We start from the raw sequence: 144179 nt of genomic DNA on the forward strand, positions 1-144179 counted from the left end.
TAAATATAACAGATAAAATATGATGGAGGAATTACTTATTTTTCTATGATTTCTATGTAGCTAAGACTTGGCAGATGATTGTTAATCATTTCATTACTTCAAAGAGAAGAGACCGAAAAAAAAAAAGGTGCCAAGACTGCCAACTGCAGGTTTGATTAAATAAATGTGCATGGGATCTTATATCATCCAATGAATGTGCTCATTACTATTATTGTTATTATTATTATTATATATAATAAATATCTAAAATATAAATAAATCTAAGATTTGAATATAGATTACTAATATATATTGGGAATCGATTTTGTGCATAGAAATATACTAGTATATATGATAAGCATCAATTGCATAATGTAATTGTTCATTTAATACTCACTAGCTAGTGTACTTTAAATCTTTCATTTTATTGTTACAGCCATAATGAAGAGTGGCCACCATTAAAGCTTGTAAGGAAATAGCATAAATAATCAATCACTAATAATTAAACCTAAGATCTATGGTAAAAGAGGTTTATATTTTATCCTAATTGTACTTATAATATTCTAGTTCAAAACATAGAGTAAATGTGAGTTGAGTTTCATGCCATCCAACAAGGACAAATTATATATGCTTAAAAAAAAAATCATAGACTGGTTTATCTCCTCGTAGTCTTTTGTTGGCTAGAGTGACAAGACAAGATTTATTATGTATATACCATCGATTAGTGACTACGAATCTCCCTCGTCACCAAAAAAAAAAACCACTAACATTTTAAAGCAGCATATACATATATAAGATTCAAAAATGATGTATGAAAGTCAAAGAGGGCCATTGGAAAGCTGGGCGGTGGAGCATATATATCACTTGTTAAGACAAACCCAAACTAATAAATTTTGTTAGTTGCGCCTAAGGAATACAACTAACAAGTACCCTTCTCCTAACTCTGCATTTCAAACCATTAGGTGAAACTACAAATTGAAAATAAAAATTAAAAAGAAATAGATGGTAAAAGATGTTGAGACTTGAGAGTGAAACTAAAAATTGAAAACTAAAATAAAAAAAAATAATTAAAAAAAAAGATGGTACAAAATGTTGAGACTTGAGAGTGAAAATTAGCCGTTTGTTTGATTCGTGAGAATTTAATATTTTTTTCTCAATAATTTCATAAAGCTGTAAATTCTTTCATTTAGTTGGTGGAATTTTTTCACTTTGAAATTTCAATTCCTATAATATGACTATATGAGTAATTTAAATTATGTTGGGTACCAAAAATTTTCTAAGTTTCTTACGAAATCCTTGTAGTTTCTTTTTTGAAAGAACTACAACATCCTAAAAATTCATTATAAAATGCCTTGAAATGGATGTTCGAATATGTGGAGCATAACTCTTATACGTGAATGTCAGGAGTTATATGTGTGTGTGTGTGTACACACACGAAATCTATGTGTTTTTTACAAATCACTATATATATATATAGACACACACACGAAATCTATGTGTTTTTTACAAATCAGCTTGATGAAATTTCCATCCTTCAATGCCCAATTCATGGTTTTATTATGTGATTTGGTTGAAATATGAAGACTTGTTCAGTTAGGATGTCAAACATGAACTTTTTGGGCTTGGATTGTTTCATTGCTTTTGCTGGTCTCATTGTCGTTTGTCTGTGAATGCCAAGAAATAAAAAACCATAACCTTATTGCTACATAATTACTCTTGCTTTTATAAACCCATTTTTTAATATTTAAAGAAGTTATAAAAAATAATAAAAATTACAGAGTATAAACCATTTTGACTGGATACAAATTTGGAAGAATATATTTAAATATTGACGGAATGATTTCTTTTTTAATATTTTTTAAATTCTAAGACTAGGATAAAGTCTTAAGTTTTTGTTGATAGGATCATAGGAATGATCTTGGTTGTATTGGTTTTTTTGCATTTGCGGGGATTGTTGGAAAATATAAAGCCAACTACCCTTAATATCAATACACTAACTCAATAATATTTACTTCGGGTGTTACTTTTCGAGACTCAAAATTTCGTGCTAAAGAGCGTGGAGGTTCGAGTCCTCTTCAAGGCATAATATTGAGAATGCTCATTGAATGAGCAATTCAATAAGAGAGCTCAGATCGAATCGGATCCGAGCTCTTGGAAGAAATTCGGCAGCGGATCGCGAAATCATGGTGATCTCCTCTATCTAATGAATGGGGAGTCTGCTTTCAAATTGAAAATCGTCCGCCCCGCACCCACCCCTGAGTATATGCTTCAACAGGAATCACACAAGGGTAGATTAGAAACCTCTGGTAAAATGCCCGCCCATAACCCAGTTAATTCTGTTCCACTTAATCCCTCCTTCATGGCCACATATCTTTCCGGCTAAGGAATGAGAAATAATCTACCAAGATTTATTTAGATAATATGTGGTCATTTTTTTTTTTGCCTTAGTATTCTTTTTGACATTATAGGAATGAACCATTCCCTTTTCAAGGGGATATGAGAAACACTCGAAACACTCGTGTATGCATCTGAGAGACATATATAAATATGTGTTTTATGTATTTAATATATTCATTCATGTAAATATATAAAAATCTTGTTAGTAAGGTTGAAGGTTGCAATTAGTGACTACTGTAGTGTCCCTATACATTTTACTTGCAAGAATGTGAAACATGGCATTATACACTACAGAAATTCAAGTCTTAGATGGTTGATTAAAGCCAAAAAGGGGAAGACTTAATTGACAATTTCTATCTCCCATTGATTTCACAACACTTATTTCTTACCATATTTTCAGTTGGCAAAAGGAGACAAAGGACAAACATCACCCTACAAAACTGAATGCCTGAAGATGTTTAATACAGATCAGTAGCTGATCTGCCAAAACAAACACACTGCCCTTATAAACCCCACACCAACCATTCTTTTTTTATACATTAGGTTTCAAGTTTATGTCAGACTAATCTTAAGCCCCAGAATCATACTAATCTTAAGCCCCAGAATCCCTACCCAAGAATTGCTGGAGGAGGCCCTTGCCTGTACAGTCAACGCACAAGGAGTTTTCATCACTTCTGATCAGTCAAGGTCATCCAATGACCTCCTCCAAGGTTCCCAGCCATTCTTTGATATATCAACACACAAGTGTTAGAAAAGCCAATACAGCAAATCTCAGAAGTGATCTAGGATTCTAGGTTGCAGTTTCTTGAACAAAAGTGGTCAAAGAACTGGCAAAAAGAATCCGAGGTTATGGTGATACTGAAGAAGTTGTAGAGAAACTTCTAAATTTGTATCCTTCAACCTCAGGTTAACATACAAAAAGAAAAGGGAAAATTGAAAAAACTATAGACTAGTGCTTGTGAATGATCTAAAAACCACCGGTGTCTACACTTCAATGATGCATTAAAACCAGCAGTTTAAACTATTATCATGATCAGCTTCTAAAAACCACTGGCGTCTACACTTCAGTCCTCGCTAAGCAACACATTTCAAATGAACAAACTATGAGAAGTTGAGTTACATACGATGCAAGAAACCACAAGTTCCAGGCATGCCAGCCTCCAGAAAGTGAGCGGGTTTGAACGGTGCTAATTGATTAACCGACTAGGTGAGTTGCTATGCAATCATAAAACCAGCAGTAACGTCATTGTCCGGGAGGAGCCTTGCGATTCAGGTAGCGTATGACCGCATCTTCAATCCTATACAGTGCAAACAAAGCATACAGTAAGATAAAAGGCATCTTTTGTACAACTTGTCTTAGACATATCAGTATAAACTTGTTCATAGGTATCAAAAGCACACAGCAACCCTCAATTCTGATGGCAAGTTAAACCAAAGTGAAATGAATTTTCCAACATGAAAATACTGGAGGATTGGACATTCATCAATATTGAATAAAAAACACTTTCTGTTATGTTCTTAACGTCACGGGCATGAAAACATAAAGAGAAAGGAAGAAAGAATAATAGTTGGAACAGGAAAAGAAGAAAACATTGGGTTTGCTTGAGACCCTAAACTCCCTTAGACCCTTTTTGGGATTAAATTTCTGCTTGTTTTATTCTCAATAATTCTCCAATTTTATAAGGTAAAATACAACTCATAGAATGGCTAAATAAGCTAAGTAATGTTAAACAATAGAATAGCAAACTAAGTATATTCGTATATATGTTCTGTGTGTAAATGTACAGGAGAGTAGAGCTATATATACTAGTTTAGAACTAACCCTAGCCACAGGTTACTAACACTAAAACCTAGGGCTAAGAGTAAATATCTCAACTAACCCTTATATCTCTAACACCCCCCCTCAAGTTGGAGCATAGATTTCAACATGCCCAACTTGTTACATATGTGTCACATGAACCATAAGACTCCAAACCTAGAACTATAAGTCTTGAACCTTCGAATCATGTTGTGCCAAGTCAATCCACAATGCACTTTGTCCGCACCAACAAAGCTTCTACAAAGCTACAAACCAGGCCAAACACCACAACCGCAGCGCACCTGCCTCTCACACCCCACACCCTTATCACCGCTGCTTAACACCGCAGCGCACCAGCCTCTCACTCCACAAACCCTTATAACCGCTGCCTACCACCAGTGTTTTCCCGTTTTCTTGTTGCGTGCATATAAACTGGTTCCTCCTGAACCATTCTTCAGCCGCCAGCCTTCCACAATAGCCGCGACATATGCCAGGTCCACACCACCCCTGGCACCTGTGCTGCCCATCACTGCAACACCCATGGACTGCCTCCAACTCTCACACCTTGGCACTCAAAACAAAAACCTACTAACTAATTATTTGTTAGCTTCCATCTCAGCAGCCTCACCATTAACCTACTGCCCAATCATTCTCATTTTCAACACTCCAGCATCAACACCCCACCAACCACAACCACAGTTGCTGGCAGCCACCAACCACCATTGCCGGAAAGCTTCACCGGCCACCACTGCTCACCACCGCTGCAGTTCTTGGTTCTTCCATGGCCATACAGGTGTTGTAAATTGCACTGTCAGAGATAACAAACGAAAAAACGAAGGGCCAACACCACCAGCAACCATCCACTGCTGCTGGAGTTATTCTGCTGCGACTATGGGGAAGCCTGCGAGAGAAGAGGGGAGAGGGAGACTTGACGGTTGAGACACCACCACTCCAAATCTATCGGGCTTTCAGAGACGAGCCTACCAGAACAAACCTCAACCGGAGCAGCCGCCAGAACGGCGCACACGCGCCGGTGGCTGCCCCGCTTCCTCCGGCAGCTTCGCCTCTTCACTCCGACCAAAACCCACTACCCACTCACTCAACCTCGCTCTGATACCATGTTAAACAATAGAATAGCAAACTAAGTATATTCGTATATATGTTCTGTGTGTAAATGTACAGGAGAGTAGAGCTATATATACTAGTTTAGAACTAACCCTAGCCACAGGTTACTAACACTAAAACCTAGGGCTAAGAGTAAATATCTCAACTAACCCTTATATCTCTAACATGTAATATGCTGAAATCTTCTAGTTTACTTCTAAATATTTAAACTACCTAAATTAATTCGAAGACTAAGAATAATAACTTAAATAACTATTTAGTAATTTCTAAATAACTATTTATTAGTTTCTAAATAATTATTTAGTAATTTATTAATATCTAAACTATGTAATATAATAAAATAAGACTTTCCAGCATGCATCATTACTCTCCTCTTGGACCACAGGCTTGTCCTCAAGCTTGATAACCTTGTCAGCATGTAGCCGACATCTCCCACGATCAAATGGCCTCCCTAGAAGATGTGCAAATGAAAAAGCCTCAAGTGACATTCTAGGGATCCTTGGAGGAGCGAACAGTGGTGAGGAAGACCTCAAACTTGGACATCCTGAAGGCTTTAGTTGGAACAGCAACATTGGATGATGAGGGAGACACCAAAAATGAAAACTGACCAATACCATACGACACAACCCTTAAATGAGATGGGGTTGGAGAGTGGTGAAATAACCCTCTCACGCATAGGACAGTATTTGGAAAGGGCACAACCTCAATTTCAGAAGAGTCCGCAACCATTTATGTTGAATCAACATGAGGCTGATCTGTTGAAATGTTGGCTTGCATCGGTGCTATCTCCACATGTGGGTGGTCAACAATGATTGTTGATGAGTCAAGAGAAGGAGCATCAACCTGTGTTTGCCGAATTTTGGATAAAATCGGTGGAAGCAAGTCCTTCAGGTCATCTGCAAATTTGCGCAAATCTTTGTCTAATTGTTTCAACAAAAGTGCTATTTTTGAGAGAGCTTCAAACTCCGACTGAGTGATTCCCATGACGCCGGCAACGGAACCAAATGTTATGTTCTTAACGTCACGGGCATGAAAACATAAAGAGAAAGGAAGAAAGAATAATAGTTGGAACAGGAAAAGAAGAAAACACTGGGTTTGCTTGAGACCCAAACTCCCTTAGACCCTTTTTGGGATTAAATTTCTGCTTGTTTTATTCTCAATAATTCTCCAATTTTATAAGGTAAAATACAACTCATAGAATGGCTAAATAAGCTAAGTAATATGCTGAAATCTTCTAGTTTACTTCTAAATATTTAAACTACCTAAATTAATTCGAAGACTAAGAATAATAACTTAAATAACTATTTAGTAATTTCTAAATAACTATTTATTAGTTTCTAAATAATTATTTAGTAATTTATTAATATATAAACTATGTAATATAATAAAATAAGACTTTCCAGCATGCATCACTTTCAATGACAGATCAAACCAAACAATCGAAGCTATTCCAACAACTGAACTTTATGAGAATGTATAGCATGAAATATGCACGATAACGTCAATATAATGCAGGAGACTATAATATAAGAAATAGGCAACAGCCAACAGCTGCAAACCACAAGGTGTGTCAGTTTTTATCCAAAACTTAGGACACAAGTTAAAATTTTTAAAAAGGAAAAGAAAAATGCATATTAGCAAATAAATTTACCATGATTGATGGTAGAATTCCGATCGCCTCTCATTTTCCTCATCACGGACTGAATCCCCAGAAACAAGCTTCAAATCCCTGGCTTGAGAGGCAACAAGGGCATTGATGAACTCATATGGTGACTGACTGAATCCTAGAAAAAAAGCTCGCCTTTGATTATGTTCATGTATTTTCTTTATCGCAGCAGAAATAGCTTCATCACAAACATCAATCTCCTTGTTCTTCCCCAAATTTGCCAAGTAAGTTAGCATTTCCTTCTGTGGTGTAAAGGGCACATCAACCAGTATGTCATAACAAGTGTTTCCAGTAGGGCTACTCCCAGACAGCTTGACCTTGTGTTCTAAATGTATTGGCTGGGGTATAGTCAAATGTGCGTCAATCTTTTGACTTACTGTGGAGAATTTAAGCTTCTCTTCTCCGAAAACCTTCCTTAGCGCTGGATCGCACATAAAGGATGAAGTCTCATCAGGAAGCTGTAGCTTTCTTGCCTTCACATATTGCCAAATGGCAGCTAATATTCTTGGGCGTGTCTCCATTTCAATTCCAAGAACATCTTGCAAAGCTGGTGAAAGTTTATACTTCTCTGGCACATAGTTCATTTCCAGTCTGATAATCGCAGTGAACTCCTTATCTCCTTTCCTCCTCACCTCAAAGCCATCATGAAGCACAGGTGACCGGGAACTCTCCCACAAAATCACATGATTATCAGCATAAAGACTCTGATCAAGATATACAGTGATTTTCTTGAAGAAAGATGAAAACTTGGGATCTGAAGGACTTGGCTTTTCTTGCATCCCCACCGCGGGAGTTTTATTGTTCAGGATCCTACCAAAGATCCTAAGTGACCAGGAAGGCGGCTGGCCATGTTCCTTCTGGGGACTAGCTCCAGTTTGGTTGGCAAATGTGTTAAAGACATATAACCTAAGTGTTTTCTGTATGCGCTGAGGATTCTTAAGAGATTCCAAAATGTCAGTCTTCATTCTCACGAGAGCAGCATCTACACGAGACTCAAATTCAAGCAACTGAGTATAAAGCGCAGACTCTGGCAAAATGGCAGCCACTTTCTCCGGGATATGCTTCTCCGATAGCTTCCTCTTCCTTTTGCGTGCAGCGGGAGTCAGTTCCATGGTCTTCAACATTGGACCCGCCACCTGACCTTGCCCAGTCGCCCGGGAAGGCTGCCTTTGGAGCACCTTCTTCGCAGACACACCAGCAGAGGCCACCACACTGGGCGTAGATGCAGCAGGCGCAGAGGCACCCGTATTAGCATTGTTAGCAGCAGAATTCTGAAAGTGGTGAAAAGACTGAGGCTGCTGATGAGGTTGGAAGTGCGAATGAGAAGGCCCCTGCGCTCCTAACGCCAGCGTTTGAGGCTCGGACAACTGGAAATGACCAGGAAAGTGAGGGGGCACGCGAGACTGGGCAAGGAGATGCGGCGCCGGTTGGTTTTGAGTTACAGACACAGATTGAGGCATTTGCATTTGCATTTGCACCACCCCGGAGGGATTACCCAAACCGGCATTCTTAATTACAGGAGTATTACTATTGCTGTTGTTATTCATCGACATTTCCAATTAATCTAGATAACATATATATCCAACAACAGCAAACGGATAGCTAGAAATCTATCAATTCCCAACCTAATTCCGAAACCCCCAAACAAGACAACATCAATTCCGGCTAAAATGGGAGGAAAGACAAAGAAACCCTAAACAATTAAAGAAATCCACGCATCTACAAACAAGATGAGCATTCAAGGAAATCGGCAGGCAGACATCTTAAAATCCTCAAAACCCATGAAAATTCTATCAACCTAGAAATGTCAGAAGAATAATTTTAATCCGAACAGAAAATTTGGGGTTTTTAGCGAAAGGAAAATCAGGGCATCTTACTGGTAGTAGAGAAAGAATGGGACGAGGAAGCAGCGAGGATTGGTTTCTTCCGTCTTATGTGCTTCGCTTGTTGCATCTGAGTATGAGAATCTGAGATTGCTTCTCTTTCTCCCTCGTGTGGTCTGTTTTAAAGGAAAGGCGTATATAATAAGAATGCCCTCCAATTCATACGTAATTACAGTGCGTACCGAGTCTATGGACGTTCATAGTCATGGCAAAAATGTCAATTTGGTTCTCTTTATGTTATGCAAAATTTGCCATATGTTTTTTTGTCTTTCTAAATTTTAATAACTTGACATAATTGTTTAAAATAATAATAATTTGACATAATTTTAATTAATTGCACCTCTAACGGCTTCACATTTGTAGTTTTTGTTGGATTTTTCAGAGAAAAAACTAGTTATATGATTTGAACACATATGGGAATACTGGTTTTCAATAGTTTTTTCCTGTAAATATATGTTTTTGTAGGAGAAGAAAAAAAAAAGGACAAGATTGCACATTTGGAGCACACTGCGTGCACCAGCTGACGCGTGTTCCCCACGCGCGTTAGAGTGGCCGTTAGCTGGCGGCCACTCTTGACATTTTACTGTTGATTTCCTTTAAGGGTGTGTTTGGAAGCCCGAAAAATGACTTCCGAAAATCATTTTCCGGACTTCTAGTGTTTGGCTACCTTTGAAAAACCCAGTCAGCGGAAAATGATTTCCCTTGATTGGGAAAATCACCATAAAAGGGCGGAAGTCATTTTTCGCCCTTCACTGTGCATTCGTGACTGCATGGTTTCCGGCGAAAACCATGAAAACAAAAACTGCTCCGGTTCCCCGCCGAAAACGGAAATAAGAACACTGCTCTGATTTCTCGCTGCGGAAATGCTCTGGTTTCCAACGGGAAACCAAATCAGTGCTCTGGTTTCCGCGGGAAACGTGAGGGGGCTTCTTTTTTTTCTTTTTTAAATATTTATAATTAAAAATATTATTTTTAATAATATTATAAATATTTTAATATTTTAAATAAAATAATAAAAATATATAATTATACAATTCTATTCATTTTTTAGAAAATGAACCAAACACATAAAGATAATTTTTCAGAATACATCCAAACACGGTATATGAACATATTTTCTGAAAAATGATTCATTTTTCATAAAACATTTTTCCATAGGTCATTTCCTGCTTTCCAAACACAACCTAAAAAAGTATTTTTTTCATAATCCTTTTTTTTTCTTTTCTTTTTTTATATATTCCATTTTTCTCTTTCTCCTAAATGGCTTCCTAAAATGTTGTACAAAAACCAAACTGATGAGGGTGTTATAAACATTGTGCATTTGCACGAAATTTTGTGCCCATTGAAATTAATTCTTTTTATTTTTTTGGAATAGAAATTAATTCTTTTATGTACTTACAAGGTGATACTTTGTATGTTTTGTATTATACACAAAAAAATAAAAGATTTTTTTTTCTTGTAAGGACATCTCCAATTAAGAAGAAAGTAGGGGAGAAAGGAGAAGAAAAATCATTGGAAGGGAGAGAAATTATTTCTCCGGAGTGAAGGAAACAATAAATTCATGCGCTTTGAATGCGCATAAAGTGCATGAATTAAAGCGTATAAGGTCATCCTCAGTAGTGTGAGATTTTTTAGGAGATTTTGCATGCCATCCTCAATAGTGTGAGATTTTTTAAGAGATTTTGTAGGTATAATTAGGAAAGAAAAAATGAGAGTGGATGGAAAAAAAAAAAACCAAAAGCACAATTTGTATAAAAAATAAAATTTTTACGTGCCCAGCGAGCGCGAGAGTTGAGCCACACGCATGGTGAGGCGTGTGAGTAATATTAGCATTAATATTAATATTAATATTTGTATTATATGTGGTTAGTAAATTATGTGGTGTAGAGAGTTTGCCTTTAGCTAACCTATTGTGTAGGAGAGTTTTATGTTTCCCTATTGTTATAAGATTGTATTGTTACATTTTCATCCGTGAATACAATTTGAATTATCTCATCTGGTATCAGTTAGCGTTAGGTCTCCCTAATTTTCCCCCTCCCAAAGAAATGTTGATCAACCCATGTAAATTCTACAAACAAGCGGAGCATTCAAGGAAATTGGCAGGCGGACATCTTAAAATCCTCAAAACCCATGTAAATTCTATCAACCTAGAAATGTCATAAGAGTAATTTTAATCTGAACAGAAAATTAAAAACTGGGGTTTTTAGCGAAAGAAAAATCAGCGCATCTTACTGATAGTAGAATGGGACGAAGAAGCAGCGAGGATTGGTTTCTTCCGTCTTATGTGCTTCGCTTGTTGCATCTGAGTATGAGAATCTGAGATTGCTTCTCTTTCTCCCTCGTGTGGTCTGTTTTAAAGGGAAGGTGTGTATGAATAAGAATGCCCTCCAATTCATGCATAATTACAGTGAGTACCAAGTCTATGGACGGTCATAGTCATGGCAAAAATGTCAATTTCTTCTCTTTATAAGATCGCACATTTGGAGCACACGGCGTGCACAAGCGGGCGCGTGTTCCCCACGCGCAAGCGGGCGCGTGTTCCCCACGCACGTTAGAGTGGCCGCCAGCTAATTTTACTGTTGATTTCCTTTAAGGGTGTGTTTGGAAGCCCGGAAAATGACTTTCGGAAATCATGTTCCGGACTTCTAGTATTTGGCTACCTTTGAAAAACCCAATCAACGGATTCTGTTGACTGGGGAAATCACCCCAAAAGGGCGGAAAATTACTTTCGCCCAATTTGGGTGGAAGTCATTTTCCGCCCTTCACTGTGCATTTGTGACTGTATGGTTTCCGGTGAATACCATACCATGGTTTCAGCCGGAAACCAAAAATGCTCTTGTTTCCCGCGGGGAACTAAAGCACTGTTCTGGTTCCACGTCGGAAACCATAGCACTACTCTGGTTCGGTGGAACATAAACTAGAGCACTGCTTTGGTTTCTCGCTGTGGAAATGCTCTGGTTTTCATGTGGTTTCCGGCGAAAACCAGATCTAGTTTCCACGAGAAACGTGAGGATAATTTTTTTAATATTTATAATTAAAAATATTATTTTTAATAATATTATTAATATTTTAATTAAAATAATAAAAATATATATTATACAATTCTATTCATTTTCCAGAAAATGAATCAGACACACAAAAGACAATTTGAATCTATTTTATGGAAAATGACTCATTTTTCAGAAAACATTTTTCACAAGTCATTTTCATGCTTTCCAAACACAACCTAAAAAAATATTTTGTCGTAATTTTTTTTTCTTTTTATATATATTCCATTTTCCCCTTTCTCCTAGCTGGCTTCCTAAAATGTTGTGCAAAAGCCAAACCGATGAGGGTGTTCTAAACATTGTGCATTTGCACAAAATTTTGTGCCCAATGAAATTATTTATTTTATGTACTTACAAGGTGATACTTTGTATGTTTTATATTTTACCAAAAAAAAAAAAAAAAACAGACAAACAAACAATTTTTTTTTCTTGTAAGGACATCTCCAATTAAGAAGAAAGAAGGGGAGAAATGAGAAGAAAACCCATTGAAAGGGAGAGAAATTATTCATTCGGAGAGAAGGAAACAATAAATCAATGCGCTTTTAATGCGCATAAAGTGCATGAATTAAAACGTATAAGGCCATAATCAATACTATGAGATTTTTAGGAGATTTTGCATGTCATCCTCAAGAGTGTGAGATTTTTTTGGAGATTTAAAGATTTTACAGGTATAACTACGAAAGAGAAATGAAAGTGGAGGGAAAAAAAAAAAAGCAAAAACTAAAACTAATCACTACTATTTTATGGGTTCGTAGATGATTTTAGATTTTTTTTTTTCAAATTCAGTGATTTAATTAATGTTTCTGAAATAGTTCGATGACTTATTTGTATCTTATTTATAATGTTTTTCTAATAAAGAATAAGGTGCAAATTGGCTACCGAACGTAACATGAAAATGCAATTAGACCACTACTAAACCAAAAAAAAAAACTACAATTATGCTATGAGTTTTTTCCACTTTTGGTCCTATGACTTTAGTGTCTCCGTCAATTTAGGTACACGACTTTCATTCCTGACATAAGTAGTGCTTGACTTTGATTTCTTTGCCACTTTTAGTCCTTGACTTTGATTTTTTTTTCCACTTTTAGTCCGTTCGGCCATGAGAGCAACAATTTTTAATCAAAATCAACAAATTGTTGTGCCATTAAGGGTAAATAACGTTTAATGTATTTATGAATTTATCAAAAGACAATTTTACCCTTAATGGAACAACAATTTGTTGATTCCGATTAAAAGTTGTCGCTTAAAAAGCGAAGCAGAACAAGCAAATAACGTTTCTTTTTCCTATTTTTTCTATGATTTTATTTATAAGTATATTTAGGGCTTTATCAAAAGACACTTTTACCCTTAATGGCACAACAATTTGTTAATTTCGATTAAAAGTTGTCGCTCACATGGCCGAAAGGACTAAAACTGGAAAAAATATCAAAGTCAAGGACTAAAAGTGGCAAAAAAATCAAAGTCAAGTACTAATTATGTCAGGAATGAAAGTCGTGTACCTAAATTGACGAAGACACTAAAGTCATAGGACCAAAAGTGGAAAAAAACTCGCATATATTGAACACTCCAAATGTATGCAATTTCACCTGATAGCATGTTAATATGTTATCATCCATTTCATTAGGTTGCCTACTTAGGTGAACGATGTGTTGATATTTTAAAATAATTTTTAATAATAAACTTTAAAAATAAAAACTACAAAATTAAAAAATAAAAATAAAAAAACACGCAAAGGTGGCCGCCAACGACTCCTTACCCTCCTCCTCCTCCTTCATCCCCAACCAGAGACGAAGAGAAGACAAAGAGGAGCTTCTCTTCCTCTCTGGTTGGAGACAAAGAGCATGTCTTCATCTCTGGCGGATACGAAGGAGTGGGAAAGGGGTGGCGTGAGACGACCTGTTTCACGCCAGCCCCCTTCCCACCTCCTTCGTCTCAGCCAGAGACCAAGGGGGGGGGGGGTGAAGGGGTGGGCGGCGACCGTTTTTTTATTATTTAATTTATTATTAATAATGCCAACTCACCATCCACCTAAGCAAGACAACTTGATGAAATGGATAGTAACCTGCTATCAGGTGAAATTGCAAACATTTAGAGTGTTTAGTGGCTTAATTGCATTTTTTATTCAGTGGTCTAATTATATTTTTATGTTACATTTAGTAGCCAATTTGCACCTTATTTCTTCTAATAATACATATTCGTAGAGCCGTTAAAACGGGCTTAGCCCGGCCTGTCCTGCCCCCTATTTAGATAGGGGTGAGTTTTGAAAATAAAAGCCTGCTAAAGAGCAGGCCTTTTTGACTTGCCCTGCTTAGGCCCCGTGGGCTGCTCGCCATTTTTTTTTTTTTGTAAATTTAGATATAATACACACACATTATAAAACAATGTATATTATATTTTTTTTATAGTTTATTATTTGCAGTATATTATTATTGTTATTTACTTATGTAGTTATTTACTTATGTATGATCAATTATGTAATGAATTATGTTTTATGTGAGCTATGTATAAGTTATTTTAATTTTTTTTTTGTATGTACAAATGATAAAATTTAGAGAAGTAATAAACTAACAATTAAAAAAAAAAAACAAAAAAAAAAAAATCTGGCGAGGACCTGCCTAGCCCGTGGGTCGAAGGCGGGACGATCTGGGCCAGCAAAATCCAGGCCTGCCAAAGAGTGAGTTTTTTTGGCCTGCCCCACCCCACCCCACCAGTCCGTATTGACAGCTCTACATATTGGGCCCGGAATAGTAATTAGACGAAAATATTGAGATTAAAAAATAATTAACTCATTGGAGTGACTTAACTTGCAACTAGACGATAATTGAAGGACTACATTGCAAACTACTACCTTTGCTTAAACCTAGCTATTATTGGGTATATACAAATGCAGTGGAACAAAGAGTTCACTCGGAGTTGATACACAACAATGGCGCTTTACCTTTTGTACGAGTCGGCCTCTGGTTATGGGCTGTTCCTGGCGCACGGGCTCGACGAAATCGGACAGAGTACCGATGCTGTCCGGAAGTCAATCGCCGATCTCAATCGCTTCGGCAAAGTTGTAAAACTCGTTGCATTTAACCCCTTCGAGTCCGCTCTCGATGCCCTGAATCAGTGCAACGCCGTTTCCGAAGGTAAAACACTTCTAAAAAAGCGAAACCTTCTGTCTACATGCAAAGAGAAATTCGTTTTTATATGTTGAATAATGTGTGTAGTTTATTAGCTGCATGTGTAGTTGCTTAAATTCTACATTGTTGGTGATACTTTCATATTGCTTTAATTGAGCTTCGTATGGTACAGTAGCAATGCGAGGGGAGATATGTTTGAGTTTTTAGGGAAAATAATGAAATTTGTTTAGTTTTTATTTTGCTGTTTATCAAAATTAGAAAAACGTGTTCCTGGAATCATGGAGGGTTTTATTTTTTGTTTAGTAGTTTGGTTTTTATCTGAGAACTGATTTCTTGGATTTTTATGCTTGTTTTTAGGGCAAATGACAGATGAGCTAAGGAACTTCTTGGAACTTACTCTCCCAAAGGTAAAAGAGAGTAAGAAGGCTAAGTTCAGTTTAGGCCTTGCAGAACCAAAGCTGGGATCACATATATTTGAAGAAACTAAAATTCCTTGCCAAAGCAATGAATTTGTTCTAGAGCTTTTGCGAGGGGTGAGGTTGCATTTCGAGAAGTTCATTGAAAACCTAAAGGTTTGCATGTTCTCTTACCTTGTCCTCATATCTGTTAACCTGTACACTATTCTTCAATATTTAATCTTTACTTATTTGTAATCTTTTTAATGATTATAGGCGGGTGACCTGGAGAAAGCTCAGCTGGGTTTGGGACACAGCTATAGCAGAGCAAAGGTCAAATTCAATGTTAATCGGGTCGACAATATGGTTATTCAAGCAATATTCTTGCTTGATACTCTTGATAAAGATGTAAATACCTTCTCAATGAGAGTCAGGTATGTATTTCTTGCCATCTCATGGCTTGTAAATGGTCCCTGCATGAGTTGATACTAGGCTGTTCAACCTTCTGTCTGTACCCTTCCCTGTTAATGTTAATCCTTCATCGCAACGGGCATCTGGTTGACATGCCTTATTTCTGCTATTTCTTTCATTAATTGGAAACTATGAAGTCTGAGAATCATGTTGTGCAATTTCTTTTTCTAAGTTCCCCTTTCCTGGATCACCAACAAATAAGTTGAAACTGAATGTTTTTTGCATATGTTTTCTGAACAGTTATATTAATAATTTTAATGCAGAGAATGGTATTCTTGGCATTTCCCGGAACTGGTGAAGATTATTAATGATAATTATCTATATGCCAAACTGGCAAAATTTATTGAGGACAAATCCCAGTTAGCTGAGGACAGCTTACCAGCCTTAACTGAAATAGTTGGAGATGAAGATAAAGCCAAGGAAATAGTAGAAGCTGCAAAAGCATCCATGGGTACGATATATTGTAGATTTTGTAGAGGAGGTGTATGTTGACTGTTTTCCTGAGTCTCTGTTTATTTTTCAGGGCATGATTTGTCTCCAATTGATTTGATTAATGTCAAGCAGTTTGCACAGAGAGTAATGGATCTCTCTGAGTATAGGAAGAGCCTCTATGATTATTTGGTTGCCAAGATGCATGACATAGCACCAAATTTAGCTGCTCTGATTGGTGAAGTTGTTGGAGCCCGTTTAATATCTCATGCTGGTAGTCTTACAAACCTTGCCAAATGCCCTTCTTCTACCCTTCAGATACTTGGTGCTGAGAAGGCACTCTTTAGGTATTGTACTGCACATTACTGTAGTACTGTTGTATAAATAACTGCATTTAGTATTCTTAATGATGCTTTTGCAAATGGCAATTGAAGACCAGTTCCCACTCTTTATTGGTTGCATACAGACTAGACGTTTGTTACTTTATTCTTTTTATTTAGCATTGCCTTTTGTATTTGCTAAATAAATCACGTTTAACCATTTTATTCACACTTTATTTTTGATTCAGGGCCTTGAAGACCAAAGGGAACACACCCAAATATGGTCTTATATTTCATTCTTCCTTCATTGGTCGTGCTTCTGCTAAAAACAAAGGGCGAATGGCACGATATCTTGCAAACAAATGCTCTATTGCTTCACGCTTGGACTGTTTCTTAGGTTAGTCATGGTTCCACTTCTATATCGTAGACTACCATTATATATTTAAAACATAACTTAATCCTTCTGCTCCAATTCTTTCTTGCTCCTTGTTTTTAGTGTATTGGATTGAACTTATTTATATTTTTGCAGATAACAATACTACATCCTTCGGTGAGAAACTCCGTGAACAAGTTGAGGAGCGGCTTGATTTTTATGATAAGGGTGTTGCACCGCGCAAAAACATAGATGTGATGAAAGCTGCTATAGAAAATTTCCAAACTAAAGGTATGTCATGCAATTTTGCACCCTCAGTGTGCAGAGTATTGTGAATATAGAAAAGAAAAATTAAATGGTCACAACTACAACACTGTAACAGCATTTCAGCTTTGCACATACCCAACCGAGGTGGTATTTGTCTGTTAGATAATGCATAGAAATTCTCTCTTCTACTGGTGTGTCAATCATGTACTCTTTAATTTCATCATTCTTCTTATCTCTGCTGCAGATGCAGATATGTCTATGGATGCGGACACAACACCCAGCAAACCTTCCACAAAGAAAAGCAAGAAAAAGAAATCCAAGGCCGTGGAGGATAGTGAACCCATGGAAGAAGATAAACTCGATAATACAAATGGTGATGCATCTGAAGAACCAAAGAAGAAGAAAAAGGAGAAGCGAAAAGCAGAAGAGGAGCTAAACAACAAAGGTGCAGAAAATGCAAATGGTGTGAATGGAACTGGAGACGTGGATGGAAGTACAAAAAAGAAGAAAAAAAAGAGTAAGAAAGAGGGAGAGGAAGTTGAAACAGCTACTGAAGGTAAAAAGAAAAAGAAAAAGTCAAAGGCTGAAAATGAAGAATGATACGGTGAGAGAGATTGCAACCAGTTTAATCCAGTAGTATACTCTACGTGGGTCTTAAATTTTGAAAGGCCATGCCTGCCTGTATTTCATATAATTTTTATCTTTGTTCTGGGGTATTATTATGATATTATCTCTTTACTTTATTATACCCAAATCTATATCATGTTTGTTAGAGACCCCTAATCAAATGAGTTTGACTGCTTAACTATGTTCTTAATTCTTTGTTTCATCTGTAATGGTGATATATTGCACTGTAATCCAAATGCTATCTTAAAGCTTTCTTTTGACCCCCATGTTGTGTGAGTTGGTGGTGTTATATATACTTTTGAAAATGACTAGTATTGTACCCGTGCGATGCACGGCCTTTAGTAGTTGTTGATTTTGAACGATAATAATTGTCTAATAAATTGGAAAAAAAAGGAAAATAACATATTATAGTACTCGTTGAAAAAGATTATGGCTTCATTATATATTGAATGGAAAATAGAATTACAAATTATTGAAAATTTCATTGTAAACCACATTTTGTGTATAGTTGACTAAACCCTTGGTTTCATCAGCAATTAAGACTTTGAGTCCATCCGGATTACTAACACGGGAAACTGCAACATACAACTGACCATGGTTGAATACTGGTTTCTTCAATAGTAAACCTACTACTGACAATGTTTGTCCCTGGCTTTTGTTTATTGTCATTGCATAGGACAACATCACCGGGAACTGCTTCCTTTGAAATTTGAACGGAAGTCTTGGATCTGACGGAGTCAAAGATAGGCGGGGTATCAATACATTTGTCCCATAATGTGTGCCACATAATATCTTGGCTTCAATCACATGGTTACCTAACTTGGTGACAATCAACCGCGTTCCATTACAAAGACCAATCGAATGGTCGATATTCCTCAACAACATTATTGGAGATCCAACCTTTAATTCTAAGGAATGGTTTGGTACACCAGAACACTTTAAACTGTTTAAAAATTCAGTAGTGTGCACTTCGGCCAACATATTGTCATTAGTATCCGCTTTGCAAACAGAATCACAACTTAAATAAGTCTTTGATGATGATTGATTTAAATTGTTCATGTATTGATTGACTTGATCCACAACATCTAATGTTGGTGCCAAAATAGCTCTACTCTTCAACTGTTCAGGATCTATAACACCAGTACCAAATGTCGGAAATGTTTCGTCAACAATTTGTTTGATAGGATCTCCTCTGTTTTGCAATAGAAATTGTGAAGGAATATTGATATTGCAATCATCCTCGGTATTACCACCAAGCTTTCCATCACCTAAGTCCGCAATCCATTTTGCAAATGCATCTAATTTCTCTATCTCTCCTTCAGCCGTAACACTGCGCAGTCTTAGACTCTTTGTAAGACGCAGGACTTGACAATTAGTCCACAGATATGAAGAATTTATACTGGCTTGGACAATGTCCTCTCTTGTCCCTTTTGGAATAACTGGTAGAATCTGCCTGAAATCACCACCTAAAACCACTGTTTTACCACCAAAGGTCTTGTTACAGCTTAAAGAATCAGAGAACCTGAGGATGTCTCTCATTGTTTTATCTAATGCTTCAAAACAATGTTTGTGCATCATAGGAGCTTCATCCCAAATTATTAGCTTTGCTTTGATAATGAGTTCAGCTAATGGACTACCTTGCTTGATGTTGCATGTCGAGTCTTCATTTATAGAAATAGGTATTGCAAACCTTGAGTGAGCAGTCCTACCACCTGGTAGCAATAGTGAAGCTATACCACTGGATGCAACATTCAGTACAATCTCTCCCCTTGACCGTAAAGCAGCTGATAGTGTCTTCCATAAAAATGTTTTCCCCGTGCCACCATATCCATAGACAAAGAAGAGCCCACCTTTATTGGTATCCACATCATACATGACTTTATTGTATATCAGTAACTGCTCATCAGTTAAGTTTCCCACCAATAGGTCATGTTCTTCCTTTAACAGTTGCCGATCATATGAGAGTTCTTCATATATGAGAGGATTCACCAATAGACTGTTACTTGGTTCATCAGGTATATGCATTGGTGGATAATCTTGTAATGACTTGTTGCAAGAAGTCAATAATTTTTCAATCTCTGTCAATGCATAGTTCTTCTTTTGTGTATCTGTAAGAACTACATCTGTTGAAAAGAAATGATGTAATGGAACTAAGTATTACATTTGAGGGTAATTTGGTAATGCATAAGAGTAACACACACGTGTGTATGTGTACATATATAGAAGGATATATATATATATATATATATATATATATATATATATATACTTGGGACTCCTAAAGTTCTTCTAGCTTGGTATTCCGCATCTTCTGCTAGATGAATCCAAACAGCTTCCCACACAATTTCTGGCTTTGACGTTGAACTTGACGTCAACAATGTGACAAAAAGTTTCCTTAGAGAATAAGCAGTTGCCCATAGTGATGCCTCTAGAATAGCGTCCACATATTCTTTGTCATCCTCAATTAATCCTCTAGCGTAACATGCATCTCTAAATGACATATACTGCTTTCCATCAACACATTTGATTTCTTCAAAACTTGTAGGACCTCGGACCAAATTTAGTAAACATCTCAAATAAAATAATTCACCGCATTTTGGTGGCACATAGAAAATCCTTCCAATTGCAAAATTTCTTTGTCTAGGTTGCCATTCTCTTTTGTCTTTCTTCCAAACAAATTTCCTAGGCATTTCAGCATACGTTAACTGCCTAGCTTCCTCAAATTTCAAGTTAGCGGCAAACCATGCAGTGAACATACTTTGAGACACTATCGGACGATTAATGACACTATCAACATTATCACCATCATCGAATATAATAGATTGCTCATCTGGTAAGTGGAAACTTAAGCGTTCAATTGAAGGATTTCGGAACTGTATTTCAAAGGAAAAGATCCTCCAGGCAGCCTCACACGGTGATATATATCTACAATCATAGTACATCTTGATTTCATCAATTTCTTTCCCAGTTGATTCGTCAACGGTACTATTGTAGAACTCAGCAGTTACTCGATCATTTCCCTTGTTGACGTACTTGAATAAGTACTTAATTGATCTTGACTGATTGCACCATTCAACATTAATGTGCGCCTTGTATTTCATCAATAAGTACCTATTATGAGGCACAACATATCTGTTGTCCAAGTTGATCCCATTCTTGTTTATTGTGCGGCCATTGTCACGCCTCCGATAAATTGGATATCCATCACGATCCAAGACTGAAGTTGTAACATATTTCTTTGGAAAGAACTTAGAACAACGACCATTTACCATGCAAGGTGAATTCTTCCTACATGAACCACAAGGACCATGCATCATGAATTCTTGAACGGCTTTGTAGTACTCAGGATCACAAATCTCATTTGGAATCTCAGCAGATATCCACATGTCTATGTCTTTTGGGGTTTTAGGAGAGTCATTCTTTGTCAAGAATACCAAAATATGCGCATGCGGCAACCCCCTCTTCTGAAATTCAATAGTATAAATGACTGGAGAAAAAAATTGTAATTAATTTCCACCAAAACGATAATATGATTAATTAGGAATTTAATTAAAATCAATTTACCTGCTGTAACAACTCCAAAAATGTTATTCTTCCGAATCTCTGAAATAAGAGCGTTTAGCTTCATTTTGAAAACTCGGCATATGATATCTGGCCTATCTTCCGCCTTTAAATTGCGTGCTTTTAAAAACCTCTCTAGCTCGGGCCACTTCGGATTACATGTAAAAGTAATAAAGAGGCTAGGATAACCCATAGCTTTGCAAATAGCCATTGCATCTTGGTAGTTTTGAATCATATATCTGGCTCCTCCAGTAAAGGTAGATGGCAAGATGATCCTCTTTCCTTGAGCAGTAGGATCTACTTCTCCATTAGTCAATGCATCAGTTAAGCGCTTATAAGATTCACACCTCAAATATTTTTGGTGTGTCCTAATGTAGAGCAAACGGCCAGACTCTATCATGGTATAAGCATCAACAATATATTGTTGCAACAACCTTCTTGCATACAATAATGTTGATGTGTGCTCAAACCTATCTTGCAAACGGAAAGAGAAATACTCACGTGGAGATACACGATTTCTTGCTGTGGATGCCCGATCAAGAATGTCCGCAAACGGGATATCTTCTCTGTATCCATCCTCACCATATGGATATAGCAGTGGATACTGTAACGGTAAATAAGCCGGATTCAATTCACTAATTCTTTGCAGATGGCCTGAATTAGTTTCCACCAAAATATCGCGCTGTCCCATATCTGGATCTATATCACCAACAATCAAAGCGGCAACTTCTTGAACTTGAGGCAAGTTATATGTCCTAGCATCTTTTGATCTCTTGCCTATCAATTTGATTTTGATCTCTGCTGTAGGATCGTTCTCAATATGCTGACTTGCATTGCGAAATGACTTCACGAATGCATTGTTTTCATCCAAAGCATCTTTAATATTTTGAACAATATCAAGATGCAATCTGTTGGTAGTATCATTGTCCCTACATAAATAACAATGCAGGAAACCATATTGAAATAATTTGGTATATAGGAAAATATTAGGGCATAAGAATACTTAAATTAAATACTATATATAAAAATAGTTCTAAATTACCCGACTGCATTCAATCGATTGGAATCTTCATTCTGAGTGTCGTAAATATACAACTGGGCAAATTTCGGCCTTTGGCCTTGTTGTGGCAGCAAACTCCCCATTAAATGGAAATTTTGACCATGCAATCTAAAGACAGGCGGGCTTGTGCCAACATTGACTGTTCTATCGATCTTTCCTCCCATTGATGTAAAGCAAAACATATTATTATAAGACCTAATATTCTCCAGAAAATGTTTACTTCGACCATCTTGATTGAAAAACAAACGAAAAATCTGAGGAGGTGGAGTTGTAGGCCTTGGTAATTGAATTTTTCCATGAGTACAACAAAGTGAGAACTTAGGGTTCTTAGTACCAACTGATTTGTTCACTCGTTCTTCCAACCAAAACAGCGCTCCACAATGAGGACATAAATATGTGGGATCAGCAAAATCCAAATATTCACCTACATAAGTTTAAATAATTAGAAAATTGGCTAATAATTATAAAAAAATTTATCAAGCATACCATTTGTTAAAGATGCAAGGGATTGTTGATTTAAAACAGCATCGTCAAAATCTTCCATTAAACAACGGTTCATTGAGGATGATGCTTCTACAAATGTCGTATCTGTATATATAGGAATGGATTTAGAATCAAAAAGCAAAATAAATTAATATGAAGACAAAGAAATTTTGAACTAAAGTTTAAAGTTAATAATAAAAAAATAAAGACTGACCTTGTGTTACTTGACTTCTGGGCGTGTTGAGAAATAATACATTGTTGGTCAACGTCACGTCAGGAGTGTTATCAGTCAAACTAACATGACATGATTTTTGTGGCACAAAATGACATTTCCGACCATCTTCATTTTCTAAGTTATAACATGATAAGAAACAAAGTTGATTAAAAGACTATAAAATAGTGTAACCAAATTTATAACATTATGCCAAAATAAATAAACAGTTAAAACATTTTAAAGCGTAATAGTAATTAAAAATAAGATATATAAACAACCAATTTGTATTAAAAAAGTAAGGAGAGCATATGTTTTTGCGAAAACTAATTAGAAAGAACAAATAAATATAATTAAAGAAACTATTCTAATCACGGGAGAAATACCTTTGTGGTTGGGTTTTGCTTTTCTTTTATTGCCTATAATCACACATGACTCCGTTATTTTAGTCAGGTGATTATCTGTTTTCAAATAGGAAACAATTGCAGCAAACGAAATTTAGAACAAATTTGAGAAATAGACAAACAGGTAATTAAAAATGGTTGAATTAAATAAAAAATAAAGACTGACCTTGTGTCAGTTGACTTCTGGGCGTGTTGAGAAATAATCCATTGTTGTTCACCGTCACGTCAGGAGTGTTACCAGTCAAACTAAAATGACATAATTTTTGTGGCACAAAAAGAGATTTCCGACCATCTTCATTTTCTAAGTTATAACATGATAAGAAACAAAGTTGATTAAAAGAATATAAAATACTGTAACCAAATTCATAACATTATACCAAAATAAATTAACAGTTAAAACATTATTATGCGTAATAGTAATTAAAAAAAAGATATATAAACAACTAATTTCGCTTAAAAAAGTAAAGAGAGCATACGTTTTAGATAAAAGTATTTAGAAAAAATAAATATAATTACAGAAACTATTCTAATCACGGGAGAAATACCTTTGTGATTGGGTTTTGCTTTTCTTTTATTGCCTATAATCACACATGACTCCGTTATTTTAGTCAGGTGATTATCTGTTTTCAAATGGGAAACAATTCCAAGAAACGAAATTTAGAACAAATTTGATAAATAGACAAAAGGGTAATTAAAAATGGTTTAATTAAATAAAAAATAAAGACTGACCTTGTGTTAGTTGACTTCTGGGGGTGTTGTGAAATAATCCATTGTTGTTCACCGTCACGTCAGGAGTGTTACCAGTCAAACTAACATGACATGATTTTTGTGGCACAAAAATAGATTTCCGACCATCTTGATTTTCTAAGTTATAACATGATAAGAAACAAAGTTGATTAAAAGAATATAAAATACTGTAACCAAATTCATAACATTAAACCAAAATAAATAAACAGTTAAAACATTATTATGCGTAATAGTAATTAAAAAATATATATATAAACAACTAATTTCGCTTAAAAAAGTAAAGAGAGCATACGTTTTAGCGAAAAGTATTTATAAAAAATAAATATAATTAAAGAAACATGGCATGACAAATGACAAATACCTTGGTGGATGGCTTTTGCTCTTCTTTTATTGCCTATAACCACACATGACTCCGTTATTTTGGTCAGGTGATTATCTGTTTGAAAAATGAAAACAAATGTAGGCAAACAATTTAAGAACTAAATTTTTAGATGGACCATAGGGTAATTAAAAATATAGGAATTACACATATAATAAATGTTGACCTTGTGTTAGTTGACTTGTTGGTGTGTTGAGAACTAATCCATCGTTGGCCAAACTCGCGTTAGGAGTCTTATTAGTCAAACTAACGTGAGATGATTTTGGTGGCAATGCAATAGATGTTCGGCCCTCTACATTTTCTAAGTTATAAAGTAATAAAAAACAAAGTTGATGAAAAAAGGCAATAAAATAATCAAATAATATTAATAACATGGGTTCAAAATAAAGAAAGAATTTACAAATTTTAATGTGACATAGTAATGCAAAAACAAAATATATAAACAACAAATTTCTTTTATAAATGTAAAGAGAGCGTAATTTTAACCAAAGAGTAATTTAAATTCATGCATTCAAAATAATGAAAAGAAAGTGCTCATAGAAAGGGAGAAATACCTTGGTGCTTGGCTTTTGCTTTTCTTTTGTTGCCTATAATAACACATGACTCGGTTATTTTGTTCGGGTGATTGACTGTTTGAAGATGGAATAAAATGTAACAAACAAAGTTAAGAACAGAATAGTTAAATTGACAAAAGTGTAGTTAACAATATAGTAAACAATGATAAAATAAATACTGACCAGGTGTTAGCTGACTTCTGGGTGTGTTGAGAAATAAACCATTGTACGTCAATTTCACATCTTGATTGTTATTAGTGAAACTAAATTGACCAGATTTGGTTGGAACAAAAAGAGATGTTCGGGGATCCTCATTTTCTAAATTATTAGAATATATATATATTAAACGATTAGAAAATAAGAAATACAATAATTGGTATTTACAACATTTTTACAAAAAAGGAGAAAATAATAACATTATGATATAACAAATAAATACATTAACATTACTAAAACACAAAAAATAAATTGTTGTAATAAGGTGATTAAAAAAGATTATAATTGGGAAAAAATNAATTTCCCTATGTTTTTGCAAGAATCTTTGGTATTCTTACTGTGATTTTGCGGATCTGTGTAGTAATGCGTTCTTATATGCTTTAATTTCAACCTAGGGTTCTTTGAAGCTCTCATCGGGTGCATGTATATTTCCATCAATGCACCTCTCCTCAATCCGTCGAAATATAACTCCCAGAGTAGCAAGATAAGAATTCCTAACACTAACCCTCTAATTCAGTTGTACATTGTTACTCTTTACTGCTTGGTAAGTGTTTACTCAAATTTTTGAATATGTGTTTCTTATGTTGTGTTCTAACAGATGAGGCTACCAGATAAAGCTACCAGATACAAAGTACAAATACAGATGAGTTCTTTAAACTGTAGTATAGGGAGCAAATTTGATTTCTTTTCTTAGAATAGATAATACATAGAATGAATAGAGTATAAATACCTTTGTTGTTGGTTGTTGCTATAAGTCTATTGCGTATAACACAGGATTGTGTTAACTTCTTCATGGAATTGTCTGCTGGAATTTGCCAAAATCAGTTGTGTTGGTTATTTCTCTCTGGAAAATGCAGATTTATGGTATTCTCTGTGTAAAAAGCTTACATCTAGTACTGAAAAAGTTCAGGGATGCAGTGAGTTTTAAAGGATTAAATTTCAGGGTTTTTCAAGTTTGATAACTGTAATTTTCAATGCAATGTGGAGAATTTGAAAAGTTTTATGCTCTAAGTATGTCTCAATGTAAATGATTAGGTGTTTGGGATTTTAAAACATGATAAGTGTAATTTCATTGAATGTTAAGAAGACAAAGAGTTTTATGACTAAGTTTCTATAACTATAAATGATTACATGGTTGTGACTTTCAAAGTTGATAAGTGTAAAGTTCATTAAATGTTAAGTAGAGAAAATATTTGAAGCTGAAAGTTTGCATTAGTTGAAATGATTAACTGTTTGTGATTTTAAATAATAGCCATGTGGGGACAAAGAGTTTTATGACTAAGTTTCTATAACTATAAATGATTACCTGGTTGTGACTTTGAAAGTTGATAAGTGTAAAGTTGATTAAATGTTAAGTAGACTAAAGATTTTAAGCTGAAAGTTTGTATTAGTTTAAATGATTAACTGTTTGTGATTTTAAATAATAGGCATGTGTTTTTTTTTTTATGTTAGCAGAAAAACTCAAGGGAATGGAGATGACTGGAAGAACAGAACCCTAAACCCTATAGTACAAATATTGCTGGTAAGTTAGTTAAAAAATTGACATTATACTTTAAATTACTTGTGCGAAATATTTTCTTAAATATGTACTTTTAACAACTTAGATGTAGTGTAAATGTTTAACTATATAACTGAAAGTAAGAAAATAATAATTCTTATTATTTAAGTTGACAATATAATGTAGTTGGCATTAGGATTTACATGACAAAAAAAATATATATATACAGCTAATCATAGATACATGTTCAGGAGTATAAAAAATAAAAAGTTGCATGTCATCCTCTCTTGACCTTGACTCTTCATGACTAAGCACCTGCATTGCAAAAGAAATAAAAAAAAGAAGCAAGTAATGGGTGTAGTAAGCAATTGAGCATGAAAAAACAGTAAATTTAAAGTGAGAGTTAAACTCTCCAAAAAAATGCAGTAAAACTGCATAAAGTCTCAAAAGATCATTGTCCAAGTCTAAAAACATCATTGTCCAGTCACCCTAACACATAGAACCAAAGTATTTTCAGAGCCTCATAAAGTCTTTTCTTCCTTGATCACTAAAGGTCTACACTTCTTCAAATTCTGACTTGATGAGAACTGGTCAAGTAGACATCTCTTAATAGCACCTGTGTCAACTTCATCTTGGTCATTGGCCACACCTTTTAGCTTCAAGTTAGCTTGCACTATTGGACTAATTGCCTCATCTCCTGATTCACTTTCCTGCGTATGAAAAAAAATAGTAACTATAAATCATCTACTTAGTAGTATAAAAATGTTGTGTAAGTAAAATAATTAGATCTATTACCTCGGATTCCAGATCATCTGCATCTTCCTCTATCATTCTGGATAATTCATCTTGATCATCCAACATAGATGGACAGTATTGAGCTTCCAATTCCTCATTATGACTAACACTTAACACTGATATAGGCTTAGCTGGATTCCTAATGTGTTCATTCTTAAGATTAATTCTAAACACCATAGATTTGTTCCTCAATTGTTCAAACTCAACTGGAACCTGCATCTTAGACTGGGAAACAGAAACAGTTAGTCTAATTAAAACAGCTGGTAGGAATGAATTTGTAGTCAGAAAATAAATAAATTACCATAGAGTACTTGACTTTCAAATCTAAGGCAGTAATGCCCAGAAGTTCAAAACAGTCCTTATCCCACAGTACAAAAGGTGCATCACTTGTTTTGTCTAGAACCCTAACAATTACTTTGTATCTCACATTCCCTTCTGCCCAATTAGTCTTGCAGGTGTCACAAAAGTAGTAAGTCTCTGTAAGAGTAAGTGATTTAAAGCAGCCCGGTTTTCTACATGAGTTATAGAACCATTTCTTTCCACTTTCAATTGATACAATGGTACCTGGGACATAATAATACCCTTCCTGCAAATTTGATTCAACCAAAAAATGAAATTAGGCATTAATCATATAGTTAATGCATATGTTGTTTGTAAATCAGATATTCCTTACCTCAGCCCTTTCATATAAATCTCGAATTGTGCTGACAACCATAGGAGACTGTGAATTATTAGCACTGTGACCATAAGACACCACAGAAATACTTCTGAGTGGACTACAATTAGCCTTCAAACTGTTAAATGAAAAAATTTCTCATTATTTTTAAGAATGTAAAAAAATATATTCAGGGAATTTGTAGGGTACCTATTTCTGAAATCTGCAAACTCTTGGCAGTCCAAATTGAATAAAACCTTTGTAGCAGTGTATGAGCTTGAGATCCTGACCTCATCTAAAAAAAATACAGGAAAATAGGTATAAACTAAGCAAACAAATAATCTGATTTTTTTTTGTATGATTGCAGGGAAGGGGAACTTACTGTCAACTGTTTTCGCACGACAGAGCTGGAGCAAAACAATCAAATGGCCATCGCTATGGTTATTGAAAAATGGCATAACAGCAGGTACGTGCTCATCCCATAATGTACATTTGATTCTATTTCCCCTAAGTAAACAGGAAAAGTGTAGTGAAGTGTAAAGCATGTAAAAAAAAAAATAGATGAAATAATATAGTATTTCACAGTAATTGAGAAACTTACTTTGAGTCTTCAATCAAAAAATCAACCAACTGTGTGGGAAAACCAGCAATGACCTTATCCTTAGGAGAATAGAACTCAACTACTCTACCAATAACATCTATAATGAAATGTAGATGTGTTGAGAAGTATGATGTATAAGTAAAAAAAAAATGAAAATAGTGTAGAGTAGATTACCAATCAACAGCTTCTCTTCAACCTTGCCAGCCAATAACTCCTCAATAGGTTTAATCCGAAACAAAAGGCTTGGAAAACCTTTTCTCCTATGTCTCTCAATAGTAGTGTATTGATTGAACCTCATCATGTATTTATGCTGTGTAGTTTTATACTGGTAGTAATAAGACACAGCCACAAAGTTTTTTACTGCATAAACTTTACCTTCTTTTAGCAGATGGGAAAACTGATCAATAAAATCGGCATGTATACTTGCATGAACATAGGTACCCTAGAAAAATAATAAGAAAAAAACAAAAGAATAAAAACAGAAACTGTGAAGGAACACTTTGCAGTTTATACTCAGTATTAGCAGTTTATTAACAATGAACAATTTATTAAAACACTCTGCAGATTAAGATGAAGCAGAACACTTTGCAGATTAAGATGAAGCAGAACACTTTGCAGATTAAGATGAAGCAGGAAAGGTTAAATGTAATTACCTCAATGTCGTGAAAGACACACTCTTGACTCTTCACAGCAGATTTGTTCCTACCTTCAGTCACAATGTAAGTACGAATCAACCTTAATCTAATTGCTTTCTTATAGGATTGAGGAGAAATGTCTTTTGCTAATACATAGAGCATTGACATTTTGTTTTGTAAGGTATGGAAAATGGCCAGCAGAAGACTTACGTAGAAGGAAGAAGAAAGCATAACCATTTTATAGAAGAAGGATTTTGGAGGCTGAAGAATGATGATAAGTTGCAACCTATCAATACACCGATAAACGAAACGACATGGGGCTTAATACGCATGCCTGCATTTTGAAATTCAAAATCCTAATGATATGATTAGGGTTTATGTAATTTGAGTGATGTATGTAATATAAATATAGTATTTAAGTAGCTGAGTCTGATGGAAAAACTTGATATATAAGAACTGTAATTTAATTATAACAACTTCCCATAAATTGGGAATGCCAAAAGATGGTAGTATTTAAGTATAACTTAAATACTAATTGATATTGATTATAGGTAATTGATTAATGATTGATTCCGCCAAAAGCCTACCAAAAGGCTACGTAAACATGAGCGGGAAAACTTCACCAGATCTTAGAGCCAAAACGCAAACGACGTAGTTTAGGGCGGGCGGGAAAATGGGGCCATTTCATTGGCCGAAATCTTATAGCTTTATTAGATAGAAGGATTAGTGAATGAAGATCTTATCCTCAATATCTTTGTTTATAGTGTAATTGAGTATCTGGACGTTGATGGCTCTTTTACCTAGGCATGCAGAACAACTCTAATTGACATGGACATATATTATACTAGTACTAGTACACTCTAATTCACGAAGATAGGAACCTTAATTGAGAGAGAAGATAGGAACCTTAATTGAGAGGGGGAATCCAGTTTTTGGGTGGTTTTTGAGGTGCCAAGTAAAAAAAGAGAGGAGGAAGTGGTTTTTGAGGTGCAAGTAAAAAAGGAGAGGAGGAAACGAGAAAGAAGGAAAAAAGAATTAAAAAAAAAACTGACATGCCACTAGCATTGTTGCATGTCCGATTCTTTCTTCATTGTGCCACAAGACCACAAAAAATCTCTATTTTGCAGGAGGAACTCTCATATTCTCTTTCTTTTTTCTCTCTCCTATGTTGACAAATTTACTCTAAAAAATAATGTAAAAACTACTAATATGAACACTCTAAACAAGTGAAGTAAAGAAATGGACTTAAAAGATAAAAATTGATAATACTAAAATCATTCATAAAATAAAATCACCCAATGTCACATTTCCTTTTATTAGTACCAAACACTTCCCTTAGGAACGCTTTTCCTTTTCTCATTCACCTCCCAAAAAATTCTCACTTTAGAATCCAATTTAAAATATTGTCTTTCTCAGAGAAAGCACCCATTTTCCTAATTCGGAGATCATTTATTATTGATGGTTACCACTAGGAGGATGGAGCCATGAGCCATGTCTGAATCCCACACGGATCGAGTGTACCCTATCCGCATGTAAAATTCGTAGTAAAAGTCTAAAAGATGGCCGGTCGATTCCAAGCGCCAAGGATTTTGGATTGGCATGAAATAAAATCGTGTGGCTAATTGGTTTTCACGACCTCCAAATATCTTCAATCCGGACCCTCATCCTCTGTGACTGACTTTTCCCCCTTGCCTTCCTTGTTTCACTTCACTTTCCAGCTAAAAGCCCAAGTCATTTACTCACCTTGGACTCAAAACTCCCCACTGCAGCAGCTTCATCAGATCAACCCATGGCCTCTATTTCAAGATTTGTGGGAAAAGACTCTAGATTTCTGTCGTTTGATCCTTCTCAGAAACCAAGTCATGGTTTTTCTCCCAGGAGAATTCAATCCCATTTAAGTATGTGATTGTTTCTTTGCTTATTTTTCAATGTGGGGTTTTTGTTATTTTGTTTTCTTGGTGCAGTTTGTGTAGGATTGGGGTGCAGGTGATTAACAGCCATTGATCATTGTACCATTATTGGATTTTTTTGCATTCGAGTTGATTGCTTGTGTTGCTTTTGCAGGTTTTAGAGATGGGGTTAGTAAAGCTGAGCCTAAGAAAAATTGCTTGAGGATTCAAAATAAGCCACAAATTTCAGTTGATGGAACTATAAAAACCCCTGCTTTGTGGTAAGTTATTGCTTCATAAGTGGAGAAAGTGTTGAACTTATATTGCCAAAAGTTTATGTTTATATGCATAAAATTTAGCATTATAGTTGCATTCAGAGAAATCATAAGTAGTTGATTTTTGTAGCTTGTTATCCCAATATGGTCCTTTTACTAGGAGTTGATCATCTGCATTTGCAATTTGCACATTATTTTGTAAAGTAAGCTTTTGGCACTGTTGAATTTTCCAGAGAAAATGGGGAAAGAGTATGCAACAAAATTGTAGGGGAGGCGGGGATTTTTTTTTTTTCCTTATCTTTGCCTACTGCTTGAATTGAAGAATTCCATTTTATTTTAACAACATCAAGACATTTGGGAGTTCCCTGATCAAACAGTATGAAATGCAATTTTTAAAGCACTTTATATTAGGTGTTCCCTGTACTTGTTTATTTCAAGTTTTCCCATTTCAGTATGATCAGCTTTGGGATTATCTAAGGGTATGTTTGTTTATGGAAACTAGGAAATTAAGACTTTCTTGCAAGGCAGCCGCAAATGTATCTGGAGATATTCCAGGTGATTCTTCTAGTGGCATGAGCCAGTATGAAAGAATCATTGAGACTTTGACAACACTTTTTCCTGTGTGGGTATGTTCTGGTTCATCATACAATCGGGAACGTTTCATCTGCTCTTAGAAGGAGTTTTTGGTACTTGGATGATTTGAAATACATAATTCTTTTTAACTTGGCAGGTTATATTAGGTACTGTCATTGGTATCTACAAGCCTTCTGCGGTAAAATTTACAATCCATCACTGTGTTCAATTGCTTTTTACACGTAATAATATTTAACTAATAGACATTCTAGTCTTACAGGTGACTTGGCTGGAAACTGACCTTTTCACTCTTTGTTTGGGATTCCTCATGCTTTCAATGGGATTAACACTGACTTTTGATGACTTCAGACGCTGTCTGCGGAACCCATGGACTGTAATAAGCTGTAACTTGATTCAATTTCCTGATCTTTTTTTTCCCCGTTTCTGACTGTTTGTGCACTGTCAGAAAAACAAGACCTATTAATTTCTTTTGTTTTTGCAGGTGGGTGTAGGATTTTTGGCACAATACTTGATTAAACCACTGTTAGGCTTTGCCATTGCAATGGTATTCATTTTTCTTTTCTCTCATTGATCATAGTTCTTCTTTTTGCCTATACACATTCAAACTAGCTTGATTATATGCTGAGGCTTTCATGATATAATGTGCCTAAGTAAACTCTCCATTAGGGTAGTCATGTTATCCTTGTACCTATTGTTATGGTGATGACTTGTTAGCAGCATATTCTTGAAACTCCCAATTGTGGTTAAACTATGGCGTTTATTATGGAATATTTGTTAATAACCATTTTCTTACTTCAATTGGTATATAAATTGTAGGCTCTAAAATTGTCTGCTCCCCTTGCAACTGGTCTTATCCTGGTTTCATGCTGTCCTGGAGGGCAGGCATCGAATGTCGCAACTTTTATATCAAAGGGCAATGTAGCACTATCTGTTCTTATGACAACGTAAGCTTAGTCTTCATCTTTTTATTCAATTGCGTCTTTGTGCTAAAATATCTTATGCAGTTATGCGTCAATAACCCTTGGCTAGCCCCATTTACTACTTTCACGAAAGTAAGTAATGGATAATAGATAAAGGGTTTCATTAGTATAGCCTTCTAGAAACGGATGCTTTCCAAGAAGAAACCACACAAAGATTGCTGAGTCCAATGTTTTTTCTCGACTTAATGAACAAACGCAATTTGCTGAAGTAAAATTACTTTGTAAATTGCTTTTGAGGATCTTAACGTTTCTATGGATTTGTAGGTGTTCAACTATTGGAGCTATTCTGATGACTCCACTACTCACTAAGGTTTTAGCTGGTCAGCTTGTCCCTGTTGATGCAGTGGTAAGTATGTGAATGCTCGACTTTTATAGTATCAGTACTAGTATTAGTCTGTAAAGAAACAAATTCCATGAAGCCCGGTAGTGATCTTCTAGGATATGATCTGTGACTTCGATAGTTAAAGGATTAGTAAAATGCTTTGCTGTGTTTGGAATCATGAAAATATTGGCTGATTAGCATTTCTCGTAGCCAATTTTCTCCATTGTTCAACTCTGCACCCTAACCTCTTGCTGTTTGCTATTCCAAGACTTTTTTGCTTTACTAATTCGCTTTTGGTAATTTTATAGGGGCTTGCCATCAGCACATTCCAGGTTGTGTTAGTACCAACTATTATTGGAGGTACATTTTACGGATAATATCACTTTTTCCTTTTTTTCCCATTCTGAATGAACACTTGAGCATTGGTGGTGAGGGAAAAACCGAAAAAGGGTAGAACACTAATGCTTATTCTTCATATTTCCAAAAGTGTCTTTGATCTAATGCAGATGTGGTATATTTGGATTCGGCTTTTGTTTTGTAGTGCTATCAAATGAGTATTTCCCCAAGTTCACATCCAAAATAATTACAGTTACCCCTCTAATTGGAGTTATATTGACAACTCTTCTCTGTGCAAGTCCAGTAAGTCTACAACATTGGCTATCCCTTAGTAATTCATTCAACCACTTTCTCATGTGAGCCTCAATGGAGGCGGTATTAACTCTTTGTGCTTCAGTAGGTTGAGAAAGTAGTTATGAACAGATACTGCATTCTAATAGAGTCAGTAGTACTCAAAAAAAATATTTAACTTCTGTATCTTTTCTAGATTGGGCAAGTTGCAGATGTCTTGAAAACTCAGGGCGCGCAATTACTCTTTCCTGTCGCCCTCCTACATGCTGCTGCCTTTTTTCTGGGTTACTGGATCTCGAAGATGTTTTTTGGCGAATCAACCTCCCGAACCATTTCAATTGAATGCGGGATGCAGGTAAGGCCCGCCCCTCTTATCACTTTTATCAGAATCTTCCTTTATTCACACAACATTTCTTCCCGAATATCTTTTGTTCCGACTGATGCTAGCTAGCTATCTTCTATGCGTGTACAATGAGTTATTCCCCGTGATAACGCTTGTCATTTGGTTACGATCCCAGAGTTCTGCACTAGGATTTCTACTAGCACAAAAGCACTTCAAAAACCCGCTAGTTGCTGTACCCTCTGCAGTGAGCGTTGTTTGCATGGCGGTAGGTTGCGTAAACCCGAGCTTATCCATCGCTTAGCTTTCATCTCTGATCTAATTTCGTCGTTTATTCTCACAGCTCGGTGGAAGCGCGCTGGCCGTCTACTGGAGGAACCAGGCGATTCGTGTTGACGACAAGGATGACTTCAAGGAATAGAAGTCTGCTACTTCAATTCTCCTGTGTGTTTGTGTTTATAAAATCTTAGACTAGAGGCTAGAGCCATTCTTCGCATTCCAGGACACCATTAGCAATTCCTTCGCTTCTGTTAGTTGTAATCTTCAATGAAAGAACGATTTTGGGCCTTAGGCAAGTTGCCATTTGTCTGATTGAGCTGAATGAAATTTGTTAATGAATAGCCTATAACCATGGCATAAAGAAGAAACGCAGGTATTTTGCAATGCATGCGAGCCAACACTTACTGTCTCGCGGTGTGACGGGTTAGGTCCCTAAAATTTTGGCCCACGAAAATTCAGGCCTGTTGGTTTGGTGTAGTGACGGGTTAGGGCCTTAAAAAATTTGGGCCCACGAAAATGCGGGCCTGCAGGTTCGGCGGATTACACGGGTTAGCCATAAGTTACGGGTCAACCCGTGGGCTTCAAATAAATAAAAATAAATAAATAAATAAATAAATAAATAAATAAATATATATATATATATATATATATATATATATATATATACATATACTATTTATGTTAAATTATTAGAATATAAAATAATATTATCTTAATTTTAAAAAAAAAATTTGAAGTTGTTTTGCGGGCTAGTTCGCGAGTAAGACGAGTTAGGGTTGAAAAATCTAGCTTACTGGCGAGCCCACAAAAGCTTGTAAAATTTCAATAAGGGTGAAATGGGTCAATTCGTATTGACACCCCTAATAGCCATATAGGTGTAAAATTTAGACACACTTTTTAATTTTTCAATAGAAAACATAAACTTTAAAATTTTGAAAAACTAGAATTAAAATTGAGAAATATTTTCTATAACTAAAACACTTCCATTGTTATTGATCATGGACAAATATAGTATTACTGTATTAGGGCCATATCATGAGTAATATTTTCTTTTGAGTTCTATCATATGACAGTTATTTTTTTTAATTAATTTATATAAAATAATGGTAAAAACTTGTGTGAGACCGTCTCACAGTGGGTCGGGTTGGGTCGGGTCAATATGAAAATGTAATACTTATACGCACAAATGTTATACTTATATGCTCCAATGTAATACTAATCAAGAAAAAAAATTTTGTTACTTATAAGGGTAAATGTAATACTTTTAAGGGAAAATACAATACTTTTACGTTTCGATTAAAAGTATTATATTTTTCCTTAAAAGTATTATATTTTCCTTTATAAGTAAAGGGCACTTGTCAACATTACTTATTATGAAAAATGTAATACTTTTTCTCTTATAAGTAACAAAAATTATATTCCTGATTAGTATTATATTTGAGCATATAAGTATGATATTTGCATGTTGCATCGACCCGACCCGTCTCATGAATAAGGATCCGTGAGACGGTCTTACACAAGTGTGACCCTAAAATAATTTGTGGTGATATAAGATACGGTGTAATAATTTGTACCAATTATTTAAAGAAATTATTATGTGTTGTGTGAAAATTATTACAATTTTTAAAATATTCATAAAGTGGTTAGCTTCCAAAAAGTTAAATATAAATTAGTACTCCGTAAAAGATGGCTAAATTGTAATTGGCATTATTCACGGGGCCTAAGGCATTTTGTCCTTTGTGGTCATTTTCATGTGTACTGTTTGTGAGATAAATGCTGCTTCCGCCATTCAAAGGGAAAGATGAAAAGCTTTTCTTTGACTTTTGTCAATTTGTCCATTTTTAGTTCACTAACAAAAGTCACTGTTTCACTTCCAGTCCAACAACATGTGATTTTTGACAGATTAGTGATTATAATTGACATACATTAGCAAATTAACTTCATCTTTGGTTAGTATATTATGAGTCGCGTTTCACATTTTTATAGAATTTTGTGGCATTTTAAAACAAATTTCATGCCGATAAATGTGGATTAACATGCTTTAAACAAATCATTTATCTTTTATAGGTGCTAATGACACACGAAGTAACAAATATTTAATAGGACACTATATATGTGTTGATACCGACAAATGTGATTCTCACATGAATCGGACCATATATATGTTGAGAAAATCACATAATTGTAGACATTGCGAATGTGCATTGTTTGTTAGGTAGAGCTCAAATAATGTGACTCCATTAAGATACATATGTCATGAAGCTCTTTTCGAGGAATCTGTAAAATTGAAATAATTAGGGCAGTAATAATAACTTTGAAAGCTACTACCATTACTAAAATGGGATTTTCCAGTCTTAATTTTTAATGAGACATCACAACATATGAGCTAATTATTTGTTAGCCTTTTTACTATGGGATTGCTAGTATTCTGTGAAAATATAATACATTAAATGATAATTACCTAAGAGAAAAATAAATGTGTACTCTAAGTGAAAATATATTAGATTTCTTTTAATAAATAAGTAGGTCTTATAAAGCTTATAACATGTAGGTATTAAATAGACTCAAAGCATATATATTAGCCTGCATATTAAATAAACTTTTTAAAGAGCTTATGATCAGTTGTTATATGGTGGACCATGGTCCACAAAACTTTATGGACCATGGTCCAAAAACGACACCGTTTCTTTAAGTAAAGAAAAAACTACCGTTAAATCTTAACGGAGCTTCGTAAATAAAATTACAGTTCATCTCAAATGATACAGCATCTCATTTGTTTTTATATTATCAAATGAAACTGTAATTATATCAAAATGAAATTGTAGTTTTGTTGAAAGGAAACTGCAATGTATATATGTATATAAAATGAAACTAAATAACAGTTTCACATATTTGAGTGTATATTGTCCAAAGAAACTGTAGTTATATCGAAATGATATTGTAGTTGTGTTGAAAGGAAATAGCAGTGTTTATAAAATGAAATTGAACAACAGTTTCACATATTTGAGTGTATAATGTCGAATGAAACTATAGTTATATAAAAAAGTAACTGTAGTTGTGTTGAAAGGAAACTGCAGTGTATATAAAATGAAACTGAATATGTTATACACAAACAGTTACTTTTTGCGGAACGGTGCAGAACGGATGTCATTTCTGTTGTTTCTTTTCATTAATCAAAACGACATCATTTTAATGTATAGACTATCATGCATTGTGGACCGCGGTCCATAGTAAAATTTGTGGCTTATGACAGTCCAGGCGTATTGTAGACTCCATCATGGGCCTAAAAAATAATATTTATAGACTCAGGCCTTAAGCTCTCATAACAACCTAAACCTAATTTTTCAAAGTTTGGCCCAACATAGTTTATTTCCATTCCTAGGAATGGTTGCACAAGATTGATGGGAATCATTGTGCTTGGTCATTTGTTTGAATCGGATGACAGTGAGTCTTGATCACGAAGGGCTATTCAAAGTAGGAGCAACGTGAAGAGTGACATGTAATATATATGGTTGTTTGTTACGTTGCTGTTTGGATTATACACAAATAAAGGACAATGTAACGTATAATGCGAATCAGTGCACTACAAAAAATACGTGAAAAGTAATTATAAAAAGAAGAGAGTAGTTTTATTGTGGGGGTAATTGTCCATTAATCAATAATTATTGTGTGGATCATACTATCAAATAATGTACATTCAGTACACAAATAATGTACATTTAATATATTAAAAATGTATTTTTTGTTATAGTCCACATAACATTATGTGATCATGTTCCACACAATAATTTCCCGTCCACTAATTTGTTACCTATAAAAGTAGCTCATGTAGTGTCTAAGATTTGAACTTATGATATAAGAGTTACAAATGCTTATTTGAAATTAGTCGTTAGTGTTCACAATGTGGACATGTGGTGGTGATATCAATCTTATTCCAAATTAAATAAATTCTTAGTAGTATTCAATTATAATTATTTTAGATATTAGTTATAATTATTTATATTATATATTATAAAAATCCTAGCAAGGTGGTTGGTTCATGGTTGCAATGAAATAATCATGGAAAGATGCAGAATTACAATATTATAGAAGACGAATAAAATAGGAATTCAAATATCATTATATGATTATTAGAAATTTATATATTGTAGTGTTTAGCTAACATGATAATTGAAATAGAATAAATAGTATACAAATTAAAATGTCTAATAATAATGAAATACATTCATTTTGATATAATTAAAAAAAACTACCTAACTTGTCCATTAATTTGTTACCTATAAGAGTAGATCATGAAGTGTCTAAGATTTAAACCCATGATAATTTGAAATGAGCTCTTAAGAGTATTCACAATGTGGTGATGGTATTAATCTTATTCCAAATTAAATGAATTCTAATAAGTACTCAATTATAATTATTTTATATGTTATTTATATTATATATATTATTAAAAAGTAGTAAAATGATGAACAATTGTTTGGTACACTACTGTGCCTTGCCAGTTGCGCGCACAACACGCCCATTAAATTTTAATTTCTCAAAAATTCCGATGGGAATCCTTTTGCTTAATCATTTGTTTGGATCCGATGACAATGAGTCTTAATCACAAAGGGTTATTCATAGTAGAAACAATAACGTGAAGAGTGATATGTAGTATATATGGTTGTAGTGGTGTTTGTATTATATGCGAATAAAGCATAACGTAACGTACAATGTGAATCAGTGCACTATAGAAAAGATGAAAAAAGTAATTATAAAAATTGAGAGTAGCTCCATTGTAGGGGCGGTAATTTTTTTAGTTTAATTCAATAATATTTCTATTATTGTAGAATTGTTCAAGTCATTATATCTAATAATCAATCACAGATGTTGCACGGAACCAAAATATTATTTTATTGCCTAATTAATGTCTTGCTTATTCTCTCACCAAAAAAAAAATAAAAATTGTCTTGCTTATTCAATCTTTTTTACTTCTTATTGTCATCTCTCTATGTTTCCCTCTTAGCGGAGTAGGGAATCTATCATTGCATAATGTACAGTAGCAACAATGGAGTGAGACATTTAATTGACAGACCGTTGATTTTTAGTTTTTATCTTATTTCTTATTTTTTATAAAAACCGATTGAGGATGAGGACGCATGTTGCAGTCACTACTTGTACACATGTTGTGACTTGTGACTGCAATGGTTTGCCTATTATTGTTATATTAGTTTTTTTTTTAATAAATACGTAGGTCCTATAAAGCTTATATCATATATATCTAAAATAGACTGAAAACATATTTATTGTCCTACATATTAAATATACTTTTAAAAGGGTTTCAGACTAGTCCATACTTATTGCAAGCTGAGTCTTAAGCCTAAAAAAGTCTACTTATAAGCTTATGCCTTAAGTTCTTATAACAGTCCAAGCCTAATTTTTCAAAGCTTGGTCCAAACTAGTCTATTTCCATTCCTAGGGATGGTTGTACATGGTTAATGAGAATCCTTGTGCTTGATCATTTGTTTGGATTAGATGACATTGAGTCTTGATCACGAAGGGTTATTCAAATATCATTGTTTGATTGGTGAGAATAAAATTATCATAAATTTATAGTCTAGTGTTTAGTTTACTTGATAATTGAAATAGAATAAATAATATAACGATCATATTAAAATGCCTAATAATAAAAAAATAAATTCATATTGATATTATATAAAACTACCTAACTTGTCCATTAATTTGTTACCTATAAGATTAGCTCATGAAGTTTCTAAGATTTAAGCCCATGATATAAGAGTTACAAGTGCTAATTTGAAATTAGCTCTTAAAGTATTCACTACGTGGTGGTGATATTAATCTTATTTCAAATTAAATAAATTCTAATTAGTATTCAATTATAATATTTTGTATGTTATTTATATTATATATATTATAAAAATAATAAAATGACAAACAATTGTTTGGTACACTATTGTGCTTTGTGAGTCGCGTGCACAACACGTACATTAACTTTTTATTAGAAACTTTTGTTCAAGTGTTTTGTTTACATGGGAATTAAAAGAATATAAGTAGCATAAAAACTATAATGCTCAATAATAATAATAATAAGTCTGCTCACACTTTAGCGCAAGCTGCTCATTCTCAGTCTGATTCGAATAGTTAGCTTTCCTCTATTCCGCTTTGTATTGATCACTTCTATTAATATATATTCCTTTTTCAAAAATAAAAAAAAAGTAGCATAAAAATTATAATGCTCAATAATAATAATTGTTCATGAGATCCCTGAATAATATAGCATATAAGATAAGTGATCATGATGAACCATTACCCATTCCACATATAAATGTGATAGATAAAACACTACATGCATTTCATCGTATAAATTAGAATAGTCCTCCAAAGCTAGCTCGAGTGCTCATCATAATCAACTTAAGTCTTGTTTCTGACAATGGGGCAATGATTTAAAATTGTTGAGAACATAAGAGTGTTGTCTAATTAGCTAGATAACGACTATTTGTGTGCAAAAATGTAAAGATAGGGAGGAAAAATAAACAAAGAAAAGAAAAAGTTAAAACACGAAAAGCAAAATTGTTGTGAATTGGTAAAATCTGATGGTACTGCAACTCTAGTCTGCAGCAACAGCACTGGAGACCATTAATTAGAGCTTGACTTATTGCAAAGTAGAAATTGGAATAGCGTGTTCCTTTCACGCTTTTTTTTCTAATTCTAGAAACTAATAATAAAAAAAAACATCATGACATTTCACGTGTACCCTCCTATCATGCTTTTTGTATGCTTCTACATTATTAGAAAATTATGATGTTTACCCATTGCTCTATAATTGCTTATTATTAGGTGCACCTTTATTTATTTATTTTTAAATAATAATAAATTATTACGAGAAGAAAAGTATGAAGCAATTTTAAAAATAAAAGATAGCATAACTCATAAATATATTGTGCATCGATAGTGCGTATAAATTACAGTAGAATTTTCTCATATTCAGATACCACCTTTCTAAAATGGAAAGAACAAATATTTTGATCATGGATTTAAAAAAATAAAGAATAAAAAGATGTGACTATAATGTTTGAATATATGCTTTTATATATGTAGATTTTTTTAAATATTTATTTTTGAATTTTTAGTTATAATGAGATAATGCCTCATATTATTTCATGAGATAATGTCTCATATACAATCCTATATTTATTTCTTTATTTGTTTTTTTTTTTCTTTCCATTTTTTGTTTGGTAGTAGTTCTCTAACTCCTACCTATAGTTTCCTTAATTATATTGTTTCTTGTTGTTACTTTTGTTTCGTTAGAGTTTTTGTTTGTTAAGCAGTTTGCGAAGATTGCGATTTATAGCTTGTGCTTCTCATTATGAGTCAGGTTGTGGAGAGTGACATGCCACTCCTTTTCTTTTTTTTTTTCTTTTTTTTTATCTATTGTATTATCTTGGGATGTTATTGATCTGAATTAAAGTTTTGTTGTGGTTGTGTTAAAAAAAAACTATAATTTCCTTACACTTCTTCATTTCTTAACACATTTGAATGATCAAAACCTTCAACATTTCTAATTTTTTTAAGAAAGACATTTTTTTTTGAAAATTAAGAAAGACATTTTGATAACATATTAATTACATGATAAACTCACTAACAATGTGAATTCTACTAAAATAACTAAATTGTGTTTCTTTTTAAATTTCCCTTTACTTATTAATTTGTTTTAATTACTAAGTACGTAATAAATTAAAAAAAAAAAACTAACTAAGTGTTATTAACAAATGCGATAATACCACATATACAATCATCCTTTAGTTATTTATTTATTTATTTATTATTATTATTATTATTATATCAAATGCTATCATATTAAAAATCCATGCTATAAATTGTTAAGGTGATGATATTGCAATCTTATTTGATGGCGTCGTATTTTAATTTGGACATACATTCAGGGGTGTGTATGTTTTTTTTTTTTTTTTTTTTTTTTCATTTAAGTATTAGTAATATCTATGTATTATCATTTATAACACGTCAATTGATCACGGGTACGGTTGTGGACACAAAATTTGCACAAAGCACGCACAAATCCACAAACACTAATTTGAATAACTGTCACTCTAAAGCATTTAAGCATCCCCACAGGTGTTTAATGGGGATGTCACATGGAAGTGTACTCATATATTCACAATTGGAAAGCAAACCTACCAATATTGGTAGGAATTAAAAAATAAAATTAAATCAAATCGGGGAGAACGAAGAGAGCATGCACTTATTGAGCAACTTGCATTGGCAAATAACATAATTATATTGTATGCCATTGTTGCTAATTTTTATATTAAAGCATGCCGAATATTTACATCGAAAGAGATTAATGGAGAATATTGTATGCCAGTTCAGATCGAGATGATCATCTCGAGCAGGGTTACTCGAGGATTTGGACCTAGATTTCGAGCTTTAATTCAATCCCATTCTAATGAATGATCAGGAATCTAGGCACACATGTTTGTTAAGGCACACTTCCCGAGCTTGCCAATTGCATATATGCGTGACACATGGCGGACATGCCGAGAGCCCGGCATGTCGTGCCCCTTTTCCTCCCTTATAAATACGGCATTTATGGCTAAAAGGAAGAAATTTTGGACGCTTTCACCTACTACTTAACAAGCAAATTATATTGGGACTCGAATACGAGCTGATTCGTATTCCGAATAACAACGTATTTAGTAGATCAGAGATGATATTTGATATAGTTATGATGAGGAGGGTCAATATTTCTTAAGCATTACGGATGTTAGTTCTTGGTATACAATTTGTATATATTATCAAAGTCTTAAATAGTTTCTATATGTGTGTGGATTTTAATAGATTGGTGTTACTTAAAATGATATTGAGTACTATAATCTCACAAATCAAGATTTTATTACATGCTAATTTTACATTTTAAAAAGAGAAATGCCATTTTAATGTCTAAATAAATTTAGCATTTAGGGGTGTATGGTTTACGATATATAACATTATCATAGGAATATATCGCATTCACATGTTTAGTTTATGTTATTAAGGCTATTAAAGTAAAATGATTTAAAAAATAATAATAAAATAGTCTTTACATGTCCAAGGGGCACGTGGTTTGCACGCGCCCAATTGATCGCTCCTGGTGCACGTGATTTTACATACTAACACTAATAATATTATGAAAAATTGAACTCATTAATCAAATTAAACACATAAAATGAGACTGATATTGTAATACTTAGGCCTAGCTTAACCAAACATGTTAGTATTATATTCATACAATTTGAACCAAATACACAAGTAATTAATTTTACATTTTGTAATCTTACACTACTTATAATAATCTCACATTCTTTGAATCAAATGTAACGCTCATAAAAGTAATTTGATATTTTGTGAATAAAAAAGGTGGTAGATGAAGACCCAAGATTGTGATGCAATGTGAGTAGGAATAAAATGTGCGAAATGAAGAAATTTTTCATGGTAAAATTTGTTGATCAAGAATTGAGAATACATGTAGTTGAGGCACAATTCCCGAGCTTGCCAATTGCATATATGTGCGACACATGTTAGACATGCCATGAGCCCGTCATGTGCCCATTTTCCCCCCTTATAAATACGGCATTTATGGCTAAAAGGAGGAAATTTTGGACACTTTCACCTACTACTTAACAAGCAAATTATGTTGAGACCCGAATACGATCCGATCCGTACTACTACTTAACAAGCAAATTATGTTGAGACCCGAATACGATTCGATCCGTATTCCGAATAACAACGTATTTAGTACATTAGAAATGATATTTGATATAGTTATGATGTGGAGGGTAAATATTTCTTCTTTTTTTTTTTATGATATTTGATATAGTTATGATGTGGAGGGTAAATTTTTTTTTTTTTTTGAATACTACTAACTTTATTACAATGCAGTATCTGTTCATAACTACTTTCTCAACCTATTGAAGCACAAGAGTTAGTATTGACTTTACTGAGGCTCGAACCCACCACCTCCCTTATAAAGGGAAGGGTTTGATGCCACTGGACTACAAGGTCCTTGGCAGGGTAAATATTTCTTAAGCATTACGGATGTTCTTGGTATACAATTTGTATATACTATCAAAGTCTTAAATAGTTTCTATATGTATGTGGATTTTAATAGATTGGTGTTCCTTAAAAATGATATTGAGTACTATAATCTCACAAATCAAGATTTTATTACATGCTAATTTTACATTTTAAAAAGGGAAATGCCATTTTAATGTCTAAATAAATTTAGCATTTGGGGGTGTTTGGTTTACGATATATAACATTATCATAGGAATATATCGCATTCACATGTTTGGTTTATGTTATTAAGGCTATTAAAATAAAACGATTTAAAAAAAAAAGAGAGTCTTTACATGTCCAAGGGGCACATGGTTTGCACGCACTCAACTGGTCGCTCCTGGTGCACGTGATTTTACATACTAATACTAAACATAATATTATGAAAAATTAAACTCATTAATCAAATCAGACACATAAAATGAGACTGATAGTGTAATACTTAGCCCTAGCTTAACCAAATATGTTAGTATTATATTCATCCAATTTGAACCAAATATACAAGTAATTTTACATTTTGTAATCTTACACTAGTAATAATCTCACATTCTTCGAATCAAATGTAATGCTCATAAAAGTAATTTGATATTTTATGAATAAAAAAGGTGGTAGATGTAACGTGGGTTGCTTAGTATAAATTGAGAGTACATGTAGTAGAGCTACTCGTTTAATGATTAAGGATCTACATGATGCAATACGTACGGTTATACGCGTGTACGTACGGAGTAGATATTATTATTATAAAAATACGAATACGAATTAGGGAGGGAGGGAGGGAGGGAGGGGTATGCATATTATTTTTTGTCGCGAAGCGAAGCAGCAAAATAAGCATTCAAAACGTCTGAAAAGTTGAAGCGTTCCTCTGAAACACCTTTGAAAGCTTAAACAAATTTTTCTGAAAGCGTTTTCCGGCTGACATTCTTTGAGGCCATTACTCATTACTCAAGAGTGGTAGTAGCCACGCTCCATTCCATGACTAATCCCAACATGGAACCAGATAAAACGTGAGAGATTTTTATTTTCTTTCCTTTTTTTTTTAATATATTTTTTTCTTTAGTACTAAGGAGTATTATTTTATTTCTTGTTTCTTTTTGTTCTCGTCTTTTCTTGCTCGTGTTATCTGGAAGAGAACTCGTGATCTTTTTGTTTGGGGTTGGGATTGGGTTTCATCGATGGTGATGTCTGCCTTTTCTGCTTCTCCAATGCCTATAAACCAGTCGGTTGCCTCTTTTTGAGTTCTGAAGATCAGATTTTATTTATTTTTGTTGGAACTTTCTGGTTATTTTCATTTTTATTTTTATTTTGGTGGTGTTTCTGCAATGGGTATATCCCATTTTGTTTCTTGTTGGTTGTTTTCATGGAATTTTCACTTGTGGGCTATTTGCTTGGTGGTTCATTTTTCGATTATGGCGTATATGAACGAACTGTGGTCATATTTGGTTGAAGGGCTTTGGTAAAATCTGTGGGCAATACTGAAGGTTTATGTTGTCTAGAATGTTCTGTGTTCTTGGCATTGCACATTCTACTGCCAGAGGGGTTTGCTTTGACATAGTGGTTTCTGTTTCTCTTTTTGGATGCTTATTATTTTTACATTTTTTGTTTGTTTGTTTGTAATTTTTTGAGTATATCTGCCAATGTAAATGTGCATATGAATTACCTCCTTGGTTTTCTACTTTCTAGATATGTACAAATGTGCATGTGTTCTTGGTCTTTGGTTTTTGATAATCAAGCTAAATGTGGTTTGATAAGGGCCTATAATATCAAAGTCTGTGGTTTGATATTCTTGCTGTTTGGAGTAACAGGTTAGATGTCTATATATATGATTATCTTGTGAAGAGGAAGTTGACTGCTTCTGCAAGGGCATTTCAAGCTGAAGCAGGAGTGCCCACAAATCGGACAGGTAAAAGAAAATGGGGAAAAGTTTGCATAACATTTTATAGGTTTTATATCCAGTTGAATTGTTTTCTAACTTGTTGAAATTACATACATGTCTAATTATTTCTAACTCAATTGTAACTAGTAAACTATGTCCTTCCCAGCAATTGATACTCCAGGTGGTTTTCTTTTAGAATGGTGGTCAATCTTTTGGGATACATTCATTTCTAGGTTCAAATGCCCTGTTTCAGTAACCAGTGGATCTCGCAATGAGGTAGGCTGGCTGCTCTGTTTACAAATCATTCTGGATTTAAGCTTGGCTGTGGGTGTGTATCCATTTGCATGCTTGTTGGCTTGTGTTATTCCACAGAGCTATGTTATGTACTGTTTTCATCATGCTGCTATAATCAAGATAATTGCATGATAAGAAGCGATTATAATGATATTCCATCAATTCTATATTTGCTGCATGAAGATAATTCACACCTTGCTTCGGTTATAAATTTGATCGTCATTTCTAAGCAACCACTTTTTCCCTGACTGCTTACTCAGCCCCCGGTTTTTTGGGATTGCAGATCCTAATGCCAAAAGCACAGGAGCGGCAGCAACAACACCAAAGTGCTGAGCAGCAGCAGTTTCAGCAAATGCAACAAATAGAGCAACTGATCATGCAAAAGCATATTGAACAGCAAACGCAGAAACAAAGAGAAGAGACTCGGTTTGAATGTGGCACTGACCATGAAACTAATTCAAGACAAAGCCTTGGGGCCACTAATGCACTTACCAAAAGTAAAGCTCATTTGTCTGGGGGGAACAGGAAGGTTGTTGAACAACTCAGAGCTTTGATAATGACTATGCTAACTCGTTCTTGTTTGACATGGTTTATCTGCTGTTATTTTTTTCTTAAGAAATCTGTACAGTCTAGGTGTGGTGAAAACGTTGGTCAGTCTTTGGCTCAAAATAATACTTCGATATTAAGATCTGGAGCCTTTGGGGACCAAGCTCCACGGTATTTTTACTTGAGTGAATTAATCTAGGATCTCGGCTAACTGTGTTTTTTTGCTCTTTTGCTGCCTTGACCACTAACAATTCTATGTTTCAATTGCAATTTAGTCAAATACTACAAGGAACTCCTGGTGGCAATTTAAGATATTTTTCTGGAATGAAGGATCAAGCTCAGCAACTCCATGTTCCCCATGTAAGTAAAATTTGTCCACAGGAAAACATACACCAGAGAAACATACCCATCACACAATGGGGGCATAAAGGGAACAGAACAGATACTGATATGCTTTGTTGCTTGCTGAAGCAGGGCACAAAGAATATGCTGAATCCCTTAGCAAACCTCAAGTCTGCTTTCTCAGATGAATCATTGTCTCAACATCCAGGTACCAACAGTTCACTGTAGTATAACATTTGACACTTATTGTTCTTATTTTTCTTTATTTATCACTTTTACTTGTATCTGTATGATGGAGTCTGCTTTTGGGTCTATAATGTCTGCTGAACTATGCAAATTCTACTAGAATTGTTTAGATAGTTTTTTCATGAATGATTCAATGATTATGAATACTATTTCAGTAAATGTCATTGGCATACTCTCAGTCTATTTAAAGTTGAATCTAATTTGTATTATTGTATCAATTTTGTGCAACTCTGAAACAATTTCTGGTCCTCAAGCATCTTAAATGGGATATAGTGGGGCTTTTGATCATGGAAAAAAGAAGAAACTGGTCTGGCTGAAATCTAAACGATGTAGTTGTTCATGCAAAAACACTTGATGCTTAACATTTTAATGTGGGAACACAATCTACTTATCTACTAGAAACTGAGCCAATATAGATATGCTGCCGGATATGTGATTTAGCTAACGCACACACTGCTCTTGATTCAGGATCAAATCATGGAGTAAGCAATTTGCCTTTGAAGGGTTGGCCACTGACGGTGAGTTCTGTACTTTCCTCTACATAAACTAGTGAAGCTCCAATATTCTGATAAAAATACTATTATTTATGATGACATACTTGATACATCCGGCTCTGGTAAACCTGAATGCCATTAAAATATAGCTGGCAACTTCTAAAACTGAAAATACTACTAAAAACAAGTGTCCTTGAAACTTTCTGGTTCTATGGATGTATTTAACCTTGTATGTTCTCTCGAGTCTCGACCTATGTGCTTTGCTCGGATGTTTAGTTGCTATGTTTTACATCTGAAAGCAACTGGGTCGAAGTTACTTAAATTTCATGGCCTGATATGATTTCATGTTCTGGTAGTTTAAATACTCTGTATTGGGCTGTAGAATTTCATTTCTTTACTATGTGATGCAGATTAAATGATTATTTTCTATAGGATTGAAAAATCTTTTCTTTTTCTTTAGTGATATCATTCATTCCAGTTTCCTCCAAACACCAGCACATTAATGTGCAGCAGACATGATTTTAATTGGTTTATTTTCTTTTAATGGGATAAGCTGTCTGAAGTTTGTACAACAGAGAAGCTAGATGGTAACAATGTCTTGTCCATTTGTGCATACTTTTGGCATCTCACTAATGAACTTGACTGTGTGGTCATAGGATGCACTTAGAATGTGCGTGAAGACCATGGTTGAGAATCTGATGAGTACATTGACTAATATTTCTTGGCATAAGCAGGGATTAGAACAACTTCAATCTGGACTTCTTCAGCAGCATAGCCCTTTGCTTCCTCTTTCTCAACCCTCCCAACAACTTCAGCTGCAGCAGCAAATTCAAATGCTTCTTGGTGATCAGTATATGGGTATCAGGAATGATATGCAATCAAATTATATGACCAATATGGTTCCTGATGCAAATTTGCCAGTTCAAGTGGCTCTTCCTCTTTTCTCTCGTGCAGATGATACACTAATGAAGGTACCTTTTTCATATTCTCTTATTTTCTTTCTGAGATACTGGTGGCTCAATGTTAATTTATTGTTTTGGGAAATTTATCAGCTGTATCAGATTGAATTGAATAATGCCAATCAAAGCCAACAGCAATGTCAAAAGTCTACTGTACTTGGTCATCCAGAAACTTCAAGCTACAAAATTGCACAGCAAGACAAGGCGATTGCAACTAGCAACAGTGCTATGGATGTCACCTTTTCAAACACCTCTAGAGACAATGATCAGGTTCGCTGATTTTACAGCTACTAAACTGGAGAACATATTTTGTGCTTTATGTAATTATTGAATTATTTTCTTTCTCTCCATAATAAATTTGTTGATATGCTTTTATTTGGGGTATGGTAGGAGTATGAGTAAGGCTATTTGAGTAAATTTTCAAACATTAGGTTGCCAGTGAATTGTTCTATGCAACTTTAGTATTTAGCCACTGAATTCCAAACTTTTCTCAGCACACTCCATGGAGAACTTTTCTAATGTGTATCATTGTTCAACTATTTTGTAACTCCTGCTAATCTTGATTCATAATCTTTTATGATGTTTCTGTACTGATGTAAAGACCTGAGTAATCCTAACCAAATTTCCTGTTATAATGTTTACACCAACCCATTGTAATAGTCAAGCGGATGGTGACAAATTTTCTTAGAGCTTTAATATATGTTTTCTGATTTAGTTCAATTTTTGGATCTTCTTTAAAGAACCAGGCTCTGAGGAAAAGAAAGCGGCCAATGTCCTCAAACCCAACCAATAGTTCAGGCACTGCAAATACCACTGGACCATCCCAAAGTTCAGCACCCTCTTCCCCATCAGCACAGACGATGGAAGATGTGATTTCAGTACCTTCATTGCTTCCTGATGATAGCAAGTCACGGGCTCAAATGTTTTGCAACAGTGGCTCTGATACAAATGCATCGGCATCTAATCAAATGGTAAGGAATTTTCCTTTTTATTATGTTTGATGGCCAAAAGGGCATTTAGTATTGTAATATTATCATATTCCTGCATTCTTTGCCTGGTAAACAAAACCACACTGTCCTCGAAAAGCACTTATTTATTCATAGAAGACATACCAAGCAGGAAACTCATTTGGTAAACTTAGCTTCAGAAGTTAATGGTCCTTGTGTTATGTCTGGAAAACAAATCTCTTAAATGAAATATAAATATTCTTTTTTGTTTTTATTGCTCACATTTTTTCAGATCATTTCCTTATTAATGAATAGTTTCATCATTAATAAATCTTAAGGAGTAATCATATTGCGCTTGGAGTTTCAGGCTGATATTGTTCGTTTGATAAATCATGGATCTGTGGACGACAATGTGGAGTCTTTCCTTAATGAAAACGTGGACACTGAAGATGTGATTGCTCAGTGCTTAGAGGATGTTAGAAAAGGTTTTAACAGTTCTTTTTTATGTTTTAATTTATCATCACTTTTGTTGTCTTAGGATCTTTTGCCTTTTAATCTCATTGTTTTTTGTCTGGATTTCCTTCCACTGGAAAATAGATATTACATTTTCTGAAATTGGAAGCATTGAGTCTAGTGCTGTTAACTGCTGTGACTTCTCATCTGAGGGTAAACTGATTGCAATCGGCGGAGATGATAATAAGGTATCCAATAATGAACATGTAATGTAATTGTCTAATGTATTCAGTAATTTTGGTTTCTGATATCACAAGTCACAACCTTGTTTCATGGACGATTCTATGTTTTAGGTTGTTTTATGGTGCACAGAGTCTCGAGAGCAAAAATATATACTTGAAGAGCACTCAGACAAAATTACAGATGTTCGTTTTAGCCCAAGACTGCCCAGGCTTGCTTCATGTTCCCTGGACAGGATGATAAAAATTTGGGATGTTCATAATGTAAGCCAAACTATCTCTTAGCTTTTCAGATCATATTGCCTGCCATGTTCGAATCAAACTTTTTTCATCTTAAAACAAATTTTTGATTGATAATTCCGTTAATTAATACAGTCAGGCCAGTCAATTCGAACCTTTACTGGGCATTCTGCCTCCGTTATCTCAGTAGACTTTCATCCAAACAAAGAGGATCTTATCTGCTCCTGTGATGATGTTAGTGCCATACGATACTGGACCATAAAAAATGGTGGTTGTGCTGGAGTTTCAAAGGTATATAACACAGGGTTTATGTGCTGATAAATTTTATAAGGTCATTTTTTTTTTCTTCAAAAATTCTGTTTTCCGAAATCTCAGGTTCGTGCAAGTCAAGTCAGGTTCCAGCCCACCCGAGGAAGGTTTCTTGCTGCAGCAGTAGGAAACGGTGTATCCTTGATAGACGTCGAGACTACCCAAACCTGCAGATACCCTTTGAAGGCAAGATGAAATTAAATTTATCACATTTCGATCAACCTACTCTTTAAATGGTTTTTCCCCAAATCTGACTGTCATTTGTTCATCTTTATGACAGGGACATGTATCAAATGTGCAGTCTGTTTGCTGGAGCTCCTCCGGGGAGTATTTAGCATCTTTGAGCGAGGATTCCGTTAGAGTGTGGAAAATCGATTCTGGGGGAGACCAAAAATGCATGCACGAGTTAAGTATAACAGGAAAAAGACTCCGCACTTGCAGCTTTCACCCTACTTACCCTTCTCTGCTAGTAATCGGTTCTCATAAGGTACTTTCTACATATTCGGTTTATTGCAACTGCAGAATGGATACACATTTTTGTCGTTGGAATGCCATTTGTAACGTTTATTTGCCCGTGTTGTGTTGATTTTAGTCCCTGGAGCTTTGGCACATGGCGGAGAACAAGATGATGACCGTGCTCGAGGGACCTATCTCCACTTTGGCAGTCTCACCATTTGCTGGTTTAGTAGCTTCTGCAAGTGGTGACAATATGGTTAAGCTGTGGAAGTGAATGTGCCAAAAGAATGTTTTGTCCATAAATACATCTTTTAGCTTCCTACAGAGAAAAACACCTCTTTTTGTCTGTGGTCTTTTAACAATATAAAGTTATGGTATATTTTGGAGAAATGAAAGAAAATATATACTTTAAGCGGTTTCCATGAGGACCGAGTCGGGAATATGCATGCATGTAATTATCTCAATTTTGTACCAACTCAATTCGTTGATCTTTTGACAAAAAAGATACAAAGTGTAAAAAAATTGATCTAACAAGTCTTTGATATCTAAAAGAATTAGATCGAATGAAGAATAAACCCTTCCAAGAGCCATTCTTCGCAGCTAGAACCTTCCTAGGTTATCTCTCAGAACTTAGCTGAAACTTGGGCAAATTATACTGTGCACCACGTACCTAAACGATGTCGTTTTGAGCATTGTAAACTAATCATCCGTTTTTTTTTGAAAATCACGTTTCCCGTTTCGGCCGGTCAATATTTATGTTAATATTCTGTGTATTCCAGGCAATCATTCTGTGTATTTCAGGTAACCGTTCTGTGTATTCTAGGCAACTGTTATGTGTATTCATGTTAGTAACACATGTTATGATGTGTTTGTGCATTCAAATGTTTAGGAGGATGAGTTCTGTGTATTTTGTGTAAATATTCTGTGTATTCATGTTATTAACACAAGTTATGATGTGTTTGTGCATTCGAATGTTAGGAGGATTAGTTCTCTGTGTATTTTGTGTCAATATTCTGTGTATTCTCGGCAAACATTATGTGTATTCTAGGCAAACGTTCTGTGTATTCTATATAATGATTATGTGTATTATAGATAATGAATTCCCTAGAGTCATTCGCGTCCGCGTTCGCATCCACTAACATCTGTGTATTTTGTGTCAATATTCTGTGTATTCTGGGCAAACATTCTGTGTATTCTAGACAAACGTTCTATGTATTATAGATAATGATTATGTGTATTATAAATAATGAATTCTCTGAGTCATTCGCGTTCGCGTCCACTAACACTAAAACGACGTCGTTTTACGTACGTGGTGCACATTGCTATGTGCACCGTGGTGCAGGGTATAACGATTGTGAAACTTGTGGATCCTCCCTCATTCAAGACCATTGCACAGGTCCCCGAAAATTAGGGGCCTAATTTGTGTATATAAAAAATTTATATATATACTATACCTGCTCAATCATTATTGCATGGACTATGGTCTACACAGCTGTGTGGACCATAAATCAAATAATGCACATTCAGTATAAAAATAATGTACATTTAGTATAAAAATAATGTACATTATATTTAGGGGATGTACATTATTTGTGTACTGAATGTACATTATTTTGTATAATGTATACTTAGTACAAAAATAATGTACATTTAGTACATTAAAAATGTATATTTTGTTATGGTCCACATATCACCGTGTAGAACATGGTTCACACAATAATTTGCCATACCTGCTATATAGAATATAAATAATTTTGATTTTACAATTTTGAGGCCTAATTGTAAAAAAAAATAATAAAAAGTTATATATATACACCATACATACAATACTCAATATTAATCCCTAAACCCTAAGGCCCGTTAAAACTGTTTTCTGTTTTTGTTTTCTAATTTTTCATTTCTCATTCTCCGTTTTTTGTTTAGAAAACTTGTTTACTATAACCTCCGTTCCATTTTATTTGTTTGATTCGTTTAACGAGACTTGATTGGAATTATTTTTAATCTAATTTCTCATAATATTAAATTTAACATATATATATATATATATATATATATATATATATAGTAATGATCAGGTGCGGCCGTGCTCTCCCATGCGGCCGTATGATTCACACCACTCAATGTTACGAAATACAAGATCCGAGTTGAGTCTGTCTGGAACGGTATAAGGCGAGTTGTTGGTTTACAATATCCTAGCACCTAATTCGGTCGACTGGACCGAGTTAACGGCCGACTACGGCGAATTTGGCCGAGTTAACTCAGAAGACGCGGAAAGTAATTTTTTTTTTTGAACGATAAACGACATTAATAAACATTAGAAGCAATTACAACAAGGTTCAATGGAATGTAAAGCCATTCCATACAATCTGACATAGAACTAAAGTTTCTAGCTAAGATAGTAAAACTTAAATTTGCAAATTGTGTTACAACAGAGTTTTGATCCTTAGAGAACCTTAAAGCTTTTATCAAATACTTGATGGCCTTGTCGAATGTAGACAAGTTGACCTCTAAATGGAACAACTTGCAAACCACCTGAGTCTTTATCTTCGTACTGAAGTTCATTGACATTTTTCCCAACTGAAGGTACATATCCGGTCTTGTGTTGATTGGTTCATCAGTGGGTATCCTACCAACTGAACTGATGTTCAGAGAAGGTGTATTTCATTGTCAACTATTTCGCCCAAGATGAGTAGCACAAAAGCCATGACCATACCTATATTGATGGAATAAGGGTCAAATAGGCCACTGAACTACACGTCAAAATGCAATTGGGTTCCTGCTACACAAAATCATACAATTTGATCCAAAATGACTTGTTTTACCTGCTTTGGTTACCAATTTAAAAAATAATATTTAAAAATAATATTTAAAAATAATTTTAAATAAAATAAATAATTAAAATTAAAATTAAAATTAAAAAAAAAAAACACTCCCCATCATAGACGAATCGTCTCCGGCGGGTTCGTCTCCATGGCTGGAGACGAAGGTCATCGTCTCCGACCACTCCATGTCCAGGGAGACGAAGAACCTTCATCTCCTAGCCATGGAGACGAACCCCCCCGGGAAAGTAAAGAGAGGGAAACACTCGTTGAGAGGGAAACCACAATAAAATGCAAAAATGCAGAAGGAAACAAAAGTGCAATAAATGCATAAGGAAATAAAAAGAGGGATAAAGCGATGGAGACTGGCGAGGGAGAAGGCGGAGGTACGGTGTCGGATGGCGGCGGTGCAACGAGTGGTGGAAGAGAGACGGCTGCGGTGCGACGAGTGGTGGAAGAGAGACGGCTGCGGTTGGTCCGAGATCTGGGAAGGAAAAGGGAGATGGTGAGCAGCTGCGGTGGGGAAGAAGGTGCGATGGGGGAAGGACGGAGAAGCTTGTTGCGGTGTGGAAGCTTGGCGGAGGAGCCGCGGCGGTGGTGGAAGGCGGAGCAGCTATTGCGGCGGCGGAAGGCGAGGAAACTGCTACTGGTGGTGTTGACGGCGGAGGTGCGATGATGACCAAGATGAAGAGTGCAGGCGCCGCCCCCACTTAACTAGCGGAGGCGGCGACCGCCGGAAGAAAACAGGATGTTTAGAGAGAGATTAGGGTTTGACTGTTCATTTCTTGGACACCATCACATAATACATTGTTAATTTGTCAAGACTAGACAACACACTTGACCATCATCGAGTGCAAGGGACGAGCAAAAGTCTACTCGACTCCCCAAAGATGAAAGTAAATTATTAACCCATTTTCTCCCCCATCTACGTTATATTCAGATCTGAGAAGAGAACCGCAATACACTTGGCCATTTCACCTCCGTCTTCTTCAGATCTGCCGTTGCTGACGGTGCTCGCCCGCCATTACCATTCACCTCCGTGGCGACAACGACCGGTCGGCTGAGAGCTCTGCAACATACACCTCCTCTCCACCATTTTAGCTCTCCTCCTTCGTTCGTACGGCTGTGAGGTAAGTTTTATTTTTTAAGTTTCAGCTCTCCTCCTTCGTTCGGAGGAGAAAGAACCTTTAATCTTGAAGAACCGTGTTCCTTTTGCGGATATCAGAAATTTAATTTTCTTGTTATTTGTTTTACAAATAGTTGAATTAGATCCACTTTGCGTTGCTCTGTTTATCGTAGCCTGTCTGTTGCGTGTGAAGTGTGTGTGAGCAAATTAGTTAAGTTTGTTTTTCTTCGTTGAGTGATGGATCAGAAGAATCTATTTCTATCAGCTTGTTTCATGGACAATTCTATGTTTTAGGTTGTTTTATGGTGCACAGAGTCTCGAGAGCAAAAATATATACTTGAAGAAGAGCACTCGGACAAAATAAATTACAGATAGTTCGTTTTAGTTTTAGCCCAAGATTGCCCCGGCTTGCTTCATGTTCCCTGGACAGGATGATAAAAATTTGGGATGTTCATAATGTAAGCCAAACTATCTCTTAGCTTTTCAGATCATATTGCCTGCCATGTTCGAATCTCAAACTTTTTTCATCTTAGAACAAATATTTGATTGATAATTCTGTTAATTAATACAGTCAGGCCAGTCAATTCGAACCTTTACTGGGCATTCTGCCTCCGATATCTCAGTAGACTTTCATCCAAACAAGGAGGATCTTATCTGCTCCTGTGATGATGTTAGTGCCATACGATATTGGACCATAAAAAATGGTGGTTATGCTGGAGTTTCAAAGGTATAGAACACAGGGTTTATGTGCTGATAAATTTTATAAGGTCATTTTTTTTTTCTTCAAAAATTCTGTTTTCCGAAATCTCAGGTTTGTGCAAGTCAAGTCAGGTTCCAGCCCACCCGAGGAAGGTTTCTTGCTGCAGCAGTATGAAACGGTGTATCCTTGATAGACGTCGAGACTACCCAAACCTGCAGATACCCTTTGAAGGCAAGATGAAATTTATCACATTTCGATCAACCTACTCTTTAAATGGTTTTTTTCCCAAACCCGATATTTCTGAAAATCTAACTGCCATTTGTTCATCTTTATGACAGGGACATGTATCAAATGTGCAGTCTGTTTGCTGGAGCTCCTCCGGGGAGTATTTAGCATCTTTGAGTGAGGATTCTGTTAGAGTGTGGAAAATCGATTTTGGGGGAGACCAAAAATGCATGCACGAGTTAAGTATAACAGGAAAAAGACTCCGCACTGGGGGCACTATTTTTTTGTTTTGTTTTTATGGAGTGAATACAAGAAGTCAATTTACAAGACCAGGATGGCGAAGAAGAAATCAGTGGCATAACTAATTAGTCAAATGTTGCATGTCCTGCACTAATATTTGGCACTAACTAATTAGTCAAAGAAAACATTGTTAGTGCCAAATATTAGTGCGGGACATGCAACATTTGACTAATTAGTTATGCCACAGATTTCTTCTTCTCAAAGGGCAGTAGCTTGTTTACACTCATCCTGCTTTTGTAAAGTGCCTTCTTGTATTCACCCCATGTGAACTCATTGTATAAGCTTTCTTCTCCTTCCTCCATGAAACAAGATAATGGTGCTATCTTTTCACTCAAAATGGTCCTCCAAAGAAGATCATTGACAACCTACGCTCCATACTGTCTACCAACACTCTGTGTTTGACACTCTTAAATCTCCCATTACTCATCACCTTCCACCAAAATTCAATTACTAATTAAATAAATGTAATGTCATAATCTATATTAAATTAGTTTATTTACAAATGGGAGATTTAAGAGTGTCAAACACAGAGTGTTGGTAGACAGTATCGAGCCTAGGTTGTCAATGATCTTCTTTGGAGGACCACCTCTGAGTGAAAAGATAGCACCATTATCTTGTTTCATGGAGGAAGGAGAAGAAAGCTTGTACAATGAGTTCACATGGAGTGAATACAAGAAGTCACTTTACAAGAGCAAGATGGGTGTAAACAAGCTGCTGCCCTTTGAGAAGAAGGCATAACTAATTTGTTGCATGGCACAAATTTTATGTTTTTGATGTTATGTTTACAAGTTGAAGGAAAACTTTTGAGACCTTTCAATACCTTCAACATAATATATATAATAATGTTTATGATGGAATAAAACTGTGGACTTTGTGCGGGACTTATGTGCATTTTTGTTATTTTTAAATTATCTGTATGTACTTTTCAAATAAATTACAGGAATTAAATAGGCATGCATTTGTAGCTTAGCTTCTTAAGTTTGAAATTTCTCTAATGATCTTTGCGAATGTATGTAGCTTCAATTTCTAGAATAGATTCTTTAGACAATTTTTTAAATTCCTCAAATCTTTTCATTGCAATGATAAACTTGTTGTTTTTCTCATACTAATAATCACTCTTTTTCTATGTGAAATTGCCAGATTTTCTTGACAGTGGTGTATTTACGTAATATGGCAATCGACTTTACAGTAACAAAAATTTGCTACTTCCTCAGTTGAATCCTTCTTGGATCTTGTAGGTGATGATGCTTGTTGGCACTGGGTGTTGTGTTGTTCTTGAAATTGTCCTCTTATGAACTTTTAGAATTTCCTGACAATATTACAAATTGTGCAACACAGTTGGAAAATCAACCTCTCATTGCATACTAACCCTGATGTTGAAGCTAAGGTTGTTTTGCTACCAATGTTAGTTGTGGCCCTTAGCTTTCTTCATTTTCTTCATCATCCTTAGTCTTCATCTTGAATTTGTAGGATTCAAATCACTAAATAACTTGTATATATGTTTAATTTGTAGTGTTTTGAGATCCCTTTGATCACTCATAGTCATGCCACTGCCATGTCCCAACTAGGTAGTAATCCGTTTAGTAATTTGAGACATTTCTTTTTGGCTAATTTCCTTAAGTTTGACATGCATTTCTCCAATGATCTTTATGAATTAGCTTCTATGCCAATAATATATTCATTAGATAACATTTTCAAATCCACAAACCTTTTCATTGCAGTAGTAAGCTTGTCATCTCTCCTAGCTAGTCATCGCTTTTTCCTATATTCATGATTTCATGCCAGATTATTTTGATAGTTGTGCATTTACGTACTATGGTCAAAAAAAATATTTAAATTATATGCATGCGGTTAACATATGACTTTAATTAATAAATAGTTAATACCATTCGTGGTCTTTCAATTTTCAAATTAAAATTTAACCAGCCGCAATCCTCCTGAAAGGGCAATGGCCTGGGTGATTGAATTTGATAGTATGACATTTTCCTAAGTATATGCTTAAAAATAAAATAATAGCTGAAGGATTAAAAATTATAAGTATTCAGATTTATAAGTATTCATCAAGATGTGATGGGAATTTCTAATATTTCTACAAAATTATAATTTTTTTTTTAAAAAAAACTCTTTATTTCAAATTGTGTAAGATATGACTAACGAAATGAATTTTCTTTTTAGGAATATGACGCTATGAAACATTTGAACGTGATAATAATAATGAGTGGGATAAGATATCATTGTAAATTGAGCAGCGTTAGCTAAAATTCAATATCATTTCTTACCCCCGATAGACTGACAATCATAATACTAAAAAATACTACATATAAAATACTTTGACCGCTTAAACAAATTACATTATTTAGAAAAATAAAAATTAGTATAATTGTGTAAAATAATTGGGGAATAAAGTATGATATTTTCCTAAGTATATGCTTTTTAGAGTAAAATAATAGCTGAAAGAATTAAAAATAAAACTAGTAGTAGTTTGGTTCGATTAGATTATGGACAAGCAGGGATTGATTTGAAATTTATAAGTATTCATCAAGATGTGATAGGGCTTTCTAATATTTCTGCAAAATTATAAAATTATAATAAAAAACAACTCTTTATTTCAAATTGTTGTAGATATGACAAACGAAATGAATTTTCTTTTTTACGAATATCCATGACATTATGTAACACTTGAATATGATAATAATAATGAATGTGACAAGATGTTGTTTTAAATGGAGCGTTATCTAAAATTAAATATAGTTTCTTACCACCGACAAACTGACAATCATTATAATTTAAAAAAAAAAAAACTCTTTAGTTTAAATTGTTGTAGATATGACTAACGAAATGAATTTTCTTTTGAGACATATGATGTTATGAAACATTTGAATGTGATAATAACAATGAATGGGATAAGATATTGATGTAAATGGAGTGTTAGCTAAACTTAAATATATAATTTATTACAACCGACAAATCGACAATCATAATACTAAAAATAAAAATAAAAATGAAAAAAATACCAAAAAGAAAAAGGAAAGAAAGAACTAACTAGGAATTGAATCAACAATTAAATATTTTCTTTATTTTGTTATATATATGTGAGTGTATTTGTGTGGTGCTAATTGGCACAAAAATTGTCCATTTCTAAAACATATACTTAGCAATTAATTCGATGCATTATTGATGAAATTTGAAAGACTCAATATGACAAATGAGGGACATTAGTAGTATGGTTACGTTATAGATGGGACAACCGGTGTGTTTCCCAAATCTAATAAGGCGTTTCCCAAATCTAATAAGGAATAATAGTTTGTTGTAAACAGAATCTTTAGAGTTAATACCTCCAATGGTCCTCCGAGTATTAGTGATTTACCAGGTGTGGTCCCTCGTCTTTAAAACGACTACCAGACGTCCTTCTAGTTTAAAAAAATTACCTCCCGAGGTCCTCCGTTAAGTTTGCTGTCAAAAGGGCGTTAAATATAAGGGCAAAACTGTCTTTTCACCTATATTTCTTCCTTTTAAGCCTTCGTTCACACTTCACAGCCTAGAATGTTGGATTAATCTGCTCCTTTCACCTATATTTCTTCTTGTGAATTATTAATGAATTTTTCATTATTTCTGTACTGTGGATTGGATTAATCTGCTCCTTTCACGTCGGCGTCGCAAAGGACGACAAGCTCTTCAGCTATCTTGAAAAGCCCTCTTCTCCTCTTAGAGAATGTTACCTTGCTTGGCTGCAAGTTGTCGATCTTTTTTATCTTTATCTTCTTCCGAGTTATGATCGCTAGTGCTTCTCAATCGACAAACCAAAATTAAACCAACTTCGGCTTCACTTCTTACAACCTTAGCTTGATTTCCTCAAACTACAAATTAGCGTGGGGAGCAAAGGAGAGACAGGCGAACAAAATCTCTTTTCCCAGTACGTACGAAAACGAAGAAACAGTTGTAATAAACTATTGTTTTTAGCTAAATATAGCAGACAAAAATGCAGTAGCTTGGAGAAACCCTATGATGAAAAATTCCCAGTTTAGATATGGTGGAAAACTTCAGAAAAATTGTGGCCAATAATCGGAAATGAACGTGATGAGTTTTTCTTCTGATCTTATATTACTGGGTATGGAATTTTTGGGAGTGAAGAGGAAGGTGAGGCTTCTCGATCTCAATAAAAAAAAATCCTTCTTTTGGAACTTGTCCGTGGGAAGCTCTTTTTTTTTTTTTTTTAAACTCCAGAATGATCAATAGAAATAATAAAGGGGCATAGGTATTCCTAATATAATAACATGAAATACTAGCATATTATTGGTGAGCACACGTATCTACATATGCGGACAAGTCCAAGGTGTGATGAATCACATATTAGCAGTTGTTTCTCTGCTCTCCTCCAAAGAAATAGTCTATTCTTCTCCAGCAAAATCATTATCCCAGGTGAGAAAAAGCATGCAGTTGCACTCCTTCCTCTCTCTCATTGGTACACAAGGACAATTTCAGAAGCCTTGATCAACTTCTGCAGTTTTATCATCATAGTGCCTGCAGGGGCAAAGTGGTGCACCCAATGTATCGCTGTGTTCTGCCAATCCCTTGATAACAACTACAGTCACCCCTTTATCCATACAGAAATATATTCCCAACTTAGGAGCATACCATACTGCTCTGAGAACTTCCTCATAATTTCAATAGATTTCTCAAATGGCTCTGCACTGGCAGCGAAGGCAACATGGCAGCAGTGAGTGGAAGAAGATGACCTAGTCGGAGGAGCAGAGAAGGGGGAGATGGGAGATGCCGAATCCGACATTGTAGGAAGTGGAGGTATGAAGAACGCTCATGGCGGCGAAGCTTTTCCAAACTCAATTTGGGGGAAAGAGTGGTCAGCTAACAAAGAAATTAAAGTAATGGCGAAAGGACATCTTTGCCCTCCCACTTAACACCCTTTTGACAGAAAAGTTAAAAGAGGATCACAAGTGGTAACTTTTTAAAACTTGGAGGACGTCCGCTGGTGTCGTTTTAAAGACGAGGGACCACACCTGGTAAATCGCTTTGAAGACCATTGGAAGTATTAACTCGAATCTTTAATATAATATAGCATATTATTTAGGAAATTTTTTTATTTTCCCTAAATAATAAACACATGGTATTACATTTTTATTTTCACAAGTTCACACAAAGGGAAGAATGCTAAAAAACGAAAACAGAAAAAATTGCATACCTGCAAACAATAACCAACGTTGAAGAACAAAGATCACTTGTGGGTCTGTATGCTCTCCAAATCCAATCAGATCTCCACCGTTCATCCCAGTTTGGAGCTCCGAGCAGGGCAGATAATGGTTTACCCTAAACCAACAATCACTTTTTCTCATCCCTTATTATTCTGCCTTAACACATCCTTTGATTCAATCTTAAACCCCTCAGATATCGATATCTCCAAAACGGCAAAACCTGAGGGAGTGTTTCTCACAGTCCCAACATAGTCTTTCACAAGGCACCTATATGCAATTTGCATAAACAGTATATCATATCTTTACAAGCCTCCCCCAATAAATATTTTTATAAATTAATTAAATAAATGAAGCTAATTAAGATAGTTTAAGAAAGATTTGTTAATTACCTGAAAAGTTGAGAGTTGCTAGGAATGGTGATGGAGTTGTGGGTGGATAGGAAAAGGTATTCAAAAATTGGGAACCTACATCAAACCGGTTTTTCCGATATGGTGGCGGTTGTTTTCTGGAAGAGGAGAACGGCGGGTGCAGTCCTATGGCGGCGCCGGTGGCGGGTCTGACTGCGAGACGTCGGCGGCGGATGGTGGCCTTCGGCGATGATGGTCGCGATCTGAGCGGCGTCGATGGTGGTCTCGGTCGGCGATCGAAGTTGGCAACGCGGACGTCCTTCGGCCTGATCGGAGGTGGCTCCGGCCATGGCGGTGGCCGGCGACCTCTCTACTTTTTCAAGCGACGATCTCCGGCTCGATCGGAGATGGCGGCTGGAGGACCTTGGCCGTGTCGCTTGCGCTCTCCCCAGAAGGCGCTGTGACGGAGAGACAACGTCGAATTCCGGTTGGCTCGACGGCAAGCGGGGGCTGGGTTCGGTGAATAGCGTGACCCTCCGCGTCTCTCTATCTCGCGTTTCCCCCTCTCCTTTTTCTTTGCTGTTGCGCATGATTTTAGGGGTTGTATTCGCCCAAGAGTTTTAAAAACTTTCAAATATTTTTTTTTTTTTTTTAATGAGAAAGGTTTTTATTAGAAGGAAGAAGAGAGTCTTGTAGAGGAGAAACCTCTACTGTCATACAACAGAGCCATTCTAACAGCTGATGGCAAAGAATTAAAAGTAGAATAAAGAGAGGAGCGAGAGAGAGAGCAACCAAAAGAAGCTAAAGCATCAGCAACCGTGTTAGCCTCCCGGTAAGAATGTGTGATCGTAGCATTCCAATCGGAGAGCAAATGACGAATGATGGCAATAGAGGAACGGAGTCTCCATGGGATTGGAGCTTCGCAGTTAAGGATGAGGTTGACCAGTACCGAAGAGTCCACTTCAATGCTTAAAGGTTTCTGGGCTACCAAGTCACACCATCTCATGGCAAGAGCAAGAGCTTTAGCTTCTGCCTCTAGAGCGCAGGAAGCTAGAATAGGAAAAGTTAACGTTGCTACAAAACCGCCTTGTGAATTCCGAAGCACTGCCCCACCTCCACTAGAAATCGTGGAGAAAGAAGCATCAGAATTTAACTTCAAACGGCCTGATGGAGGGCGAAGCCATTTAATCCAAAAAGTTTTCTTAGGTCTCGGAGATGCAAAGAAAGCCACAAAACCTAAGTCAATAAGCCTACTATCTGAAGCACTATCCTGCCGGAACGGATGAGCAATTGAGAGGTCAAAAAAATCGCGTTTCACCTCTCTTATGATGCAATCACGTGAGTAATGTCCTCCTTCATGAATCAAAAAATTATAGTTTTTCCACAGAGACCAAAGAACAAAAACCGGAATGCAGTTACGAATGCAAAGTGAAACATTACCCATGCTTGCATGTGAATTTTCTGAAAGATCTGCTAGCCACCATAACTAGCAGACAGAGCGTACTGAGGTGGCGAGGCTAAGGTTGATGTTCAAAAGATTAGCAAAAAATTTCCAAATATCCTTAGCGTATGAGCAATGCCACATACAATGTTCTAGAGTAGCACTTTGATTCCATCAAAAAGGGCAGACAGAAGGGAGATTGAAACCAAACTTTTGAACACAATCTGGGAAAGGAAGGAATCGATGAAGCAGAAGACAGATTTTTTGAGCGGAATTGTTTTTGACCAGATTCGTGAAGAAGACAAGGTGATACATCTTGATGGTCTAAAAAGGTCATAGGCTGTGGCTAGAGAGAAAGCACCTGAGGACGAGGGTTTCCAAATCATTGACCAGATTCGTGAAGAAGACAAGGTGATACATCTTGATGGTCTAAAAAGGTCATAGGCTGTGGCTAGAGAGAAAGCACCTGAGGACGAAGGTTTCCAAATCAAATCCCCTGCTAAGAACATTGAGTTATCATCCACTGTAGCTGAAACAGCTTTTGGGCTTGTTTGGTTAATGGCGGATCCGCCATTTTCAGCGTTTTGACCAAGATTAAAACGCTGAAAACCATGTTTGGTTAGTGGCAGTTTGGAGCAATAGATTCGCTCCAAACCGCCAAAGTGCAACACGCTGCAATCTGCAGCGTGTTGCAATGGCGTTTTGGAAGTTTCCCAAAACGCCCTTCACACTTTATAATAAAAAAAAAAAATTAAACTAAGGGGGCAGAGCCCGCCTCCTGAAATCAAAATGGGAGCCTTGAGGCTCCTTTCCTCACTTATCCCACCGATGTGGGATAAGTGAGGGTTTAGGGAATTAGGGGAGCCGCTGTGAGCGGCTCCCCTTTTCTTCTTTTTTTTTTTTTTTTTTTTGTTTTTTTTAAACATTATTATTATTATTGTAAAAATTATTAAATCTCTTTTTCTTTTTATTTTTTTTATTTAAAAACATTATTATTATTATTATTATTAAATTATTAAATATATGTATATCCTTTTGGTCATTTTACATGTTAACCGCTAATCTAAACAGTTAATTTTACCAAACATCTTTTTACAAACCGCTAATGTACTTCGCTGGTCAAACTCGCTAATACAATCCGCTATTTGATAACCGCTAACACAACCCGCTACCGCTAACTACTAACCGCTAATAACCAAACAAGCCCTTTATCCTACGCCAAATTGTTGAATCAGATCTTTTAGGTGGTAAGTCGGAAGTTGGGTGAAGGGTTTGCATGTAGTCACTCCATAGAGTACCTCCTTTTCTGTATGAAAACCATAGCTTAGCATCAAATGCCAATTGCATAGCTGGTAGATATCTGAAACCCATCCCCCCTTCCTTTTTGGGAAAGCACAATTTATACCAGGAAGCCCAGTGCCTTTTTGTTTTTTCCATTATTTGAACCCCAGAAGAAGTTAGCTAACCGTTGTTCAATGGCATGGATAATCCCCTTTGGAAATTGGGTGGATGCCAAGGAGTATAGAGGAATTGTGGAGAGAACATGATTGATAAGGATGATTCGTCCTCCGGGTGTAAGTAATTTCCTCTGCCAGCCCAACAAACGTTTGTCAATCCCTTCAAGTATATACTGATAAAAAATGATTCTGTTTCTTCCTCTGAATAATTTAATTCCAAGGTATTTGAATGGAATGGAGGATTGTTGCATTCCCAACTCGCAAGAGATTGTTCCGACTCTAGTTAATGAGGCATGTTTTGAGGTAACAAAGAAGCTCTTGGAGTAGTTAATCTTTTGACCAGAAGCTCGCTCATATCCTTGGAGGGTATCTTTCAGATTGTGCATAGATTTTCTGCTTCCATTTGCAAAAATGAGTATATCGTCGGCAAAAGCAAGATGAGAAATGATCGGGCATGCGGGGGAAACACCCACCTACGGCTGAATCACTCCAACCCCAACCTTTCTTACTAATGCTCTGGATAAACCTTCTGAAGCCAAAATGAATAGAATAGGCGAGAGAGGGTCGCCTTGTTTCACACCTCTTGATGGTCTAAAAAAACCACTACTCACCCCATTGAAGGACAGAAAAACGAGTAGTGGTTAGAATGTTCATCACCAGAGCTACAAAGGACGATGAGAAACCAAATTTAAGAAGTATAGCACGCAGAAAAGGCCATGCTATACGATCAAAAGCTTTCATCATATCCAGCTTGATAGCTACATTACTTCCTCGGCATCTCTTGTCAATTGATTGGATAAGTTCCATGGCCATAAGAACATTATCTTGGATTGATCTTCCCTTAACAAAACCTGATTGTTCTTGAGAAATTAATTTTGGCAGGATGTTTCGCAATCTGGTTGCTAAGATACGTGTGAAAACCTTGCTAACAAATGAGCAAAGGGAGATCGGCCGGAAGTCCGCAAAGCTTTCTGGATTTGATTTTTTTGGAATGAGCACTAGTTGGGCACTGGCTATAGCCTGTGGGATTGGTACACCTGCAAAGAATTCAAGAACTGCTAGATGGAGATCAGTTTTAATGATGTCCCAACAACAGCGAAAGAAAGAGCCCGAGAAACTACCCGGTCCAGCAGTGCTATCTGGGTCTAAATTCCATATAGCAGATTTCACTTCTTCAAGAGAGATCCTGGAGTGGATATATTGGTTGTCATCTGCAGAAAGAAGGGTTGGGACATATTCTAGAAGTTCGTTGATGTCTGAGCAATCTTCTTCTTGGTATAGGTTCGTGAAATAATTCACAGCTTCTTTTTGGATTTCTTCTTGTTCCGTAATAATATGACCAGAAGAGTCTCGCACTCCACAGATTCGTTGTCTTCGGATTCGGTCTTTAACCGTAGTATGAAAGAAAGATGTATTGGCATCTCCTTCTCGTAACCATTTAATCCGAGCTTTTTGTTTCCAGAAAATTTCTTCTTGTCTCAATGCTTGAAGAAGGAGAGCTTGTTCACGATTAAGATTTTCTCGTCTCGCTTCATTTTGCTCCTCTTCGAATCTAGATTGAGCTTCTGAGACAGCGTCTTCAGCTGCCTTTGACTCTATCAAAAATGTTCCCAAACACCGACCAATTCCATTCTCGAAGATTCACTTTCAGTCTTTTAAGTTTGACAGAAAAGGCCCTCATTCCAAAACTTTCAATCGGTTCCTGCCAATTATTTCTAACAAAGTCATAAAAATCCTTGTGAGAAATCCACATTTTCTGGAATCTAAATTGTTTGGGGGTTGACAGTTGTGTGTTGATGCCAGAGAAGATTACAGGTGAATGATCTGACGATGTTCTATTAAGAAGGATGCCTGTAACTCCCGAAAAGAAGTCCCGGAATTCTGGATTAAGGAGAAAACGATCAAGCTTTTTCCATACTTGACCCGAAGATCGGTTTCCCGTCCAAGTGAACTGTCCTCCAAGAGTGGGAAGATCAAGCAGAGAGTGTGATGAGATAAAAGAAGAGAAGTCTGCTATTGATCCTAATTCTGGTATTGCATTGCCTTTGTATTCTTCTATTGATGCAATAACATTGAAATCTCCTCCAATGAGAACTGGGATTGATGTAGAGAGGATGGTGTTCAACTGGGTCCATAGTACTTGTCTCTCACCTCTACTGTGTTTAGCATACACAGCTACAAATTCAAAAGTGAAACTCCACGGTAAGTAACAAAGTCGGCAATGAATAAATTGGTCGGAGTCCAAGATAACATCAAGATGAAAAGAGTCCTGCCAGAAGAGCCATAATTTACTGCGGTTTGAACAGAAAAAGGAATGAAAACCAAGATTTCTTGAATAATTATCAGCTTGATCACACGAGAGAAAAGGTTCCATAATTGCTAAAAGGGAAAGTTTTTCACGTTGCACAATTCTTCGGAGTCTACGACGTGAAGACAATAGACCCATGATATTCCATATCATTAGCTTCATTTCCAACGATGAGGAAAGGAAACCTTTGAGAGAGTCCCATCCGCCAATCTGGTAGTAACGGAGGGGATACTAGTCGAGTAGTCCTTCCTTGGTCGTCGTTTTTTTCCTGTGACCAGAATGAAACTGTCATCTGGGGTATCTTCATTAAGGAGGTTTAAAAGTTTCCTTGAGATGAGTTTACTGTCATTCTTCCAGGAGTCAAGCAAATCTTTAGAGAAATGTTTGCTGACTTGGATCTGCTCTCCTTCTGATAGATGACCAAGAGAGGATTCTTTGTTTATATTAGGGATACTTTGATCATCTATGAGGGTCCTGCCGAGAGTGGGTCTTGATGAGAGATCAAGGATATCTTGAGCTGTGCTAAGAGAATTTGTTAAGGGTGGTTCTGCGTCCACAGTCTGCAGATTCTGGAATATCCTCATGGTCGAGTGAGGAAGGTTTGGGGTCAGGGTCATCTTCAATCAGGGGAAGGAACCGCAAGATTCCGTTGGGGATCTACCTTTCTCCATCTTTTTTTAGGAGGTGCCACGGTAGTGGGTAAGGGTGCTGTAGTTTGTTCTGATGTCTGGGTTTTGGAAAGAGGGATATGAGGTTGTTTCTGATGGCGGTTGCAAACATCTCTCAAATGGCCAAATTTTTGGCAATCAGTACAATAATCTGGTATGAACTCATAAGTTATAGGTTGAGAGAAACCACCATACTCACCATTGTTAATCCAAACTACATCTGGCAATTGTTTTGAAACATCCAATTCCACACAAATTCTTGCTACCGATGGGCGATTATGGGAAAGAGTTGAAGAGTCTACTTTAAGAGGCTTACCTATCAAATTTGCAATAGCGAAAATTGCCCTTTTATCTTGCAGGTGAGCTGAGAGACCTTCCAACGCAATCCAGACTGGGACAACTGGGGATTGATATCTGGTCTGAAGTCTGGCGACCATTTGAAGACTTTCATTTGAAATCCATTGATTGTCCAAGATTTACGGAGCCAACATCTTTGGAAGTCGTCTTCCCGGTCAAAGTTGAGGAGAAAGTGTTTCTGATCTATGAGTCCGATGGAGCAGACTCCCCCAAAACCGATAGCATCAAAGGATTTTCGAAACAGCGACCATGGGGCAATTTTCCAATCAAAGCAAATTTGTAACTTTGAGCAAGAAGTTCAACTTCGAACTTCTTGCTCCGAGAAAGAGATCGCCAGCATACCTTTGAATCGTTCAGGAGGCTTGAGTGAAATAGAGCTAGAGGAAGGCGATGAGAGTATGTCTGCAAAAGATTTGGGGAGAGGGAGGGTTGTGGCCGCCTCCGGCGGCACTGCCATTGTTGAGCTGCTGAGCACTCAGATTTCTTAGAGAGAGAAAAAGTTTTTTTTATTGACTTTTGTAGAATTTTGGTTGATTTTTCTATAATCTTTTGAATATTCATCAACTCTATAAATATCTATAGGACAAACATTTATAAACTTTTAAAAACCTTTTCATATTATAAAGTTAACAAAAGTCATTAAAACACTAAATTGCTGAATACACCCTTACAAATATTTCATAACTTCTATTAATATATTATTTATAATTTTTTTTTACAAAATTATATTTTATAAATCATAAATAAATTTAAGCATTGTAAAAAATAAAAAAAATAAAAATTAAATCTCTAAAAAAAGTCAACTTATATATATATATATATATATATATATATATAATTAATAAACATAAAAATTATATTAATTAAATAAAAAAATTTACAAAATTTTAATTGATTACTTTTGCTGCAACCAGCAGCAACTTGAATTGCTGCTGGTTGCAGCAGAAGAGCTCTGCTGCGAACTGCTGTTCGCAGCAGATTTTTGCTGCGACGCAGCAATTTTGTTTTTGCTGCGATCAGCAGCAAGAAATTCTTGCTGCTGTTCGCAGCAAAAAAATTTATTCTAAACATGAGTATATAATTTTTCATAGTAATATACCGTAAAATTGTGATGAAAATTTTGTGATAAAAAAATTTGTAGAGAATCTTTAAAAGTTTAGGGTTGGAGGGTTGGATTTCATCTATTTATATTAATGAAGAAAAAGTCTATAAAAATCTTATTCTGACAGAGTTTATGAAAGTTAATAACTTTTTGAATACCAATAGACTTTTAACAACTCTATCAAAGTCTGAATCTTATGTTAGTCGTCCATTTTAACTTTCAATATGATTAACTTTCAATACTAAAAATTAATTAACCTTATGTTAGTCATCCATTTTATAAGTTGGACCATGGTTTAGGGTGTAATGATTGCAAAATTCACAAGCATGTCATTGACAAGTAACATAAAACGATGTCACTCTAATCATCAATGCAGTATCTGTTCATATCACCTCCTCCACTGAGGCTCAAACATACAATCTCTCATATAAGAGAGCAACTTAGTGCCACTAGACCACAAGGTCCCTGGTAACACCATCATGTTTAATCCTAATCTTATTTCAAAAGTTAACTAGTTGTGATCTTTAAGTTAGTTTTAGCCTTTTCAACCGTGTAAATTAGGAACAAAGTAGTCCTTAATGCTTGAAAATGATTAAAAGTGACTAGGTGTCACACTATACTCGGAGGGCTATAGTCTACAGATTACATTAACTCTTTTTTTTTCTTATAAAATGATATACATGCAGTTAAGTGTTTTTTTTTTTTTTGAGTACTACTAACTCTATTACAATGTAGTATCTGTTTATGGCTACATTCTCAACATACTGAAGCACAAAGAATCAAATACATGCAGTTAAGTTAATTACAATCATATTGAAATACAATAATTTGACAATAAAGATATATTATTATAATTATTATTGTTGTTATATGAATCCGATCTATATCCCGTAATTGATAAAGTGTCCCAAATGTCAAATTGAAACTTGCTCACACAAGATTGCTTGCCCGCCCTAGATGATCTTTTTCTGACAAGGTCTACTTTTAAAAATTTTTAAATAATATAAAATAAATATTTAATACATTGTGCGTAACATCAAAATAAAAACCATTAATATTGATATGCTGATCATAACAAATCCGCTCTAATTCATCATAATGACAGTAATTGTGTATTTTATTTCTTAATACATACTCTAATTTCTACGCTTCTAAAGCTTCCACTTTGCCACTATCAACTCCATCAAGTGGTGTGCCTCATCACCACTGGTTAGGGCATTGGCATTTTCAACGACGACTGAATTGAAACGAACCATCTCCAAGGCCTTGTCTGTGTGCTTAAGCTTAAGCTTACGGTACTCTTTCCATGTTATGGGGCGATACATGGAGAAATCACCGCTCTTGATGAATTTAAGTGGCGATGAAATCTTGACATCACTTTTCGGACCAAAGAAATAGATAACGGAGATGCGGTGATGGGCCTCACTCACAATGGCCCGATGTAATACGTTTTTGCACTGTCCATTAGAGTACATGTGCAACATGTCACCGACATGAACGACGATTGCATTGGAAATGGGCTCCACGTCGACCCATTTGAGATTGGGCCGATACACTTGGAGGGCTCTATTGGTTTTGCTTTGGTATAGTAATGTTATAAGAGATGAGTCTGTGTGTGGGATCATGCCCAATGCACGGGCTGGGTCTGGGCAATTCGGGTACGAGTTCAACTGTAGGGATGTTTCCATGCTCTTGGGCTCAAACCATTCCACATCTTCACGAGATATGCCCAATGATTTAAATATTAAAGAAGTTATCTTTTTAGCCAGGCCCCTCATTTGTTCTTGGTAATCCTCAGTCACAGTGCTGAAACAGAACACATTTACCATATAAACAATTAATTATGGTTAACACGAGACATGATAATTTTTTTTTTTTTCAAAAGTGTAGAAGACATAATTGCGATATGTAACACTGTAAATAATCATGAGTAGTTTTAAAAAAAAAAATACCAGAAAGGGGTGTAATCTTGAGGCCAAACCCGGCGTGCAAACTCCAACGGCGATCCGGACAGGGTGAAACCTTCCATCCACATGAGAGTGTTAAAACAGGGTGAAACCTGGATGATGCCGTAGCCGTTGGGGCTGTCCGGCGAGCGCAGAGTGAGGAGCTTCTCCTCCCTCGTCAAATCAAAGAAGCGGCGAACCTGATGCTCCATTTGGGCAAGAAGCTCCATTGGAACCCTGTGGTTGGTGACCTGAAAAATACCCCAATTTTCACAAGCCATTTTTATCTTCTCCACGGCTTGCGGGTCCTCAAGATCGATCAAGGGAACAGATTCCTCGCTTGAACAAGAGTTGTTGATGTAGAGGGAGTCGAGCCTCCAGGTGTGGGTATCGGGAACTTGGACGACATTTTTGAAATCCATGGGGACCAGATGATCCAGCTCTGTTGGGCTCATGGTTACGTTCAAAGCAGTGATCGAAGAGAAAGGCGATATGATAATAGAAAAGAGAAAAGTTAAGGAAAGAGGGCTATTATATTGTTGCAGGTTTTTTTTCTCAAATGAAGAAACATCTCAATTTATATATACTGTTCCACACACTACATCTTTCCGTTACATTCTTAAATTTTATTTTCTAAATAAAGATATTTCTTTCCGTCGTTCTTAAATTTTATTTTCCAAATCAAGATATTCCTTTCCATTAGGTTCTTAAATTATTTTATTTTTCAAATAAACATATTTATTTCCGTTACGTTCTTAAATTTTGTTTTACAAGTAAAGATATTTGTTTTAGTGACGTTCTTAAATTTTATTTTTCAAATAAGGATAATTCACTCCTTTACGTTCTTAAATTTTATTTTCTAAATAAAGATATTTCTTTCCGTTACATTCTTAAATTTTATTTTCTAAATAAATATATTTCTTTCCATTACGTTCTTAAATTTTATTTTCCAAATCAAGATATTCCTTTTCATTACGTTCTTAAATTATTTTATTTTTCAAATAAACATATTTATTTCCGTTACGTTCTTAAATTTTGTTTTACAAATAAAGATATTGTGCATTTTCCACATTTAGTCATATTCTTTTAGTTTTGTCATATTGCATCCCTGACTTTGAACAACTTTCACTTTTAGTTCTCGACTATTGTGACATTGTCACATTTAGTCTTATTATTTTAATTTTGCCATATTACACCCATGACTTTCATCAACTTCCACTTTTAGTCATTGACTATTATGTTATTATTGCCACATTTAGTCATATTGTTTTAATTGTTTAATATTACATCCATACCTTTCACAAAAAATTCCATTATTTACCTTTAGAATTGACAAATAACAAAGAAAAAAAAATCCTTGCACATATAGTAACTCATATTTCAAACACATAAGAAATATCGTAAATATCAAAGGATGTAATACCGTAACTCATAGAATTATGAGTTACGATATGTATAAGGATTTTTTCCTTTGTTATATGTCGATTTATGAATATCACTGTGTTTCAATATTGCAACTCATATTTTTAACAGTAAAATAATGGTATTTTTAACGGAAGATTAATGGTGGCAATACAATGAAAAATCATGGATGTAATATGGAAAAATTAAAAGAATAGGACTAAATGTGGCAATGCCATAATAGTCGAGAACTAAAAGTGGAAGTTGCTCAAAGTCATGGATGTAATATGACAAAATTAAAATAATAGGACTAAATGTGGTAATGCCATAATAGTCAGAGACTAAAAGTGAAAGTTGTCAACATCAAAGATATAATATGACAAAATTAAAAGAATATGACTAAATGTGGCAATGCCATAATAATCGAGTACTAAAAGTGAAATTTACTCCTTTTTTAAGTTACAATCTTAACTTTTATTTTTCAAATAAAGATATTGCTTAAATTATATATTGTCTATCCCACGGGATTTTTATCAGTCTTTCAATTACATTTTTACAGGGCGTTTGGTTGGGATGAGTGAATTAGAGAGGAAAAGAATTGTAATTTTGTGGAAAATAAATAAAGTGGAATAAAGTAAAAAAAAAAAACTCGAATTATAATTTTTGTTAGGGGGGAATTGAATTCTTGAGAATGTGAAAGCAAGAAGAGGCATAAAGACTAAAATGTCCTTTTACAATAATAATAAAGAATAATGGTCAAATAAGTCATTCAATTACACAGTAAACAACAATTGGGCCATTGGATTAAAAAATGGAATAAGGCCAAAATTGAGCCATTAAACGTAACCTGAAAGTGTAATTAGGCCATTGAACCAAAAAAAAAAGTGCAATTAGGCCACTGAACAATCCAAATGTATGCAATTTCACCTGATAGTAGGTTACCATGCATTTTTTAGGCTACTTGCTTACGTGGACGGTGAGTTGGCATTTTATTTTAAATAAAGATATTTCTAAAATTATATAGAGTTAATTCCAGCAATGGTCCTCCGACTATGTTGATTTTCCAAAATTAGTCATCGACTTTTAATTTGGACAATTTAGGTCCCTTGACTTTCAAATTGTTTCCAATGTTAGTCCTTTCGTCAAGTATTGGTTAAGTTGAGGTCAAATGAATGGCTAAATTGTCTGTTCACATGTTTAACGTATTATTACTCGTATTTCTCTTGTCCTATATGTTGTATATATGAATATAATCTCAGCCGAAGTCTCAATCGAAGCCATATAATTTCACTTGAAGTTTCTTGGACTAAGATTATATTCATATATATAGCGTATAGGATAGGAGAAATACGAGTAATAAACTAATAATACACTATACAAGTGAACGGACAATTTTACCCCTTCATTTGACCTCAACTTAACCAAAATTTGACGAAAGGACCAACATTGGAAAGAATTTGAAAGTCAAGGGACTTATATTGTCCAAATTAAAAGTCGGTGACTAATTTTGAAAAATCAATATAGTCGGAGAACCATTATTGGAATTAACTCAATTATATATTATCCCTCCCACGAGATATTTCTCATTCTTTTTACGTCCTTAAATTTATTTATTTTTGAATAAAGATATTACTTTCAATTATGTTTTTAACTTTCATTTTTCAAATAAGGATACTTTTTCTCATTTTTTCATTTACTTTCTTAAATTTCATTTTTTTTTTCAAATATAGATACTTTTTTTGTTCTTAGATTTTATTTTTTAAATAAAGATATTTCTCAAATTATATTTTCCCTCCCACTAGATCTTTATCATTCTTTTAATTACATTCTTAAATTTCTTTTTCCAAATAAAGATACTTCTTTGTTCTTTCAGTTATGTTATTAAATTTTATTTTTCAAATAAAGATATTCCTCAATTTATATATTGTTCATCCCTCTCAGATCAATAGATATTTCTCATTCTTTTAGTTACGTTCTCAAATTTCATTTTTCAAATAAAGATACTTTTTTTTTTCAGTTACATTTTTAAATTTTATTTTTTCAAATAAAGATATTTCTCAAATTATATTTGTCCATCCCATGAGATCTTTCTCATTCGTTTAGTTACGTTTTTAAATTATGTTTTTCAAATAAAGATACTTCTTTTTGCTATATTCTTAAGTTTTGTTTTCCAGATAATAATATTTCCTTTCGTTACGTTCTTAAATTTTATTTTTCAAATAAAGGCACTTCTTTCGGTTACGTTCTTTATTATTATTATTATTATTATTATTATTATTATTATTATTATTATTATTATTATTACTTTCAAATAAAGATGCTTTTTCAAACTTATTATTTAAAGAAAGAAAATGCTTATTGGCTATCCTCAATAGTGTGAGATTTTTGAGAAGTTTTTACAAGTGTGATTAAGAAAGAGAAAATGGGATGAAAGATAAAATTAAAAAAAAAAAGATCAAAACAAAACAGTTTAAAAAACAAAAAACCGCAGTCATTATACCGTGGACCATGGTCCACAATGCATTGTGGACCATGGGTCATAGTTGATACTGCAGTTGTGTTGGACTGATACTGCAGTTGCGTTGAAAGGATACTGCAGTTGTGTTGAATGGAAACTGCAATTGCGCGGAACAGAGGCCGTGTCATCCATCTGGAACTGCAGTTGTGTTGAACGGATACTGCAATTGTGTTGAAAAGATACTGCAGTTGTGTTGAACGGATACTGCAGTTGTGTTGAACGGATGAACGACCTCTGTTCCGTGCAACTGCAGTTTCTTTTCAACACAATTGTAGTATCTTTTCAACACAACTGTAGTATCCGTTCAATACCAGTCGTTAGACCGTGGACCATGGGTCATGGTTGATACTGCAATTGTGTTGAATTGATACTGCAGTTGTGTTTAAAGGATACTGCAGTTGTGTTGAAAGGGAACTACAGTTGCGCGGAACAGAGGCCGTGTCATCCATCTGGAACTGCAGTTGTGTTGTAAAAGATACTATAGTTGTGTTGAAAGGATACTGCAGTTGTGTTGAACGGGTGAACGGTCTCTGTTTTGTGCAACTACAGTTTCCTTTCAACATAACTGTAGTATCTTTTCAACACAACTGCAGTATCAACTATGATCATGGTCCACAATATAATTTGCGATTCAATACAACTGCAGTATCAGCTATGATCATGGTCCACCATGCATTGTGAACCATAGTCCACAATATAATTTGCGAAAAAACCGTGGCGCATCTCTAAGCTTCACGCGAGAAAAATGCAGCAAGCCTCCCAAACATGCGGACCCCAAAACGCGGACAAAAACCCCATATTTGCAATGATGACATCACAATTTCTCTCTAATTCCTCTCCCACATCCACCTCAATCATTTTGCCTCAAAATCTTATCCAAAAACCATTAATGTATACAAGACCTTACTCTTCCTAATTTTTCTCCTCCTAAATTCTATCTATGACATGACTTATAATCATTGGATTCCATGAATGGGCTTATCCCATCAACTTTTAATGAAAAAGTAAAGTAATAATCAAACAATAATGTCATGCTATGAGGGAATTGAAATTTTGAGGGGAGAGTTTTTAGAGGTGAATAACAGTATTCTTTAAGAAAGTTTTTTTTTATTGGGATAGCCCAGCTAAGGTGATGATACATCTTGATTGAGGTAACTCCAGTTAAGGTGATGTGACATCTTGTTTAGTAATTACAAAGTTTCAAGTTTGATTATTCATAAAAATTGTCTATTGTCTTTCTTCTTTAGAGCCGGTCAGCTATGGACAACTTACGTTGATTTACCTCTTTATAGGGGCTATTTGGCAAATAGCGGATTGTGTTAGAAGGTTTCACTAGCTAATAGCATTAGCTGATTGTAGAAAGATGTTTGGTAAATTACCTATTAGCTGATTACATGCAAAATGACCTATAAAGGTATATGCCTTGTTTGGTAACATAGTTAGCTTATGAGCCAAATTTGGCTTATTTGGTCACTATTAGCTTATAGCCCTGTTTGGTAAATAATTAGTCAATCAGCAAATTTTGACTTATTTGACCACTATTCGTTGTTTGACTTGGTTTAAAAATCAATATAAGTGTTTGGTTAATAAGTTTTTGGAATAAGGTTCAAATTGGCCACTGGACGTAACCTGAAAGTGCAATTAGGTTACTAAACTAAAAAAAAAAAAAAAGTGCAATTAGGCCATTGAACACTTCAAATGTGTAGTGGAAGACTCCTTCTCCATTGATTTGAGACACAAATATATTATTATGTCTTAACAAATTCTTCGTGGATTCTGGTGGATAACTTAGGGCATAGTCGAAATCCCATTCTGGTGAATTCGTTAACAAATCCCTTAAAAATCAAATAGAAAAAATTATATCTATATTAATTTCTTTTATATATTTTAGTAGAAAAAAATGTCGAATTTCCTAAAAATTACTTACAACACAGAAAATTATTTTTTACCAATGTTAAGAGTAAAAATTAGTGTTTTAGCAGAGTTCTATAACTTTGAACTAATAGGCTACTTATCTTTAGCATATATCGTTTTTATCCCTTTGAAAGAAGCTTTCAGACTTCATAATCTCTCTGCATGCAAACCTTGATCTGCTCTAATTATTGTCGGGGCAGGGATCGGTTTTCCCCATCGGGAGCGGGTTGAATTGCCATCCCTAAATGTGGGCTTTCGAATCCCACTTGAAGTATGTATGTGAAAAAAGAAAACTTTATTGCTACATTATATTTATATTATAGTATGTTGTACAATATGAAAATATATATATACTTTATTTTATAGGATTGCGAGTACTGCTATAATTATGCACATTAATTGCTACAATGGTTACTTATTAATAAAATTTATTTTTAAATTGGACCGTGGTTTACACAGCTGTGTAGATCACAGTCCACACAATAATGATTAAAGTCAACTCATATGGCGGAGTTGGCACGTATTGATACCTAAGTGTTGGCTCAACTAAATTTGCTCAAAATTCAATCAAATTATATTGTGGTCAATGGACCGCGAATAAATATTCGTTTTTAGCATACTGAATGTTCAATTTTAATATACAGAAACTTAACTGTTTTTATAGTATAAAAAAAAGCGTTCAATACACCAAAGATTAATTAACTTTCAATATACTACAAATTAATTAACCTTATGTTAGTGGTCCATCCTATAAGTTGTACCATGGTTTAGGGTATAATGATTGTAAAATTCACAAACATGCATAGGATAAGTAACATGAAACAATGTCTATCTAATCATCACTCGAGCAATATGTAATGAGAACCAAACTAAGTATTGTGCTATGATGTAGTATATTGTATTGAGAAACATATATATAATAGAGTTATTAATGTCAGTTGGGTTCTTCAAATATATTGGCACCATCATATTTAGTCCTATCAAAAGTTAACTAGTTGTGATCCTTTAGTTAGTTTTAGCCATTTGGACCGTGAAAAATTAAGAACAAAGTAGTTCTTTATGCTTGAAATCGACTAAAAGTGACTAGGTGTCACACTATACTCATAGGACTGCAGTCTACAAATGACATTGACTCTTTTTTTATGAAATGATATACATGCAGTTAAGTTAATTATAAGCATATTGAAATACAGTATAATTTGACAACAAAGAAATATTATTATTCCGAGTATTGGAATAATAATTAAAATTATTGTTGTTGTTATATGAATCCGATCTATATCCGGTAATGGATGCAAGTGTCCCAAATGTGAAATTGAAACTTGTTGTACAAGATGAGCTTGTCCCAGATGATCTTTTTGTCTCACAAGGTTTACTTTAGAAAATTTTTAAATATAATATAAAATAAATATTTAATACATTGTGCAAAACATTAAACACTGATAAAAACCATTAATATTAATATGCTGATCATAACATATACGCTCTAATTCATCATAATGACACTAATTATACATTTTGTTTCTCAGTACATACTGTTAATTTCTACGCTTCTAAAGCTTCCACTTTGCCACCATCAACTCGATCAAGTGGTGCCTCATTACCACTGGTTAGGGCATTGGCATTTTCAACCACGAATGAATTGAAACGAAGCACCTCCAAGGCCTTGTCAAAGTGCACATCCTTAATCTTACGGTACTCCTTCAATGATACGGCGCGATATATGGAAAAATCACCGTCCTTGATTAGTTTAAGTGACGATGAAATTTTGATATCTATATTCGGGCCATAGAAATAGACAACAGAAATGCGGTGTTGGGCCTCGCTCACAATGGCCCGATGTACCACGCTTTTGAATTGGTCATTAGAGTACATCTGCAACATCTCAGCGACGTTGACGACGAATGCATTGGAAATGGGCTCGACGTCGACCCATTTGAGATTGGGCCCATACACTTGGAGGCCTCTATTGGTGCTGCTTTGGTATAGCAAAGTTATAAGAGATGTGTCTCTGTGTGGGGCCATGCCCAATGCGCGGGTTGGGTCTGGGCAATTCGGGTACGAGTTGAAATGTAGGAATGCTTCCATGCTTTTGGGCTCAAACCATTCCACATCTTCACGAGATATGCCCAATGATTTAAATATTAAAAAAATTATCTTTTCAGCCAGGCCCCTCATTTGTTCTTGGTAATCCTCAGTCACAGTGCTGAAACAAACAAATTAAAGCAGCAATGTAAATATCATCGTTTCAACAATTTTAAAAAAAATATTACGTTTTATATTTATCTACTGAGTAGTAAAACATGTAATTCAACGGATCAATATAGATTTCTAATTGAAATAGATTCACATGTTACTTGCAGCCTATTAATAAATTATTAGTACTACACATAGGATGAGGCATGATGACTTTTGTTTCAATTGAAATATGTAACACTTAACTTACCTGATAAAGAATTATGAGTATTTAAAAAAAAAAACAAAAATACCAGAAAGGGGAGTAATCTTCTGGCCAAACCCGGCGTGCAAGCTCCAACGACGATCCGGACACGGTTAAACCTTCCATCCACATGAGAGTGTTAAAAATGGGTGAAAAGGGGATGATGTCGTAGCCGACGGGGCTGTCCGGCGAGCGCAGAGTGAGGAGCTTCTCCTCCCTCGTCAAATCAAAGAAGCGACGAGCCTGATGCTCAATTTGGGCAAGAAGCTCCATTGGAATGCCGTGGTTGATGACCTAAAAAACCCCCCAATTTTCACAAGCCATTTTTATCTTCTCGACGGCTTGCGGGTCCTCAAGATCGATCACGGGAACAGATTCGTCGGTTGAAGAAGAGTTGTTGATGAGCCAGGTGTGGGTATCGGGAACTTGGACGACGTTTTTGAAATCTATGGGGATGAGATGCTCCAGCTCTGTGCTCATGGTTACGTTGAAGAGAAAGACGATAGATAGATGATAATAGAAAAGAGAAAAGTTAAGGAGAGAGGGCTATTATATTGTTGCAGGTTTTTTTCTCAAATCAAGAAACATCTCAATTTATATATATTGTTCCACACACTACATCTTTCCGTTACGTTCTTAAATTTTATTTTTTCAAATAAAAATATTTCTTTTCTATTAAGCTCTTAAATTTTATTTTTCAAATAAGGATAATTCATTCCCTTATGTTCTTAAATTTTATTTTCTAAATAAAGATATTTCTTTCCGTTACGTTCTTAAATTTATTTTCTAAATAAAGATATTTCTTTCCGTTACGTTCTTAAATTTTATTTTCCAAATCAAGATATTCCTTTCCATTACGTTCTTAAATTACGTTCTCAAATTTTGTTTTCCAAATAAAGATATTTGTTTTAGTTACGTTCTTAAATTTTGTTTTTCAAATAAATATATTTCTTTTCGTTATGTTCCTAAATTTTATTTTTCAAATAAAATATTTATTTTAGTTACGTTCTTAAATTTTGTTTTTCAAATAAAGATACTTTTTAAACTTACTCTTTAAGAAAGGAAAATGTTTTTTACCGTTCTTAATTATTGCAGGTCACTAACTTGTTTTTGGGCTTCATTGCACGAAAATAAAATGTTAAAGGGTTTAATTGAACCTTTAAAATGTTTAGGTACCTAATTAACTTTTTAGGTAAAGTTTCAGACCTATTTGTCCCTTTTCCCTTTTTCAAATAAGGATACTTTTTAAAGTTACGTTCTTATCGTTTTTCAATTATGTTCTTCATTTCATTTTTCAAACAAGGATACTTTTTAAAGGTATGCTCTTAACTTTTATTTTTCAAATAAAGATATTGCTTAAATTATACGGAGTATATTTTTTATCTCGCGAGATTTTTATCAATCTTTCAGTTACATTCTTACATGACGTTTGGTTGGGATGAGTGAATTAGGGCAGAAAAGAATTGTAATACGGTGAGAATAAAGTAGAAAAATTGAATTATATTGTTTGGTAGGAAGGAATTGAATTATTGGGGATGTAAAGGGAAAAATGACATAAAGACTAAAATGCCCTTTTGTAATAATAATAATAATAATAATAATAATAATAATAATAATGATGATAATAATGATAATGGTTAAATAAGACATCCAACTACACAGTAAATTGCAATTGGACCGCTGAATTAAAAAAAATTGCAATTAGGTCATTGAACAATACAAATGCATGCAATTCAACCTAAAATGACATGTTGACCTGATAATATGCTAACGTAGCATTTATCGATTTAAAAAATATTTATTTACATTTTTATTTTAATAAATTTAAATAAATTAATTATTATTTAAAAAAAATATGAAGAAGCAAACGCATACCCTATACTACTGACTCTGTTACAATGTATTATCTGTCTAAGGCTCAAACTCACTCCCATTCATGTGAGAGTGTACACTAGGTGCCACTAGACTACAAGTTCTTTGACCATCCTTTGTAGTTAATTAATTAGTTATTACTGTAATTGTTTTGGGTTTCAAAGTTTCAATCTTTTGCAGATGTTAATTAAGGTTCAAGGCCAAGAAGAGCCACATGTGAGGGTACAGTGAACATAGGCACAGATGTTTCCAATTTTTTGTCTCCAGTCCCTTCGTCTCCAACCATGACCATTGACCAGTCTCTTCGTATCCAATTTCATTTTTCAAATAAAAATATTTTTTCAGTTACGCTCCTAATTTTTATTTTTATTTTCAATTAGTATTTTCGCACGAGCGAAATGAATTTGTTATAACATTTTAAGAATTTTTAGATCAATATATAATTATAAATATTATAACATCGAATATTATATATCACAATTGATAAAATTAGTTGGATCGATTATATTTTATGATGTTTTCCTTGCTTATATTAGAGCAAATAATAATTGTCCAATTACTCGTGTGATGCACGGATAAATTTTTGTATTATACATTTAGATAATAAAAATAAAGATTAAATTATAAAAAATTCTAATATTGAACGTGATAATGTAAAATCAACCAAGTATATAATGGGTATGGAAGTGGTATGAACAATCAAGAAAAGATCCATCAATGTAGCTCCCAATTCATCATCTCTTATTCATGAATCTAGAACAATTTAGAGAGAAAAGAGAGTAGAGTTTCTTGAGTCTTTTTTTAGAGAGAGAGGAGGCCAAAAGTCCTTTACATGAGAGGCTAAGGTCCATTATATAGGATGGGCTAATCCTCGTATTTGTATACAGTTTATGTATTAAATACTTAGGGCCGTACCCGGAGTATATTCCCTATCAACTAGCCCCCACTGGCCGGGCTGGTTTTTCCGGCGGGTTCCCTTTGGCAATGGAAGTTGCAGCTGTGACTGTTTTGTTGTTGATAGAAAGAGAGAGCTGCAGTGCGTGGAAGAACAGAAAGAAAAATGGCGTCATTCCATTGCATGCGCTTCTTTAACAGCGAAAGAGACAGAAGCGATCGGAGCAGCGGTGTGATCCTCTGATACTCGCCGCTCCGCCGTGCCGGTTGCCCCTCCGTCTGAAGCCGCCGCCGAGTAGCTTCGTCGTCTGCGACCTATTTGTCATCAACGTCCCAACAAGAACAAGCTCCAAAATGAGTCAAAAGGGATGATGCCAAGCCTCCCTGTTAATGGTGGGTGTGGGCGGTGTGCATCTTCCCTGTTAATGGTTGATGTGGGCGATGGAGTCGCAAAAAACAAAGCAAAGTGGTGGATGGTGGGTGACAATATGACATGCTGCATGAGAATTATATTGACTTAGCTTTGGAAAAGGCAAAAACAAAAGCAAAAGTTGAGTGATAGAATTGAGTGGCTAGTACGCAGATTCCAAAACATTGGAAAATGCCATGTGACAATTTTTTAGAATTTGTTACATTTTAGTGTAACATTAAAATTGTAAAAATTGTATAGCTATAGTTTGTACTTTAGAAAATTGTAATGGCAAAGATTAAATGAAATAAGTCCGGTTAGGTTGGTATTTCCACCACCGGCACTCTAAGTCCGGTCAGGTCGGCTTGTCCGCCACCGGCATTGTAATCCCGAGGTCAGATCTCGGCATAATTAATTACGACGGCGGTCGAAAAAAACGCAACGGGAGCAAGGTGTCCGTTTATGGTCCTCGAACCGATCTTTTGTAGGAGCAAGGTGCCCACTACGGGAGTAAGGTGCCCGTTTATGGTCCTCGGACCGATCTTTTGTGGGAGCAAGGTGTTCGTTTATGGTCCTTGGACCGATCTTTGTGGGAGCAAGGTGCCCACTACGGGAGCAAGGTGCCCGTTTATGGTCCTCGGACCGATCTTTTGTGGGAGCAAGGTGCCCACTACGGGAGCAAGGTGCCCGTTTATGGTCCTCGGACCGATCTTTCTGGGAGCAAGGTGCCCACTACGGGAGCAAGGTTCTCGTTTATGGTCCTCGGACTGATCTTTGTGGGAGCAAGGTGCCCACTACGGGAGTAAGGTGCCCGCTCGGTCCTCGAACCGATCTATTACGACGGCGGTCGGAAAAAACGCTACGATCGAAAAGTCGGAAAAAACTACGGGAGTAAGGTGCCCGCTCGGTCCTCGAACCGATCTATTACGATCGAAAAGTCGGAAAAAACTACGGGAGTAAGGTGCCCGCTCGGTCCTCGAACTGATATATTACGACCAAAAAGTCAAAAAAAAACTACGGGAGTAAGGTGCCCGTTCGGTCCTCGAACCGATCTATTACGACGGCGGTCGGAAAAAACGCTACGATTGAAAAGTCGTAAGGAACTGCATTCTTTGCACCAACGAGGAAGAATTACCCTCGTTTGCTTTTCTTTGTAATTAAATTGTACATGTGTGCTAAGTCCGGTTAGGTCGGCACTACCACCACCAGCCCGATTAGGTTGGCATCGACACGAAGAGCCCGAGACAGTATCTCGGAATAAGCCCTACATAGTAGGCAATTTAGTCTGGTTAGGTCGGCATTACACCATCGGCGTTGTAAGCCCCCGATTAGATCGGCATCATATCGCCATCACCGGCACAGTTTGCCCGGGACCAATTCCCGACATTAAGCCCTACGAGGTAGGCAATTCGGCCCGCTAGGTCGACAGTCCGCCCCAGGCAAATCCAATCCCCTGATTGGTGAAACCCGATCCATAGATCGGTAAATTCGATCCCTCGATCGGTAGAGTTCGGATGACCCCTGTAGTCCAAAAGACTGTGCTTAAGGTTGTACTCTTTTTCCTTGACTAGGACTTTTTCCCTGTTGGGTTTTTTCTTAGTCCAAGGTTTTTTAGCGAGGCAACCGGCATAAGTCACAGACTATATGGTCAGCTTTCAGCCCGAACTCTTCCTCATTGGCGCTCAAAGTTGTGCTCTTTTTCCTTGGCTAGGATTTTTTCCCACTGGGTTTTTTCTTAGCACAAGGTTTTTAACGAGGCAACTAGCGTGAGTTGCGAACGGTAAGGCCAGTGTTCCAGCCCGACCCCTTCCTTGTTGACTCGATGTCAAGGCTCGGACTGGGGGGGCTAGTTGATAGGGAATATACCCCGGGTACGGCCCTAAGTATTTAATACATAGACTGTATACGAATACAGGGATTAGCCCATCCTATATAATGGACCTTGGCCTCTCATGTAAAGGACTTTTGGCCTCCTCTCTCTCTCTAAAAAAAGACTCAAGAAACTCTATTCTCTTTTCTCTCTAAATTGTTCTAAATTCATGAATAAGAGATGATGAATTGGGAGCTACATTGATGGATCTTTTCTTGATTGTTCATACCACTTCCATACCTATTATATACTTAGTTGATTTTACATTATCAAACGTGTACATTTATTTGATTATAAGATTAGTGCAAAAGTATCACTCAATTACTTGAATAGTATATAACTTGTTTGTCTACAATTATCTTAAAAATGTCGATATATAATATGAGTTATGTAATTATATTATTACTAATATAAATATGGGAAAAATGAGAAATAATTTAATTATAATTATTATAAAAATAAATTCAATGACCAATATTTGACTTAATTACCATAATAATTATTAGGCAATTATTATTAGTCAATTACACTAATATATGTGCAATTATACTTTTATACCTTAAGTATATTTATTTTCACCATATCGCATGTAGTTTTTTCTTCCTTCTTCATATTTCAATGAATTAATTGCAATTATTATAAAAAAATCCAACGACTTATGTTTAATTGTAATTATATTAATATCCGTGTAACTATTAAATTAATTAACATAACAATTATTAGTCAATTATACTAATATCTTTGTAATTAAATTCTTAATTACATAATAATTATTAGGCAATCATAATAATATTGTGTAATTATACTTTTATACCATGTTTAATTTTAATTATACAAATATTCATATAATTAGTAGCTTATTAACATAATAGTTATTAGATTTTACATAATAATAGTTTGGGTGAAAAATTGCAACTAGAAAACATAAAACAGTTTTCTATTTGCAAAAATGCCCTAGGATTTTGTTCATTGTATTAACATATTGAAGTAGTAAGAGTCAATTTGACTCCACTGAAGCTCGATCATGACCTCAAACATGGGGAGAGCCACTACATGCCATCTGAGCACAAGATGAACTTAAATTTTGTATGATTAATTTAGTGCATAAGTATATCTATGTATGTATTTTTAAAAATCCAATTTTTGCAAAATTTTATTTTCTAAATAAAAATATTTCTTTTCGTTCTTAAATTTTGTTTTCCAAATAAAGATATTTCTTTCTGTTACGTTCTCAAATTATGTTTTTCATATAAAGATATTTCTTTCCGTTACGTTCTTAAAATTTGTTTTTCAAACAAAGATGAGAAATTCTATTTGCACCACCCTAAATGCTATTTGCACTACCATTTAATAGGTGTGTTAGTTTTATGGATGGTGTATATAGAAAAACTTATTATTTGCACCACATTCATTAGGGGCTGCCTTCTCTCCGGGAAAGGCAAGGGGATTTTATTTTAATGTTTTAATTTTTAAATTTCCAATTAAAAAATTATTAATAGAATCTTGTAAATTACATTTGACCAGATTGGTGTAAATATTACACCACCTATGTAATTGTTGAAATTTTCTATCCTTTTACAATTTCAAGATTATTTACATCAACTTTTCACTAAAGGGTGGTACAAATAACAACACCCATAAAGATATTCTCTCCGTTACGTTCTTAATTTTTTTTTAAATAAAAATATTTCTTTTCGTTATGTTCTTAAATTTTATTTTTCAAATAAAGATATTTCTTTCCGTTACGTTCTTAAATTTTGTTTTACAAATAAAGATATTTGTGTTTTAAATTTTGCTTTACAAATAAAGATATTTGTTTTAGTTACGTTCATAAATTTTATTTTTCAAATAAAGATATTTCTTTTCATTGCGTTCTTAAATTTTATTTTTTAAATAAAGATATTTCTTTCCGTACGTTCTTAAATTTTATTTTCAAATAAATATATTTCTTTCCGTTACATTCTTAAATTTTATTTTTCAAATAAAGATATTTCTTTCCGTTAAGTTCTTAAATTTTGTTTTTCAAATAAAGATATTTCTTTTCGTTGCATTCTTAAATTTTATTTTTTAAACAAAGATATTTCTTTCCGTTACTTTCTTAAATTTTGTTTTACAAATAAAGATATTTGTTTTAGTTACATTCTTAAATTTTATTTTTCAAATAAAGATATTTCTTTCCGTTACATTCTTAAATTTTACTTTCAAATAAAGATATTTCTTTCCGTTACGTTCTTAAATTTTATTTTTCAAATAAAGATATTTCTTTCCGTTACGTTCTTAAATTTTGTTTTTCAAATAAAGATATTTCTTTTTGTTGTGTTCCTAAATTTTATTTTTCAAATAAATATATTCCTTTCCGTTACATTCTTAAATATTTATTTTAGTTACGTTCTTAAATTTTATTTTTCAAATAAAGATACTTTTTAAACTTACTCTTTAAGAAAGGAAAATGCTTTTTACCGTTCTTAATCATTGAATTACGTTTTTAAATTTTATTTTTCAAACATAGATACATGCATGCTTCTTACCGTTCCTAATCGTTGAGTGTCATGAATTAATTACCGTTCCTAATCGTTGAGTGTCATGAATTAATTCCCCACCAACTTTTGATGGAAAAGTAACGCAAATTAAACAATACCATATTATGAAGGAAACTATGAGAAAAAAATTTCTAGGGGTGAATATTGAATTCCCCGCCAACTTTTAATGGAAAAGTAACGCAACCAATTAAGCAATACCATATTATGAAGGAAACTATTAAAGAAAAAAATTTCTAGGGGTGAATATTGAGTAATAACATTACTCTCTAAGAAACTATTACTACTGACTCTATTACAATGTAGTATTTGTGCATAGCTAGTTTTTCAATCTACTGAAGCACAAAGAGTCAACAGACGCCTCCAGTGAGGCTCGAACCCACTCCCTTCCATATGAGAGTGCAACGGGGTGCCACTAGACCACAAGGTCTTGGCAAAAAACTATTTTCAGTTACGTTCTTCAATTTCATTTTTCAAACAATGATACTTTTTTAAGGAACAAATTTCACTTTTAGTCCCCGACTATTGTGCCTTTTCCACATTTAGTCATATTCTTTTAATTTTGTCATATTACATCTCTGACTTTGAACAACTTTCACTTTTAGTCCTCGACTATTGTGGCATTGCCACATTTAGTCATATTCTTTTAATTTTGCCATATTACACCCATGACTTTCAGCAACTTTCACTTTTAGTCATTGACTATTATGATATTGCCATATTTAGTCCTATTCTTTTAATTGTTCCATATTACATCCATGCCTTTCACAAAAAATTCCATTATTTACCGTTAAAATTGACAAATAACAAAGAAAAAAAATCCTTGCACATATCGAACTCATATTTCAAAAACATTAGAAATATCTTAAATATCAAAGGATGTAATACCGTAACTCATAGAAATATGAGTTACGATATGTATAAGGATTTTTTCCTTTGTTATATGTCGATTTATGAATATCACTGTGTTTCAATATTGTAACTCATATTTTTAACAGTAAAATAATGGTATTTTTAACGGAAGATTAATGGTGGCAATCAAATGAAAAATCATGGATGTAATATGGCAAAATTAAAAGAATAGGACTAAATGTGGCAATGCCATAATAGTCGAGGACTAAAAGTGGAAGTTGCTCAAAGTCATGGATGTAATATGACAAAATTAAAATAATAGGACTGGTAATGCCACAATAGTCAGAGACTAAAAGTGAAAGTTGTCAAAATCAAAGATATAATATGACAAAATTAAAAGAATATGACTAAATGTGGCAATGACATAATAATCGAGGACTAAAAGTAAAATTTACTCCTTTTTTAAGTTACGGTCTTAACTTTTATTTTTGAAATAAAGATATTGCTTAAATTATATATTGTCTATCCCACGAGATTTTTATCAATCTTTCAATTACATTCTTACAGGGCCTTTAGTTGGGATGAGTGAATTAGAGAGGAAAACAATTGTAATTTTGTGGAAAAAGCATCACCAATAGAGGCCTCCAAGTGTATGGGCCCAATCTCAAATGGGTCGACGTCGAGCCCATTTCCAATGTAATCGTCATCAACGTCAGCGACTTATTGCAGATATACTCTAATGACCAGTTCAAAAGCATGGTACATCGGGCCATTGTGAGCGAGGCCCAACACCGCATCTCCGTTGTCTATTTCTTTGGCCGGAAAATAGACCTTTATGCTTGAAATTGACTAAAAGTGGCTAGGTATCACACTATATTCAAAGGATTGCAGCCTACAAATAACATTGACTATTTTTTTATGAAATGATATACATTAATACATGTAGTTAAGTTAATTATAAGCATATTGAAATACAGTAATTTGACAACAAAGATATATTATTATTCCGAGTATTAGAATAATAATTATAATTATTATTGTTGTTATATGAATCCGATCTATAACTGGTAATTGATACAAGTGTCTCAAATGTAAAATTGAACTTGCTCACACAAGATGAGCTTGCCCCAATCCCCCAGATGATGTTTTTGTCTCACAAGGTTTACTTTTGAAAATTTTTAAATAATATAAAATAAATACTTAATACATTGTGCACAACATCAAACACCGATAAAAACCATTAATATTAATATGTTGATCATAACAAATCCGTTCTAATTCATCATAATGACACTAATCATGAATTTTGTTTCTCAATACATACTCTGATTTCTACGCTTCTAAAGCTTCCACTTTGCCACCATCAACTCCATCAAGTGGTGCCTCATTACCACGGGTTACGGCATTGGCATTTTCAACGACGACTGAATTGAAACGAAGCACCTCCAAGGCCTTGTCAAAGTGCACACCCTTAATCTCACGGTACTCCTTCCATGATACGGGACGATACATGGGAGAATCGCCGTCCTTGATCAATTTAGGTGGCGATAAAATGTTGACATCTATTTTCGGGCCAAAGAAATAGACAACAGAGATGCGGTGATTGGCCTCGCTCACAATGGCCCGATGTACCACGCTTTTGAACTGGTCATTAGAGTATATCTGCAACAAGTCACTGACGTTGACGACGATTGCATTGGAAATGGGCTCGACGTCGACCCATTTGAGATTGGGCCCATACACTTGGAGGCCTCTATTGGTGCTGCTTTGGTATAGCAAAGTTATAAGAGATGAGTCTGTGTGTGGGACCATGCCCAATGCGCGGGTTGGGTCTGGGCATCTCGGGTACGAGTTCAAATGAAAAAATGCTTCCGTGCTTTTGGGGTCAAACCATTCCACATCTTCACGAGATAGGCCCAATGATTTAAATATTAAAGAAGTTATTTTTACAGCCACACCCATCATTTGTTCTTGGTAATCCTCAATCACAGTGCTGAAACAAACAAATTAAAGCAGCAATGTAAATATCATGGTTTCAACAAATATATATATAAAAAATGATTACTTTTTATATTATATTCATCTTGTTGAGTAGTAAAACATGTAACTCAACGATGGATATAGATTTTAAATTGAAACAGATATATTTATCATCTAAACAATCAATTATTATTCACATATTACTTACCGCCGGCGCCTATCAATAAATCGATCACTAGTGCTATGCACGCCTGATGACTTTATAAAGACTTATGAGTATTTGAACATACATACCAGAAAGGGGAGTAATCTTTGGGCCAAACCCGGCGTGCAAGCTCCAACGGCGATCCCGACAGGGTGAAACCTTCCATCCACATGAGAGTGTTAAAAGTGCGTGAAATGGGGATGATGCCGTAGCCGTTGGGGCTGTCCGGCGAGCGCAGAGTGAGGAGCTTCTCCTCCCTCGTCAAATCAAAGAAGCGGCGAGCCTGATGCTCAATTTGGGCAAGAAGCTCCATTGGAATGCCGTGGTTGGTCACCTGAAAAACACCCCAATTTTCACAAGCCATTTTTATCTTCTCCACGGCTTGCGGGTCCTCAAGATCGATCAAGGGAACAGATTCCTCGCTTGAACAAGAGTTGTTGATGAGCCAGGTGTGGGTATCGGGAACTTGGACCACGTTTTTGAAATCCATGGGGACCAGATGATCCAGCTCTGTTGGGCTCATGGTTACGTTCAAAGCAGTGATAATCGAAGAGATCGAAAGGCGATATGATAATATATAGAAAAGTTGGCTGAGGGGTTAAGGAAAGAGGACCACTCATCACATTTTTCTCATTCAACTCTTTCAATTATGTCCTTAAATTATTCATGTTTTTCAAATAAAGATACTTCTTTCGGCTACATTTTTACTCTTAAGTTAAGTCTTTAAAATTCAATTCGTTTTTCAAATACGCACACTTTTCTAAGTTATGCTCTTAAATTTTGTTTTTCAAATAAAAATATTTCTTAAATTATATATTGTCCCACCAACGATATTTCTTTCATTCTTTCAGTTACTTTTTTAAATTTCATTTTTCAAATAGTCTTTAAATTTAATTTTTCAAATAATGATTTTTTAAAGTTACGATCTTATATTTTGTTTTTTCAAATAAAGATATTTCTTAAATTATATATTGTCCCTCCCACGAGATTTTTATCAATCTTTCAATTACATTCTTAAATTTCATTTTTCAAATATAGATATTTTTTCAGTTACACTCTTATTTTTTTTCAAAATAAGGAAATTTTTTAAATTATATATCATCCATCTCACAAAATGTTTCACATTCTTTCAATTATGTTCTTAAATTGTGTTTTTCGAATAAAGATACTGATGGTTTTATTGGGACCAGGTCTACAATAAACAGGGTATAGAGGTACAGAACAGGGGTTAAAAATAGTAGCTTTATTACCCAGGGCGCTAGGCCCAAAATAACACATATAAAACCCGAGATATTGGCCCAAAATGGTAGCCCAAAGAATACATAAATAATAAATACTATAACCTTAATGAATTGAATAGGGCCCAAAATGACGGCTCGCATAATAAATAAACAAGCTAGGGGAGTAATAAATAAATAACACAAGCTATATGTTACCAACAGGACACGAACCCTAGCGTGCCGGCAAAAGAGTGAAGACTCAGATAGACCACTAGACCAGGAGGCATTTGGTGAGCCAAGGATGCCTTTTAAAGGTAGGGAAGAGTGCCTGTTTATATTGTTGTAGGACTCACGGATCTTTGACAAATGGACTGCATCTGGCAGTCTTCATTCTTGGCCACACACGTGTCCTCCACTACTTTGCTTCCAATGCACTCTCATATATAAGTGAAGCTTCCTACCCTTTAGTATACGAGATCTTGTGTGGTTTGGTGGTTAAGAAGTTGTGTTGTTATGTTTGAGGTTGTGGTTCAAATCTTATTGGTTGCATTGTTTCTAATATTTTGCTCCATGCTACTTTATTCCCTTGACAATAAAAATGGATACCCCGCTTGGGAAAGGCTAATACTTTCCCATCCTGTTGAAGCACAACAGTCAATATCGCCTCCACTGAGATACTTTCTCAACCTGTTGAAGCACAATAGTCAATATCGCCTCCACAGCACCAGGTGCTTGGCGATACTATTTTCAGTTACGTTCTTAAATTTTGTTTTTCGAATAAAGAGACTATTTTCAATTATGTTCTTCAATTTCATTTTTCAAACAAGGATACCTTTTAAAGTTACATTATTAACTTTTGTTTTTCAAATAAAGGTATTACTTAAATTATATATTTTCTATCCCACATGATTTTTATCAATCTTTCAGTTACATTCTTACATGGCGTTTGGTTGGGATGGGTGAATTAGGGGGGAAAAGAATTGTAATTCGGTGAAAAAAGAATAAGGTGAGAATAAAGTAGAAAAGTTGAATTACATTATTTGGTAGGAAGGAATTGAATCATTGGGGATGTAAAGGGAAAACTGACATAAAGACTATAATGCCCTTTTGTGCATCCAACTTCACAGTAAATTGCAATTGGACCATCGAATTCAAAAAAACTGCAATTAGATCATTGAACTTATCGCTTTTGTGCAATTGGGTCATTAAACTTAAAAAGTGTGCAATTCAACCATTAAACAAGTAAAATATGTGCAATTAGACCATTTTTCTAATTTTTTTTTAATTCAAATTGAGTTTAAAACATTTCAATATTGACTCCCAACTAGTATGGTAGAGGAAAATGCCGCTCTTAATACATATATGTTCATAATATAATCGGATTTTACCAAAATTTTTTTGTAAAAATGTTCCAATTGCACAAATTTTGCTTATTTGATGGTTCAATTGCACACTTTTTAAGTTCAGTTATCCAATTGCACAAAAGTAAGAAGTTCAGTGGCCTATTTGACACTTTTTCCTTTTTCAAATAATGATACTTTTTTTTCAATTATGTTCATAATTTTAATTTTTTCAAATAAAAAAATTTCTAAAAAAATATCTTAAATTTCATTTTTCAAACAAATTATCAACTTATCAACTTATTATTTAAAAAAAAATTTACTTACACATAATAAAATAATAAAATTCATTAGTTATACTAAAACATAAAATAATAGAAATATTCTAATATAATAACTAAATTGTTAATTTTTAAAAATAAACTTAGTAGTGTAGATATAAAAATAGTAAAAAGTTATCAAAAGTTATTGAAAGTTTTATAATTAACTATGTTGATTTTATTGGGACCGAGTCCACTATAAATCGGGTATAGGGGTACAAAATGAGGGTAGGAAGAAAACAACTTTTATACTCGGGGCACTAGACCCAAAATAGTACATACTAAGTTTGAAATATTGGCCCAAAACGATGGCCCAAAGAATACATAAATAATAAATATTATAGCCCTAAGGAATTGAATATGGCAAAAAATGGAGGTCTGATAATAAATAAATAAATAACACAAGCTAAAAGACTAATAAATAAAACAAAACTAATAAATATGTTACCAACATAGTTTGAACCCTGACCCAGACCAATGGATCAGAAGCCATTTAGTTAGCCAAGGGATGCCCTTTAAGGTAAGGGAATGCACCCTATTTATATTGTTGTAGGGATCACGGATCATTGACAAATGGACGACATCTGGCAGCCTTCATTCTTGGCCACACACGTGTCCCTCACTACTTTGTTTCTAGCGCACACTCATGCATAAGTGGAGCTTCACCCTTTAATATGTAAGATCTTTGTAGCTTGGGTGGTTATCCTTTTGTTATTATGTTATTATGTAAGGGGTTTGTGGGTTGAAACCTCCATTATATTATTTTGCTCCAAACTTCCTTCTTTCCTTAGCCCGGTCCACATCACCCATTTCGAAGCTTTCTTCTTTTCATAGCCCAATAGATTCTCATTATTCTTAACGGACTAACACCTCACCCATTATAGCACATTTTATATTATTTTGCTCCAAACTTCCTTCTTTCCTTAGCTCGGTCCACCTCACCCATCTCCAAGCTTTCTTCTTTACTTAGCCCAATAGGTTCTCATTATTTTTAATGGACCAACACCTATCTCACCTATCACCCATAAAGATGGATATTTGTGGATACCCCGCTTCGACGATTCGACCAAGACTTTCTTAATAAAAAAGTCCCATGTATCTATCAAACTATATACTAGTACTATTTATTTTACCTATTTTATATATATATACACACATGTCTCCTTCCCAACTCCCAAGATGGTGTATGTGTGATCCCTAGTTTGAGTTGTGAGATTGTAGCACGTATAATAGAACACGACGGTGGTGGCAGAGAGTATTTATTTGTACGAATGCATGTAGAGATGAGATTAGACAGACAGAGAGGCATTTTGATGCTTAGTTCTTTACTGCTTGAATTGATGAGTGAATTCGTGGGTGGAGATTAATTGGGCTTTGGATTTTGTCTTGTAGCAAGTAAGTGTAGGTTGGCAGAAACAAGAAATTACTGCAACTAATTCGTACTGCCATTACATAGCCATGGTTTAATTTCCAACTTACAGCTCATTTTCAGAGCCTGTGGAATGAAATTAAAGTATTTGTGGCTCTTCCCAGTTTGTCTATAGCATCTTGCTTTGACACGTCTCCGCATATCTGAACCAAAGTTGACTCTTTCTTCAACGTCTTGGAAACATGGATTTTCTACTTTCTTCATTCACTAAACGCCAATTCATTCAAATTCAAGGATGATGAGCTTTAACTACTATTTTACAAAATTCAATGATTGTTATGAACAAGAGCTAATTCGTGTTATAAACTTGAGACTAGTTAAGAAACAAGGATATCCACCTAGCTATAAAAGGAAGGATAAAAGTGGTTATAATTGTTCATTAGAGTTTCACTCATATTTAACCTACTAGTTTTCATATGCGTGATTAAACCAATGTCCAATGCATATTTTTAAATTACTCTTTCTTAATTGGTTAAAGTAGTTATATAAAAATGAGAGAGAGAAAAATATTAAAAATCTCTTATATTTAAATAACAGATAAAGAAATTGAAAATAATGAAATTAATAAAAAAAAAAGATGCTAAATTAATAAAAATTAAAGAAATAGTCTTGATGCTTATATAGTTTAATAAAAGATATCGAAAGTGTAAATAGCTAAATAACAACTAAAGTAAGTAAAATCAAATAAACCATTAACTATAAATGACTATCTATCATGATCAACCAGTGGAAGAAAACAATTGGATAAAGAGTACTAATTTGAGTAGAGTAAATTAATTTTTCTTAGTACGCATTTGCTGAGACTCAGAATTGTCTTCATCTTCTCCATCTTTAGTGAAGTTGAGTTTCCTTTTTGCTGGTAGTGTCTTTATTGCATCTTGTTGACTGGTGGTAGTGAATGAGAATGATTAGTGCAATGATGTTATGGTATATGATATCATGTTTTTGTCTTGTTGTGTATAGGATTGTGACCTCAATTATATTATATAGTCTAGATCTTGTAAGCGGTTATTGATATGTGGAATTCGCAGTTGTTGACCCTGCAAGATGCATATGTAGTTAGTTATAGGTTAATTTAACGTTAAACATGAGTATTTGTAGTTGGAAGAGGAGCAGTACTTGTTGTTCCAATTGCATAACTTGTTTGCTGGTTAAGAGTAATAGTTGTTCAGTACATTTCCCAAACACGGAAGCATCAAGACATCCACTTCCATCAGTAATTTTCACGTCCAGTTTACACCTATTATGTTTTTTAGATTAGCATTGTTGCATTCTTTTATATAATGATTAAATTGATACTTACCTCTTTCTAAATAAAATGTATATAAAAATTGCTACTAACCGTGGTGTTCCTACTGCAGTCTTTTCACCGCAATGCATGTAGTGAAATTGTTTGTCACTTTCTGCATAAACCTTTTTCATACAATGACCGCATCCAATGTACCATGTGTTTTGGTTATGATTCTTCAAGCTGATTTTCCCTTTTATCCAAACAGGTTGAATCTACAAGTTGTCATCATTACAAAATTTAATGTTAAGTATAAAATATTGATTTATTTTTTAAATTTTTATTTTTATTTTTATTTTTTGCATACCGGATTAATTGATGCAGGGATAATAGCAATTGCAGAAATTTCTTCAGCATCTGGATTTGCAAGTGTAATTGCAGCGTCATTGTAGCGTCATTGTAGTCTCGACATAATTTTAATGCATCAAGTGTAGCACGATGTTCTATTCCCCTATAAATACATGCAAAAGAATTGTATTTAAAATAATGTGTGTTTGTGTGTATACTGAATATATTATTAACAGATTTAAAATATACCATTCTTTTAAACGTTCTGCTCGTGCTACTTCTGGTTGTACAAGTATTGTTGAATGTGTTTTTGTAGTCAACGAAATTCCTGGTGAAGTGGATAGAATTAGATATGGTAACATATAAATAGACTGATTTTAAAATCATGATAGTAAATAATTATATTTTACCTTTGAAATGAATAACTGCAATATATTCCGCGCTGATATTACCGGATAGTTTCCAGCTTCAATTTCTTGAGTGATTAGGGAACCCTCTTTGTCAACGAATTCTCCCCAAATGGTTAGTATAATTGGCTTCAAACTGCATTTTATTTGTAGATATTAATAGGGTACTATGTAAATAAATATATATTTTTTGTTTGTATTATATCATTTATATATTTTAGTATAAACACATTTGAGGGGAAAAAAGTGCATCTTGTAGTGAGTATAAGCTATTGATTGTTGTTGTAAATACTAATTTATTTCATTTAACCATAGTAATAGAATAGTGTTCTTACTTTTCATCGACAACAATGAAATCATTGATCTTTTGATTTCCATTCGTTGTTGAGACAAATTGTTTTAGAAGTTTGTCAATGGCAATTGCTACAATTACTATCATAGAGGATGATAATAAATAATTAGTGATATATGGTTAGAATAGATATGGGTAAAATGTTTTAATAAAGATTAACTTACAGATATCTTTTGACGTTTTCATGCATTCATAGAATTCTGAGAATGTTGTGTATGCTTGTTCAATGTGAGCAAATGGTGTGTCATCATTGTCACTTGTTTGGACAATGGTCTGACCATTTAAAATTCATGTGTAATTGTATTTGTGATCAAGTACTTTATAGTTCGTCCGTGTAGGTTTAACAATGGCAGATGATGTACCACTTGTTGGTCTATAAAGTGATATCATACATTCCATTATTCCAATGTCATTATCAAACACTATTAATTGAACCCGAGTTCCCTGCATCTAAATATAGCATTTACAATAATGTTGGTGGTGAATAAAATCATCTCCACTTGAGTGTAAATAAATAAGTATACATGTATAATAAGTACATTACTAAATGACTAATAATAATAATAATACTAATAATGATTAAAATAAAATAAAATAATAATAAAAGGATAAATATTTTTCTATTTACTTACAGTTTCATCCTCAAGGACAATGAGCATATACTTTTTCCCGGGTGATCCAATAGCGTTTTTTGGTTCATTTTTTTAATGACACGAACTTTACAACTCCAACCCACAGTTTGTGTGTCAATATCGATTAACTTTAGTGCATTTGCCATGACTAATATCCTTGTGCCATTGAAATTATGTTCATAAAGGATGTTATGAAATAATATAATGGGAACCACAACATAAATTCAAAAACCATAGATTAGGGAGTAAAGAGTAAGTAAAACATTATATACAATGATACAAGTATAGATGAACAGATTATACAATAGATATAGTTACATAACGATATTGAAGTTATACTAATAATGAGTATACCATCATTGATTTAAAAAAAAATTAATCATTAGGAGTACAAATACAAATAATAGAATCAACATGATAAGATTTTGACAATCATACCTATAGAATGTCACGTAGATGGTGTATTGCAGAATATATTAGGTTTAGTTTTGGGTGAATATCAATGATGAGAAGGAGAGGGGTTTATATACTGTTGTTTTGGGTAGAATAATGGCTTAGGAATCTATACAAAATTGTATTATAGAAACCTATTAGCACTTCAATATTCTAATTTTAAGTTAGGAATCTATACAGAATTGTATTATAGAAATTGTATTAAGACTTCAATATTCTAATTTTAAGTTAGGAATGTATACAAAATTTTATTATAGAAAATGCTAAAACTGAGACAAGTAGTGTTATAATTGCTTGGAGTTATCTTTCATTTGCATTAAAGTTATATCACAATGACTGCGAAAACAAATAATAATAATAATAATAATAATAATAATAATACTCTCAAAATAATAATAATAATAATAATAATAAATGCTTTAAATACAACAATGTAGAGGAGAAATCAAACAGTCATAAACCAATTAAGAATAGATAAGTAAAAGAAATAAATTGACTCAAATGTAATTTCAAAAAAAAACATAAACTACAAAATAAAAATAATTTAAAGAAAGAAGGAAAGAAATAACTTTAGGGTTTTCAAAAAAAAAATAAATAAATAACTTTAGGGGTTGTTTAAAAAAAAAAATAAATAAATAATTCTAGAGTTGGGCCTCATCTTCAATCTTATGGTTGAGCACTTTATCTTACAATCCAACATGATTTTTTCATTTTACTCTAATAGTTACGGGTTTGAATCGTGTTCTCCCTCTCTCTATAGTGAGTCATTTGAATTATACTGATTCTATTACATTGTAGTATTTGAGACTCGATCTCATGACCTCCTATATAGGAGAGTCACTACATGTCATTTGAGCACAACATGTTTGACATACAATGAACAATACAAGTCCATTTAATCCGAATTTATGAATCAACATTCCAAAAAGACACCTACAATTTTCATTCTTTTAGAGTATGTGTTTCACGATTTCGAGGTACGTCGTTCATAGTTGAAAAATTTATTACTCCTTTTTCTCAGTTTATGTGTCAAGTTTGGTTAACAATGTTTAACTGAAGTTATTTACAATTTATTTTTTCATAATATTAAGTTTAGAATTAATGTGTAAGGTTTTTTTTTTTGAAAGGTAAAGGTAGCTATTTCATTAATTCATAACATAAAACGTTTACATCAATGATCAATGAAATGCTAAACCATTCCTTACAGTCAGACATAGAAACAACTTTTCTAATTATGCTATAGAAAACTTGAATCGCAGACTGTTTCATAACTAGGAAGCTATGTTCCTTCAAGGAGCTTAAAGCTTCATCAAAGATCTGGGTCTTCGTCATCATTCTTTTTCGCTCACCCAGGATAAGATCAACACTTGTCGAAACCAAACTAAACGATTTATGCTAATGAAAATGAAAAGCTCGTGAAAGTAACAAGAGGAAAAATGCTCGTGAAAGTAACGAGAGGAAAACACAATAATATAGAAAATAAAAAGTGGGTAAAGTCAAAGTAGGGTTGGGAGTTCAAGACTATCAACACAAACCCCAATACCTACCTACTATTATTTTATTCAAAGGGAGAGAAAACGGAAGAAGAAGATCTGTGGCGGTGGTCGGAGGCGGACGGAGCTGCGACGGTGGTCAAGGCGGAAGAAGAGCGAGAGCAAACGTAGAAGGTGACCAAAACCGCCGGCTCAAAGCTCCATTAGAGCTCCGGCCGGAGGCCGGCGGTGGAAGCCGAAGTTGAGCAGCAGAGAAAGGCGTTTGATTTTAGAGAGAAAAAGGAGGCAGCATTAATGTGTAAGGTTTTTATATATTAAGAACAATAAAAGTGCTATTAAACAAAAAATAAATAAATAAATAAACACGCATACATACAGTTTTGTTGAAATTGTATATTTTGAAGAAGTTCGACATTATATTTTGAAGAATTTCGACATTGTATTTTCTAGTTGTAATTTGATCATTTAAAATAAATAAATAAAATAGTCACACGTTTATAGGTGTTTACAGCTCCGATTGAAATTTGGGGAGGAAAGGATCTTCCGAAAAATAGAGCAAAGAAGTCGTCTTCAACGACGAACATGTAAGATTTTTTTTCCATTAATCTGCAAAAATGGAGGCATTCTGATTAATATTGTACATACGTCAAATATTATATACTGTTTCATTTAATCTATCAAAAATTTTATATATCTTGGCCAGAAAATATTTTCAATATGCAGTCTTAGCAAAGAAGTTGTCTTCCATGATGAATTGGTACATGCATCTAACACATTATTCTTCATCAACAAATAAATTTTACAATTCGCATATATGGAAATAACAACCAATGCTATATTTTTTTTCATTACAGGGCAGTGTTATACATGCTCATATACTAAAATCGTAGAAAAGTTATGTCCAAATTTGTAGAACAAAAGGGACACATCTTATAGTATTAAATAATTTGCTTTCTATTCTTATTTTTTACCCTAAAGTATGTTTTTAGGGTTATATTATATGTATTATTTTTTTATATTCTTTTTGTATTTTTTTGTAGGAATCAAGCTATGTAACAAAATATATTATAGTATGTACCAGTTGATATGTTGAAGGTTATCTCTATCTTCCACAATAAAAAAGAGTATCCAGTAAAGGTCCATTGTATATTTGTATGTATCAGTTTTTTTTTTTTTGTTGACTTAAGTCCATTGTTGTACATGAACTATTGAAAGTATGAATATGTTCCTGATTTTTTTCTTTATGTTAAGTCTATTGTTCATATAACAGAGTAGCATGTATCAGGTTTTGTTTATTTAATTGTGTAGGTTAAGAAAAAGTTGTGGTTCTTCTCCTTTTCAAGTCCAGTTTAAACTTTAAGTGTTATTGTAATAGCTTTAAAAAAATGAAACCACTAAAAAACACAATAATCCAGATCAAACTTAATTCGTTATCAAAGCTAACCACAAACATAAAACTGGAAAGGCATGATAAATGAATATATAAAATATAATTTACGTGCTAAGAGCACATACCTTCAGAATGTGGGAATGCTGGTATGTCACTCACCCTGCAAGATGTCATTAAAAATGAGCTTAAATTCACTGTTATCAGAACTGTTATATTGTAAAGTGATTCAACTACATATAGTAATGAATAAGATAACTCCAATGAATAAGATGACTCCAGTGAACTGTTATATCGTAAAGTGTTTCATGAACTGAGTAAATACATGACAGTGTATGAATGTGTAAATGTAACAGAATTTGTGATAATTCATGACTGTGTATGCTACAGTATACATATTGAACATGATTTGTTTCATTACAGAGCAGTGTAATACATGTTTATATACTAAAAATCATATTTAGAAAAGTTCATGTCTAGATTTGTAGAACAAAAGGGAGACATCTTTCAGTATTAAATAATTTGTTACAGTGTTTTTATATTTTACCCTAAAGTATGTTTTATATTACAGAGCACTGTAATACATGCTTATGTTTTTTTTTTTTTTTTTTTTTGCCAGGAATCAAGCTATGTAACAGAGTAGTATGTAACATTTGATATGTATAAGGTTATCTTTATCTACTACAATAAAGAAGACTATCCAGTAAAGGGTCATTGTATGTATCAATTTTTTCTTTGAGTTAGTCCGTTCTTCATATAACATGAATATGTTTCATATTTTTTCTGTATGTTAAGTCCATTGTTCATATAACATGGACTATGAACTTTGTGTTTTAATTTTTAAGGTAATCAGGACTGTCTAACAGAGTAGAATGTTAAGTCCAATTTTTTTTTTCTTTGAGCATAAATACTCAGCACAACAACATTTAACTGAATATATAATTTAGTATTAAATTGGTAAGTCACTTACCTAAGCTGAAGTGCAAACTGAAATAGGTAGCATGCATTAGTTATGGTATTTTTGCTCCGTCTGTATAGATAATTAGAGAGTACAAAGTCACATTAATCGGAATATAATAGATATTGAATTCAACTTAGGTACGATTATGCAACTACATAAAAATATCTTAGAATCCCAATGTGATTACATGTAAATTAGTATACCAATAAGTGCATTAAAAACCCAAAATCAAAATCGGATGTAAGTAAATTAGAATTTAGTCTGTGGGACAATATCTAATGGACTGTAAAAAAAGTTAACCAAAGGACATGTATCAAATTATAATAATTGACATGTAACTTAGACAGTAATGGACTATGGAATGAGTTCAAAGTGTTTTTTTATTATACCAATGATGTATCATATTCATTTAATGGACTCATTTTTAATTATTCAAGTCTTTTTGTAACATAACATAACAACACTGTACTCATTTAATATAATTAGGTGTTTTTAATAATTCAAGTCTTTTGTAGTACAACATCATCTAATGAACTGTGCAATGAGATCAAAGTAAGTAAAAAGTTTAAAATTGCAATAACTTATTGAGATCCAAGTAAGTTCAGTTGGATAAGTAAAAACAAATACTATGTTTGGACAAAGTGACATAAAATACAAATCTCAAGTGTATTTTATTTTAAAGTGAATACAGTAATATAAATGATATTTGTTAAATTAACACTATTACTGTGACTTTCTTAAATTAACACTAGCTGAAGTAGAGAAGTAGGATATTGCATTATTCTCAAATTTTTATTGTGACATTACAGTAACCTATGAGAAAAAGTTTAGCATATAAAACACAGTTCCAAAGTCCTGATCTTGATTTAACATTACAGGAAATAACAATCTCTACTGAAAATTCTGCATAGGGAAATGAAGATCAGGCATAAGTCCACCTTTTAGTCTTCCAACACCAAAAAAAAAAAAATGACTGCAGACAATGAAATTTAAGAAGTGTAGCATATTGGGACTGTGATGTATTTTAAACAATCATATATACACTTATACACTTAAACAACTCTGGAAAAAACATGAAGAAAATAACAACTTCACAAATGATTGTTATGTAATTAGATGTAATTTCAAATTGTTTTTTTATAGCATAAATATCATATGCTTTACCTAACAAGAACTTACAACACAGATTTAATTTCTAAAAAAATGTTCAGACTAGAAATTAATATTTTTTGATAAAGTTCTATAGTTCTGAGCTAAGAATCTACTTATCTTTACCAGATCTTTCTCTGTTCGTTTTGAGAGGAGCTTTTGCAGTTTGTCATCTCTCTGCATGTACTCCTTGGTCTGCTTCATGTGTTTTTCTACAAATGTATTTCTTTGTTGGTGTTCAAATGCAGGTAGATCTGTAAATGAAGGAGTTAGGGTTTCAACCTAATGAGCTAAAATTGTATATATTTGTTGGTAGAAATTAATTAAAACATACCAGATGCTATAGACTCTGTCTCTATAGCCATGGAAGTCAATATCTCTTAATCGAACCAGTTTAGGGCTTAGGCAGTATGCAGTTTTCTATAATGGTTTAACGATGGTGAAGTGAGGGAATACGAAGCAGAGGGCAGGGGGTTATTTTGTTAAGGAGCTGAGCATGGATTGGAGCGTTTTCTGGATTTCTATGGCTTCATTTCCATTTCGGATGAGAGAGTGATACGCAGAGAAAAACCTTATGTTAGTGGTCCATCTTATAAGTTGTACCATGGTTTAGGGTATAATGATTGTAAAATTCACAAACATGCACAGGAGAAGTAACATGAAACAATGTCTATCTAATCATCACTCGAGCAATATGTAATGAGAACCAAGCTAAGTATTGTGCTATGATGTAAGTATATATAATGTATTGAGAAACATATATATAATAGAGTTATTAATGTCAGTTGGGTTCTTCAAATATATTGACACCATCATATTTAGTCTTAATCTTATTTCAAAAGTTAACTAGTCGTAGCCTTTTAGTTACTTTTAGTCTTTTGGACCATGTAAATTAGGAACAAAGTAGTCCTTTATGCTTGAAATTGACTAAAAGTGACTAGGTATCACACTATGTTCAGAGGATTCAAACCTACAAATAACATTGACTCTTTTTTATGAAATGATATACATGTAGTTAAGTTAATTATAAGCATATTGAAATACAGTAATTTGACAACAAAGATATATTATTATTCCGAGTATTAGAATAATAATTATAATTATTATTGTTGTTATATGAATCGGATCTATATCCGGTAATTGATACAATTGTCTCAAATGTAAAATTGAAACTTGCTCGCACAAGATGAGCTTGCCCCAGTCCCCCAGATGATCTTTTTGTCTCACAAGGTTTACTTTTGAAAATTTTTAAATAATATAAAATAAATACTTAATACATTGTGCACAACATCAAACACCGATAAAAACCATTAATATTAATATGTTGATCATAACAAATCCGTTCTAATTCATCATAATGACACTAATTATGAATTTTATTTTTCAATACATACTATGATTTCTACGCTTCTAAAGCTTCCACTTTGCCACCATAAACTCCATCAAGTGGTGCCTATTACCACTGGTTACAGCATTGGCATTTTCAACGACGACTGAATTGAAACGAACCACCTCCAAGGCCTTGTCGAAGTGTACACCCTTAATCTCACGGTACTCCTTCCATGATACGGGGCGATACATGGTAAAATCACCGTCCTTGATCAGTTTGGGTGGCGATGAAATGTTGACATCTATTTTCGGGCCAAAGAAATAGACAATGAAGATGCGGTGCTGGGCCTCGCTCACAATGGCCCGATGTACCACGCTTTTGAACTGGTCATTAGAGTATATCTGCAATAGGTCGCTGACGTTGACGACGATTGCATTGGAAATGGGCTCGACGTCGACCCATTTGAGATTGGGCCCATACACTTGGAGGCCTCGATTGGTGCTGTTTTGGTATAGCAAAGTTATAAGAGATGAGTCTGTGTGTGGGACCATGCCCAATGCGCGGGTTGGGTCCGGGCATCTCGGGTACGAGTTCAAATGAAAGAATGCTCCCGTGCTTTTGGGCTCAAACCATTCCACATCTTCACGAGATAGGCCCAATGATTTAAATATTAAAGAAGTTATCTTTACAGCCAGGCCCATCATTTGTTCTTGGTAATCCTCAATCACAGTGCTGAAACAAACAAATTAAAGCGTTTCAACAAATATATATAAAAAAATGATTACTTTTTATATATATTCATCTTGTTGAGTAGTAAAACATGTAATTCAACGATGGATATAGATTTTAAATTGAAACAGATATATTTATCATCTAAACAATCAATTATTATTCACATATTACTTACCGCCGGCGCCTATCAATAAATCGATCACTAGTGCTATGCACGCCTGATGACTTTATAAAGACTTATGAGTATTTGAACATACATACCAGAAAGGGGAGTAATCTTTGGGCCAAACCCGGCGTGCAAGCTCCAACGGCGATCCCGACAGGGTGAAACCTTCCATCCACATGAGAGTGTTAAAAGTGCGTGAAATGGGGATGATGCCGTAGCTGTTGGGGCTGTCCGGCGAGCGCAGAGTGAGGAGCTTCTCCTCCCTCGTCAAATCAAAGAAGCGGCGAGCCTGATGCTCAATTTGGGCAAGAAGCTCCATTGGAATGCCGTGGTTGGTCACCTGAAAAACACCCCAATTTTCACAAGCCATTTTTATCTTCTCCACCGCTTGCGGGTCCTCAAGATCGATCAAGGGAACAGATTCCTCGCTTGAACAAGAGTTGTTGATGAGCCAGGTGTGGGTATCGGGAACTTGGACCACGTTTTTGAAATCCATGGGGACCAGATGATCCAGCTCTGTTGGGCTCATGGTTACGTTCAAAGCAGTGATAATCGAAGAGATCGAAAGGCGATATGATAATATATAGAAAAGTTGGCTGAGGGGTTAAGGAAAGAGGACCACTCATCACATTTTTCTCATTCAACTCTTTCAATTATGTCCTTAAATTATTCATGTTTTTCAAATAAAGATACTTCTTTCGGCTACATTTTTACTCTTAAGTTAAGTCTTTAAAATTCAATTCGTTTTTCAAATACGCACACTTTTCTAAGTTATGCTCTTAAATTTTGTTTTTCAAATAAAAATATTTCTTAAATTATATATTGTCCCACCAACGATATTTCTTTCATTCTTTCAGTTACTTTTTTAAATTTCATTTTTCAAATAGTCTTTAAATTTAATTTTTCAAATAATGATTTTTTAAAGTTACGATCTTATATTTTGTTTTTTCAAATAAAGATATTTCTTAAATTATATATTGTCCCTCCCACGAGATTTTTATCAATCTTTCAGTTACATTCTTAAATTTCATTTTTCGAATAAAGAGACTATTTTCAATTATGTTCTTCAATTTCATTTTTCAAACAAGGATACCTTTTAAAGTTACAATATTAACTTTTGTTTTTCAAATAAAGGTATTACTTAAATTATATATTTTCTATCCCACATGAATTTTATCAATCCTTCAATTACATTCTTACATGGCGTTTGGTTGGAATGGGTGAATTAGGGGGGAAAAGAATTGTAATTCAGTAGTTAATTACAAACTTTGTAGTTAATTAATTAGTTAATACTGTAATTGTTTTCAGTTTCAAAGTTTCAATCTTTTGCTGAGGTTAAGGTTCCATGTAAATAAGAGCCACATGTGACTATGTGAGAATGAGCATCCGGTGGTCAAGTGGCATCCGGTATCCCGATTAACATTCTGGATGATGGGAGTGGGTTCGAACCTCAGTAGAGGTAACTGTTGACTCGTTGTGCTTCAGTAGGTTGAGAAAGTAGCTATGAACAGATACTACATTGTAACAGAGATTTTCCAATTTCTTGTCTCCAGCCATAACCAGAGACGCAAGACTATTCGTATCCGGCCAAGAGAAATAGGTTGGGGTGGATTTGTTTGTAAAGTAAAATAATTATTTTATTTAAATTTATGAAAATAAAATTTTAATTTTTTAAAATGCGGTAACTTACACATCAGCATATTACAAGGTCAACAAGTCATTTTAGGTTGAATTGCATGAATTTGTAGTGAACAAGTCATTTTAGGTTGAATGACATGAATTTGTGTTGTTCAGGAACCTAATTACAACTTTTTTTTTGTTTAAATTTTATTTTAATAAATTTAAATAAAATAATTGTTATTTAGAAAAAAAAAAAAAAAAAAAAAAAAAAAAAAACCACCCCCACTCCTGCCTTCGTCTCCGACCCAGAGAAGAAGAATTCTAACCGCACCCTTTTCCTCCTCCTCGTTGCCATTGCCCTCTCATTCTCTGCCGCTCCAAGTTCTCACCTTTTCCAAGGTTCTATTTCCAAAATCCAACCCTTTCTAGTTAATTAATTAGTATCTGTAAATCTGTATTGTTTTGGGTTTCAAAGTTTCAATCTTGTGCAGACGTTAAGATTCATATGTGAGGGTACGGTGAACATAGGCACAGATGTTTCCAATTTGTAGTCTCCAGTCTCTTCTTTCTCCAACCATAACCATTGACCAGTCTCTTCGTATCCAATTTCGTTTTTCAAATAATTCTTTTTTTAATTTTCAGTTACGCTGCTAACTTTTGTATTTTTATGTTTTCAAACAAGATATTTCTATGTAACAGGGTCAATACTACTTTAAAAAAAATATTTCTTAAATTATATTAGATAACACTTGTGGGAGATCGTTTAACGGGTCTCAATTTATGAGACGGGTTAGATCTTTGCTTAAATAAGTCGGATATTTAATTAACGGTTCGGATCTTTGACCTCATTAATTAAAGATATGACCCGCCTCACTAATTGAGACTTATGAGACATTGAGACGGTCTCACACAAATTTTTGTCAATTATATATAATCCCTCTCACGAGATTTTTCACATTTTTTCAATTACGTTCTTTATTATCGCTTTTCAAATAAAGATAGTATTTTCAGTTACTTTCTTAAATATTATCGCTTGTATGTCTCGCGAAATCTTTTTCAATCTTTCAGGTACATTCTTAAATTTTATTTTTCAAAAGAAAAAGTGTCAAATAAGCCACTGATGAACTTATTACTTTTGTGCAATTGGGTCATTGAACTTAAAAAGTGTGCAATTCAACCATTAAACAAGTAAAATATGTGCAATTAGACCATTTTTCTATTTTTTTTAAATTCAATTTGAATTTAAAACATTTCAATATTGACTCCCAACTAGTATGGTAGAGGAAAATGCCACTCTTAATACATATATGTTCATAATATAATTGGATGTTAGCGAAAATTTTTTGTAAAAATGTTCCAATTGCACAAATTTTTACTTGTTTGATGGTTCAATTGCACACTTTTTAAGTTCAGTGATCCAATTGCACAAAAGTAAGAAATTCAGTGGCCTATTTGACACTTTTCTTTTTCAAATAATGATACTTTTTTTTTTCAATTATGTTCATAATTTTAATTTTTTCAAATAAAGATATTTCTCAAAAAATATATATTTTCACCTCCCACGAGATTTTTCTCATTCTTTCTTCTTAAATTTCATTTTTCAAACAAATATATTTTTCTGAGTTACATTCTTAAATTTAGTTTTTTTTTCTCAAATAAAGATATATCTCAAATTATATATTGTCCCTCCCACTGGATTTTTCTCATTCTTTCAGTTATTATTAAAATTTTATTTTTTAAATAAATATTCTTTTCAGTTGCGTTTTTAAATTTCATAATTTAAATAAGGATATTTTTTAGTTGCGTTCTATTTTTCTAAAAAAAAAAAGAAGATATTTCTTAAATTATATTATCCCTCCCACGAGATATTTCTCATTCTTTTAGTTACGTTACGTTCTTAAATTTTATTTTTTGAATAAAGATATTATTTTCAGTAACGTTCTTAAATTTTGTTTTTCAAATAAGGATACTTTTTTGAGTTACATTCTTAAATTTTGTTTTTTAAATAAAGATATTTTTCAAATTATATATTGTACCTCCCACGAGATTTTTCTAATTTTTTTCAATTAGGTTCTTAAATTTCATTTTTTCAAATAAAGATACTTTTTTTCAATTCCGTTATTAAATTTTATTTTTCAAATAAAGATATTTATAAAATTATATATTTTCTCTCCCAAGAGATATTTATCATTCATTTAGTTACGTTCTTTTTTTTTTTCCAAATAAATATATTCTTTCAGTTTTTTTTAATACTACTAACTCTATTACAATGCAGTATCTGTTCATAACTACTTTCTCAACTCGAACCCACCACCTCCCGTATAAAGGGAAGGGTTTGATGCCACTGGACTACTTTCAGTTACATTCTGAAATTTTGTTTTTCAAATAAAGATACTTTTTAAACTTACTCTTTAAGAAAGGAAAATGCTTTTACCGCTCCTAATTTTTCTGTTTCTAAATTTTCTAAATCACTTATCTTATGATCATTGAGAGTCATGAATTAACGGATCCCACCAACTTTTAATGGAAAAGTAATGCAAACAATTAAACAATACCATGTTAGGAAGGAAACTATGGAGGAAAAAAATTCTAGGGGTGAATAACAAAACTCTTTAAGAAACTATCTTTTAATGAAGTGATTTTCTTTGCTCTTCTTAGAGAAATATTTTAGTTTTGAAATTTGAAATTGATTTCCTTCTATAGTTTATTCTAATTACAATTAAAATTTTAATATATAGATAGAATAACTTTTATTATGTAAATTTCGTAAATAGTCAAATAAATATATATATGGAATATTATAATCTTCTGTATTTTATTATTATATAAATTTCGTAAAAAGTCAAATTAATATGTATAGAATATTATAATCTTCTATATTTTATTGCATAAATTTCATAAACAGTCAAATTAATATATAGTCGCGTACAATATTATAATATTCATGAGTATTATAGCTTAATATTATAAGATGTCAATTATGATAATATTGTTGAAGAGCATCTAAATTTATATATATATATATATATATATATAGAGAGAGAGAGAGAGAGATATAGAGAGAGAGAGGTTATTATCCTGGTGCACACTAATGGTATTATGCGAAAGTGTGCATCCATCTGGTGCACTGATGCTGATTTGATCGAATGGCCCACCTAATTTCTGCCTGTCATTGCGTGCACCTTACTCCATAGCACTTGGAGACACTCGACGTAGTTCGACTACGGCCTAAAAAACGACCTCCTAAGATCACGCTGCATTGCCACGTGACTATATTATCAATGTTGCGGCCCACACGTGCACGCCTAACACCCTCGCAACATGAATGCACAGGATTCACACGAAAGCCCAAGTTCACATATGAACCCCTTTCTATATATATATGTGTATGTATATGTATGTATATATATATATATATATATATATATATATATATATATATATATATATATATATATATATATAATATTATATAGGATTTGGATCCAGTAAGATCACCTTAATTAGACGAGAATATATATATATATATATATATATATATATATATATATAGGATTTGGATCCAGTAAGATCACCTTAATTAGACGAGATTGTGAGATTAGATCGGTCATCAATTATTTTTTTAATGGTTCAGATTTGATGTAGGTTTTAGATTATTTTAAGTAATTAATGGTATAGAGAGGGTTGTTCAGTCTTTACTTTTTGGTTAATTTATTACCCATTTTAAATTAGGTATTATTTAGTAGTTGTTTCCTTATGCGATTGGTATTCATAAAAGATGCATCCAATCGTCTCTGTCTTCCGTATATTGTTTATCCGTGATGAAACCAGACGCCATCTGTGTGTGCATACCAAAACATCTCCATGGCAGGCTCTTCTTCCAGGCGGTCCAAGCGGCTTAGGATTAGTTCGTCCGGTGGTGTTCAGGTATTTCGATTTTAACTTGATTTTTTTTATTCGTTTATATGTTGTTTTGGGAGGTATTTTTTATTTTTTTGGTTGGGTTTTTGTCCGATTTTGGATTTGGACAGTGGGGTTTTCGCGGTGGGTGTTGTGGTGTCTTACGGGCGTTGTGCGGCGGTTGGTGTTGTTTTTCGGCGTTGCGGCGGCAGTGTGGGTGGGTTGGGGTGTTTGTGGTGCGGACTATGGTTTTTTGTTTTGTTTTTTTTTTTTGTTTTTGTTTTCTTTTTTCTGGTTTAGGTTTTTTGCTTCCAATGTTGGGTGTGTACAGATGGCAGCGAGAGGCTGGGGTAGGGGTCTGTGTAGTTCCTGATTTTTTTTTGAATACATTACACAGTAATAGTGAAATAATATTTTTCTTTTTCATTTGATTAATGTTTCTTTGTCTTTGCAGCAATGTGAGTAAAGAAGCATAATTTTAATTAGTTTTTATTGATTTGCAGCAATGTTTGATAGTTAGTTTCTTTTTGGGGCTTTATTTTTTTTAACAAAAAATTTTCCCCATTGTTTATAGCATTTGATAATGCGGGTGGGTGTGTGGCAGTGTGTGTGTCAATGTCGGTGGGTGCGTTATTGGTTTCCAAGCTGTGGTGTTGGTGTGTGTGGGGCAGTGTTGGTGGGTGTGTGCATGAATAGGTTCACTTTGTATTGTATATAGGTAAATTAGAGCTATTAATATAAAATTTATTGATGAATTTTATTCTAAATCATGCTATTTACATCTATCTTAATTTAATTATACTTCTTCAGTTTATAAATGTGTGCGCTGAGTATGAATGTGTATTTGATTTTATTTGTTTTGTTCTTTTGTGGTTGATGGTGCATTTTACCTTGTTGTATTGGTCTTATCTGTATGTGTATTGGTGTTGTTTTTAAACTTTGTTTCAGATTAACTGATCTGTGCGTTTTCATCATTTTTTTTCTTTTTGTAGTATGATTTGCTCTCGGTATTCTTCGAGGATGTCGGGTTCCCTGCTTTAGATATAAAGGTCAAACAGTTAAAGCCTAGACGTCTCCACATTTCATGGCGCTTCCTTCTTGGGATTGTGATATTCGAAGGGGTGATGCACGGTGTTTGATTGTTTTAAGTGTGTAGTTCTTGCAAGAAATTTCCTGCTTTATGTTTGTTGTTATATGGGGGAATTGTTGTATTTTTATAATGTATCAAAATTATTTATTCGTGTTGGGGTGTGCGGGACAGACTTGGTCAGTAAAATGCACACGCTGTAAACCACACATGCACACACTTTCATGTTAGAACCACTAAATATTAACTGTTGAATGTTGGTTAGTAGGTTGGTTATAGTCCATTTTCTTAATTTATTTATTATCTTAGTTTCTTTTGTAACAAACGTCATATGCACCCACACAAGAATAAATCAAACTTTGTACTCGTTTACGTTCAGCAAAATGCACACAGCTTCACTAGCGTTTGCACACGCATGTGGTAGTAGACATATTAAAAATTAAGCGGGTAGAATAATGATTAGTACTATGCACCCACTTGACTCAGTAAATGCAAACACATTCATGAAATTCTAAAATGTTTCAATCACGATGCAAAAAATTCAAAGGAATACGGTTTATCGCTATAAATGAAGTTCAATCCCTATGAATTATTAAATTAAACGTCTTGATATGTGTGTGTGGGGGGGGGGGGGNTGGTTTTTTGTTTTGTTTTTTTTTTTTGTTTTTGTTTTCTTTTTTCTGGTTTAGGTTTTTTGCTTCCAATGTTGGGTGTGTACAGATGGCAGCGAGAGGCTGGGGTAGGGGTCTGTGTAGTTCCTGATTTTTTTTTGAATACATTACACAGTAATAGTGAAATAATATTTTTCTTTTTCATTTGATTAATGTTTCTTTGTCTTTGCAGCAATGTGAGTAAAGAAGCATAATTTTAATTAGTTTTTATTGATTTGCAGCAATGTTTGATAGTTAGTTTCTTTTTGGGGCTTTATTTTTTTTAACAAAAAATTTTCCCCATTGTTTATAGCATTTGATAATGCGGGTGGGTGTGTGGCAGTGTGTGTGTCAATGTCGGTGGGTGCGTTATTGGTTTCCAAGCTGTGGTGTTGGTGTGTGTGGGGCAGTGTTGGTGGGTGTGTGCATGAATAGGTTCACTTTGTATTGTATATAGGTAAATTAGAGCTATTAATATAAAATTTATTGATGAATTTTATTCTAAATCATGCTATTTACATCTATCTTAATTTAATTATACTTCTTCAGTTTATAAATGTGTGCGCTGAGTATGAATGTGTATTTGATTTTATTTGTTTTGTTCTTTTGTGGTTGATGGTGCATTTTACCTTGTTGTATTGGTCTTATCTGTATGTGTATTGGTGTTGTTTTTAAACTTTGTTTCAGATTAACTGATCTGTGCGTTTTCATCATTTTTTTTCTTTTTGTAGTATGATTTGCTCTCGGTATTCTTCGAGGATGTCGGGTTCCCTGCTTTAGATATAAAGGTCAAACAGTTAAAGCCTAGACGTCTCCACATTTCATGGCGCTTCCTTCTTGGGATTGTGATATTCGAAGGGGTGATGCACGGTGTTTGATTGTTTTAAGTGTGTAGTTCTTGCAAGAAATTTCCTGCTTTATGTTTGTTGTTATATGGGGGAATTGTTGTATTTTTATAATGTATCAAAATTATTTATTCGTGTTGGGGTGTGCGGGACAGACTTGGTCAGTAAAATGCACACGCTGTAAACCACACATGCACACACTTTCATGTTAGAACCACTAAATATTAACTGTTGAATGTTGGTTAGTAGGTTGGTTATAGTCCATTTTCTTAATTTATTTATTATCTTAGTTTCTTTTGTAACAAACGTCATATGCACCCACACAAGAATAAATCAAACTTTGTACTCGTTTACGTTCAGCAAAATGCACACAGCTTCACTAGCGTTTGCACACGCATGTGGTAGTAGACATATTAAAAATTAAGCGGGTAGAATAATGATTAGTACTATGCACCCACTTGACTCAGTAAATGCAAACACATTCATGAAATTCTAAAATGTTTCAATCACGATGCAAAAAATTCAAAGGAATACGGTTTATCGCTATAAATGAAGTTCAATCCCTATGAATTATTAAATTAAACGTCTTGATATGTGTGTGTGGGGGGGGGGGGGNGGGGGGGGGGGGGTAACTCCTAATTTGCACTCGCGCCAATTAGGCTCATAAATATTCCTACAGAATTATGCACACACCTGAACTCACAAAACATGCACAACCAACAATTCACGCTGGTCCACACCCACGACTAATGTTCCTACAGAATTGTGCACACACCCAAACTCACAAATGCTCACACCTACAGTTCCCATTATAATCAAAAGTACCGCGATAAAAAAAAAGATGTCAACTTATTCATTGACTTGTCATTATTTTGCGTGTATTACGGTAGTCATATGCACACTGTTTGCAATAAACAAACGTTGTTGATCATGTGTGTGTGATAAAATATTCTCATGAACATGGAATGAACACTACACCGTTGAAATGCACCTAATACACTCCAATCAAAGTTGCACCAACCACCAAGACTGTGTGCACACACGCTAAAAGAGGGCACATGTTAGAGTACTGTTCCAACAGGCTTTCGCACACACCTAACTCCATGAACGCACACACCTACGAACCAAAAATAAATAAAAATTTCAGACGGAACTTACTGGCAATGTTGTCCGCCATTACCGCGTCTAGACGTCTAATATCCTTTCTTTATTTTTCTCACTATTTTTTTGGTTAATACCACACAAAGAAACAAAAAAGTATATAATGGGTTACCATGATTAGGATTCCTTAATATATGGAAATTATTATATTTCATTTATTTCCATTATCAAATTACAATTCCATCCTTTTGAATTAATTTTGTCCTAATATAAATGATATTTTGAATATCAATTCTAACCATTCATTCCAATTTTATAGATGGTTGAGATGGGATCTCATGATCTCATCTAATATGGTGATCTCATTGGATCATCTAATATGGTGATCTCATATATATATATGTATGTATATGTATATATGTGTATGTATATATGTGTATGTATATATATGTATATGTGTATGTATATATGTGTATGTATATATAATATATATACATACACATATATACATACACATATACATATATATACATACACATATTGATAGCGTAAATGTAAACGGGTCTACGATTACGCTACGAATACGTGTGTTACGTGTGGTGAAGGATGTCGCTTGGCCGGTCAATCGGTCGGTCTACCGGTTAACGACTGAGCGGTAAGAAGCTATGTCGCTCTACGGGTGACGAACAGTAACAAGGAGAGAACAAGAGAGACGAATGAGCAAATCACAAGTGTATTAGTGTAGTACTGATGAGTCCTCCTAGTGAGGGGAATGGCCCCTATATTTATACAAAGTGGATTTACTATGCACATGGTGTCTGATATGCAAGTGGAGGGCATATTTGCATGGGCTGAATAGTCACTCCGCAAAATGCGCATTGGTTTGCTCGAAGTGGTTGAGTTACTCGAGGTGAAGAAAACACGGATCCCTTGTTCCTGAAAAGTTGTCGGTCGTCACATCAAGCTATTGTTGCGCTCGTGAGCCTCCAATCTACAAGGTGTGTTGCTTCCAATCATGCGGCCGGACCGGTTGGGTGACCGTCTACGGACCGGTGGAGTGACCGTCGACGGACCGATTGGGTGACCGTTGACGGACAGGTGATTTACGGACCGACTAGTACATGTGCATGTTGCTTCCGATCATGCGGTTGGGTGACCGTCGAGGGTGACCGTCGACGGACCGATTGGGTGANGGGGGGGGGGGGGTAACTCCTAATTTGCACTCGCGCCAATTAGGCTCATAAATATTCCTACAGAATTATGCACACACCTGAACTCACAAAACATGCACAACCAACAATTCACGCTGGTCCACACCCACGACTAATGTTCCTACAGAATTGTGCACACACCCAAACTCACAAATGCTCACACCTACAGTTCCCATTATAATCAAAAGTACCGCGATAAAAAAAAAGATGTCAACTTATTCATTGACTTGTCATTATTTTGCGTGTATTACGGTAGTCATATGCACACTGTTTGCAATAAACAAACGTTGTTGATCATGTGTGTGTGATAAAATATTCTCATGAACATGGAATGAACACTACACCGTTGAAATGCACCTAATACACTCCAATCAAAGTTGCACCAACCACCAAGACTGTGTGCACACACGCTAAAAGAGGGCACATGTTAGAGTACTGTTCCAACAGGCTTTCGCACACACCTAACTCCATGAACGCACACACCTACGAACCAAAAATAAATAAAAATTTCAGACGGAACTTACTGGCAATGTTGTCCGCCATTACCGCGTCTAGACGTCTAATATCCTTTCTTTATTTTTCTCACTATTTTTTTGGTTAATACCACACAAAGAAACAAAAAAGTATATAATGGGTTACCATGATTAGGATTCCTTAATATATGGAAATTATTATATTTCATTTATTTCCATTATCAAATTACAATTCCATCCTTTTGAATTAATTTTGTCCTAATATAAATGATATTTTGAATATCAATTCTAACCATTCATTCCAATTTTATAGATGGTTGAGATGGGATCTCATGATCTCATCTAATATGGTGATCTCATTGGATCATCTAATATGGTGATCTCATATATATATATGTATGTATATGTATATATGTGTATGTATATATGTGTATGTATATATATGTATATGTGTATGTATATATGTGTATGTATATATAATATATATACATACACATATATACATACACATATACATATATATACATACACATATTGATAGCGTAAATGTAAACGGGTCTACGATTACGCTACGAATACGTGTGTTACGTGTGGTGAAGGATGTCGCTTGGCCGGTCAATCGGTCGGTCTACCGGTTAACGACTGAGCGGTAAGAAGCTATGTCGCTCTACGGGTGACGAACAGTAACAAGGAGAGAACAAGAGAGACGAATGAGCAAATCACAAGTGTATTAGTGTAGTACTGATGAGTCCTCCTAGTGAGGGGAATGGCCCCTATATTTATACAAAGTGGATTTACTATGCACATGGTGTCTGATATGCAAGTGGAGGGCATATTTGCATGGGCTGAATAGTCACTCCGCAAAATGCGCATTGGTTTGCTCGAAGTGGTTGAGTTACTCGAGGTGAAGAAAACACGGATCCCTTGTTCCTGAAAAGTTGTCGGTCGTCACATCAAGCTATTGTTGCGCTCGTGAGCCTCCAATCTACAAGGTGTGTTGCTTCCAATCATGCGGCCGGACCGGTTGGGTGACCGTCTACGGACCGGTGGAGTGACCGTCGACGGACCGATTGGGTGACCGTTGACGGACAGGTGATTTACGGACCGACTAGTACATGTGCATGTTGCTTCCGATCATGCGGTTGGGTGACCGTCGAGGGTGACCGTCGACGGACCGATTGGGTGACCGTTGACGTACAGGTGATTTACGGACCGACTAGTACATGTGCATATTTACCCATCACATATATACATATACATACACACACACACACACACACACATATATATATATATATATACATACATACATACATACATACATACATACATACATACATACATATATATATACATACATACATACATACATATATATATACATACATATATATATACATACATACATATGTCGGTTACAGTAACGAAAAATATACATTTCAACCCCCCTTAGATTCATACTTCTTATGTGAGATTTTTTTTTTTTACAATTTAATTGCGGCATCTTACCAGAGCCTATGTCGGTTACAGTAACGAAAAATATACATTTTATTAAAATAAAATAAAAATTTCTTACCTCAGAGGCTTAGCATAGACATCAGTGTGGGCTTTCAAATCCCACTGAAAACATGTATGTGGGAAATGAAACTTTATTACACAATAGGGAGACTCATTCCTTATTACTCCAGATCACGACTTCTTCCCCCCAAATGTCAGCATCTCCATCCTTCTATCACATGAGCATTCTTTCAAGCTCTTCCTTGGCTCTTTTTTGGCGAATCCTTCTCTCCTACTCCTGCTTAATTATTTTGTTAAAATTCCCATGTAAATCAAATTCTGTAATTGAAATTCTCATAATAAAAATTGAATTCATATTTCATTTCTTATTATTCATTTCTTATAGAATTACAATAGTTTTCCTTCCTATTTTTCCCTTCGCAACCAAACTCTCCAGTAAGGAAAGAAAAAAAAAAATTAGATGCCACATGAGCAACTCAACTAGTGACAGAGATAAAAATTTTCACAAAAGACTTATTTGATCTCACCAACCACAGCGTGAAGCAACCTCTTAATTAAATGATGCCTGCTTGGGATTGACGATTTCAACTTTTGTCACACAGAAAGAAAAATTAGAAATTGTTTGATATAGTTTGATTATATAACTTAATTAGTTAATGTTATTATATGAACCCAATTTGTATCCGGTAATTGATACAAGTGTCTCAAAGGTCAAAATGAAACTTGCCCACACAAGATGAGCTTGCCCCGGGATCACCTTTGCCTTCCAAGGTCTGCTTTTGAAAATTTTAGATAATATAAAATAAATATTTAATACATAAAGTACGACATCAAACACCAATAGAAACCATTATTATTAATATTAATACGCTCATGACAAATCCAACCCCTTCTAATTCATATTCATAATAATAATAATAATAATGACAATAATTATGCATTTTATTTCTAGGCTTCCACAGCTTCCTCCACTTCGCTCCCGAGTGGTGCCTCATTACCATTGGTTTCTTCAGCAGCTGAATTGAAACGAATCAACTCCAAGGACTTGAAAAAGTGCACATCCTTAACAGCAAGGTACTCCTTCCATGATATGGTCCGAAACACGGGAAAATCACCGTCTTTGATCAATTTAAGTGGCGGTAAAATCTTGACATCCATATTTGGGCCATAGAAATAAGCAATGGAGATGCGGTGATAGTCCCTGCTCACAATGGCCCGATGTAACAAGCTTTTGAACTGTCCATTAGAGGCTATCTCCGTCAGGTCGCCGGCGTTGATGACGATTGCGTCGGGAATGGGCTCGATGTTGACCCAATCGAGATCGGGCCTGTACACTTGGAGGCCTTGAGTAGTGCCGCTTTGGTATAGTAAAGTTATAAGGGATGAGTCCGTGTGTGGGGCCAAGCCCATTGCGCGGTTTGGGTCTGGGCATTTTGGGTACGAGTTAATCTGTAGGACTGATGCAGTTGATTCGGGGAGCCCATCGGGCTTAAACCATTCCATATCTTCACCAGATAGGCCCAATGATTTAAAGAGTAAACCAACAATCTTTTCAGACAAGGCCTTCATTTGTTCTTGATAATTCCCAATCACATCGCTGAAACGAACAAATTAATCAACAATGTAAATATCATCATTTCAGCATATATATATCTAAAAACATAATAACTGTGGATGAAGGTTATACCCTTCATTTATGTCCGTTTTTTTTCGTTTTAAGTTTTTTTTGTACATTATGCTATAAAAGTTATACCTTACAATATATTAGACAAACATATCATTACCGTTATAACTTCTATTATTTTTTCCATTATTGTTATCATGCACATACATCCACTATATATTTTCTAATTTTCTTCAATAATAATAATATATATACATTATATATTGTACTTATATGTTAGTTATTTCCTATAATATAAATATACATTATTATTAATTTAAATATCTAAAATCTAAATAAAAGTAATAATAATATATACACATTTATTTATTAGTTTTTAGATAGATATATACCAGAAATGGACATAATCTTGAGGCCAAACCCGGCGTGCATGCTCCAATGGCGGCGATCCCACGACGGTGAATCCTTCACCCCACATTCGACTGTTAAAGTTGCGCGAACTGGGGACGATGCCGTATCCGGTGTTACTGTCGGGCGAGCGCAGAGCGCGGCGCTTCTGCTCCGCCTCCAACTCAAAGAAGCGCCGCATCTGCTGCTCCATTTGGGCAAGAAGCGCCAATGGAACGCCGTGGTTCAGAAGCTGAAAAAAGCCCCAACTCTCAAAAGCCGCTTTCATTTGCTCCACGGCTTGCGGGTCGTTAAGATCGATGACGGGAATGGATTTGGGGGTCAGAGAAGTGTTGATGGCGGTGTCGACCCAGATGTGGGAGCCGGGAAGTTGGTCGGCGTTGTTGAAATCCATAGGGGTGATCCCATCGGTCGCTCCGGCCATGGTTGAAAGCAGAGAAAAAGTTGGCGGAGGGATTATATTGAGGCCGGAAATAGGGCAAGTTGAATTGTTGCAATACATCACTTGCATGCCACTATTTATAAAGACTTTGAAATATGTTAAACAATTTTATTTTATTTTCCAATTAGGTTATTAAATTTCGTTTTCAAATAAATATATTTTTTAAATTATATATTGTCCGTTTCATGAGATTTTTCTCGTTCTTTCCGTTGCGTTCTTAAATTTTCTTTTCCAAATAAAGATACTATTTTCCGTTACCCTAAATTCCGCCCTTAAAATACCGATACGTTTTAAAGTTATGTTCTTAATATTTGTTTTTAAATAAAGATATATCTCAAATTATATATTGTACCAACCACGAGATTTTTCTCATTCTTTCAGTTACATACATTCTTAAATTTCATTTTTCATTTCAAATAAAAGATACTATTTTCAATTACGTTCTTCAATTTCGCTTTTCAAATAAGGATACTTTATTCGGTTACGTTTTTAAATTTTATCTTTTCAAATAAATATATTTCTTAAATTATATGCTGTCCCACTCACGATATTTTTATAATTCTTATCGTTACGTTCTTAAATTTTATTTTCTTTTTCAAATAAAGATACTACTTTTAGTTACGTCTTTAAAATTCAATTTTTAAATAAGGATACTTTTTTAAGTTATGTTCTTAAATTTTGTTTTTCAAATAAAGATATTTCTTAAATTATATATTGTCCCACCAATGAAATTTTTTCATTCTTTCAGTTACTTTTTTAAATTGTGTTTCAAATAAAGATATTTTTTCAGTTACGCTCTTAATTTTATTTTCAAATAGAGATATTTTTTAAAATTATATATTATCCCTCCCACAATATTTTTTACATTCATAAATTGCATTTTTCGAATAAACATACTATTTTCACTTACGCTCTTAAATTTCATTTTTCAAATAAGAATACTTTTTAGAGTTATTTTCTTAAAATTCGTTTTTCGAATAAAGAGATTATTTTCAATTATGTTCTTCAATTTCATTTCTCAAACAAGGATACTTTATAAAGTTACGTTTTTAACTTTTGTTTTTCAAATGAAGATATTGTTTAAATTATATATTTTCTATCCCATATCAATCTTTTAGTTACATTCTTACATGGCGTTTGGTTGGGATGAGTGAATTATGGAGGAAAAAAATTGTAATTCGGTAGGAAAGAATAAGGTGAGAATAAAGTAGAAAAAATGAATTACATTGTTTAATTGGTAGGAACGAATAATTGACATAAAGACTAAAATGTCTTTTGTAATAACAATAACAACAACAATAATAATAATAATAATAATAAAAGAATAATAGTTAAATAAGCCATCCAACTACACAGTACACTGCAATTGGACCATCGAATTTTAAAAAATTTGCAATTAGGTCATTGAATAATACAAATTCATGCAATTCAACTTAAAATGACATGTTGACCTGATAATATACTAATGCCGAGTTTACCGATTTGAAAAAAAAAATTATTTTTTACATTTTTATTTTAATAAATTTAAATAAATTAATTATTAATTTTTTTTTTAAAAAAAAAAAAGAAGAAGAAGAAGAAGAAGAAACAAGCACATCCCCTCTCATTCTTTGCCGTTCCAAGTTCCCCCACCTTTTCCAAGGTTCTATTTCCAAAATCCAACCCTTTCTAGTAAATTAATTAGTTATTAATGTAATTGTTTTGGGTTTCAAAGTTTCAATCTTTTGCTGAGGTTAAGGTTCGAGGTAAATAAGAGCCACACGTGAGAATGAACATAGGCACAGATTTTCCAAATTCTTGTCTCCAGTCTCTTCGTCTCCGGCCGGGAGAAGTAGGTAGGGGTGGGCTTGTTTGTTTGTTTGTTTTTTTTTAATAACTAAAATAATTATTTTATTTAAATTCTTTAAAATAATTTTTTTTTAATTCGGTAACTTACACGTAAGCATATTACAAGGTCAACAAGTCATTTAATGTTGAATTGCATGAATTTTGTGTTCATCGAAGACCTAATCACAATTTTTTTGAGTTTGATGACCCAATTGCAGTTTGCTGTATAATTGGATGACCTGTTTGACCCTTATTCTTACTAATAATGATAATAACTAAGGGCAAAAAAGTCATTTTCATATCTTTTTTTCTTTCCATGCTATGTCGAATTGGAATCATGATTGAAATTCATAGGGGAGCATGAATTCCAATTCAACAAATAGAGAGAATTGCAATTCTTTCTAACCAAATACTGTAATTTGGAGCTCAAAGAATTGTGTTATAATTGAATTTCAATTACACCCAACCAAACACCCCATTAAATTTCATTTTTCAAATAAAGATATTTTCTTAAGCTATGCTCTTAAATTTTTTTTTTCAAATAAAAATATTTCTTAAATTATATATTATCCCTCCTACAAGATTTTTCACATTCTTTTAGTTTTTTTTTTTTTTTTGAATACAACTGACCCTATTACATTGTAGTATCTGTTCATCTATACTTTTCTCAACCTGTTGAGGCACAAAGAGTCAATTTCGATATTTCCTCCACTGAGGCTCGACCTCATGACCTTTCATTTGAGAGAGGCCACTACATGCCATTTAGTTACGTTCTTAAATTTCACTTTTCGAATAAAGATACTATTTACAGTTACGCTCTTAAATTTAATTTTTCAAATAAGGATACTTTTTATGTTACGTTCTTAACTTTTATTTTTCAAGTAAAAATATTGCTTAAATTATATATTGTCTACCCCACGAGATTTTTTCAACCTCTTAGTTACATTCTTAAATTTCGTTTTTCAAATAAAGAAACTTTTTTCAATTACATTCTTAATTTTTTTTTCAAATAAAGATATTTCTCAAATTATATATTGTACCTCCCACGGGATTTTTCTCATTGTTTTAGTTACGTTCTTAAATTTCATTTTTCAAACAAATATACTTTTTTGAGTTACATTTTTAAATTTTGTTGTTCAAATAAATATATATCTCAAATTATAAATTGTCCCTCCCACAAGAATTTTCTCATTCTTTCAGTTACGTTCTTAAAATTTCATTTTTTTCAAATAAAGATGCTCTTTTTAGTTGCGTTTTTAAATTACATTTTTCAAATAAGGATATTTTTTCAGTTATGTTCTTATTTATTTAAATAAAAAAATTATTAATTATATATTATCTCTCCAACGAGATATTTCACATTCTTTTAGTTACTTTACGTTCTTAACTTTTGTTTTTCGAATAAAGATATTATTTCCAGTTACGTTCTTAAATTTCGCTTTTCAAATAAGGATACTTTTTGAGTTACATTCTTAAATTTTATTTTTCAAATAAAGATATTTCTCAAATTATATATATTGTACCTCCCACTAGATATTTCTCATTTTTTCAGTTACATTCTTAATTTTTTTTCAAATAAAGATATTTCTCAATTTATATATTGTCCCTCCCAATAGATATTTCTCATTCATTCAGTTACATTCATCCATTTCGTTTTCCAAATAAAGATACTTTTTTTTTTCTAGTTACATTCTTAAATTTTATTTTTTAAATAAAGATATTTCTCAAATTATATATTTTTCATCCCACGAGAACTTTCTCATTCTTTTAGTTACGTTTTTAAATTGCGTTTCTCAAATAAAGATACTTCTTTTAGTTATTTTTTATTTTAAAATAAAGATACTTTTTAAACTTACTATTTTAAAAAAAATGCTTCTTAATCTTTCATAATTTTTCTCCTCCTAAATTCCATTCATGATATGACTTATAATCATTAGGTTGCATGAATTGACTTATCCCATCAACTTTTAATGAAAAAGTAAAGTAACTAATCAAACAGTGTCATGCTATGAGAAAAATTATGAACAAATGGAGTGAATTGCAATTCTCTTCAATCAAATACCGTAATTTGGGGCTTAAATAATTGTGTTGTAATTAAATTTCAATTACACCCAACCAAACACCCATTGAATTTCGTTTTTCAAATAATGATTTTTTTTAGTTACATTCTTATTTTTTTTTAAATAAAGATATTTCTTAAATTATATATTATTCCTCCCACGAGATATTTCTCATTCTTTTAGTTACGCTACATTCTTAAATTTTGTTTTTTAAATAAAGATACTATTTTCAGTTACGTTCTTCAATTTTGTTTTTCAAATTATATATGGTACCTCCCACGAGATTTTTCATTTTTTTTTTCAGTTACATTCTTAAATTTCGTTTTTCTAATAAAGGTACTTCTTTCGGTGAGGGAAATTATGAGGGAAAAATTTTTAGGGGTGAATAACATTACTCTTTAAGAAAATATTTTTATTTTGTAACATAGCTAAGGTGATGATACATCTTGATTGGGTAACCCCAATTAAGGTGATGAGACAGTTTGTTTAGTAATTATAAAGTTTTAAGTTTGATTATTCACGAAAACTGTCTATTGTCTTTCTTGGTTTGAGCTGGTCATTTATGGACAACTTAGGTTGATTTACCTCTTTATAGGGGTGTTTGGCAAATAGATGTTAGCGGATTGGGTTAGAGGGTTTGACTAGCTAATAACATTAACTGGTTATAGAAAGATGTTTAGTAAATTAGCTGTTAGTTGTTAGCTGATTACATACAAAATGACCTCTAAAGTATATGCCCTGTTTGGTAATATAGTTTCTCAGTCAATTTTGGCTTATTTGATCACTATTAGCTGTATGTTTGACTTAGTTAAACAGCAAACGTAAGTGTAACATCTTATTGCTCCAAAACGCTAAAATTCAAAAAGTTGCTCAAAGCAGCTTTTTCGATCAACTTTTTGAAAAAGCCATTTTGCATGTAATCAGCTATTAGCTAACAGCTAATTTACCAAACATCTTGCTACGATCAGCTAATGTTACCAACTAGTCAAACTCACTAATTAATCTAATCATCTAACAACTATTTACCAAACACCCCTATAATTTTTTTCTCAAAAAGCTTATTGAAAAAGCTGTTACAAAAAGTTGATTAATCAAACACTCATATTGGTTGTTTAACCAAGTCGAACAGCTAATGGTGGTCAAACAAGTCAAAATTGGCTGATAAGCTAACTATGTTACCAAACAAGGCCATAGTCTTTTGTTGGCTAAGGTCAAAATAATGGCAGATTTCACCTGGCCTAGAGCGCATATTCATATAATTGTTATTCATATAATTGTTGTGAGCTTTCCGGTAAATCAAAGAAAGTATCTTGATTTAAAATATAAGTTTAAAATTCTTGTTTTAGAAATAAGTTTTAAAGGTATTTTATTTGAGGAAAAATATCCCAGTCTTTTAATTTGTGTATATATATTAAGTTTTTAGCAGAAGTGTCGAATAGCCTCATCTATCACTCGCAAGTGCTCAACTAATCTCTTATTCTAAAATAAAATTTAATTGGCCACATTTACTTTTAAAATTGTGTTCGCTTAACATTTTCTCTAGGTGACAAGGTAATTGGGTAAGCACCTAACCCGAATCGCAGGTAGACAAGCGAATGCATGGAAGTCAATGGTCACCAGTTACACCGACACGACACATTGAAGAGAGAAATTAATTACTCCAACGACTCTCTATTGTTATTACCCGACGCTTAACGTAGGCTCGTCAATAAGATTCCGCTACACTCACCATAACCTAAGTAATCTATACTTCTATACTATTAATAAAAACAAAATCCTCAATTTTAACTCCCCGCCCAAAACAATCCTATACAATTAAGGTTAGCGTAATATTGTAAAATATGGTAATACAATTCATATTCGTACTACAACAGTACATTAATTTATGCTAATACAAATCCTAATAAAATATATTCTTTTTCTACTTTCCTATTCGTAATACAATGATAGATTAAAAATACTAATCATAATAATACGTTACATATATTTTCCTACAATGTAATCTATATCTATATTATTAATAAAAACAAAATTTTCAATTTTAACTTCACGCCCAAAATACTCCTATACTATTAAGCTTTGCGTAATATTGTAAAATATGATAATACAATTACTATCCGTACTACAATTGTACATTAAAATATGGTAATTCAATTCCTAATAAAATATATATTTTTTCTTGTTCGTAATACACTTATAGATTACAATTACTAATCAAAATAATAAATTACATATATTATTATATTTACCTACATCGTAATCTATACTACATATATATATATTAATAAAAACAAAATCCTCAATTTTAACTTTCCGCCCAAAACAGTCCTATACAATTAAAGTTTGTGTAATATTGTAAAATATGGTAATACAATTCCTATTCGTACTACAACTGTACATTAATTTATGCTAATACAAATCCTAATAAAATATATTCTTTTTCTACTTTCATATATATTTGTAATACAATTATAGATTAAAATTACTAATCGTAATAATACATTACATATATTTTCCGGCAACGTAATCTATACTCTATACTATTAATAAAAACAAAATCTTCAATTTTAACTTCCCACTCGAAACACTACTATACAATTAAGGCTTGTGTAATATTGTAAAATATGGTAATACAATTCTTATTCGTACTACAATTATAAATTAAACTATGGTAATACAATTCCTAATACAATATATTCTTTCCTACTTTCCTATTCGTAATACGCCTATAGATTAAAATTACTAATCGTAATAATACATTACATATATTTCGCTGCAACGTAATCTATACTATTAATATAAACAAAATCCTCAATTTTAATTTCCCGCCCAAAACACTCCTGTACTATCAAGGTTTGCGTAATATTGTAAAATACTAAAATATGGTAATACAATTCCTATTCGTACTACAATTGTACATTAAACTATGCTAATACAATTCCTAATACAATATTTTTTTTATACTTTCCTTTTCGTAATACAATTATAGATTAAACTTACTAATCGTAAATCGTAATAATACATTACATATATTTTCCTGCGACGTAATCTATCCCAGGACATGGAAAAACTCTTTAAGGCTCTAGGTCGGGTGGGCGGGCAAAGCCTGTTTTGACGGCTCTAGTCCTGGGATGAAACATGGAAGCATACGTAGACGACATGATTGTCAAAAGTCGTAGAGCCGTCTCCCACGTCGAGGGCCTTAGTGAGGTATTTTCCATGGATCAAAACTTTAATTTGCGCTTGAACCCAAAGAAATGTACCTTCGCGGTTCATGGGGGCAAGTTTCTGGGTTTTATGGTCACTAGAAATGGAATTGAGCCAAACCTAGAAAAAGTAAGGACCATCATTGACATGGAACCCCTGCGGTCCCCTGGATCTGGGTGTGTCGCATGGAGTGATTAGCTCCATGCTGGTCAAAGAGGAAGGAGGGGCTCAGCGCCGCATTTATTATGTAAGCAAAGCCTTGCATGATGCGAACTACGATACACTATGGTGGAGAAGATTGTCTTTGCCGTGGTCACCTCGTCAAAAAGATTGGCACATTATTTCCAAGCTCACCACATTCATGTGCTCTCACATCAACCGTTGGGTAGCTTCTTACGAAATGCTAACTCGGCTAGGATGGCGAGATGGGTCATGCACCTCAGCCAATTTGATATTGAATTCAAGCCGATGTCAGCCATCAAAGGTCAAGCTCTTGTAGATTTTATAGTTGAATGCACGGCTCGAGAGGTGACGGAACAAGTCAGAATGAGGATGAAGGATGGTGGACCTTGTCCACAGAAAAAATATATAGAAATTTGGCACAACTTAACTTGCAAGGCCAGTCAATTTTCCAATCGACATCCATGTCAGTATGCCACGAGAGAGAGTCTCTATGATATACAATTCAACATGCGTACCAGTGTACCACGCCCACTCTAGGCCCTTCATGCCTGTCCAAACTTATAATTAATTATTTATTTCTAATTGAATGATTAATATATGATGACTAATAGTTTTGAGAGCTAATACTTATAGGATGAGACCCTAATCACAATAAAAATTTATGGCTAATATTATGATTTAAGTTATATAATTAATTATTGGTATCATTTGCATTTAAATTAGAAAAGTTTTTTTTTTTTGAAAAGAAAAGTAATTCAAATTAGAGATTAATTAATGATATGAAGAAACATTTATGAACATTTGATAACGTTTTCAGCAAAAAAATGCAAAATAAAAAATTTGAAGCATAAAATACTACTCTCTCAACACATGAATTTACATTCTTTCAAAAAAAAAAAAAACTTGAATTTACATATGTAAACATTTATTTATCATCGAATTCAATTACATTTTAATTAATTAAATATTTACCAAATACGAATCAAATTAAATGTCTTTATTACATTTTAATAAAATATTTATTAATTGAATGCATTTAAATAAAAAATCCATAATTTTAATAGTTTATTTAATATTCATGACACACCCATAGTAATCCTATTCGTGTTGGGGTAGAACCTCAAGGGTGGCAAAACATGCATTCAAAAGTTTTAAGCTAAGGTAGATGTATTCCTGAGGTTTGATCCAGATAATTTTGGTTAAGTTGAAATAAACTCACCCCATCTAAGAATAATATAATTATTTTACACGAGTACGTAGCTTAATAATTTTTAGGGAAAAGGGTCAAATAAGCCCTCCAACTTTACCTAAGGAGTCAATTAGGCCCCTGAACATTTTAAAGTAGCAATTAAACCCATCAACATTATGGCTATGTTTGGCAAACCTAGCTGAAAAGGTAGCTGAAAGCTGAAAAGTAGCTGAAAACTGAAAAGTTATAAGCTCGAAGCTGAAATCTGAAGAACTGTTAAACTAGCTGTTATGCTTAAAAGTGTTTGGTAAAATTAACTTTTTGATAAGCTGATAAATGTTAAAAGACTAAAAAGGGCATCTTCATACAATTTGAATAATTTTAAATTTAAATAGGTTTGTTTATATATTAAAATATAAAATAGTGAAATCAATATATTTTAATAAAATATAAAGTAAGAACATATATTTGAAAACATATAAAGTAAAATAAAATGTTTATAATTAATAAGATTAGTTCATACAAAAATTAATGTTCAAATACAAATGTCAAATTGAAATTACAACCAAACATATTGAAGAGAAAAAGTCAAAAAGGTTTTAATTGGAAATGGTAAAGGATGTCATTTTTTTAAAATAATAAGGATAAAAATGGAAAAAAAGTTAGGAAGCTACTAACTTATTTTGAAACGCTACCTTAAGTAGCGTTCAAAAATAAGCTCTTATTTTAAGCTACTAGCTTATTTTAGGAACATCACCAAACAGAGCTTATAGCTTATTAGTAGCTTAAAATAAGCTATAAGCTCCTAAATAAGCTCTGCCAAACAGAGCCTATATTTTGATGCAAAAAAGTCCATAAGCCTATTAATGACCTGTGATCACAGGTCATTAAGATTCCGGTCAAATTTTCGGCACACTCAGGCTATATTCCGGCACAAAACCCAGTGGTTGTCTTCTCCAGTGAGTCACCGGCGACCGTCGAACGGTCGCCCTTGACTTTTGTGCCGGAATATGGGTGCTGAAAATTTGACCGGAATCCTAGTGACCTGTGATCACAGGTCATTAACAGGTTTATGGACTTTTTTGCATCAAAATACAATGTTGATGGGTTTAATTGCTACTTTAAAATGTTCAGGGGCCTAATTGACTCCTTAGGTAAAGTTGGAGGGCTTATTTGACCCTTTTCCCTAATTTTTATGCAGTTTTTGTTTTTCCATATCAAAACATTGAATATATATACCATTTAATTACAATATTATACTAATCAATTGCTAACATATTATATTGTACAATAATACACTAGTATCTGCATTTCAAAAAATGATACTAATCTAATGAAGTCTCAGTTTTAATTTAACCCTACTAAAAGTAACCCTAAAAACGAAGGAATATATTGACCAGTGACTACAACAATAAAACTCAACACCATTACAAATAAAGACTAATGTATATAAATCTCATCACTGAAATTATTATATAAAATTCATGATTGAATTTTGATGTGTGGAGAGACTTTAGAGCGGGATCCATAGTTTGAGTTGCTGTAAGATGCTAGCACGTAGAACCCAACGGTGGTGGCAGACAGTATTTATTTGTACGAATGCATGTAGAGATGAGATTAGATAGACGGACAGAGAGCTAAAGACCTTATAGTTTAGTGACACCCAGTGTTTCAGTTTACACTCCCACATGAATGATGGGAGTGGATTCAAGCCTCGGTGGAGTCAATTGTTGACTCTTTGTGCTTCAGTAGGTTGAGAAAGTAGTTATGAACAGATACTAAGTTGTAACAGAGTCAGTAGTATAAAAAAAAAGACAGTAGTTCTTTAGTGCTTGAATTGCATGAAATAGTAGATTGGGATTTGGATTTTGTCTTGTAGCAAGTAAGTATAGGTAGGTAGGTTGGCAGAAACAAGAAATTAGTGCAGACGTACTGCATGCATGCATGCCATTATATTGCATGCCATGCATGGTTTCCAACTTACAGGTAGGTCATTTACAGAGCCTGTGAAAACTGCAAAGTGTGTGTGAAATAATAATCTTGGCTCTTCAATTCCCAGTTTGCTTAGCCTCTTGAATTGGATGCTTTGACACGTCGCCGCATATCTGAACCAAAGTTGACTCAGCTCTTTCTTCAACGTAACGTCGTCTTGAAGAGCTAGTTACTAGTTAGTGTTATTAACTTAAGAATTATGTGTAGCCGTGTAGGTAATGCTAACAATTAATATTTAATGTGTGGCTATTTTATTTTGTGGTTTTAATTAATCTATCTTGACATCTTCATGGCTTGGATTTATTCATTAATTATTTGTGGGCCGGGTATGGATGGTTGGAGCTTGCGTGGCTCGCATTCAAAGTTCAAACATGCTCTTATCGTGAGAACATACAAACTTCTCCAGTAATGCTTCTTCATGAATGCATGCACATTCATGTAGATGTCATACTGTTGTAATTATTGTGCGTTCATGTAGAACTTACCGTGCATTACTGAAAAAGTTCACATGTACCCACCTTAAAAGATGTGTTCACCTGAAAATAAATATATAAATAAATAAATATATATTATTTAATAATTCAGTTACATTTTTCATGCATAGTTCAATAACATATTTAGTTCTTAGTCTTTGTAGGAAACCCACGGCTAATCCGCACAACTTGCTAACCCACACAAATAGAAAATTTTAGGCTCTAACCCGCCTCATCGTGGAAAAGATTAGAACTAGCTCGCAAGCTTCAGCCTACTTTGACAACCCTAGTTTAACATATCATATCAAAATATCATTTAGGTGCAAACGTGTAGGAGTGTAACAGAAGACTTTACATATGTCCTACAATAATTCAGTAGAGAAATGCAAATTACTAGAGAAAAATAAAAAAGTAATTAGCCAAAAATGAACTTGCATTATTCCGTCACGCGCGTTGAATAATGAATGACTACTGGAGTATGTATCTAGAGAGTTATCAATAATATATTATCATACACTCAACTGTCTGTACATATCCCACTATTATCAACAATCTGTCGCCATGGGTGCATTATATATATTTTCTTCAATTCATTCCCAGAAATCATATCTCACCTCTTTTGGAAGTTGAAGGATTTTATTGCATACGCAAAAATAACTGCAAATAAAATGCAAAAGCCCACCACCATAAAACCAGCAATGCCAATGAAATCATGCCTGTATCCGAACACAACCTTCACTAATAGCTTCAAAGGAATGGACTCCACCCCATCTGATACTTTAATCGGTTTTTCGCTGTCACTATACTGGGAAGCAACAAGCCCGTAAAGACTCCAGGCCACCGGATTTGCCCAGTAATACCATCTCCACCATATCGGTATTCTCTGCAAATTAAACAGCAGATGAAATGGTACCATCAGATAAAAGGACTATATATTGAAGATTATTGCCCCAAAGATTTCACAGCAATTTCATTTGTGATTAGTTGAATACTAGATATGATAAGAGTGTTCTTTCATTACCTTGTGAGGTATCATAAATCCGCTGAAAAGGTTCCATAGCATATAGAAAGGAGCGGCGATAATGGCAGCCACATTGTGATTGGGCGTCACGGCAGTTGTCATCATTCCATAAAAGGTGAAGTACAAAACTGTAAAATACATAAAGAATATATACCAAATAAATTTTGTAGCAGACCATTCAAAAGCCGCCATGGAATAGAATATAGCGCTGTAGATTAGTGTTTGGCCAAACACGTATGGGAACTCAATAGCAACCTGTAGACGAGAAATAAAGCATTTCTTAGCAGACATATTGAGGAGACAAATCTTACATTAAGATAGCCAAATAGGCAGTGTACAATAGCATTAAAGACCTAACCTGGGCAAATGCAAATGGTAATGCTGAATACATCCCTGCAGCTCTCTCTCTATACGAGACAAATCTTTCAACTGAGACAACAGGTTGAACAGCAGTGGCATTTGTGATTCCAATGAAGAGTACTGCCGCATATATGGATCCCATGGCATTGAATATATCCTGCTGTGTTTCTCTGTGACATATAGAAATGAATTAATTAAAGCATCACAGGGAAGAGCTAGATAGAGAACTTAAAAGTGTAGTCATCTAGTGACTGACAAAAGCCATTGCAGAGTAGAATTGCAGGAAAGTAATGCTAAAACAACAAACAACAAAAGTGGAATATAGTTAATTTCTAGTTGTACAGTTTTGGATGTCATCTCTTGGCTATTCGCCTATTCATGAATGGCTTCTTATGGGAATATAATTATGAGTTTCAGTCATAGTAAAACCTCAGAATGTGATGACGTGTAAGACAAATCAAAAGCATCATGTAAAGATCAATCAAACAACACTAAGGTTATGATATTCTCGAAAACAGACCTTTCAGAGCCAAATCTCCAACATATTGTCCCTAACATTAATGATATAATGAGTGTATAGAAGAAGCGAACTGCAGTGTATTGTGGGTTTCTCCAGTAAGACAGGTTTTGCTTCCACAGGCAGGCCATAAACTGATGAAAATACGATTTGGAATACTTGGTAGGGAAACTCAAATCCTTTGAATCTTGGCTTGGCCTGCTTAGCCTTTCAACCAACACTTTATTATACCTGCAAAGAAATAGGGGAAGATGGCTGACTGGGAGATCAACATTAGGGAACACAAGTCCAATAGCTGGTGTTTGAGAAGTACACGTACTGAAATAGATTGGATTTTCGATATATATCTGCAAAATCAACACCAAGTCGGGCTTCTTCAATTGATGATGTAACCTCTAGCATCCATGTGGCAGGGTTATAACCAGGCCTGATTTTTGGCACTCCATCAATTGCCTACAATAACAAGTATAAGCTAGCACCCACTTGTCGATGTCCAAGTAACCAAAAAACATTTAAAAAATTCACTTTTGTGATGCACATGTACTATATATTCTATAACCTCAAAATACTCGATCAGCTTGCAAGATTTAGGACCAAGCACTCCAGCATAAATGAGCTCTCCACCCCGCTTCATTAACAAGAGCTGCAGCATTACATGGGCTTAAAAGAGTATTAGCAGAAGGAAATGAAAATGTGTTCACGAAGATAAAAATTCTTGCCTTAGATTACTGCTACAACATAACTTAGAAGGGATAACAATTCTATATTTGGAAGCAAAGATATAAATGCATCATACATTCATACATTCATACCAAGGGAAAGTTAAATGCTTTGGAAAGGCAGGGAAAAAGGCTCCCCATGGAGAGAGAGAGAGAGAGAGTGAGAGAAGGACCTCATCAAAGGATTCAAAAATATCAATACTGGGCTGATGGATTGTGCAAACAATTGTTCGGCCAGTGTTTACAATATTTCGTACAGTCCTCATCACAATTGCTGCAGCTCTTGCATCCAACCCTGATGTAGGTTCATCCATAAACACAATTGAAGGGTTCGCCACCAATTCAACAGCAATAGTGAGCCGTTTTCTTTGCTCCGTTGATAATCCGTCAACTCCAGGTAGGCCAACCAATGCTCCCCTTAGTGGAGTTAGCTCCACAAGCTCCATTACTTCCTCAACAAATGCCTGAAAGCATAATCTCTTAAAGTCAAATCATGCCAGAAACATATAATGCAACATTCCATCTCTTGTTTACCTTCTGAGTTTCCAAATCAACATCTGATGCTAAACGTAGCCAAGCAGAGAACAGTAGAGATTCAACAACAGTCAAACAAGGAGAATGAATATCATTCTGCTCACAGTAACCAGAAATTCTAGCAAAAGTCTCTTGCTTTTTGGGGTGGCCAGATATATGAATATTCCCTTCAATGACCCCACCGGTTTTTCTACCAGCTAGCACATCCATGAGAGTGGTTTTACCAGCACCACTTACACCAACCAATGCGGTGAGCACACCAGGTCTAAATGCTCCAGTCACATTAACCAACAGTTGCAATCGGTCTTCCAGTATGCCTTGTTGTTTCAGTTCCTGAAGCATATGATACAGGTAAGTAGTTTCAACCAAAGGAGTGCAAATAGATCTCATAACAGAAATTAGAGATGCATGTACCAGGGGCACATCAACATAATAATTGATATTGCTGAAAGACATGGAAAGTGGTTGAAATGGAAGAACCATGCCTTTCTGTTTGAAACTTTTTCCTGAGGTAATTACAAAAAATCAAATGTAGTTCTGTTAGAGATGATCTGGCAAGAACACACACAAAAACAAAACCACACTAGAAAGAATAACAGTACTCAGACTGTGGTGTTCTTACTAGCCAGTGAGCCTGAAAACTTCAAGTATTCTCTTAACTGAATAATAACTGGTTCATCCTTCCTAGCAATATTACTGTCTTGAACATCTTCCTCAGCAAGAACAGCTTGATGTTTCACCATAGCTATACAAAAAAATGAAAGGAAATGAATATGCTGGTTACTAAGACTTCAATTGAATATGTTGTTTATGAGCATGCCCTAACTTGTCTTTCCTTACGCACCACATTGTTTGGATTAATTTAAAGATGACTTACGGTCAAGGTAGGCCAGGAAGAATGTGAATAAGGAGTTGAACAAAATTGTATATCCAAGTAATGCTCCAAGGCCAATCCAGTACCAATAGCTCTGTGGGAACAAACTGCGTGCCTTCAATACTGCCTCTCCTAGATTCAAGTTAGAGTTGTTGCTAAATCTCTGCAGGTAGAAGAGTGAACTGTTGGTAGTGTTTCTATTTATGAAGAAAACTAGGCATTCTGATATATATCTTGAATTCATGAAATCCTATATACTCCATGATATGAAGATTCAATCATGAGTAGAGTTCTGATATCTTCATTCACTAAACTAAATTTTAGTTTGACAATAACAAAAACAGCTGAAAATAAGTAAAAGGAATCTCAAGATTGTGAAGAAAATAAAAGAATTTGACAATGTGAAATTGTACTTTGTCCCAAGAATGACCAAGAAATTCATTCACAGAAGCCGCATCTTGAGCATACATCAGTGGTGAAATCCAAAAACCCCAGATCCACCAACTTGGTATTCTGTCTGTCTCAAATAAAAAGAAATGAGCATGTAAATGATTCTGGAGCTCCTCCAGGGGAGAAAAAACATCAAAGCATCCAGAGAGGACTTTTAGTTTTACCTCTTGAAACAATGTATCCTCCAAGCACCATTACAATTAACATGGCAAAAGATCCAAATGTATTTGCAACAATCATGTTGCGGCCAAGCGCTCCCATTAAACGAAAAAGGGCAAGAGACATTTGGTGGAGAAAGAAAAATAGCAAGAACTGCCGAAAAAATCTATAGATAAAAAATAAATAAAACAAAACACATAGAATGTGAGTTAAGCTAGAGCCAATACCTCAAACTACAAACAAGATCTGGAAATTGATTTACCTTATAATATTTGGATCATATCCAACCACATAATAGGTAACTAACACCCAGAAACCAGATTCTATTAATGATGTGGGAATACTCAAGATCCAAGAAGGAAGAGTGTAGGCCCAGCAAGGGTAGAAATGCAAGTCCCTATGCTTGTAAAGAACTGGAAGCTTGGCAACCAGCATCGAAACTTCAGTAAATCCATTGAAAAGAATAATAACCATTGAAAAATACAGAGCCCCAAGAAAGAGGCCTCCATCATCAATTGTGTTACGATGCAGGGTTGTGCGGAAAAAGACACTCATTGTAATCAACGCAACCAGAAGGAGCTGGAAAACAGCAGACAAAGTTCAAGAATGAGAGTAAAGTTTAGGAAGCATAGTATCAGATTTTTTATTCCAAAAGCAGTCGAAATTCAAAACCTTAAAAAAATGTTTACAGATTCAAGAAGAGTTGAAACAAAATTTAGTACAGTCAGAGTTGAAACCAAATTTAGTAGTCTTAGACTATTTGTTAAGCCATAAGTATATAGTTGTGCTTGGACAGATTAAACATGCCAACAACACAATGACATTACCTGAATAAATTTAAAAACGTAGATAAATGAGTTCCTCTTCATTAGCAGCAGCTGCCAGTCAAAGCTTGTTCTTAGAAGTTCTCTCCTGCTTACTCCATACTTGGAAGTTGATAAGGCTGCTGGATGATTATACCTTCTGTCAAAAGGAATACCCAGCTCTTCAGATAAACTTTTCCCTATCCGGTATGAACGAAAAGCTTCAGCAAATTTTGCCACAGGAGTGTATCGGAAAGGGCGATCAGCCACATTCCAGTACTGCTGCTGGTCCTTCTTGGATACAACCTGAGAATACAAAGTTTGAGTACACTATTACCAAAAAAAATTCACTCTAAATGCAGATGGACAGAAAGCTACTTCTTGAAGGAAGTCTGCAACATTTTTGCGCTCTGGGCAGTGGAATCCCATAGATGAAAAAAAATCAAGTACATCCTCACGCGGACCCTGATACACTATCTGCCCTTCAGACAAGAGTATAATATCATCAAATAACTCAAATGTTTCTGGAGCAGGTTGAAGAAGAGAAATGATTGCCGTTCCATCTAGAGCACGGGTTGAATGCCTAAGATATCTGATGATTTGGTAAGTACTTGAACTATCAAGCCCAGTTGAAATTTCATCCATGAACAGAACTCTTGTTGGACCTACTAACAATTCACCTTTAAAAACCATCAAGCACATGTCAGAACAAATATAATCACAGGCTCCCATTACAGGATGCAAAACCTAATTCATGTACCTGTTGTGAGCCGTTTCTTTTGGCCCCCAGAGATTCCTTTGAGCATTTCATCTCCTACCAGGGTGTCCGCACAAATTTCCAACCCTAGAATCTTTGTCAGATAACTTTTAGTACTTCAGGAGGATGATAGGAAAATCAGTATGGTTATCTAGATTGATGGTAAGGCTTAGTTGTGTTCAGATAGGTAAGTCAACAACACCAAATTTTATTATTAACTTAAACAAAATTGCAAGTGCAGTAATTCAGCGAAGATTACCCCCTGCCTCACATATACCCTCATCATTACAATTACAATCACACTAATAATTCTAGTACCATGTAGGTTTTCAAGATTTCAAATTGCCAAGTCCCTCTTGTTATCCTTATGTACAAGTAGTCTAGAGGCAAAATTCTGGCATCTAGAGAATGACGAAGATGCCTTACGTTGTAATGTTCAGCTGCTTTAATACAGAATAATGAATGCCGAACAGAAAAGACAGCATGTAGAAAATACCTTTAAAATGTATTCCACAACAAGACCAGTCTCCTTTCCCTCCAAAGCCAATGCCTATAATAAGTAGACTCATCATGTACCTATAAGTCACTTTGAGATCATTAATAAATAACAGAAAAGACACTCTCATGCCTTTATGAATATGTCAAGATCTTCATCAGGTATTATTCCACCAATCTTTTCTCTTCTTGAAAGTTCCAGAAGCATATCTGTCACACGATTCAAGCTTTCAGCAACTAGCTTTTGCATATATACAATCATAATCTTATAGAACTTACCATGCTTGAATCCAACACCCTGACAGCGTGCTGAAAGGTCCAGAGTTTCCCTAACTGTCATCTCTGCAGCATGCCAATCTTGTTGATTCACATAAGCAGATGTCCTTTGTGGAACAAACTCATTTAGGCCATGTCCATTGTAAGTTACTTTCCCTGTCACCTTCAGATAAATCAATGAATAAGTGGAATGTACATTAAAAAAAATGCCACTCTTAAAATCCCATTACAAAACACATAAGCAGCCTGCCCTGGATCCTGAGTTCCTGACCTAGGTTTCTTGAGGCAACAGAATCTTATACCTGCAGGCCTGATTTAAGGCGTCCAGCAAGAGCCATCAGTAATGTTGTCTTTCCAGAGCTCGGAGGACCAAGTAAAAGTGTCAACCTTGAAGATATCATAAGCAGATTTGAGATATTGAAATTCTTGTAGACAATATTTACTGTAAAGCTCATATTACTATCTACCTGGAAGGTCGAATTATACCACTAACATTGTCCAATATCACCAATTTTCTTCTCTTGGCAGAGTATATCTTTAGAGTCCTTAAGAGACCCTTTATGTTTTGTATGCATGAAATAAAAAGGGAAAATATTCAAATGTTGGAGTTGACAAAGTTACCTTAAAAAACAGAGTTTGACAACCAAAATTTACCTCAGTCATGTTGAAAATAAAATTTGGAATGGTGGGTAATGCTCTACTACCAACATGAACAAAAGTTTCAATTTTCAAGTTCTGAAATCTGACTTCAACCTTTGGAAATTCCAAGTCAACTCTGCAATGTCACCAAAAAAGAAACAAAAGAAATTCTCATTACTACACATACAATAATTAATTAATTAATTTAATTAATTAAGTTTAGAAAGAGTTGGTATCACATCATTCTTAATGCTTAGGCCTCAGTTTTAACTTAGGATTGGTATCACATCACATCATTCTTAATGCTAATTCCCCATAGCAATCAACCAGCAACAATTTTCTTTTTAAAAAGATCCAAAAAATAAAAAAAAAAAAAAACAAAACAAAACAAAACAAAAAACAAAAAAAAAAAAAACAAAAAACAAAAAAAAAAAAAACAAAAAACAAAAAAAAAAAAAACAAAAAACAAAAAAAAAAAAAACAAAAAACAAAAAAAAAAAAAACAAAAAACAAAAAAAAAAAAAACAAAAAACAAAAAAAAAAAAAACAAAAAACAAAAAAAAAAAAAACAAAAAACAAAAAAAAAAAAAACAAAAAACAAAAAAAAAAAAAACAAAAAACAAAAAAAAAAAAAACAAAAAACAAAAAAAAAAAAAACAAAAAACAAAAAAAAAAAAAACAAAAAACAAAAAAAAAAAAAACAAAAAACAAAAAAAAAAAAAACAAAAAACAAAAAAAAAAAAAACAAAAAACAAAAAAAAAAAAAACAAAAAACAAAAAAAAAAAAAACAAAAAACAAAAAAAAAAAAAACAAAAAACAAAAAAAAAAAAAAAACAAAACAAAACAAAACAAAAAACAAAAAAAAAAAAAACAAAGAAAAGGAAATCAATCAATTTCGAAAAGAAATGAAATTATTTGCTGGACTGAGCTTAATTCACTATGAACTTCAAGGTAAAAAGAACTATTAGTACTTTTAGGAAGCACCAGAAATGAGCTGCAAAAATCGAAAAGAAAACTAAACCTCTCGAAACGCCGTCGCATACGGTTGAAGAACCTCTCCCAATCATCATCCACCGAGTCGAATAGGCGGCCGAGAAGGACCTTCCGCTCCTCATTTTCCAGCTTGTCCACATCGATCTCCTTCACATCACCCACGATGTTCCTGAATATCCCCCGCCGTACACGAGCGTACGTCGGCAGCCTCTCCAGCGCCGCCCACCGCAGCGCCTCCTCGTCGTCCCCATCCTCCCTGAACGACGTCGACCGCACCGACAAATTCTCCGCTGAGTTCCACATTCCGCTCCCTTTATCCAACCCTCAAACTCCGAAATTTCCAGACAGCAATTCGTTTCATCTCACATCAACCTTTCATCTCTCATCTCTGTACCCAATAAACACATTTATATACATAAATGTTATAATTATAATATAAAATAACACGAGTATATATGTGAGTGTGAGCACAGTAAAATTCAACTACTACTTATTGCATCTTCACAGAAGTAGCTGAGCTTGCATTTATGGCGTCTCTTCCCCCGCCATCCGCCAGCCACCCCCACCCGGCGGGGCCCTCAGATTTTATCATCAAACGAAATTACAGCCAAAAAAAAATAAAAGTGAAAAAAAAATTGCAAATTAAATGCAGCTATAGTTGGATAGACTTCTCTTTCGATTCACTGTCTGTGTCTGTGCTTCATTAAATGCGGAGCAAAGGACACTGAAAAATGGCGCGGTGTTGAAACCAGTTGGTTGGGCCACTCGCGAAAGAGTCGCTACTCGCCTCACGCGGCGTGGGTGACACATTCGGGGAATGGTGTTAAGGGGGGCGATAATGAGGCTTCGTCGCGGGGTGAGCGAGTGGGCGTTGGGAAAAGGCGGTGATTTGAATCAGTAACGGTTGGCAAGTGGCGACGGGCGAGGGTTTACTCTATTTTATTTACTGTGGTTTTGAATGGGTTGGAGAAACTCAGAAAAGGGACCGCTGGCCGTTATTGTTTTTTTTTTTTTTTTTTTGGAAAGTGTTTTTCTATTTTTTTTAAAGGAAGGATTTGCGTGACACCGTCTGAAAAATGAGTTTTAAGCGCGCAAAAGCTATTGTTTATGTTATAATAGTTATTTTATCTTAATACCTTCAAATTATAAATAACTTTGCAAACATAGAAAGATGTCAAATCGTTACAATATAATGTTCTTTCTTTTCTAAATTTATGTTTTCTCTTATCTAGTCCTCTTTCATAAAATAAAATAAGGTTCATAATCTATGAAAATTTTGTAATAAAATTTTCACCTTTCTATGGGACAAAGAATTGGTTGAATAAAGCAAGTAAAAAACTTAACAACACAAAAGAATGTCGTGGGTAGAAGTTAAAAATTCAAGGGCAAAGAATGTAAAATGGTAAAGGGGAATCTCACAATACCTAATGTTGATAAGGGAATCACATCCCGTCAAAACACATGAGAAAATATTATGTGGAGGCTATATTTGATTTCAAGAGAAAGTTATATAACTCAAACCAAATATAAAAATGTTATATAACCAACTCAATATAACATTAGTTATCCTAAATAATCCGAACAATTTGAAACTCATAGTTTTTATTTTAAATAAATGGAGTTAATACCCAATATAGTCCTCGACTATAATGGTCTTACTCAATTTAGTCCTAACTGACTTTTTGTGCTCAATTTAGTCATCGACTTTGATGATTTTACACAATTTAGTCATTTGTTAAAAATTATGTTAGTTGACTATTAGAAATAGGTTCTCAATGGTAATTTATCACCCTTCATCTCGTTTGGGATGATTCCTTCTTCTTCCCTTATTAAGGTCCACACATAAATGCAAATTTTTGTACCCTAATATTTATTTATTTATTTATTTATGTTTGAAATTGATTTGGGGATGGAGATCTCCATTTCTGCAATAAGAAATCATTCCAAATAGAATAAGGATGATAAATTACTTATTAGGATCCTATTTTTAACAGTCAACTAGCATAATTTTTAACAAAGAACTAAATTGTGTAAAATTATCAAAGTCGATGATTAAACTGAGCACAAAAAGTCATTTAAGACTAAATTGAGTAAAACTACTATAGTAGTATAGTCGATATATATATTGGGTATTAACTCAAATAAATAATGTTTTCAAAAAAAAAAAAAACTCAAATAAATGATGTGAAGTTACTAACAAGTATTTAGTTATTTCATTGAACAATAATAAAAGTATCTCCATCAATGACTTTGAATTATATGGAATGTAGAGGTTATGAGGTGGAAGAAAGATAAGGAAAAAATCGAAGAAAATAAATTAGCAACAGACATAAATTTTTTGTGAGCCTTATGAAAAAAATCTCGTGATGCGTACAAGTTATACTGAATGAGCGCGTTAATACGTTTTTTTTTCTTTTCCCATGTTTCCTCTTCCCATTTCTGACAACAAACCATAATTGATGGAGATTATCTAATATTTTAAAAGTATTACATTTCAATTTAAAAATAATAGATTTTATTTTAAATTTGTTATTTGTTGCTTTTTTTAATTAAGTATTTCCTTTTCAATTAAAAAAATTATTTATATCGTTAGAGGTCCAATATAATACGTGTAAATAAAGTATATTTATATGCACAATAAAAGTTCATAAATTATGGATAAAGGATTGCCTTTGTTTATCTTTTGACAAAAACTTCACTTTTAATTTCCCATTTATGGTATCAAAGTTAGTTATTAACTTTAAAATTGTTGAAATATAATTTTGCAACTTCTGCGCTGATTTCAATCCCCATTTCACTCCAATAATATTTATATAAATTCATTATTTCATTCTACTTTTAAAAATTTTCTGACAATATTTTAAATTAATTTAATGTTTACTTTATTAATTTTCCCAGGGACATGAACCGCTATCCTTCGACACAAAAGCAAGCATCGACAAGCTCATAAAGAGATTATTATTAACACCCTCTCTGTCGAACCTATTACACGAGATCTTTATAACGCGGTTTACTTCACATGTGTAGTTTTTGTCAAGTTTATATAGTGCATAGTGGTTGCGCCTTGTATAGCTATGGCGACATCAACCATCCTTATGGTTGTACTAGTTTTATACACGCATTGCGCGAATGGGTTAATGCCCAATGTTTATATTTAAATAAATATTTGAAAGTATATAGGAGAAGTTTATACATGGGTAATTGAATGTCGAATTTTTTTATTTAAATATCTAACTCAAAGTATATGAATCCAAGATAATATAGAAAATTCATTATAATTATTACTAAATAAATGTTTGCAACCTTGTAAAATCGATAGTCTAAATATTTGGTCTAAAAATGATAGTGTAAATAAATACTACTTTTAATTTGAATTTTTCTAAGTGTTCTTAATTCTCTTTTGAGTAACATTGT

General features: G+C 34.2%; 12 protein-coding genes, 4 long non-coding RNA genes and 2 pseudogenes across 22 annotated transcripts; 6 read left to right on the forward strand and 12 right to left on the reverse strand.

Moving 5' to 3' along the window:
* Positions 1-3309: 3309 nt before the first annotated feature.
* Positions 3310-8934, reverse strand: LOC116013698 (SWI/SNF complex component SNF12 homolog). 2 transcript variants are annotated; one of them, XM_031253589.1, is made up of 3 exons: positions 8843-8929; positions 6951-8763; positions 3310-3674 (listed from the first exon to the last, which is right to left on the reverse strand). In XM_031253589.1, exons 2-3 carry the CDS (start codon positions 8516-8518, stop codon positions 3620-3622), a joined length of 1623 nt encoding a protein of 540 aa, XP_031109449.1. In that variant the 5' UTR covers positions 8519-8763; positions 8843-8929; the 3' UTR covers positions 3310-3619. The 2 variants fall into 2 exon arrangements, with proteins under 2 accessions (XP_031109449.1, XP_031109448.1); XM_031253588.1 differs by having other exon boundaries at positions 6951-8934.
* A 5862-nt stretch (positions 8935-14796) lies between these two features.
* On the forward strand, positions 14797-18168 carry LOC116014366 (nucleolar protein 56-like). The gene is made up of 8 exons (XM_031254411.1): positions 14797-15026; positions 15378-15592; positions 15692-15849; positions 16150-16337; positions 16410-16662; positions 16884-17032; positions 17165-17299; positions 17520-18168. Exons 1-8 carry the CDS (start codon positions 14822-14824, stop codon positions 17873-17875), a joined length of 1659 nt encoding a protein of 552 aa, XP_031110271.1. The 5' UTR covers positions 14797-14821; the 3' UTR covers positions 17876-18168.
* A 196-nt stretch (positions 18169-18364) lies between these two features.
* LOC116013004 (ATP-dependent DNA helicase PIF1-like) lies at positions 18365-19777 on the reverse strand. The gene has a single exon (XM_031252669.1). The coding sequence runs from the start codon at positions 19775-19777 to the stop codon at positions 18365-18367; it is 1413 nt and encodes a 470-aa protein (XP_031108529.1).
* Positions 19778-19781: 4 nt separating this feature from the next.
* Positions 19782-22687, reverse strand: LOC116013005. Its single transcript, XM_031252670.1, has 5 exons — positions 22506-22687; positions 21467-22392; positions 20172-21389; positions 19906-20025; positions 19782-19798 (listed from the first exon to the last, which is right to left on the reverse strand). The coding sequence occupies exons 1-5, from the start codon at positions 22685-22687 to the stop codon at positions 19782-19784; spliced, it is 2463 nt and encodes an 820-aa protein (XP_031108530.1).
* A 4849-nt stretch (positions 22688-27536) lies between these two features.
* Positions 27537-29869, reverse strand: LOC116013006. The gene is made up of 9 exons (XM_031252671.1): positions 29720-29869; positions 29241-29508; positions 29067-29163; positions 28848-28972; positions 28676-28760; positions 28484-28604; positions 28112-28396; positions 27811-28035; positions 27537-27725 (listed from the first exon to the last, which is right to left on the reverse strand). The coding sequence occupies exons 1-9, from the start codon at positions 29867-29869 to the stop codon at positions 27537-27539; spliced, it is 1545 nt and encodes a 514-aa protein (XP_031108531.1).
* Positions 29870-31243: 1374 nt separating this feature from the next.
* Positions 31244-35353, forward strand: LOC116014271 (sodium/pyruvate cotransporter BASS2, chloroplastic). The gene is made up of 13 exons (XM_031254294.1): positions 31244-31599; positions 31766-31871; positions 32368-32491; positions 32596-32637; positions 32719-32832; positions 32941-33003; positions 33276-33403; positions 33704-33785; positions 34070-34121; positions 34303-34400; positions 34585-34743; positions 34907-34996; positions 35072-35353. Exons 1-13 carry the CDS (start codon positions 31491-31493, stop codon positions 35147-35149), a joined length of 1245 nt encoding a protein of 414 aa, XP_031110154.1. The 5' UTR covers positions 31244-31490; the 3' UTR covers positions 35150-35353.
* Positions 35354-45921: 10568 nt separating this feature from the next.
* On the forward strand, positions 45922-52935 carry LOC116012354 (transcriptional corepressor LEUNIG-like). Of its 5 annotated transcripts, none has more exons than XM_031251876.1 (18): positions 45922-46121; positions 46920-47017; positions 47157-47266; positions 47568-47813; positions 47901-48001; positions 48106-48190; positions 48302-48380; positions 48887-48936; positions 49647-49883; positions 49965-50141; positions 50612-50842; positions 51186-51303; positions 51416-51519; positions 51625-51774; positions 51886-52041; positions 52126-52245; positions 52340-52546; positions 52652-52935. In XM_031251876.1, exons 1-18 carry the CDS (start codon positions 46090-46092, stop codon positions 52787-52789), a joined length of 2439 nt encoding a protein of 812 aa, XP_031107736.1. In that variant the 5' UTR covers positions 45922-46089; the 3' UTR covers positions 52790-52935. The 5 variants fall into 5 exon arrangements, with proteins under 5 accessions (XP_031107736.1, XP_031107735.1, XP_031107737.1 ...); XM_031251875.1 differs by lacking the exon at positions 45922-46121 and adding an exon at positions 46191-46333 and having other exon boundaries at positions 50618-50842; XM_031251877.1 differs by lacking the exon at positions 45922-46121 and adding an exon at positions 46193-46333 and having other exon boundaries at positions 47187-47266.
* A 1858-nt stretch (positions 52936-54793) lies between these two features.
* LOC116011861 lies at positions 54794-55849 on the reverse strand. Its single transcript, XR_004097102.1, has 2 exons — positions 55725-55849; positions 54794-55228 (listed from the first exon to the last, which is right to left on the reverse strand). It is a non-coding gene; the product is annotated as an uncharacterized LOC116011861 (long non-coding RNA).
* On the forward strand, positions 55455-56204 carry LOC116011857 (dynein assembly factor 3, axonemal homolog). The gene is made up of 2 exons (XM_031251275.1): positions 55455-55738; positions 55771-56204. Exons 1-2 carry the CDS (start codon positions 55693-55695, stop codon positions 56046-56048), a joined length of 324 nt encoding a protein of 107 aa, XP_031107135.1. The 5' UTR covers positions 55455-55692; the 3' UTR covers positions 56049-56204.
* Positions 56205-57498: 1294 nt separating this feature from the next.
* LOC116011860 lies at positions 57499-59311 on the forward strand. The gene is made up of 2 exons (XR_004097101.1): positions 57499-57623; positions 58826-59311. It is a non-coding gene; the product is annotated as an uncharacterized LOC116011860 (long non-coding RNA).
* Positions 59312-60734: 1423 nt separating this feature from the next.
* On the reverse strand, positions 60735-63868 carry LOC116011859. The gene is made up of 2 exons (XR_004097100.1): positions 63282-63868; positions 60735-63159 (listed from the first exon to the last, which is right to left on the reverse strand). It is a non-coding gene; the product is annotated as an uncharacterized LOC116011859 (long non-coding RNA).
* Positions 63869-71723: 7855 nt separating this feature from the next.
* LOC116013008 (gibberellin 3-beta-dioxygenase 1-like) lies at positions 71724-73008 on the reverse strand. The gene is made up of 2 exons (XM_031252672.1): positions 72525-73008; positions 71724-72378 (listed from the first exon to the last, which is right to left on the reverse strand). Exons 1-2 carry the CDS (start codon positions 72971-72973, stop codon positions 71724-71726), a joined length of 1104 nt encoding a protein of 367 aa, XP_031108532.1. The 5' UTR covers positions 72974-73008.
* Positions 73009-79783: 6775 nt separating this feature from the next.
* LOC116011856 lies at positions 79784-81301 on the reverse strand (annotated as a pseudogene).
* A 9149-nt stretch (positions 81302-90450) lies between these two features.
* Positions 90451-91933, reverse strand: LOC116013009 (gibberellin 3-beta-dioxygenase 1-like). The gene is made up of 2 exons (XM_031252673.1): positions 91500-91933; positions 90451-91218 (listed from the first exon to the last, which is right to left on the reverse strand). The coding sequence occupies exons 1-2, from the start codon at positions 91931-91933 to the stop codon at positions 90558-90560; spliced, it is 1095 nt and encodes a 364-aa protein (XP_031108533.1). The 3' UTR covers positions 90451-90557.
* Positions 91934-105531: 13598 nt separating this feature from the next.
* On the reverse strand, positions 105532-106886 carry LOC116013010 (annotated as a pseudogene).
* A 4876-nt stretch (positions 106887-111762) lies between these two features.
* Positions 111763-113260, forward strand: LOC116011858. The gene is made up of 2 exons (XR_004097099.1): positions 111763-111904; positions 112870-113260. It is a non-coding gene; the product is annotated as an uncharacterized LOC116011858 (long non-coding RNA).
* Positions 113261-119710: 6450 nt separating this feature from the next.
* Positions 119711-121263, reverse strand: LOC116013011 (gibberellin 3-beta-dioxygenase 3-like). The gene is made up of 2 exons (XM_031252674.1): positions 120779-121263; positions 119711-120359 (listed from the first exon to the last, which is right to left on the reverse strand). The coding sequence occupies exons 1-2, from the start codon at positions 121216-121218 to the stop codon at positions 119711-119713; spliced, it is 1089 nt and encodes a 362-aa protein (XP_031108534.1). The 5' UTR covers positions 121219-121263.
* Positions 121264-132571: 11308 nt separating this feature from the next.
* On the reverse strand, positions 132572-141081 carry LOC116011855 (ABC transporter G family member 32). 2 transcript variants are annotated; one of them, XM_031251274.1, is made up of 24 exons: positions 140794-141081; positions 139787-139907; positions 139600-139688; positions 139435-139519; positions 139136-139295; positions 138990-139066; positions 138858-138911; positions 138365-138455; positions 137983-138284; positions 137629-137910; positions 137064-137380; positions 136807-136967; positions 136606-136709; positions 136196-136355; positions 135941-136063; positions 135733-135824; positions 135319-135651; positions 134958-135248; positions 134625-134708; positions 134385-134518; positions 134069-134296; positions 133547-133718; positions 133189-133443; positions 132572-133050 (listed from the first exon to the last, which is right to left on the reverse strand). In XM_031251274.1, the coding sequence occupies exons 1-24, from the start codon at positions 141066-141068 to the stop codon at positions 132778-132780; spliced, it is 4263 nt and encodes a 1420-aa protein (XP_031107134.1). In that variant the 5' UTR covers positions 141069-141081; the 3' UTR covers positions 132572-132777. The 2 variants fall into 2 exon arrangements, with proteins under 2 accessions (XP_031107134.1, XP_031107133.1); XM_031251273.1 differs by having other exon boundaries at positions 135319-135824; positions 140794-141068.
* Positions 141082-144179: the final 3098 nt, after the last annotated feature.

The sequence above is a fragment of the Ipomoea triloba genome, chromosome 3 (assembly GCF_003576645.1).
Source record: "Ipomoea triloba cultivar NCNSP0323 chromosome 3, ASM357664v1".
In the NCBI taxonomy this organism is placed as follows: domain Eukaryota; kingdom Viridiplantae; phylum Streptophyta; class Magnoliopsida; order Solanales; family Convolvulaceae; genus Ipomoea; species Ipomoea triloba.

Excerpts from the sequence above, each read along its gene's own strand:
- LOC116013004 (XM_031252669.1), bottom strand. The coding sequence starts at position 19,777 with ATGTATGATGTGGATACCAATAAAGGTGGGCTCTTCTTTGTCTATGGA.
- LOC116013698 (XM_031253588.1), bottom strand. The coding sequence starts at position 8,518 with ATGTCGATGAATAACAACAGCAATAGTAATACTCCTGTAATTAAGAAT. Across the intron at positions 3,675-6,950 it reads GAATTCTACCATCAATCATG|GATTGAAGATGCGGTCATAC; the intron begins GTAAATTTATTT and ends TGCACTGTATAG.
- LOC116013005 (XM_031252670.1), bottom strand. The coding sequence starts at position 22,687 with ATGGGAGGAAAGATCGATAGAACAGTCAATGTTGGCACAAGCCCGCCT. Across the intron at positions 21,390-21,466 it reads TTTTGGAGTTGTTACAGCAG|TCATTTATACTATTGAATTT; the intron begins GTAAATTGATTT and ends TTTTTTCTCCAG. Across the intron at positions 20,026-20,171 it reads AAGAACTTTAGGAGTCCCAA|ATGTAGTTCTTACAGATACA; the intron begins GTATATATATAT and ends TCTTTTCAACAG.
- LOC116012354 (XM_031251873.1), top strand. The coding sequence starts at position 46,290 with ATGGTGATGTCTGCCTTTTCTGCTTCTCCAATGCCTATAAACCA. Across the intron at positions 47,267-47,567 it reads CCAGTGGATCTCGCAATGAG|ATCCTAATGCCAAAAGCACA; the intron begins GTAGGCTGGCTG and ends TTGGGATTGCAG. Across the intron at positions 48,191-48,301 it reads AGCAACTCCATGTTCCCCAT|CAGGGCACAAAGAATATGCT; the intron begins GTAAGTAAAATT and ends TGCTTGCTGAAG.
- LOC116013009 (XM_031252673.1), bottom strand. The coding sequence starts at position 91,933 with ATGAGCCCAACAGAGCTGGATCATCTGGTCCCCATGGATTTCAAAAAC. Across the intron at positions 91,219-91,499 it reads AAAGATTACTCCCCTTTCTG|CACTGTGATTGAGGATTACC; the intron begins GTATGTATGTTC and ends TGTTTGTTTCAG.
- LOC116013008 (XM_031252672.1), bottom strand. The coding sequence starts at position 72,973 with ATGAGCCCAACAGAGCTGGATCATCTGGTCCCCATGGATTTCAAAAAT. Across the intron at positions 72,379-72,524 it reads CAAGATTACACCCCTTTCTG|CACTGTGACTGAGGATTACC; the intron begins GTATTTTTTTTT and ends GTTCTGTTTCAG.
- LOC116013006 (XM_031252671.1), bottom strand. The coding sequence starts at position 29,869 with ATGTCAATGCTCTATGTATTAGCAAAAGACATTTCTCCTCAATCCTAT. Across the intron at positions 28,761-28,847 it reads TCGTGCGAAAACAGTTGACA|ATGAGGTCAGGATCTCAAGC; the intron begins GTAAGTTCCCCT and ends TATTTTTTTTAG. Across the intron at positions 28,605-28,675 it reads TTTGCAGATTTCAGAAATAG|TTTGAAGGCTAATTGTAGTC; the intron begins GTACCCTACAAA and ends TTCATTTAACAG.
- LOC116011855 (XM_031251273.1), bottom strand. The coding sequence starts at position 141,068 with ATGTGGAACTCAGCGGAGAATTTGTCGGTGCGGTCGACGTCGTTCAGG. Across the intron at positions 136,064-136,195 it reads CTTCCTGGCCTACCTTGACC|CTATGGTGAAACATCAAGCT; the intron begins GTAAGTCATCTT and ends TTTTTTGTATAG. Across the intron at positions 135,825-135,940 it reads GTTTTCAGGCTCACTGGCTA|GAAAAAGTTTCAAACAGAAA; the intron begins GTAAGAACACCA and ends TAATTACCTCAG.
- LOC116011857 (XM_031251275.1), top strand. The coding sequence starts at position 55,693 with ATGGAGACTGGCGAGGGAGAAGGCGGAGGTACGGTGTCGGATGGCG. Across the intron at positions 55,739-55,770 it reads AGGTACGGTGTCGGATGGCG|GCGGTGCGACGAGTGGTGGA; the intron begins GCGGTGCAACGA and ends AGAGAGACGGCT.
- LOC116014271 (XM_031254294.1), top strand. The coding sequence starts at position 31,491 with ATGGCCTCTATTTCAAGATTTGTGGGAAAAGACTCTAGATTTCTGTCG. Across the intron at positions 33,004-33,275 it reads TAGGCTTTGCCATTGCAATG|GCTCTAAAATTGTCTGCTCC; the intron begins GTATTCATTTTT and ends TATAAATTGTAG. Across the intron at positions 33,786-34,069 it reads TTGTCCCTGTTGATGCAGTG|GGGCTTGCCATCAGCACATT; the intron begins GTAAGTATGTGA and ends GTAATTTTATAG.
- LOC116014366 (XM_031254411.1), top strand. The coding sequence starts at position 14,822 with ATGGCGCTTTACCTTTTGTACGAGTCGGCCTCTGGTTATGGGCTGTTC. Across the intron at positions 15,850-16,149 it reads ACCTTCTCAATGAGAGTCAG|AGAATGGTATTCTTGGCATT; the intron begins GTATGTATTTCT and ends ATTTTAATGCAG. Across the intron at positions 17,300-17,519 it reads AGAAAATTTCCAAACTAAAG|ATGCAGATATGTCTATGGAT; the intron begins GTATGTCATGCA and ends TCTCTGCTGCAG.
- LOC116013011 (XM_031252674.1), bottom strand. The coding sequence starts at position 121,218 with ATGGCCGGAGCGACCGATGGGATCACCCCTATGGATTTCAACAACGCC. Across the intron at positions 120,360-120,778 it reads CAAGATTATGTCCATTTCTG|CGATGTGATTGGGAATTATC; the intron begins GTATATATCTAT and ends TGTTCGTTTCAG.